Source organism: Triturus cristatus, chromosome 5_1 (genome assembly GCF_964204655.1).
Source record: "Triturus cristatus chromosome 5_1, aTriCri1.1, whole genome shotgun sequence".
NCBI lineage: Eukaryota > Metazoa > Chordata > Amphibia > Caudata > Salamandridae > Triturus > Triturus cristatus.
Genome location: NC_140587.1, coordinates 200546038 through 200690216, shown reverse-complemented (window position 1 = coordinate 200690216; position 144179 = coordinate 200546038).

Here is a 144179-nt window from a genome sequence, read left to right as displayed (position 1 = left end):
CCGTACTTAGGAGGTTGTGTTGGGGGTGCGCCAGGAACGTACTGGGGTGGGGGTACGACTGGAACGTACTGGGGTGTACATAGACGGTGGTACGACACGTACAGGGGTGGGGGGTGTACATTGACGGTGGTACGACACGTACTGGGGTGGGGGTACGACTGGAACGTACTGGGGTGTACATAGACGGTGGTACGACACGTACAGGGGTGGGGGGGTGTACATAGACGGTGGTACGACACGTACAGGGGTGGGGGGGTGTACATTGACGGTGGTACGACACGTACTGGGGTGGGGGTACGACTGGAACGTACTGGGGTGTACATAGACGGTGGTACGACACGTACAGGGGTGGGGGGGTGTACATAGACGGTGTTACGACACGTACAGGGGTGGGGGGGTGTACATTGACGGTGGTACGACACGTACTGGGGTGGGGGTACGACTGGAACGTACTGGGGTGTACATAGACGGTGGTACGACACGTACAGGGGTGGGGGGGTGTACATAGACGGTGGTACGACACGTACAGGGGTGGGGGGGTGTACATTGACGGTGGTACGACACGTACTGGGGTGGGGGTACGACTGGAACGTACTGGGGTGTACATAGACGGTGGTACGACACGTACAGGGGTGGGGGGGTGTACATAGACGGTGTTACGACACGTACAGGGGTGGGGGGGTGTACATTGACGGTGGTACGACACGTACTGGGGTGGGGGTCCGACTGGAACGTACTGGGGTGTACATAGACGGTGGTACGACACGTACAGGGGTGGGGGGGTGTACATAGACGGTGTTACGACACGTACAGGGGTGGGGGGGTGTACATTGACGGTGGTACGACACGTACTGGGGTGGGGGTACGACTGGAACGTACTGGGGTGTACATAGACGGTGGTACGACACGTACAGGGGTGGGGGGGTGTACATAGACGGTGGTATGACACGTACAGGGGTGGGGGGGTGTACATTGACGGTGGTACGACACGTACTGGGGTGGGGGTCCGACTGGAACGTACTGGGGTGTACATAGACGGTGGTACGACACGTACAGGGGTGGGGGGGTGTACATAGACGGTGTTACGACACGTACAGGGGTGGGGGGGTGTACATTGACGGTGGTACGACACGTACTGGGGTGGGGGTACGACTGGAACGTACTGGGGTGTACATAGACGGTGGTACGACACGTACAGGGGTGGGGGGGTGTACATAGACGGTGTTACGACACGTACAGGGGTGGGGGGGTGTACATTGACGGTGGTACGACACGTACTGGGGTGGGGGTACGACTGGAACGTACTGGGGTGTACATAGACGGTGGTACGACACGTACAGGGGTGGGGGGGTGTACATAGACGGTGGTACGACACGTACAGGGGTGGGGGGGTGTACATTGACGGTGGTACGACACGTACTGGGGTGGGGGTACGACTGGAACGTACTGGGGTGTACATAGACGGTGGTACGACACGTACAGGGGTGGGGGGGTGTACATAGACGGTGTTACGACACGTACAGGGGTGGGGGGGTGTACATTGACGGTGGTACGACACGTACTGGGGTGGGGGTACGACTGGAACGTACTGGGGTGTACATAGACGGTGGTACGACACGTACAGGGGTGGGGGGGTGTACATAGACGGTGGTACGACACGTACAGGGGTGGGGGGGTGTACATTGACGGTGGTACGACACGTACTGGGGTGGGGGTACGACTGGAACGTACTGGGGTGTACATAGACGGTGGTACGACACGTACAGGGGTGGGGGGGTGTACATAGACAGTGATACGACACGTACAGGGGTGGGGGGGTGTACATTGACGGTGGTACGACACGTACTGGGGTGGGGGTACGACTGGAACGTACTGGGGTGTACATAGACGGTGGTACGACACGTACAGGGGTGGGGGGGTGTACATAGACGGTGGTACGACACGTACAGGGGTGGGGGGGTGTACATTGACGGTGGTACGACACGTACAGGGGTGGGGGGGTGTACATAGACGGTGTTACGACACGTACAGGGGTGGGGGGTGTACATTGACGGTGGTACGACACATACTGGGGTGGGGGTACGACTGGAACGTACTGGGGTGTACATAGACGGTGGTACGACACGTACAGGGGTGGGGGGGTGTACATTGACGGTGGTACCACACGTACTGGGGTGGGGGTACGACTGGAACGTACTGGGGTGTACATAGACGGTGGTACGACACGTACAGGGGTGGGGGGGTGTACATTGATGGTGGTACGACACGTACAGGGGTGGGGGGGTGTACATTGACGGTGGTACGACACGTACTGGGGTGGGGGTACGAATGGAACGTACTGGGGTGTAGGTAGACGGGGCTATGACACGTACTGGGGTGGGGGTGTGGCTCGAACGTACTGGGGTGTAGGTACACGGGGGGTACGACACGTACTGGGGTGGGGGTACGACTGGAACGTACTGGGGTGTAGGTAGACGGGGCTGTGACACGTACTGGGGTGGGGGTGTGGCTCGAACGTACTGGGGTGTAGGTACACGGGGGGTACGACACGTACTGGGGTGGGGGTGCGACTGGAACGTACTGGGGTGTACATAGACGGTGGTACGACACGTACAGGGGTGGGGGGGTGTACATTGACGGTGGTACGACACGTACTGGGGTGGGGGTACGACTGGTACGTACTGGGGTGTACATAGACGGGTGGGGGTATACATATACGGGGGTACGTGTCGGACGTACGGGGGCTGGGGGGAGTGTTGGGCGCGTATGCGGGCACATGTCTCCATGGTTGCTATTGGTGTTCGGTGCGGACGGTGTTTTTTCCATACGGTTGTAGGCTCGGACGCACGGGATGGATCGTGATTCCTCGGTCGGACTTGGATTTTTACGTTTGTAAATCGTCCGAGGACGTGTCGGACACATTTTCCGACCCGAGGACGTGTGGGGAATGATTCCCGGTGCGATTCGTATGGACTTTTTACCATGCGAATCGTGATTGCCAGTTCGTACGGCACTTGTACTATTCGTACGGTAAAAAGACCCGATACGAGTCGCACGGGGGAATTTTTTACCGGATCGTGATCGGCACCAAAGTGTTTTTAGAAACATGTTTCAACTTTGTAGATTCTTGCAGGCCTCTTCATTCTGCATATTGAGACTTAGTTAAACTTACCTTCACAGTAATAGGAATAAAAAATGTTATTCATTTTTGCCTATTTTTCATTCAAATATAAATTCTTAAAAATTGCTCATTTTAAAATTTGGATCTGTGAAAGAAAATAAAATAAAAATGATAACATATAATAATACATTTTTTACAACACAACATAATTTCCACAAAGTAATTTGTTTGCCTTTTTTGCTGTTCTCAGAATATATTGAATTTCACTCGAAATAGTGATTTCAATGGTACTCGTCACTTAACAGCGGGCAAAAAAAAACAATCAGAAAGATTGTAAAAAAAAAAACAACATACTATTCTCAGTAAAATACCAGAAAATACAAATCATACATATATGAAATGCTTACAGATTAAACATTTTTATAACTTTAACAACTGTAAATGTTGCCACATTAAAATAATCACCGAATAAATGACCACCAAAAAGTCCATAATTCAAAAATATACCTTTCCTTGAGGCCAAATGGTATTTTTGCACTTCTTCTTTATGTAAACTGTCCAATGGTAGTTCTATTAAATTATAATAATAAATTCCTCAGAGAGTGAATTAGCTTCCTAAAACTTTGGCTTCAAAAATATTAGGTAGGAATTTTGTAATTCCCTAGGCAAACGTTGTTTGAAAACCAACTGGGCATCATTACAAAGTGTCCAGCCTTTGTCACATTTTAGATAGGCAGTGTACTGTCCAGATGTGGTGGAAGGACCATCATGGAAAATTATTGCAATTGCTACAAAAGTCCTTCCTGATATTGACATTTGTGCTGCTACAAATTGTTTTATTAAAGTATCCAATTTTCTTCCATCAGCTGTACAACGTTGCATCATTAAAATTATGTATTTTCCGTATTTTGTTAACAATAATGTGGATAACATTTCTGATTTACATTGGCTACACTCCACGTTTTGAATTGCACCTTTCACTAATTTAACGTTCCCATTTGTAAGAAAGGCCAAAAATATTTTCTATTTCTACACCTTCATTTTCAAAAAGTGTAAGCATATACATTAAAAATTCCTGAGCATCTTGTTGGATATTTTGTGTAAATTGTGTAGAACCAGAACACACATCCAAAAGATTACGAACATCTGAAACAGATTGTATTTTACTTCTATCTGTTGTCAATTTTTCATAAACAGAATGCAACAGAGAACAAAATCTTTTTTCCCGATTCTGCATAATTTGTTCTTGCAAATCTTCCAGATAAAAAACAACATTGAACACTACATTAGCATATCAGTTGACACCAGAACTATTTTCAAACTGATAGCCAACAATCTCTTCAACAGTGTCCAATTTCTTTTTACCTGCAATCACAACATTATCTTGTTCTTTTCTTTTCTTGATACCTTCAGAACAGATATTGTCTAACCTTCTTTTTCGACCAACCACACGCTTTTCAAATACAGGATATTGACCTAAATTTGGAGCATACACCCTTCTTAACCTATTATACTCTTTTACACAGTTTGCATCTGCAGTAACCTTTGTCTCATCAAAATCAATCAAAAACAAACCAGATAATGTTCTGACTCGCGACAAAGCAACATTTGCCATACCCTCTTTAAATACAGTAGATCCAATGTTCACCAATGCACTGTCTACACTTAATCCTTGAGATTTATGAATAGTCACTGCATATGCCAGAGAAAATGGAAAATGTTTCCTACAGACATATAAATCTTTAACAAGCAAAAAGAGAACTGAACAACGACCAATTTCTTTAACTTCATCAATCTGATCAAATTTAATTTTTAAAAATTCAATTCCTTCTTTTTTCTGATAATTCACAAAATCCACCACTTTGCCCATTGCACCATTAACTAAACCTTTCTCTACATCCAAATTACGCCTTAAAATTACCCGACAGTTTACACACACATACAGTGTCTTTTCCAAACCAGCAGTTTTATATATTTTTTTTTCTAAACAATCTAGTTTTGATCTCAACTTACCCGTTAAAATAATAGTGATTCCTTCATGTAGTATTTTATTGATGGCTTCCATTTTGACAATTTCTTCATTTTCCAATTTTAAAAATTCTTCGTTGAATATTGAACACTCACGCAGTGTCGGCATTAAGCAAATCACTGACTTATTTTTAGCAATTTCCACATACACTTTTGCAGCAATTGCATTTTCATTTGGAAAGTCATTGCAAAGTAATCCACTCTCCAAAGCTTCTTTCCCTTTTTTTGAAAGAATTCCAATTCTTATATCTTGAAGAATACTTCCATATTCAGCATCATTTGCCTGTCGCGTATTTGTTGTCAGTTCTTTGTATTCAAAATTAGTCCAAATGTTCACATTACCAACACTGCCAAGAGACTTTCTAGTATCTTCATGGGCAAGTGTTTTAAATACCGGTTGTCCTTTTACCGGTGTCAGTTGCAGTAGATCTCCAAAAACTATGACGTGTTTTCCTCCAAATAACACGTCATACTCTGTTTTAAGAATTTGCAGCATTCTTAAATGCACAAAGGCAAGCATCAAGCTTGAAACCATGCTCACCTCATCAATAATGAGAAGTTTCATTTTCTTCAGCTCTCTTGAAACTTCACAACAAGCTTCTCCAGATAGCTTGTGGTATTCCAATTTGTTCTCATGCTCTACTGGCAGCATTAGTAAATGATGTAAAGTAATTCCTTTAATGTTATGTGCTGCCAACCCAGTTGGAGCAGTGACAACACAAGACAAATGCGACTCAGTTGTTTTTTGCAGATAACTTGTAATTACGTTAATTAAGAAACTCTTTCCTGTTCCAGCTTGACCACTCACATACATTCGGATAGGTTGAAATGATGTACATGAGCACACTCTCTTTTCATGAAGTAATCCATGGTCAATCTGCTCTTTCCCTTGCTGATATATTTGTTTCTGTTCAACATTTAGTTGCTATTCCAAGTTTCCTAACTGTATTGCATCTTCTTGTGCTTGATACATTGCTGTTTCCACCTCATTCATGGCAATCGCTGCTTCATTTTCAACAATTGGTTGTCCTAGTGGATCTTGACTCAGTGCAGCAGAACTTTGACTGTCTTGAGAACTGTCTCTAGCAATCTCAGCTGCAATTGTAGATTCTTGATCAATTTTGTCATTCAACATTTTCACATAATTTGCGAAAGCACTGCATTGTATGCTATCTTTACAAGCATTAAATGAATCTTCATAGCTGGGAAAATCTCCAAGTAATTCCAGTTCAGAACGCCATGGTTTGAACATTTGCAAAAGGGCTAAATAGTAAAATTCCCTTTTGTCAGTAGTGTCGCAACTCAGTTTTCTGTGATTAATTAAATTTCCTTTCCTTTGTTTCACCAGACATCCTTCAGAACCAATCACTCCATATTTTCCATCGTTGATGTTCTCTGTAATATTCCGTTTAAAAGTAAAGTTTTGCAACACTTCATAGAGACACATGTTCTCAAGATGATGACTTCTCTTTGCATAGTATGTGTCCAACATATTGGTTTTCAAAATATCTGTACTTTCAGGGTCATTTTCTGCTAAATATTCAATTTCTTGAACAGATTTCAGTATCCGATTTCGCATTCCTGCAAGACCTAGACTCACCCAAATGATTCTTCTACTTTTGGAATATAGACTTGCAGATGATAACTGATCTGAACATTCATATGCTCCAATTTCACGATGCGATAACATTTTCAAATTGAAACTGTATAATTTCTTACTTAGAGGCTTCTCGTGAGGAATCTCTTGCCACATTTCTTTCAATTCAGTCTTTTCTGATTTAGTAATGTAAGACATTACATATCGAGCAACAGCAATAGAATTGTCTGCAACATACTGAATATCCATGTTAGCATTCCACATGGATAAAATAACTGGGTTGTAGTCATTTATGTATTTTGATTCTTCACTTCTTTTTAAGTTGTAGGTGTTTTTCAGAGACTTTCTTGTGATGGTATGTCGTACAGCTCACATGAAACTGTTCACTCTTCCTTTCGTTAATACAGGACGTGGAAATCCAAAACGACATTTGGTATAGAACTTATCCTTTGACTTGTACTTTCGTCGACAGTATTTTCCACACCTTTGGCTTTGAAATCGTAAGACTTGTTCTTTTAAGTTTTTGTCTTCTCTGCTATTCGGTACGGCACATGTGACATAATCTTCAATGAAAGACAAAACACTTTCATCTGAATCTGTTCCAAATTTGGGGGCATCCTTGACCCATAACAACATATGTATGTGAGGAGCACCTCTTGCTTGATACTCCTTTCTCCAAAAGAAATCCACAACTTCTCCAAGAGGAGGATTCTTTTTATTGCAGATGAAAGACATCATAGCTTCAAATCTATGATTGAAATATCTGCATACATTGACAGGATCCAAAGATCACAATTCTCCAGGTGTCTTGTATTCAATATTATTTATATTGGGATTTGCCTCTCGAAGAAATTCAAGTAAATCATCCCAAGCATACTCAGCACAGCTTAGTGTAACAAACCATGTAGGAGTTCCCAAGTTCCGCAGCATGCATTTCAGTTCTCCATGTCGACGGTACCAATATTCATTAGACCCACGCTGACATGCCATCAGATTAATCAACTGAGATTCTAAATGATCATCTCTCTGATGCACTTTATCCATAAAATCCTTTGCAGTTACATTTTGCAGATGCATTCCAGTTTTTAAAATGTGATTTACTGCATATGAAAGTCCAGACAAGTCACTTTCAAACAGAAGATGAAACATATAAGGGATACATTGTCGAAATCTTGGATCTTCTGCATATAATCTTGTTGTCCGATATTCAGATGCAGGAATCTGCACAGGACGTTCATTATATCGTCCACCTTTTCCTGTTGGAAACAACTGCGGGAAACAACGAGCTTCCAAGCTCTCTTCCCATACACTCATGGGACTTCCTGTTGCTTTTTTCATTTGAAACAACTCAATTGTATTCCCCATCACCACTTTGGAATGAAGTGGATGTACACTGTAATGTTCATAGATCTATTCACATCTAGACATGTCCACTTTTTCAATTTGTCCACTTAATGTTTCGGTATCTTCTGCTAAATCTATTTCTTCTTCTCCTACAAACACATTTCTATAGTAGTCATTATTTTTTATCAGATACAATGATGCCTTTTGCACTTTTCTAACATCCACTAACTCTTGCCAGATGTTCTTATTCTTAGTAGGAACACCATTAACTAGAATGACTAGTGGCTCATTTTCTGCATGATCTAAACCAATAGTTTCCTTAAATCTAATGGTAAATACACAACTCTTCCCTTCAATCCTATTTGCAACTCTGATGGAGGTAATTTACTTGTTTTGGGCTCCATACGAACAATAGCCTGAAATGGGTGAACACATTGTATCAGAATAGACTCATACGTATTTAAATCTATCAGCTCTGGAGGAATAGCAACCAAATCTAGATTATTATGAACAGCTCTATCAGGCATTTTATTCTCATCTAATTTATTATAACAATATTTGCAAATACGCGGCTCACATCCCAAATCAAAACAATCCTCTACCAACAAATAAGTTGCAAATTCCATCCACTTATCATTATCTTCTATTTCACTTTTTAAATACAGATTGACACCCCTAGACTGATTTTTATAGTGACTTCGCCGACAACAAATACAAGAAACATTTGGTCTTTCACCTGAAATTTCCTTAAACTTTGTGATTTCATCCTCAATTTTTTCTGTAATTACAGGTTGTATATTGTCTTCAACATTTTGTTCTACTAATGTGTCAGTTTCTTCACTCTCTTGCTGAGGCCCAAAGTAACAAAACTCAATATCCTCACAGACCTGCTTCACATCTGAAACTGACCCACGCAAAAGAGCACTGTTCAACTCACTTAACTTTATTGCTGGACTTTTTGCATAATACAATCTTCTCACTAACTTCCGCATTTGAGTATGATGTACTGCCAGCATTCTGAAATGGTGAAAAACACTTTCACAAACTTTCCTAGAAAGACAAGCCAGAGAATGACCTTGCAAACCAGTATGTTTTCTCACTCTGCAAGGGTCTAGTCCTTGCAACAGCTTAATCTTTTGTTTTACACTTTTTTTAGTATAGACTCGTAAAAAACTACATAATTTTTCAACAGATTCCTGTCGTACACTACAAACAATACTGCAATCCCAAGTGTACACAGGGTTTTTAGCACGTCTCCCTAAAACTTCATCAGCTATCACTTCTTCTGCATTTCTTTCAACCATTTTCTCTTTCTCCATTGGACAACCATCACTACCTCATAACCTCTACCACTGGTGTCAACTGCATACAATAATTTTTCACTTAGTGAATAACTCTCGTCATTAAAAAAAGGCTCTGAACTAGAACTGTGTTTCCATTCTCCCCAAAAAAATCACAATTTTTTTTTTTATTAATGACTCTTTTCCTCCTACTTTTGGCCTTCATTACATGGATTGGTTTATCTAGTGGTCGAATTCTGTTTAACACTAAAATAAACAGTTTCCTTCTGACTTCAAAAGCCTTTTCCACAATGCTTTCAATATGCTTCTTCTTTTTATAAAATAAAGCTCTCTTTTTATATTTCTTCACATCTTTCAGCAAATTATGCACTACTCTCTTGTAAAATATTTTTTTGCTTAATTCCTTATACTGATTTTGTCTTCTTTTACCATACTTTATCTCCTTTGACTGAACATTTGCTTTTTTACTTTTCCTCTTATTTTGATTTTTTTCCTTACTTAAAAAATTATTTGAAGTTGCAGCATTCTCTACATTCTGTTTGCTCCTACAAACATTTTTAACAAATTGCTTTGTGATCTTACCAGAAGATGTTTTCCTTTTAGCCACATTATCTTTTTCATTCAATACTTGTGTTTCATGTTTCTTCAAATAATCCTCCTGTCTCTGTTCTTTTTCTTTTTTTTTCTGGCATATTTTCTCGATTTTAACGTTGAAAAACAGTATCTGCAAAAAAGAGTCACAAATAAATGTATATTAATAACTTTCAAATTTACAATATTCCATTACTGTTCAAACACATTTTATATAAAAACAGACTAAAAAACTATAGCCCTGAACCACAAGTGTGACGATGATTAAAACTAGGGGTGGGCGGAATTTGCGAAATTAACTTTCGCAAACTATCGCGAAAATGCTAAAAATCTCCGCAAACACGCCGGAAATATCGCGAAGACGCAGAAGTTTTTTTCCCACTTGTTCGCGGTATTTTTTGCGTGATCGCGGGTCGCCAACTTACCCATGCGGTTGCTCACGGGCGCGGCCATCTTGTTTTCACTTGTCGCGCCCTCTCGCAATGCTTACTTCCTGTTCCGGGTCGCGCAATGCATGTTCGCGCCCGTTCGCGGTCGATATTTCCTGTTCGCGACCGCTTTTACTTGATCGCGTTGCTTTTTGCTTGCTCGGGAGAAAATATCGCGCGAACTTGTGCACGTGGTCGCAATGGGCGCGGCCATCTTGTTTTTCACTCTATTGCATGGTTCTGGGGCCTGATTTTTAATCCTCCCAAAATCTTTTCAATCCTTTGTTTATAGCCACTTTTTTTGGATCTTTATGTTATGTTATGTTATGTTAATTTATTTCTTCTATAGCGCTCGGCTACTCCCAGGAGCATCCCGGCGCTTTGCTGAAGAACATTGGCAGACACAACAGAACGCAACCACAGAAAGGAGACAGAAAGAAGACAGGATTATCTGAGAAATAAAGTTTATTTAGTGAAAAGCCAAGTTTTAAGCTCCTTTCTAAAGGCGAGGAGACTGGGAGCCTGTTTAAGGGAAAATGGTAGTTCATTCCACTCCTTCGGGACCAGGTAGCGGAAGGAGCGACCACCCATCCTTGTGCGCCTAATGACCGGGACTGTCATTTTGGATAACAAAGATGATCTCAAGGCCCTACCCGGTGCATATCGGGAGAGACGTTTCCATAAGTACTTAGGGCCAGAGCCATGTAGAGCCTTAAAGGCAAGAGTCAGGCACTTAAAGAGAATTCTTTTAGCGATCGGCAGCCAGTGTAAAGCATTTAATAGGGCCGTAGCGCCAGTTCTTCTTGGGAGCCCGTAGATAGCACGGGCTGCCGAATTCTGGACCACTTGCAGACGGGTCAAAAGATATTTTGGAAGACCCAAAAAAAGCGCGTTTGCGTAATCCAATCGCGATCCGATCAGAGCCTGAACAATAGTCTTCCTATGCTGAAAAGACAGAAGAGGAAGGAATTTTCTCAGCATCCGTAAGATGCCAAAACATTTACCTGAAAGGCACGAAACATGCGGCCCAAAGGACAATTCACTGTCCACGATCACTCCCAGGTTTTTGGCCTTAAGGAACACACTGTCAGGTGGAAACAAATCGTGAGGCCACCAGGCTTTCCAGTCTGGCTCAAAGGTGCAGCCAAAAAAGAGCAGTTCCGACTTGTTGGAATTGCACTTTAACCCATTGCACCTAAACCACTCAAAGACCGCCCCCAGACAATCCTTAATCTGTACGCCATCGAAGGTCCCGCCCCTGTCACAAGTGAAAAGGAGCTGGGTATCATCGGCGTAAGATATGATCTGGGCACCAAAAGACTCCGCGACTGCCGCTAGAGGGGCCATAAAGATGTTAAATAGCAAGGTGCTAAGGATGGAACCCTGCGGTACCCCCACCTCTAGTGGAGCCATATCCGCGGAGAAAGGGGGTGCCCAGATCGTTTGTCGGCGGCCGCCTAAAAAGGATTTAAGCCAACTCCACACCGTCCCCCGAATGCCGCACTCCCAGAGTCTTACAAGGAGGCGGTCATGAGGGACTGTGTCGAAGGCCGCCGATAGATCTAGCATTACCAGCATGGCCCTTCCTCCAGCGTCGAGTACTTCCCTGATGGCATCCGTGACCTCTAAGAGGGCAGACTCTGTGCTAAAATTAGCACGGAATCCAGATTGTGTGTCATGCAGCAAATCGTGCTCCTCGATAAAATTAGAAATCGCCCGATGTGCAAATTTCTCGGCCACTTTCGCCAGAGCAGGGAGAAGGGAGATGGGCCTATAGTTGGCATGAATGAGGGGGTCCAAGGTGGGCTTCTTGATCAGTGGCAGGATCAGAGCATGTTTCCACGCTTGTGGGACTACTCCCGTTAGCAATGAGGAGTTCAAAAGTGGATTCAGCAGGGCATTTAAAGCAGGTGCCACTTTCCCCAGATGTTTAGCTGGGCACGGATCAAGTGGAGAGCCTGATTTCAAGCCTGACAAAAGCTCCAAAGAAGTGTCAAGGCAAAGGTGTGGAAAAAATGAAAGAGAAGGGCCTAAACTCTCCCTAAGTACAGGGGGGGATGAAGGACCCGCGGCCAACTGAGAGCTAGAGTGGAGAAGGGAGGCTTGGATAGTTGTAATTTTGCTGGTAAAGAAAGTTGCAAGCTGTTTTATCCATTCTTCAGAATGAGTATGAGATACAGTACAGATAGCAGGGGACGTAAAATCCAAAACTACTTTAAAGATATCCTTGCAGCCATTTTCGGCCTCATCAATTCGTCGCTCAAAATAAGCTTTTTTTTCCTTCCAAATTGACTGATGATAAGCTTTAGTAATTGCTCGGAATTTCGCTTTCTCAGTCAAGTCGTAGGCTTTATTACTTATTATTTCCCTAACTATTTTCCTGCCTCTATAGTTTTTGGTTTTTGTCTACTTTTTTTTTGTTTTTTAGCTACTTTTTCTCTTTCTATTGCCTGCTATTTATTTCCTTTACTCCTTTATTTATTTTATCTTTTCTTTCCCGCCCCGTCCCCAGAACCATGTCCAAGGATAGAGCTGTTCGCCGGCGCAGCCAGAGCCGCAACCGCCTTCCTTGCGGAAGGCGGTGCCCACAAGGGGTGCAGGCACGGGCCTTATTTGGGGAGGTGGTGTTGGCTGCACTAATTTTCTTTGTGCAGTGACACCTCCCCTCAACCCTGGCAGCAGGTGGCAGGCCTGGGTCCGGGTACGGCTTCCAGGAGCGTCAGCAGCGGTGGGGAAGGTGCGCCGGGCAGTGTCAAGCTTCTCTGGTGTTCGGCGCACCCAGGCGCAGCTGACGCAACGGTGGTTCGACATCTTGGACCGTGAGCAGGACCTGCTGGACCTGCTGGGAGTGGAGGTCCCGGGGCTTGGTGAGTACCTATTTAATTATTACTACTTTGTGTCTGTTCTTCTGCTCTGTGTTATATATTGCGAATATCTTTTTTTTCTTCCAACCAGCTAGAATGTTGCTGCTTACATTCCAGGTTAATTACGATTAAAAGTCTGTGATTTTTTTGACACAGGTGCTCTTCTGCGCTACTACTAATCTTACTTGTTTGCAGCTTTGCGTTTGCCCTTGCTTAGCGTGATTCTTTACGAGTTTATTTTAGAGAAATTAAGTTACGTAATGCTACAGTGACTCTAGTCCACTCCTTACTTTGTCCTGTCACTAACAGATAGGGGCGGATTGATACTTCGGTTTAGGTACTTTGTATGAGCTTCTAATTTGTTAGTGGTATGCGTGATGCCCCCTCACTCAGTTACGTGACGTGCTGGTAGTACGGCTGTCTTTATTAGAACCTTTTCTAGTTTGTTCAATGAGTGGTGGTAGGCTTAGCAGTTACTTAGCACTAGCAGATCAGCATCAATCAATCAAACCCAAATTTGGTGTATACAAAACATGTAGTCATGTTCATGTGTCCTCCATGATTTGACCATATGCATTGTTGAGGAATACAGTGGAAATGCATACTTAATGTACAATTGGCATGCCTGGAATAGGTGGGCTAGATTGGGTGGTACGCTGTACTTAGGCTTGGTTGTAACTTGGTATTCTGGAATCAGAATGGAAGACTTGATTACTGTTAATAAATAGTAACTTAAGTAGTCGAACTGCGAATCCCCCGATATTACTTGTTGACCAGATGAGATCGGTCAATTTAGTTATTGCAATTGTTGTTTACATAAGTGTTTTTTGACCGTTGTTGAAAAATATTGTATTTGTTTGACACCATCCATCAATGTTTGTCTCTTTCTTATATCTTTCCTGTTCATCAGCACCCAGGGGCAGACCGACAGGGACTGGGCAGTCGGCGGGACACACAGAACACCACCAGGAGGACACCGCTGAGGGCTCCTCTGCTGGCCCCAGTAAGTCTTCTTGTTTTTAATAATATTTCTTATTCCATAACTTGTACTGCCCCATCTATTGTTTGTTTCCAAATGCTATTTTTTTACCACCAATTATCCTTCGATCTGTACGGTTTGAAAAATCTTATCCCTGCCTCCGCTATGATGACTCTGAGTACTACTACTACTACATACTATCAGTCTGTCTGTACTGTAGTAGCTAGTCTTGCCCAGTTGGCCAGTGCCACTCTTTGTGAAAGGATGTAATATAAAACTCATATTCACCAGTAGCTCGAGCCATTGAGTCCAATCCGTTGGGTCATTGTCTTGAACTACTTTTACTCTTATAGATCTTGAGGCTTTGAAAATTCACAGCAACAGCCTTACCAGATTTATTACTATTTTGATATGATACCCTATCGGACATACTACTGTTGTAGGGATCTTGCACATACACAGACATTTGCACCAGAAAATAGGATGTTGGTGATGGTATGTTGGCCCTTCCTTGCACACCTCAATCAGAAATTCTGCACCCACCACAATTCCACTGCTTGACTATAGTACTGTCTTGTCATAACTATTAGGTCTCGGAACCCTCCCCCTAAGATACCCAACAAGTAGACAACCCAGAACATAACACACCCAACCTCTCAGTCGTGGAAGCAATTCACATGCACACCCTTACTTTAATTTGCTCACTCGTGTAAGTTAGTCCACACCAAATACCACCAAGTCTATGTAAGTTCAAAATGTTTATTTCAATTTGAGAAGGTCTGTACACTGTTTTCTTCTAAATGCAGCACCAACAGGAAAATCAATAACATTAAAACAATATACATTGTTACACTTATACAGTTGGGAATTAAATCATGATAACTGAACAGTGGTGGAAGGCAGCACCACCATCCCATAGCAATTTAGTTTATATAAATTCATAAATGAAGATGTGAGTGAAGGGACCCCTCACCTTAGAAGAACCTAGTACTGGTAGTTGTTGCATCATTCAGAAGCTCTGGTTCGTAGAAGGGAATCTCGCGCCTGTAATGCGAAAAATGAAATGGTGTGCGTTAGTATATTGCAACTTGCAAGCATTTCTCAGCCGTGCCAAAAAGTGTAGCATTTATGGATAAGCAATATGGACTAACAGTAACAGTAGTACACCAGTACTTCCTAAAAAAGTGGCTTGTTAATGTTTGTTGACCGCTTGTACGCAGCGCGTAGACTAGACAGTAGCAGTGTGAGGCAGGTCATGTGAGCTCAAAGGTGTCTTAAGCTGCAAGGTAAAGGTAACGTCACATGTGCAAAAATAAAAGACACAAAGGTAAAATGGTAGCATGGCTAGGGCTAATTAAGCAAAGGCTACAATGATCATATATAACTATTAGTGTCTACTCTACTAGTGATGTATGTTAGTATTAACACATTTTTCAACCTTGCTACTGATCAATAGGGGGGAGGTGTATATGACGCCTAATAAATGTGTAATGTTTTCTAGGCGCACTACCGACCACCATTGCCCGGGCCAGCGAAGGCGACGCGGAGGGCGAGGATGCGGCAGTTGCTGCAGATAGCAACGGAGCGGTAGGGGGAGTGGCAGCACCAGTGGCCGGCGGTGGTAAGTTAGATTCATAATCCTTAACTATTGTTGAACTTGATAGTACACTCACTGCAAGGGTGTACTGTATGTATATGTATACTGTACTGTTGAGACTTAGGGCCCCATTAGGATGGCGGGCGTATTGCCCCTGCTGGGCCAGCGGTATTCACCGTCGACACCACAGGTGCAAACCTCCCGCCATCCCTATAGAAAAGAGTCAGACCCCCCATATGTCGACCAGGCGGAAATGGGTTCAATATGGCGGTGGTGTCTCTCTGAACACACCGCCAGCCATATAATCTGCATTTTGGAATGCCTTTGCGTGGCGGCATTGCCATCCGCCACGGAAAGGCATGCAGACATTGCAGAGTATGCTTGGGGGCCCCCATGGAGGGTACCTACCTATCCTATGGTACCCCCCTGCCTTTCAAAGCAAAACGTGACAGGCTCCGTGCGGGGCCCATAATGTTGTGCTTGGAAAAACAGCACAACATGTATTTTTAGCATTGCTTTCGGCACCGCCAACCAGAATGTAAAAAAAACAGGATGCGCCCGCCACTGTGCCGGGCGCATCATCCTAATTAATTGTCCCCACGGGACCCCCACCCTTTTTAGCGTGAGGATGTCGGGCAGATAAAGTCCGCCCGCCATCCGTTGCGTAAGTAAGTATGAGTTGTTGGGGACGTTTGAAGAATGAACTAGAAGACTAGAATCCCTTTAATTTGCACAGGAGCGGGTGTATTGAGTAACCAATGGCCTCATCTATCTGATTTCAACTGCGCTTTGAAAGTTTTATGGAGAAGAGCACCTGGTGCACTGTTCAACTAAAAAGTGAAAGACGGGTGGAAGTAAGAAGGACGGGCGAGATTTAAAAGTTATGTACTACTGTGCTTTATAGTGCTACTCTACCATGCCACTATGTGTATAAATAATTAACTTGTCTTACTGTTTTTCTAAGCGTATATTTTACAATTGTCTTGTTTTTTTCTTTTTGATACACAGCTACTCCTAACCTAAACCGCAAGGAATTGGCCGCCAAGGCACCGCGCCGGAAGCTGGAGGCAATCCAGCGAGAATACCGGCGGCTGGTGGTCTTAGCCGAGGAGGAGGAGGAGACTGCGGCTGCAATTGTTGAAGCCTCCTCCCGTGGCCCGGGCCCCAGCCACAGCCCTCCAGCGGTACGGCACCACCGTCTGGCGGCTGCCCGCCGCCACCGTTCCATCTCCAGTGCCCCCCCCCCCACTGTGGCTGCAACTGCCGCACCCTTAGACGCTGCGTCGCCCGTTTAGAGGACGAGATGCGCCAGATGCGTGTCCTCCTGGAGTCCCGCCCCACCACTTAGTCCCTGTCATCCTGTTCTGCCCCTTTTTTAATTCTTGTTTGGGTGTGTGGGTGGGAACTTGTTTGGGCGTTGCGGACTTCTATGGACATTGGTTGGGGTTAGGGAGGGCGGTGGGTCAGCTTTTGTGGGTTTAGTTTATTTGTTAGGGTAAATTAAATATATTTTTCTATGTTACATGCAATGTTGTTAATGTTTTGTAGGTGGGGTAACTGTTTTACATCACACTGTTTCCTTGCTGGTGCATGGCCACCCATAGCCTGTGTTTGATTTCAATAATTGGCTGACTGTATAAGACACAGATAGATGTGACACACCTCACTCATTGACTGGTCCTTCTAGTACTTTTAGTCTGTCCTCTAGTCTATGCATTCTTTGTACTGGTGTGTGAAAATGAAATCATTGACAACATGTCCATTATTAATTCTGCCTCCCCCAAACTTGTCTCTTACCGGTGCTTGATGTTTATGTCCAACTGTGGCACAGCACTGGCTGCATGGTGAAGATGGTTTCCTTTTTCATACATGCCATGATTGGGGTGGTGGTAGCAGCATAGTAGTAGTAGTAGACACTGGCAGGGCGGCAGCATTTGCAAAAAAAGAGAAGGAGACAGTCAATCGCCTTTGAGAGACTGTTAGGAGTAGTTGAATGAAGTACAGTACAGAACTTACCGAGCAACAATAATATGCTCAAATATTTGACAAAAAAACAGAATGGTGGTTAGGAGGATAGCCTACTAGACAGAGTTACAAACTATAGTTGTGTCGAGTCACTTGTCTAGGCCTACAGCCTAACAGTTAGTGCTGTATATGAGGAATGACAAGAAACAAATCCAATCAATGCCGGCAATTCATGCTGAGGTATATGTTCCTTTGTTAAAAAAAATAACCACGAAATATCCTACTCATGGGTGGCCAAGCAGAAGAAGATCATCGCTCTGCCTTGAAATTGAAGTAGTGTTGCTTTCACCACATCCGCCCCAGCAAGTGTGTGATTAAGTATTGGTGTACATTTAATTTAGTTACACCTCGACAATAAGTCACACAGCCCGGAGGAAGAGGGTTAGGGTTTGTTGAATGGATGGGAAGGGGGTTTTTGGGAAAGGTTTGACATAGAAAAACAGTATGCATACATAGACAAACAAACGACAATCATTGAAGACTACCATATCCATATGTTAAGGGAGAAAAAGGCAATGCATGCATGATGATGAGAGACCCGTATTACATACACTTCTAGTTCTTGTTCTGTTGTTCCGGCCTTAATACTTTAACAGATAGCAAATAGAAATTTTAAATATTGGTAGGGAAGAATCGTAAACACAGAGCAAACCTAATGATGATTGATAATAACAACTCCAAGAACACACTGTTGGAAAGATTGTATACAAGATATTAATCAAATTATTTAAAAGAAGATAAAAGTGGATTCTGTTACTGTCTTATCCTGGTCAAAAATGTGGACTGGATTTTTGCATCTCGGCATTCCTCTTGCTCCTCTCATCCATCAATCTTGGGTGTGTTGCCTCGCCACTCGCCACTGCCCGGCTGGAAAAAAAAAGGTGATTGATTGGTAAGGTAATTAATATGCATTGTAATGTTTTACAAAGTTTCGGGCAAGGCCCGGCCTGTAATTGTAGATTGAAAACCAAAGGGGATATTGAGAAAGAAAGTTAAAAAAAATGCACAAGTGATGGTGTAGTGCAACAAGAACACTTTCCGAGGTGGCATCTATGCATCATCTCTACTCTAGTCGGTTTCCAGCATTGACCTTCAACAGTAACAGGAGAGAGCAGGCCCACAGTGCTTAGCATTGGCACATCCTACGTTAACACTTAAAATTCTTTTTTTTTCTCTCAAAGAGTTGGACAAACGCAAAGCACATTATCCATTCCAAACATAGCATTTTACAGTTTAAGTTAGTAAAATCAATGCACTGCAGTCATCCCACCGCTAGACTCTATCCAACTTCTACACAGACATTTGGGTCTGCTGTGGTTGTTGTTGTTGAAGTGTTTACCTTTTGGCTTTTCCGTTTTATGACACTCATGAAACGTCCTCCTGAGTCCTGACTTAATCATCATCATCTCTGATACTTTTACTGACTGACTGTGAAGATCGGCCTGCAGTATAAGTAAAATTTTTATGACACAACAAGAGTAGAAATATGATTATTACTGACTTGAGTCATTCTTTATTGTGTACAGAAAGATAGATAACTAGTACACTTTGATATCACTTTGTGCACAACAAACAAACAACACAAACACAAACACCAATAGCTTAGAGTCAGGTGTCCAATGCATGCCATTAATTGTCATCATTACCTGTTCCTTCTCATCTTAAGTTAACGGGCCGTCTATTTTGCCATCATCATGATGGACGGTGCTGTTGTGTCAATCATACTCATTGCGCAGATTGAGTGAGTCCCCTTCCTGTATTGAATTAAAAGCAATGGGTCACCAAGCTGCAGGAGAAGTACCAATTTCTTATTTGCAAGAAGGGGGAAATTAGTGTGTTCTGTAGAAAGTTGATTAGTGGCAGTGCACAATTACATAAATTAATGCACAACAAACACAACAAAATCTAAATCATTCAGTCTGCGACTCTGCGTCCAATGCAGGGCATCAATCATTACCTGTTCCTTCTCATCTTAAGTTAACGGGCCGTCTATTTCGCCATCATCATGATGGACGGTGCTGTTGTGTCAATTATACTCATTGCGCAGATTGAGTGAGTCCCCTTCCTGTATTGAATTAAAAGCAATGGGTCACCAAGCTGCAGGAGAAGTACCAATTTCTTGTTTGCAAGAAGGGGGAAATTAGTGTGTTCTGTAGAAAGTTAATTAGTGGCAGTGCACAATTACATAAATTCAGGAACAACAAACACAACAAAATCTAAATCATTCAGTCTGCGACTCTGCGTCCAATGCATGGCATCAATCATTACCTGTTCCTTCTCATCTTAAGTTAACAGGCCGTCTATTTCGCCATCATCATGATGGACGGTGCTGTTGTGTCAATCATACTCATTGCGCAGATTGAGTGAGTCCCCTTCCTGTATTGAATTAAAAGCAATGGGTCACCAAGCTGCAGGAGAAGTACCAATTTCTTATTTGCAAGAAGGGGGAAATTAGTGTGTTCTGTAGAAAGTTGATTAGTGGCAGTGCACAATTACATAAATTCATGCACAACAAACACAACAAAATCTAAATCATTCAGTCTGCGACTCTGCGTCCAATGCATGGCATCAATCATTACCTGTTCCTTCTCATCTTAAGTTAACGGGTCGTCTATTTTGCCATCATCATGATGGACGGTGCTGTTGTGTCAATCATATTCATTGCGCAGATTGAGTGAGTCCCCTTCCTGTATTGAATTAAAAGCAATGGGTCACCAAGCTGCAGGAGAAGTATCAATTTCTTATTTGCAAGAAGGGGGAAATTAGTGTGTTCTGTAGAAAGTTGGTTAGTGGCAGTGCACAATTACATAAATTCAGGAACAACAAACATAACAAAATCTAAATCATTCAGTCTGCGACTCTGCGTCCAATGCATGGCATCAATCATTACCTGTTCCATCTTATTTTTAGTTAATGGCCATTCTCTCTTGGCTCTGAAAGGAGGATAGCTATAGTAGTCATCTGATTCATGGTCCACTTCTTTTGGAAGGACTAGGAAAGTTTGAATTTGTTGTTACCATCATCCAATCATCATTCATGAGGGAAATGGAATTGAGCAGGAGATTCAGTATGATGGAGCGGAGGAGCTGGATTCGGAGGACTGTACTGTCAAGTAGCAGACACCTGAAACTTGTATATTAAATTAGAAGAGTAGAAGACGATGGTAATGGATTTGTTGTGATTCACAAGTTTATAACTGGAACGACAGACACATAAACAAAGGGGGAAAAAAGGGAGGAAGACAGTAAGTGCGAGCCTAATTGTCAGGGAAGTATAGCTCGTCCTCAAACTCTGGGGGTTCAGCCAGTAGTAGGTAATCATCTGACACAATACTTCCGTCACCTGAGCCGCTGTCCTCATCTTCCTCCGTTGATTAATGTATTGTGTAATTCGGTGGTATGAAGTGCTGATTCATTTTGATCATTGTTAATCTCTCCACATTTTTTGGAGATAGACTGGTCCTTCTCAATGTTACAATGGAACCAGCAGCACTGAAAACACGTTCGGAAGAGACACTTGCGACAGGGCAAGCCAGATAGCTTATCGCAAGCCTGCTGAGCTGTGGCCATTCAGACCTTTTCCTATACCAATACTGCAATGGGTTTTGATCAACGTACACCTCTGTTGGGTCGTCCAGATAGGCCTGGACCATCTGCTCAATGTTCAGGGTTGCTGCTGGTAAGCTTTTGTGCTGTTTTTTCTGTGCATCAGCACTGTGCTTACAATAGCCCATCTTTACATACCAATCCTGTAATGATAATGATTGTACTCGTCCTAATGATCCAGCTATTGTTTCTGTAGTCGATAGTGATGGTGAGTGTTGTGATTGTGAGCCAACCGCACTGCCCTCAGCCGACGAAGTTGCACTTGATTCTGCATGGCCTGCTTCAGTATCAGTACTTGTTGTGGGTTGATCTTGCGGGCTTTTAATTAGCAGCCATTCGTCTTCCAACTTACTGGCTGCTTCAGCTATACAACTTTTGTAGCGGGCAACATCATTTTCGGAAAAAGCAAGGAATGTCTTTAGTAGTCTCAATTTTGCACGTGGATCCAGAATTGTGGCACAAATGTAATGTTCTTGTGACAAAATTTTATTTTGTAACCTTACATTTTCAGTTAAGCGCCAGGATAAGCTCTCCACCAAGTCATGGGCTTGCCTTCTGTCCTCTACACCTTTGTATGATTCAGACACATTATTCAGCTCATACTCTAGCATTTGCAATAATGGGATAGCTTGGCCCATTGTACAGTCCTCCTTGCTAACTTCACGTGTGAAGACCTCAAAAGGAGAAAGCATCTCAGTCAGGCATTTAATTAGGCTCCATTGCTCCTTGTCAAGGTTCATGCCTTTAACAGTAGCACTAGCATCCCCTCTTCTTTTCCAGACATATTCATGGAGTGACATGTGCTGTTCGTACAGACGATCAAGCATGTAATACGTTGAGTTCCAACGTGTTGCCACCTCCTGGACGAGTGCCTTGACTGGCATCCTAAATTCACGTTGGATGATCCTCAGCTGCTTCCGAGCTTTAAAAGAATGGCTGAAATGAGTGCATATTCTTCGGCAGATGGCCTGTAAATTGCTGACTATGGGTTCTTTTTTCAGAAAGTCTTGAACTATAATGTTTATGCAGTGCGCCAAACACGGAACCCTGAAATAGGAACCAAGTTCCATGGCCTTAAGTACATTACTGCCATTATCTGTGGCAATAAAACCAATACGAAGCCCTCTGGGCCGCAGCCATTCCAAAACCTTGGTGCGAAACTCGTGTAAAATGTTTTCAGCCGTATGAGATTTCTCCATGGCGAACATGGCTACAGTTGCATGTTTCCGAGTACCTTCAAAAATCGCAGCTGTGTCAACAACACCTCGTGCAGATAGTTTATCTTTAACCCCCACAAAAGAGATCCAGTGTGCAGTGATGCACATGTAATCTGTGGCTTGGCAACTGCTCCACATGTCTGTTGTCAGGTGGATATTATGCACAGCACTCTTCTGCAAAGCTTGTCCAACCAATTCCAGCACATCATGATGTAGTGCCGGAACAGCAATTCTTGTGAAATAGGACCGGCTGGGAACTTTCCATTTCGGGCAGATGGCAGACACAAATTCAAGGAAACCCACCCCTTCCACAAATGCAAAAGGAAGAAGGTCCAGCGCTAACATTTTAGCCAGCTTCGCATTGTACAATCGTGCCGTTGGGTGGTTGCGTTGGAACTGCCCCTCCAACCTAAACATGCTCTCAATGGTAGGCTGGCTTACTTTCCTTAGTGGTGCTGTTTTCATTAACCCACTACGGCTCAACGACACAGATTGTCTCATTGAGGTACTCGCCGGTCGCCTTGGTGTCTCACACTGAGGAGGATGTGGGCGTTACCACCACTGCACTACTGGGGACAGGGCTAGAAATGCCTCCCTCTTCTTCACCTGCCACCGCAATAATATCGCTCTCTGATTCATCCTGATCAACTTCAATGGGTTGACTTTTTCTACTTTCTTTTAACTTAAGTAGGTGATCCTCCCACACGATAGTGTGGTGTATTCTGAGGTGACTTGCTTGTCCTCCGGTACCATAATTTGTACCAAGCTTACCACGCCGAACACCTTGCCGACAAATTGAGCATATAGCAACGTTCTCCTCCTTGGCACTAACAGAAAAGAAGTCCCAAACTGGGGAGGAGAACTTTCTGGCACTGCTGGATGTGCCACGTTCAACACCAGATGAACTTGAGGGGGTGTTTGAAAATGTGTGACCCTGTGCACCTACACTGTGACTTTTACTACCACTACCTACTGAGATGGTTGAGCTGGATGTAGGTCCCTGCCGGGCCTTGGAAAATATGGCAGCTGGAGGTAGTGGTGGTGTAACCTGTGTTGGTGAGATCCGTGCTACATCCTGCTCAGTAGCAGCCTTTCTGGATAGGGTGAGAATGTTGGTCTCCAATCCCTTTGGGGCGGGAGTAATGTGCGTGATGACTGGCTCGTCTTCATCAACATCATCACCCCCATCTTCTACATCTACCTCCATATCTCTAAGTTTTTCTGGGACCTTCCTTTTCAGAAGCATTGTCTTGTGGCGTATATCACTCTCAGACCGAGCTGGTGAGACCCAAGTGTAATCACGATCATCAGAAGCGGGGCTTGTAGAAGAAGATGATGGACTAAGCCTCCTTTTCCTTGCTGGTGGTCTGGAAGACAATAGATCTTCTGAAACAGTGGTTTTACTTTGCTCCACTTTGTCTGCAGGAAGCTCGATTTCCTGAAATGCCCCTACGTCAGGAGCAACAACTACTATGGTGGGCTGTTGCGGCAGCTGCTGCTGTTGTTGTTGCGGCGGCTGCTGCTGTTCTTGTTGCGGCGGCTGCTGCTGTTCTTGTTGTGGTGGCTTCTGCTGTTCTTGTTGCGGCGGCTGCACACTGATCTGCTGAGTTTGCGCCTGCGTTGAACTTGATTGTGTACTACTTTGCGGTAATGACATTTCTTCAACATCGCTGCTCGTTAGTAGACTGGCTACCTCTGCGACACTAAAGCCCTTGGGCCTAGGTTGGTGTGGTTGGACCGCTGTGCTGCTCCCAGCTTGGTTCCCGGACAACGCTGCTGCAGGCGTAACTTTTTTGGTGCCAAAAAAAACATTGGCCGGCACACCACCAGTCGTGGTTAATGGCACTTCCTTTCTCTGTTCCTTCTTCTCACCGGCAACTTTCTTGGTACTGGACCTGGTACCTTTCTTTGGGGCCATCTTCTTCAGATGTCAGGCAGGATGCAGATGCACAACAAGTTCTGGTCACACGTGGACGTGATGCGCAGCAGGACTTCTGTCTGGCTGGCAGTACAACGGGTAGCCGGGTGATGCTGATGACACCTCCTACTCTGTCTTTTGTGCACCTAAAAGCAAATAAGACAGGAGAAGAACATCAGTGAAATGTTGCATTTGTTGTTGTGGTTCAGTTACTTAGTACTGTACTAGTGCAAACAAAAGATAGTCTAGCCATTTATGACTTTTTTTTTTAACTAGAGCTATGTTATACTACTGTGTACAGCCACACACTACACTCTCAGGAAGGATAGGAAAATTAATAATAACCACCAAAATAAAAATGTAATGAAAGTGGGGTGGACCATTACATTATTTGAGCATCTCAGCATCCATGGAGCTGCTGCTGGCAAAGGGGGTGGATGGATGGAAGCAGTAAGCCAAATAGCCAATAGGAAAACCATGCAGGCCTATGGCAAAAGCAGGACACTAATAACTCACAGTCCAAACACCAAAAAAGGCCACCACCCACATGGACACTCACAAATCACAAACAAGCCGGGGGCCTGGGAAACACCAGGAGCTGACACAAGGCCTAGAAAAGCCAGGTAAAGAATGCATGCTAAAGCAGACTGCTCTGCCTTTTTAATGCAACAAAATGGAAATACGAACATTCACAGGCCCCAAAAAGGTCTGCAGGGTGCATGCATTGCACACCAACACACCAGACACATACAACAAAAGCATTAGGATTTTTCTCAATTTAGTAGTCCTAAGTCTAAATTTAGGACTACTAAATTGAGAAAAATCCTAATTTTAAGACTTTCGGTATTCACAGAAGGCATTTAGGAGTCCTAAAGTTAGGAGTCCTAACTATACTACTACTAAACTGAGAAAAATCCTAATTTTAAGACTTTCGGTATTCACAGAAGGCATTTAGGAGTCCTAAAGTTAGGAGTCCTAAACTTAGGACTACTAAATTGAGAAAAATCCTAATTTTAAGACTTTCGGTATTCACAGAAGGCATTTAGGAGTCCTAAAGTTAGGACTCCTAACTTCTGTGAATACCGAAATGAGTAAGTGCCTTCTGTGAATACTAAAATGAGTAAGTGCCTTCTGTGAATACCAAAATGGTAGTAAGTTTAGGATTTTGTCTTAGGTTAGTTCTGTGAATCGGGCCCTACATACATAATGCATACTACTTTGAAGCAGTTCATGCCCTAAAGCCTACCTCACTCAAAGACTACATGCTAAATAACTGAATGATTACAGTACTAAAAAGAGACACACTGGGTGAGTAACAGGGTGTTTGCTAGAAGTGTATGAATACTAACTGGGGAATTGAAGCTGCGAAAGACAACTGTGTAGCTGATTAGAGAACTGAATGCATAGTGGATAGGCATTTAAAGCAGTTCATGTGCTAAACCCCGGCTCACTGCATGAGTACTTGGGTACTGACTGAATGATTAGACTACAGCAAGGAGACTGCCTGGATGAATTTATAACTGGTAGACTTTTCACACAGGGAATGAATTAGTACTTGGTACTAAAAAGGTCACTAAAAGACTGCAAAGGGAGTGACAAGATGTTTGCTGGACTATATGGATATTGACTAGGGAATTGAAAGTATAAAAGACAAATCTCTAGGTGGTTAAAAGACTGCATGCATAGTGCATAGGGGTTTGAAGCAGTCCATGTGCTAAGTCCTGGCTCAGTGCATGAATACTTAAACAGTAACTGAATCATTAGAGTACTGGAAAGAGAGTGTCTTGGTGAATTTATAAATCTTTGGGTTTTGGCACAGTGAATGAATTACTACATGGTGCTGAATAGGACTAGAAAGAGAGTGACAGGGTGTTTCCTGGAAGTGTATGGATACTGTCTAGAGAATTGAAGGTGTGAAAAACAACTGTGTAGGTGGTTAGAGACTACATGCATACTGCATAGACATTTCAAGCAGTCTCTTTGGTAATGAATGGTTCACAACATAAGTACTTAGAAACTGACTAAATCATCAGACTACTTCTAGGACAGTGCCTGGGTAAACATTTTAAATTTTCAGTTCTGGGGCAGTAAAGACAATACTACATTTGTACTGTACTTTAGTGTCAATGCCTGACTCATTTAATCAACACATAAGCAAAGACTGCCTTCTAATGCTACTAAAACTTGACAACATGACAGGTTTTAAAACAGTTATCTGTCAGCAAATACAAGATGTTACCAAACGCTTCTCTCACAGTGGTTCCCAAATGCACACAGACTCACAGTGTGAATCTAGACAAGCAACACTATCCCTAGGAGTTTACCAAAACTCATTCACTACAGTGGAAGAGGTAAGGGAACTGCACACAATCTGCATATTTCACGACTCCACTTTAGTATCAATGCCTGACTCATTTAATCAACATATAAGCAAAGACTGGCTTCTAATGCTTCTAAAACTTGACCACATGACAGGTTTCAAAACAGTTTTCTGTCAGCAAATGCACCATGTTACCAAACGCTTCTCTGACAGTGGTTCCCAAATGCACACAGACTCACAGTGTGATTCTAGACAAGCACCACTATCCCTAGGAGTTTAGCAAAACTCATTCACTACACTGGAACTGGTGAAGGAACTGCACACAATCTACATATTTCACGACTACACTTTAATGTCAATGCCTGACTCATTTAATCAACACATAAGCAAAGACTGCCTTCTAATACTACTAAAACTTGACAACATGACAGGTTTTAAAACAGTTATCTTTCAGCAAATACAAGATGTTACCAAACGCTTCTCTCACAGTGGTTCCCAAATGCACACAGACTCACAGTGTGATTCTAGACAAGCAACACTATCCCTAGAAGTTTACCAAAACTCATTCACTACACTGGAAGTGATAAGGGAACTGCACACAATCTACATATTTCACGACTGCTCTTTAGTGTCAATGCCTGACTCATTTAATCAACGCATAAGCAAAGACTGACTTCTAATGCTACTAAAACTTGACAACATGACAGGTTTCAAAACAGTTTTCTGTCAGCAAATGCACGATGTTACCAAACGCTTCTCTGACAGTGGTTCCCAAATGCACACAGACTCACAGTGTGATTCTAGACAAGCACCACTATCCCTAGGAGTTTACCAAAACTCATTCACTACACTGGAAGTGATAAGGGAACTGCACACAATCTACATAGTTCACGACTGCACTTTAGTGTCAATGCCTGCCTCATTTAATCAACACATAAGCAAAGACTGGCTTCTAATGCTACTAAAACTTGACAACATGACAGGTTTCAAAACAGTTTTCTGTCAGCAAATACACAATGTTACCAAACGCTTCTTTCACAGTGGTTCCCAAATGCACAAAGACTCACCGTGTGATTGTAGACAAGCACCAGTATCCCTAGGAGTTTACCAAAACTCATTCACTACACTGGAAGTAGTAAGGGAACTGCACACAATCTACATATTTCACGACTACACTTTACTCTCAATACCTAACTCATTTAATGAAAGCATAAGCCATAACGGTCTTCTAATGCTACTAAAACTTGACAACATGACAGGTTTCAAAACAGTTATCTGTCAGCAAATGCACAATGTTACCAAACGCTTCTCCACAGTGGTTCCCAAATGCACACAGGGTCTCTGTGTGATTCTAGACAAACAACACTATCCCTTGCACTATACCAAAACACATTTCTTCATCTGCAAGGAGTACTACATTTTACTGCAGAAACATAACTCATTTCACAAATTCATAAACAATAAGTGGTTTCTAAATCTACCAAAATATAAGAACAGCATAGTTATCTGTCTACAAACACATGAAAAAACACAAATCCTTATCACAAAATGGTTTCCACATGCACACACACACTGTCAATAAGATTGTAGAGAAAAAAAATACTCCCTACACTTTAGCAGAAAAAATACATTAGTCTGAATAAAATAAATTAGTCTACATACATCCCCTCACAATTAAATAACTCACCTTTCAAGATGTTTTGTAGATTAAGAAGTATATCAGTCACACACCAGATATCAGTCACACACCAGATTTTCTTATACAGAATCTCTGCACTGTGCACCTGTCAGCAGAACCAAAGAATGGCAAAGTTTCCCTCTCACTTTCCACACATATACATGTAAACATCAAATCACATTCCTTCCCACATAAATTCAAAAGCAAACACACATTTCTAGTAGTGAAACATTTCAACCCTTTCCAAATGACATAAACTTCAACCCTTCCCCCAATCTGCCTTCTGCCCGTTACCATAGAAACAGGTCATGGAACACTGTACTGAGCAAACAGGTCACAAGTTGCTAATCAAAACAGCAAGTGTGCTTGACTTCTCAACATATCAGCTTATCATATATATTGTTCCCTTCACGCACTTTTTGTTAACCAATAAGAATCATGCGTTTAAAAAACAGAAATATGCACCCTACCTTTCAGTGTAGAAGGTTGTCAAACAACCAAGGATTTCTTATCTTTTTCAAAATTGCATCTTAGCCACCATTGTAGAAACATCTTACTTTCCAAACTGCCATTTCATTTACAGAGACCATCTGAGTGCATCCAGACCTCCTTACAAGATGCTTACAGTGTGGATTGTGGGACACAGCTACATTTTCTGGAGCCAAAGGTATGCAGAAAACAAAGGCATTCACAACGACCTAGGTTTGCCAAATGTAGACATTAAATGGATTGGACAGAGAGGGTTAAAGTGGCACCAATTGATGCTATTGGTGAAATCCTTCATGCAAATCCAACACCCTGACCTCATAATAGTGCACTGTGGTGGCAATGACCTAGGCACTTTGACTGGGGTAGGTCTGGAAATGCTTATGAAGGACACCTTTGCACAACTGATTTCACTTTTCCCTAAAACTGCCTTTGTGTATTCTAACATATGCCAAAGGCAGAAATGGAACTGGTCCGATCATTTTTGTCCACAGATTGAGAAATCTAGGAAACATGTGAATAAATCTGTTTCTGCTTTTCTCCGAGACTACAGAATGGGGTCCATTTACAATAACAATTTGCGCTTACATATGCAAGAGATGTATAGGAGAGATGGAGTACACTTTACTGATGAAGGAAACAGAGTCTTCCTCAACAACTTTAGTCTCTGTATAGGTACTTACTTATAAGTACCAAAAATTCTCAATGAACACAACGGCTCTTTTTAGAGCCACTCAAGAACAAAACACTTAAGCTTAATCTTTATCTCCCAACAATTTCATTTTTTTTCCCCTTGGATCCGCGAATCCACCGCGAGAGAATCCGTGCATCCAACGCGATAGAATGCGCGCACCATGCGCGCATTTCGCCGCTTATTGTTTTTTAAAAAGGGGGGCCACAGGGGATCCTTCTGGGACCCCCTAAGCAGATCTAGAGGGTCAGAGTATTTCCACTCTGCCCCCTTTATATCTTTTACACACTTATTCCCCTTCCATCTTCAGTCTCGCTTCTACCAAGGCAGAAAATGACCGCCAACAGTTCCCGGTTTCGAATGTAGAAAGATGCTCGACAGCCAATTAGCATTCAGAGCGCGATCGGTGGGGTGTGCACTCCGTTCGGGGAGGGTAAGCTTACGGTGCGGGTACGGTCCGCGGATCCTCCCCGGCAATAGATATCACTAACTTTTTTACCCTAATTTTCTCAGGAACTACTGAACAGATTCACACCAAATATGCAAAAGGCACGAGTCCGAACTGAGGACTACCTCTTTGCCAAATTTGGTGTCATTCCGTTGCGGTTCGGGCTGTAGCTGCAACAACAGATCCTATGGGAAATTGCATGGGGAAAACGCGTTTTGGGACCCCCCTTTTTTCTTGGCCCCCGGTTCACGGATCACCGCAAAACTTTCAGGGTAGGAGCGGAGCGGAGCTGGCCAAAAGTTTGGAGAATTTCGCGAAGATTCGTCAATCGGCGTCGAAGATATTCCCAAAAGAATGTTGCAGATTTCCTATGGAAACTAGGTTGTAACTATAACTATCTACTGGCGACCGCCAGTAGATAATATTACCTACTGGCGGTCGCCAGTAGGTAGTTATAGTTAGGACCCTGTTTCCATAGGAAATCCGCAACATTCTATTTTGAATAACTTTGGCGCCGGTCGACGAATCCTCGCGAATTTTTCAAAATAGGTGGGGCGCTACGCTCCGCTCCTACCCTGAAAGTCTCGGGGGGATTCGTCAAGCGGGGGCTGAGAAAAAAGGGGGGTCCCAAAACGCGTTTTCCCCATGCATTTTTCCATAGGACCTTTAGACACAGCTACAGCCCGAACGGCTGAACAGAATTACTTGAAATTTGGCAGAGAGGTAGCCATAAGGTCAAGGAAGTGCCTTTTGTAGGTTTGGTGTAAATCTGTTCAGTATTTCCTGAGAAAATAGCATTTAAAAGCATATATATATGTGGGCGGAGCCTAACCACACATCTCATCCTGAGATCTGATTGGCTGTCAGCACTTCATCCAAGAAGTGTTGGCAGCCATCTTGGGACCAATATACATGATAGCACCTCATTAAAAAGCATTGCAGTTAATAGAAGGTTTTAAGACTTTAGTTACATTATAAATCATTTGTTGATGGTACCATACTCATTTTAGGAATTGTGGTATGTTCTAAGGTGATTTTACCATGTGAAAAAGCCTTCTGCTGGGATATCATGATTGAGAGAAAAATATTTTCTCATGCTTTTACCACAGAGGTTTGGAAGGTGATCTATAGGCTAAACTGAGAGCATATTTTCTGTAAATTCACATTATCTTTCTCAGTCATGTGAGAATGAAGTCTGACATTCTCAGTAAAACATGTACATCCAACAAGGGCAGAGACTGTCAGTTGATTCCTTTGTGTTCTACTGCAGCTTCCCAGAGTGTTCCAAAGAACTACTAGAGCGCTAACAGTCCTACTTATGATAAACGTATGGCACACCTGAAGCCATCTTGCTTGGATTAAAGTGGTAACTCTTAAAACATTTAATTTAAAAAGGAACAAAATGAGGGGGTTCATTTTTCCATAAAAAGTATGATTAGTGCTGCAGAAAGGAAAATTAGGGCACATTTTGAGTGACTTCTCAAATCCTCTTCTATTTCATTAAAAAATTCTGACATGCAGACTGAAACATGCACTTTCAATACCAGCAGCAGTTTTCCCTGGTGAGCAGTAGCTTTACTACAGTGATCTAATGAGCAAAAAGAGTGCTAACATTCTGAATTTATGGCAAATGTGTGACACATCTGAATGCCTTCTTGATGGAATCAAAGTAAAAAAATGAAAGTATTTCCTACTGAGGAGACTGCAGTAAATGAGGAAATTAGGAAACTTCATAACAAATAAGTCTCCCAAGATGGCCACCAGAGACAAAAGAGCCCAAATGTAGCCCAAATATCACCCAGATGTAGCCCAAGTATAGCCCAATGACAGAATGTCCCAGAATGTTCTTAAAAACAACTAGAGCGCTTACTGTCTTCATTATGACAAAAGTATGGCACACCTGAAGCCATCTTGATTGGAATAAACTGGTAACACTTAAAACATTTAATTTAAAAAGGAACACAATGAGGAGGTTCATTTTGCCATAGAAATTATGATTAATGCTGAAGAAAGAAAATGAGGGCACATTTTGAGTGACTTCTCAAATCCTCTTCTATTTCATTAAAAAATTCTGACATGCAGACTGAAACATGCACTTTTAATACCAGGAGCAGACTTCCATGGTGCAGTAGTTTTACTACAGTGATCTAATGAGCAACTAGAGTGCTAACATTCTGAATTTATGGCAAATGTGTGACATATCTGAATACCTTCATGATGGAATCAAAGTAAAAAACTGAAAGCATTTCCTACTGAGGAGACTGCAGTACATGAGGAAATTAGGAAACTTCATAACAAATAAATCTCCCAAGATGGCCACCGGAGACAAAAGAGCCCAAATGTAGCCCAAAATCACCCAGATGTAGCCCAAATATAGCCCAATGACAGAAGTGTGCAAAACACTTATTATTTTGTGTTTTTGCAGTGTTATATAGTGCAGACTTGTCAGGTATTGGAGTGCTTTACATGAGCATTGGTTACATCACACAAGAACAAATTCATTTTGGTTGTAGACATGGGGAGACTAAGTGATTTGACCAGAATCACAGAATGTCGAGCTGAAGCAGAAACTTCAACCTGGTTCCCCAGTTGCAAAGTCTGCAGTTCTGGAAGTAACACCACATCCTCTCCCCTAAGTGCAAAATTTAATCAAGTGGTCAACTGGATAAAAAACATAAAGATAACAAATAATTTAAAAGTGCTTTGTCGCTATTTGAAAACTCAGAAAATATGTCCTTATTTTAGTCTTTTAGAGCACTAACCATAATTTTGATGCCAATAAGACCCTCTCATATATGTAATTTCTAAAGGAAATGCTCTAGGTATTACAGTTTTGATTACATCAAGATGATGTCAGGCGTTCCACACTTTTGTAATAAATATAGAATGTTAGCAATCTAGTTGTTCATTAGGATACTGTTGAGAGGCAGAGGCCAGGGGCACGGACTCTGAAAATTGAAGGCAGGTAGGAGGGTGCAAAGGCAACAATTTAACCACACTGAGCAGGCAGGAAGGGCCGTGGAAGCACAACAGACTATGGAGGGCAGTGGAAAGGGGGGCAGGGGCAACAAACCAACAATACAGGACTTGCAAGAGAGGCTGTTGGAGGGAAGATCTATTACAGGTCAAGGAAGCTAGGGGCGGTCCCCAGATCCCCGGGAGCCACCACAGAACTGAGCAGGAGAGTGAGTCAGGGACAAAAGGGGCACCTTAATTTGAGCCGGGGTGCCTAGGAACGCTTGCTCCAAAAATGAAGAAAACAGACATATGAGACATGGAATTGGAGGCAGAATACAATGGCAGTTTAATGAGAAGATGCAACTTCAAAGAAACCGCAGAATAGAGACAAAGTACAAAATACAGAATCCAGATAATCATACAGCTGTCATGATATTCTCTGTATCTCAATTAATGTACTGACAGAGAGAGAGAGAAAACGCATCTATAAATGCATCATGAGAAACAAGTTACACCAAGGAAAATGTTACCTAGGAACACTCACGTTTACTCTTAGAGCAAGCATTCCTGCAATTACAATACAAAATCTTTTAAATGCAAAAGTAAAGAGAACAATGGTTAAACATAACATGACATTTCATATAGGTAAAATAGAATAAGATACGCAAAGCAGAGCAAGACATTTTAAGCAAAGGAAGACAAGAGCTCCCAGCTCTTGGGGAAAACCTGCACTGCCTGTTAACCTACATACAGACGGCGAGGTAGTCCGTCGATATCTGTGGGTGCTCCCTTTTTATATCATTTTGTGGGCTCCTTTGCACGCTACATCTACCTACGTATGCTACCCAAAAGCTTCGTCTGCAGATTTTACCAGACATTTCGTCATTTACCCACTTAATGCTGACAATGGACTGGGTGAAAAGGTCAGTCTCTCAGGCCAATCGCTTATCGTAAGTTCCATAGAGCAAGCAGAAAATATTGGGTATTGTACGGGAATTCAATATATTCATGTATAAAATTTCATCAGTTCTCCTAACTTGACGCTCTGCGGTTGCCACTTCCTTAAAAGCGGGAAACCTGCCCAGGAAGCAAGTACCAGTCCAGGATGCAGCCTACTGTATGTCGACAGCTTCAGGGGGATGTTGAACTTTGATACCGAGCACGGAGCACTCGGGTAGGGTGGGGGCTACTAGTTTGGAGCAGAAGGCCTCGCAGACCTGCCTTCAGACTGCTATACACTAAAATTGCAGAGCTATGGTCAATTTAACAAAGAGGCCTACATATTGAACAGAAGGGCCTACACAGGGGTTTTATGCTGGCTGAGTGGTAAGGATGTCTCAGGATAAATATATAGCAACACAGGACCCGCTGGTCAATTTAATACGGCCTACAAATGCAGCTGGCAGGGCAAGGACAAGGGTCTCATACTTCAGGTGTGGACAGAACGGGCCAGGGGGCCCCTGTGATACAAAATCTACCCTCCTTCAAGGCTGTGGCAATGTAATAGACCATTGTGGGCAGAAGGAAGAGGCAATGGTAGTACAACCATACATGCCAACAGACCCGATTCAGCCAGGAAACGTCCAATGTTTTTAAGCTCAAATGGGCTTTATTTGATCTGTCTCCTGTCTACAATATCCTCTTTTTCAATGTAACTCAAAGGGGAAAATCAATACCCCAGTTTTTTTTCAAAATCTCCCTCTTACCAAGTTCAAAATGTTCGCAAGTATGGTACATTGGATCATGGAAGGAAATGGGATAGGGACATGGACTTGGATAACAGAGGACAGGAGGCACATGGAGAGGTGCACCAAACTGACCCTGCAGGGCAGGCATCAGGGTTTGCAGCAGCACAATACACCACACAGGGCATGCAGGACGGGAGTGCAGCACAACAATCCATAGAAAGCAAGAGGGAGGGGACAGGACCATGCACATGGACAACAGAGAACAGAGGGGCAAGAGGCAATGGTAGCTAGCTGACCATAATGGACAGACAGGAGAGAAAGCTGCAGCATAACAGACCATAAAGGGCAGGAGGGACGGATCAGGGGCATTACAATGGAACAGACAAGCCAGGAGGGAGGGAGTAGGGCTGGGGGCAAGGGGACAGGGCAGGAGCAGCAAGATAGCCATGGAGGTCAGGCAGGATGGGCACTAGAAGCAAGACACACCATGAAGAGCAACAGTGAGACTGTGATGGCATACACACAGACCATGGAGGGAAGGTGGGAGGGGGTCAGGGGCAGCTAACTGACCACACAGGGAAGGTGGGAGGGGCCATGGCAGCACAGAAGACCATGCATGGCAAGTGGGAGGGTTAGTGGCAGCACAATGGCTATGATGGGCAAGAAGGAGGGTGGAGGGGCATGCACAAAGGACGATGGAGGATAGAAGGGAGGGTCAGGACCTGTGCACAGACAAGAAAGTTCAGGGGAAGGGACCTCACAACAGACCACACGGGGCAGGCAGGAGGAGCAGTTGCAGCACAACAGACCAGGGAGGGCAGAAGGGTGTGGCAGTACAATGGACCATGTAGGACAGGAGGAAGAGGATAGGGGCATGGCATGTGGACAGGCAGGGTGGAGGTGGCAGGGACAGGTTACAGTCATCTGACAATGCTAGGCAGGTGGGAGGGGAGTGGCAGCTCAACAGAACACTCAGAGTAGATAGGAGTGGCAGGTCCATGGGACATGGTGGGCAAAAAGGATGGAGCAGGGGCATGCACAAAGACATCGGAGGGCAGGGGGAAGGAGAATAGGGGCAGCAAGCTAAGCACAGAATTTAAGCAGGAGGTCAATGATGGGGCATAGAATTGGGCAATGGAGGGCAGGAGGAGTGGACTGGTACATCATACTAAATTGAGGGCAGTGGCAGCACATCAGACCATGCATGGCAGGAGGGAGGAGGCTAGTCCATGGATTCACACAACAGAGGATAGGGAGGAAGGGGATGGGGCAGCAAGCTAACTGTTCTGAGAAGGCGGGTATTAGGAACTTTATTGTTTTTAAAACATTGTGTCTGTGCGAACTACTTAAAATATGAACAAGTATGCAGCATAATCTCACTTTTATTCAGGAAGAAGAGGACGTTTGTGACTGTGACTCCAGGCTCACTTGGCAGAAACACCCCCTGACCCTCCACCCCCTATCGCAAAATGTAATGCCTGTGAAAAGGGTAGGTGAACACAGTGTTATATAGAACATAGTCCTGAGAGCACGATTGAAAATGAAAACTAGATATAGTGTATGGTATAAACTATGCACCAAAAAGTGTGATATAAGATGAACCGGGCGTGAAATATAATATGCAATACATTGTGCGCAATGACAGATTCATTGGAGAGTGCGAGATAGCACAGGCACTAGCGCGTGCTATGCGATATGCGCCTTGGAGTGTAATATGCACAGGGCAGTGTTGTGTAACCTAACTAGTCTTTAAAGTTGTAATATAAAATATGTGCTGGGGAGTGTAACGTTGCATATGCACTGTGACAAAGATATGGATCCCAGATTGTAATATGTATGGCATAGCACTGTGCGTTATAACATAGGCATCGAGGAAGGCACGTTAGATGGGGCAATATAACCTGTGCGAAGACAAGTGTGGCATGACATATTCACGGGGTGGTGTTACAGTGCACATGGGCTAGAGAGTGTCATAGCATATGCACTAGCTAGTGGAATACAACACAGAGGTGTGTGGCACTCGGCAGGCAATGGTGGGTGTAACACAGCATTGGGCTCTGTCAGGAGCGCCCTGTGACTCTCAAGTGATGTTCGTCCCCTTTCCAGAGAGTCAAATAAAAAGTATTACACATCCGGATGTGTGTTTTATTAACCGTGAGGGGGGTTTCTTGCATAGTTTTGGTCGAATTTTTGTCGAATCCCCTTTGAATGGCTTGGTGTGCATGTGTATTAAATGTGCCCGTCAATAGCTACCCATGTTTGTATAAATAAACGACAAGGGTGTCTACCGGGATTAGGCACGGTAGGGCATCAGACATGTCAGAGCTTCACTAGTGGTGTAAATACATTCCACGTGGATTCATTGCATGCATAGTCGCCTTTTAATGAATATCACGCAAATCGTCATGGTGATAGGTACGTACGGTTTGTCCAGCATGTCCTAGGTGTGTCTATAAATATATATTTTTTAAAAATAATAAAAAACAGTGGCCGGCCCTGGGGATTGGGGTCAAAAAAATATAATTAGGAGACTGGCCCTGGGGGATGGGGTCATCAGGGCCAGTAAATTAGAATAAGAAGGGGAACCAAACAGCCCCCCTTCTTAAAAAACTAAAATAAATAAAAGACTGGCATCGTGCCGTAGGCCATGCCCCCTCCGTGCAGCACTCTGCAAACGCGCCCCCAACAGGCATCTCCAGTATGCGCCAGGGAGCTGCGCTGCAGCCAGGTGTTCTGAGGCCAAGCCCCTTTTTACACCTCTCTGCAACGCAGCTCTGTGGCGCTTACTGGAGGTACCTAGTGGTCTAGTTTGACCCTAGGGACCCTTAGGATTCAAGGGGACTTAATCTCTCAACTTAGAACAGCCACAGGGCGCGTTTACACAGTGGTGAAGGGAGGGACGGGGCCTGAGGTGACGTGTGCAAACACGCACTATGGCACGTTTTAAATTGGGGATATAATTTCCCTTCAATACTGAGGGCCCCTGGGGGCTAACTAGCCCACCAAGTGCTTCCAGTAAGCGCCACTGAGCTGCATTGCAGAGAGGTGGTCCAGGCCGTGCCACTTTTTACACCTCTCTGCAACGCAGCTCTGTGGCACTTACTGGAGGTACCTAGTGGGCTAGTTGGACCCTAGGGACCCTCAGGATTCAAATGAACTTAATCTCCCAACTAAAAATGGACACAGGGCTTGTTTACACAGTGGTAAAGGGAGGGGACGGGGCCTGAGTTAACGTGTGCAAAAACGCCCTGTGGCCTGTTTTAAGAGGTAGTTTTAATCCCCATGCCCTATTATATACTAGGGGCTTACAGAGGAGGTCATGCTAATCACAGGGGGACCCCCAACGCATAATGTTCTCTAGTGTATGTAGGTGTTTTCACTGTATTCTAAGTGTCTTTTAACATAGCACTGGCTCTAGGACTGGTTAGTCAGACTCAGTTACCACCAGTATCCGTCTGAAAAAGTTGAGGGTACAGGATGATTTTGCAACAAGGCTTCTTTCTGCTCTTCTTTTTGTTCTTTCTGCACGTTATCCTTCTTCCTGCACTTATCTTCGTATTTGAGGACTTCTGTTGCTTCTTTCTGCACTTCTTTTGTTTCTTTCTGTGCATTTTTTCTTCTTTCTTCACATGTCCTATCTCTGTAGGCATAGTTAGAAATTAGCATTTAAAAAACCTTTGAAATTCACAGAAAAAAACATAGGTTTCAGGCACGTTATAGTTAGGAATTAGCATTTAAAAAACCTCAGAAATTCACTGAAAAAAACATAGGTTTCAGGGGTGTTATAGTTAGCTGGACTTTTCACTTGTACAAAACCATTGAAATTCCCCCGTTATAGTTAGTTCAGCTAACTATAACTCGCGCGCCCGCAATGCACTGCTGATGACGTCACATATTACATCACTCATGACATGGTCAGTGACATCACTCATGACATCACTGATGACATCTCAAATGACATCACTGATGACATCACTGATGACATCATCCAGTGAATGTGTGTTTTTCTGAAAATTAAATATGTTTTATATATGTATATCTCAAGGTCGATGGAAGAATAAATGGGTATATAAGTGTCTAAATGGATGATTTGTTTTTGAAAAATTGATTGTGTAACTGACTGATTAAGTGTATCATAGTGAATACATGGCTTAGTGAGTAATGTTTAAATATGTAAATATCTGTATCAGTCTCTCACTTTGTGTATAAGTGGCTGCATGGGTTGGTGAGAAGCTACATGGGTGTCTATATAGGTTATTAGTAAGTTTTTGGAGTATCAGTCTGAGTGTCTGCATGGTTCGGTGGGGGGTATTACGTAGTGCATAGGTGCATGAATGAGTGACTCACTGTATGTGTTGAACACAGCATGTGTGCAGGACTGTATGGGTGGATGAGTGTGTGTATGGGTGTGTTAGTGAGTGAATGACTGTCTCTATAGTGTCTTTATGAGTAACTACATATGTTTTAAACTAGTATATGTGACTATTGGTGTATATATGTGAGTATATGTGAGAGTGAGAGATTGAAAGAGTTCCTGTATGAATAAGTATGTGTTTCTATAAGTGATTGTTTAAAAGACTAAGTATGTGTAAGTTTCCGTAGAAGTAAGTATGGTGGTGTGTGTATAACTGTATATGCAAGTAAATGTATGTTTGATTCTTTATTAGCATGAGTGACTATGTGTGTGAGTAACTCTATGGATGAGTGGCATTGTGTAACAGGATGTATAGGTGTATGAGTACATATGATGAGTGAGTACATGTATGAGTGACTGTATAGGACTGTTGGTGAATGAGTGGATGTGTATGTGGATCTTAGAATTACTGAAGAGGTTGTTGTAACTGGTATTGGTATGTCCATTGTTTTGAAAATTTTAGTCTCTATTTTTGAATGTGTGTATCAAAGGTTATATTAGGGTGAGAGGAGGTCTGCCACTCTATCACAAGGATGATGTCATCAGTGATGTCATCAGTGATGTCATTTGAGATGTCATCAGTGATGTCATGAGTGATGTCACTGACCATGTCATGAGTGATGTAATATGTGACGTCATCAGCAGTGCATTGCGGGCGCGCGAGTTATAGTTAGCTGAACTAACTATAACGGGGGAATTTCAATGGTTTTGTACAAGTGAAAAGTCCAGCTAACTATAACACCCCTGAAACCTATGGTTTTTTCAGTGAATATATATATATATATATATATATATATATATATATATATATATATATATATATATATATATATTATCTACTGGCGGTCGCCAGTAGATAGTTATAGTTAGGACCGTGTTTCCATAGGAAATCTCAAAATTCTATTTTGAATAACTTTGGCGCCGGTTGACGAATCTTCGCGAAATTTTCAAAACTAATGGGGCGCTCCGCTCAGCTCCTACCCTAAAAGTCTCGGGGGGATTCGTCAAGCGGGGGCCGAGAAAAAAGGGGGGTCCCAAAACGCGTTTTCCCCATGCATTTTCCCATAGGACATTTAGTCGAAGGTACAGCCCGAACGGCTGAACAGAATTACTTGAAATTTGGCAGAGAGGTAGTCCTCAGGTCAGGGAAGTGCCTTTTGCAGGTCTGGTGTCAATCTGTTCAGTAGTTCCTGAGAAAATCAAAAGTAAAATCATATATATATGTGGGCGGAGCCTAACCACACATCTCATCCCGAGATCTGATTGGCTGTCAGCACTTCATCCAAGAAGTGTTGGCAGCCATCTTGGGACCAATATACATGATAGCACCTCATTAAAAAGCATTGCAGTTAATAGAAGGTTTTAAGACTTTAGTTACATTATAAATCATTTGTTGATGGTACCATACTCATTTTAGGAATTGTGGTATGTTCTAAGGTGATTTCACCATGTGAAAAAGCCTTCTGCTGGGATATCATGATTGAGAGAAAAATATTTTCTCGGGCTTTTCCCACAGAGGTTTGGAAGGTGATCTATAAGCTAAACTGAGAGCTTATTTTCTGTAAATTCACATTATCTTTCTCAGTCATGTGAGAATGAAGTCTGACATTCTCAGTAAAACATGTACATCCAACAAGGGCAGAGACTGTCAGTTGATTCCTTTGTGTTCTACTGCAGCTTCCCAGAGTGTTCCAAAGAACAACTAGAGCGCTAACAGTCCTACTTATGATAAACGTATGGCACACCTGAAGCCATCTTGCTTGGATTAAAGTGGTAACTCTTAAAACATTTAATTTAAAAAGGAACAAAATGAGGGGGTTCATTTTTCCATAAAAAGTATGATTAGTGCTGCAGAAAGAAAAATTAGGGCACATTTTGAGTGACTTCTCAAATCCTCTTCTATTTCATTAAAAAATTCTGACATGCAGACTGAAACATGCACTTTCAATACCAGCAGCAGTTTTCCCTCGTGAGCAGGAGCTTTACTACAGTGATCTAATGAGCAAAAAGAGTGCTAACATTCTGAATTTATGGCAAATGTGTGACACATCTGAATGCCTTCTTGATGGAATCAAAGTAAAAAACTGAAAGTATTTCCTAGTCAGGAGACTGCAGTAAATGAGGAAATTAGGAAACTTCATAACAAATAAGTCTCCCAAGATGGCCACCAGAGACAAAAGAGCCCAAATGTAGCCCAAATATCACCAAGATGTAGCCCAAGTATAGCCCAATGACAGAATGTCCCAGAGTGTTCTTAAAAACAACTAGAGCGCTTACTGTCTTCATTATGACAAAAGTATGGCACACCTGAAGCCATCTTGATTGGAATAAACTGGTAACACTTAAAACATTTAATTTAAAAAGGAACACAATGAGGGGGTTCATTTTGCCATAGAAATTATGATTAATGCTGAAGAAAGAAAATGAGGGCACATTTTGAGTGACTTCTCAAATCCTCTTCTATTTCATTAAAAAATTCTGACATGCAGACTGAAACATGCACGTTTAATACCAGGAGCAGACTTCCATGGTGAACAGTAGATTTACTACAGTGATCTAATGAGCAACTAGAGTGCTAACATTCAGAATTTATGGCAAATGTGTGACATATCTGAATACCTTCATGATGGAATCAAAGTAAAAAACTGAAAGCATTTCCTACTGAGGAGACTGCAGTACATGAGGAAATTAGGAAACTTCATAACAAATAAATCTCCCAAGATGGCCACCGGAGACAAAAGAGCCCAAATGTAGCCCAAAATCACCCAGATGTAGCCCAAATATAGCCCAATGACAGAAGTGTGCAAAACACTTATTATTTTGTGTTTTTGCAGTGTTATATAGTGCAGACTTGTCAGGTATTGGAGTGCTTTACATGAGCATTGGTTACATCACACAAGAACAAATTCATTTTGGTTGTAGACATGGGGAGACTAAGTGATTTGACCAGAATCACAGAATGTCGAGCTGAAGCAGAAACTCCAACCTGGTTCCCCAGTTGCAAAGTCTGCAGTTCTGGAAGTAACACCACATCCTCTCCCCTAAGTGCAACATTTAATAAAGTGGTCAACTGGATAAAAGAACATAAAGATAACAAATAATTTAAAAGTGCTTTGTCGCTATTTGAAAACTCAGAAAATATGTCCTTATTTTAGTCTTTTAGAGCACTAAGCATAATTTTGATGCCAATAAGACGCTCTCAGATATGTAATTTCTAAAGGAAATGCTCCAGGTATTACAGTTTTGATTACATCAAGATGACGTCAGGCGTTCCACGCTTTTGTAATAAATATAGAATGTTAGCAATCTAGTTGTTCATTAGGATACTGTTGAAAGGCAGAGGCCAGGGGCACGGACTCTTAAAATTGAAGACAGGTAGGAGGGTGCAAAGGCAACAATTTAACCACACTGAGCAGGCAGGAAGGGCCGTGGCAGCACAACAGACTATGGAGGGCAGTGGAAAGGGGACCAGGGGCAACAAACCAACAATACAGGACTTGCAAGAGAGGCTGTGGCAATGTAATAGACCATTGTGGGCAGAAGGAAGAGGCAATGGTAGTACAACCATACATGCCAACAGACCCGATTCAGCCAGGAAACATCCAATGTTTTTAAGCTCAAATGGGCTTTATTTGATCTGTCTCCTGTCTACAATCTCCTCTTTTTCAATGTAACTCAAAGAGGAAAATCAATACCCCAGTTTTTTTTCAAAATCTCCCTCTTACCAAGTTCAAAATTTTCGCAAGTATGGTATATTGGATCATGGAAGGAAATGGGGTAGGGACATGGACTTGGATAACAGAGGACAGGAGGGACATGGAGAGGTGCACCAAACTGACCCAGCAGGGCAGGCATCAGGGTTTGCAGCAGCACAATACACCACACAGGGCATGCGGGACGGGAGTGCAGCACAACAATCCATAGAAAGCAAGAGGGAGGGGACAGGACCATGCACATGGACAACAGAGAACAGAGGGGCAAGAGGCAATGGTAGCTAGCTGACCATAATGGACAGACAGGAGAGAAAGCTGCAGCATAACAGACCATAAAGGGCAGGAGGGATGGATCAGGGGCATTACAATGGAACAGACAAGCCAGGAGGGAGGGAGTAGGGGTCTGCACATGTAAACAGAGGGCTGGGGGCAAGGGGGCAGGGCAGGAGCAGCAAGATAGCCATGGAGGTCAGGCAGGATGGGCACTAGAAGCAAGACACACCATGAAGAGCAACAGTGAGACTGTGATGGAATACACACAGACCATGGAGGGAAGGTGGGAGGGGTCAGGGGCAGCTAACTGACCACACAGCGAAGGTGGGAGGGGCCATGGCAGCACAGAAGACCATGCATGGCAAGTGGGAGGGTTAGTGGCAGCACAATGGCTATGATGGGCAAGAAGGAGGGTGCAGGGGCATGCACAAAGAACGATGGAGGATAGAAGGGAGGGTCAGGACCTGTGCACAGACAAGAAAGTTCAGGGGAAGAGGCCTCACAACAGACCGCACGGGGCAGGCAGGAGGAGCAGTTGCAGCACAACAGACCAGGGAGGGCAGAAGGGTGTGGCAGTACAATGGATCATGTAGGACAGGAGGAAGAGGATAGGGGCATGGCATGTGGACAGGCAGGGTGGAGGTGGCAGGGACAGGTTACAGTCATCTGACAATGCTAGGCAGGTGGGAGGGGAGTGGCAGCTCAACAGAACACTCAGAGTAGATAGGAGTGGCAGGTCCATGGAACATGGTGGGCAAAAAGGATGGAGCAGGGGCATGCACAAAGACATCGGAGGGCAGGGGGAAGGAGAATAGGGGCAGCAAGCTAAGCACAGAGTTTAAGCAGGAGGTCAATGATGGGGCATAGAATTGGGCAATGGAGGGCAGGAGGAGTGGACTGGTACATCATTCTAAATTGAGGGCAGTGGCAGCACATCAGACCATGCATGTCAGGAGGGAGGAGGCTAGTCCATGGATTCACACATCAGAGGATAGGGCGGAGGGGGATGGGGCAGCAAGCTAACTGTTCAGAGAAGGCGGGTATTAGGAACTTTATTGTTTTTAAAACGTGTGTCTGTGCGAACTACTTAAAATATGAACAAGTATGCAGCATAATCTCACTTTTATTCAGGAAGAAGAGGACGTTTGTGACTGTGACTCCGGGCTCACTTGGCAGAAACACCCCCTGACTCTCCACCCCCTATCGCAAAATGTAATGCCGTGAAAAGGGTAGGTGAACACAGTGTTATATAGAGCATAGTCCTGAGAGCACGATTGAAAATGAAAACTAGATATAGTGTATGGTATAAACTATGCACCAAAAAGTGTGATATAAGATGAACCGGGCGTGAAATATAATATGCAACATTGTGCGTGATGACAGATTCATTGGAGAGCGCGAGATAGCACAGGCACTAGCGCGTGCTATGCGATATGCGCCTTGGAGTGTAATATGCACAGGGCAGTGTTGTGTAACCTAACTAGTCTCTAAAGTTGTAATATAAAATATGTGCTGGGGAGTGTAACGTTGCATATGCACTGTGACAAAGATATGGATCCCAGATTGTAATATGTATGGCATAGCACTGTGCGTTATAACATAGGCATCGAGGAAGGCACGTTAGATGGGGCAATATAACCTGTGCGAAGACAAGTGTGGCATGACATATTCACGGGGTGGTGTTACAGTGCACATGGGCTAGAGAGTGTCATAGCATATGCACTAGCTGGTGGAATACAACACAGAGGTGTGTGGCACTCAGCAGGCAATGGTGGTTGTAACACAGCATTGGGCTCTGCCAGGAGGGCGCTGTGACTCTCAAGTGATTTTCGTCCCCTTTCCAGAGAGTAAAATAAAAAGTATTACACATCCGGCAGTGGATGTGTGTTTTATTAACCGTGAGGGGGGTTTCTTGCATAGTTTTGGTCGAATTTTTGTCGAATCCCCTTTGAATGGCTTGGTGTGCATGTGTATTAAATGTGCCCGTCAATAGCTACCCATGTTTGTATAAATAAACGACAAGGGTGTCTACCGGGATTAGGCACGGTAGGGCATCAGACATGTCAGAGCTTCACTAGTGGTGTAAATACATTCCACGTGGATTCATTGTATGCATAGTCGCCTTTTAATGAATATCACACAAATCGTCATGGTGATAGGTACGTACGGTTTGTCCAGCATGTCCTAGGTGTGTCTATAAATATATATTTTTTAAAAATAATAAAAAACAGTGGCCGGCCCTGGGGATTGGGGTCAAAAAAATATAATTAGGAGGCAGGCCCTGGGGGATGGGGTCATCAGGGCCAATAAATTAGAATAAGAAGGGGAACCACACAGCCCCCCTTCTTAAAAAATTAAAATAAATAAAAGACTGGCATCGTGCAGGAGGCCACGCCCCCTCCTTGCAGCACTCCGCAAACGCGCCCCCTGGCGAGTTGTAAGTTGGGGAATTAATTCCTCTTCAATACTGAGGGTCCCTGAGGGCCAACTAGCCCAACAGGCATCTCCAGTATGCGCCAGGGAGCTGCGCTGCAGACAGGTGTTCTGAGGCCAAGCCCCTTTTTACACCTCTCTGCAACGCAGCTCTGTGGCGCTTACTGGAGGTACCTAGTGGTCTAGTTTGACCCTAGGGACCCTTAGGATTCAAGGGGACTTAATCTCTCAACTCAGAACAGCCACAGGGCGCGTTTACACAGTGGTGAAGGGAGGGGATGGGGCCTGAAGTGACGTGTGCAAACACGCACTATGGCACGTTTTAAATTGGGGATATAATTTCCCTTCAATACTGAGAGCCCCTGGGGGCTAACTAGCCCACCAAGTGCTTCCAGTAAGCGCCACTGAGCTGCATTGCAGAGAGGTGGTCCAGGCCGTGCCACTTTTTACACCTCTCTGCAACACAGCTCTGTGGCACTTACTGGAGGTACCTAGTGGGCTAGTTGGACCCTAGGGACCCTCAGGATTCAAATGAACTTAATCTCCCAACTAAAAACGGACACAGGGCGTGTTTACACAGTGGTGAAGGGAGGGGACGGGGCCTGAGTTAACGTGTGCAAAAACGCCCTGTGGCCTGTTTTAAGAGGTAGTTTTAATCCCCCTGCCCTATTATATACTAGGGGCCCGACAGAGGAGGTCATGCTAATCACAGGGGGACCCCAACGCATAATGTTTCCTAGTGTATGTAGGTGTTTTCACTGTATTCTAAGTGTCTTTTAACATAGCACTGGCTCTAGGACTGGTTAGTCAGACTCAGTTACCACCAGTATCCGTCTGAAAAAGTTGAGGGTACAGGATGATTTTGCAACAAGGCTTCTTTCTGCTCTTCTTTTTGTTCTTTCTGCACGTTATCCTTCTTCCTGCACTTTTCTTCGTCTTTGAGGACTTCTGTTGCTTCTTTCTGCACTTCTTTTTTTTCTTTCTGTGCATTGTTTCTTCTTTCTTCACATGTCCTATCTCTGTAGGCATAGTTAGAAATTACCATTTAAAAAACCATTGAAATTCACAGAAAAAACCATAGGTTTCAGGCACGTTATAGTTAGGAATTAGCATTTAAAAAACCTCAGAAATTCACTGAAAAAACCATAGGTTTCAGGGGTGTTATAGTTAACTGGACTTTTCACTTGTACAAAACCATTGAAATTCCCCCGTTATAGTTAGTTCAGCTAACTATAACTCGCGCGCCCGCAATGCACTGCTGATGACGTCACATATTACATCACTCATGACATGGTCAGTGACATCACTCATGACATCACTGATGACATCTCAAATGACATCACTGATAACATTACTGATGACATCATCCTTGTGATAGAGTGGCAGACCTCCTCTCACCCTAATATAACCTTTGATACACACATTCAAAAATAGAGACTAACATTTTCAAAACAATGGACATACCAATACCAGTTACAACAACCTCTTCAGTAATTCTAAGATCCACATACACGTCCACTCATTCACCAACAGTCCTATACAGTCACTCATACATGTACTCACTCATCATATGTACTCATACACCTATACATTCTGTTACACAATGCCACTCATCCATAGAGTTACTCACACACATAGTCACTCATGCTAATAAAGAATCAAACATACATTTACTTGCATATACAGTTATACACACCACCACACTTACTTCTATGGAAACTTACACATACTTAGTCTTTTAAACAATCACTTATAGAAACACATACTTATTCATACAGGAACTCTTTCAATCTCTCACTCTCACATATACTCACTTATATACACCAATAGTCACATATACTAGTTTAAAAAATATGTAGTTACTCATAAAGACACTATTGAGACAGTCATTCACTCACTAACACACCCATACACACACTCATCCACCCATACAGTCCTGCACACATGCTGTCTTCAACACATACAAACAGTGACACTCAGACTGATACTCAAAAAACCAACTAATAACCTATATAGACACCCATGTAGCTACTCACCAACCCATGCAGCCACTTATACACAAAGTGAGAGACTGATACAGATATTTACATATTTAAACATTACTCAGTAAGCCATGTATTCACTATGATACACTTAATCAGTCAGTTACACAATCAATTTTTCAAAAACAAATCATCCATTTAGACACTTTTATACCCATTTATTCTTCCATCAACCTTGAGATATACATATATAAAACATATTTAATTTTCAGAAAAACACACATTCACTGGATGATGTCCTCAGTGATGTCATCAGTGATGTCATTTGAGATGTCATCAGTGATGTCACTGACCATGTCATGAGTGATGTAATATGTAACCTATGGTTTTTTCTGTGAATATATATATATATGAATACATATATATATATATATATATATATATATATATATATATATATATATATATATATATATATATATATATATATATATATATATATATATACATATATATATATATTATCTACTGGCGGTCGCCAGTAGATAGTTATAGTTACAACCTAGTTTCCATAGGAAATCTCAAAATTCTATTTTGAATAACTTTGGCGCCGGTTGACGAATCCTCGCGAAATTTTCAAAACAAATGGGGCGCTCCGTTCAGCTCCTACCCTGAAAGTCTCGGGGTGATTCATCAAGCGGGGGCCGAGAAAAAGGGGGGGTCCCAAAACTCGTTTTCCCCATGCATTTTTCCATAGGACCTTTAGTCGCAGCTACAGCCCGAACGGCTGAACAGAATTACGTGAAATTTGGCAAAGAGGTAGCCATAAGGTCAAGGAAGTGCCTTTTGCAGGTCTGGTGTAAATCTGTTCAGTATTTCCTGAGAAAATAGCATTTAAAAGCATATCAATATCTATACGCGCTCACCGTGCGCGCACTGTGCGCGCACCCTGCCGTGTGCGAACGCAATTCTGATTGGTTGTTAAATGTCGGTAAACATTCGAATCGGTCGAAACCAGGAAGTGTCGGCCGCCATTTTGTCTCTCGCAGTCTGAGGAGGTGAAAAAAAAAGGTGGAGAACGTGAAAAGGGGGCAGAGTGGACAGTTCCTGACCCCCTAGCCTTGGTCATGGGGTCACAGAAGGACCCCCAAGGGAGAAAAAAACAATTCTTTTTTTTTTTAAAAAATCGCGAGGTGCGCGCACCGTGCGCGCACGGCACGCACTGCGAACCGTGGGCGCTCGGTGCGCTTCGCGCACCGAGTGCCCACAGCGTGCGCACGGTGCGTGAAGCGCACCGTGCGCGCACGGTGCGCGCACGGTGAAAAACCTGATTTTTTTTTTTTTATCAATACATAACTTAGCATTTAAAAAACCGTACAAATTCTCTGAAAAAACCATAGGTTTCACACACGTTATAGTTACGAATTAGCCTTTAAAAAACCTTGCAAATTCACTTAAAAAACCATAGGTTTCACACATGTTATAGTTAGCTGGACATTTCACTCGTAAAAAACCAATGAAATTCCCCCGTTATAGTTAGTGCAGGCAACTATAACTCACGCGACCGCAATCCTCTGCTGATGACGTCAGATATTACATCACTGATGACATATGTGTCTTTATGAAAAATAAATATTTGTAATATATGTAGAGCTAAAGATTAATGGAAGAAGACATGGGTAAATAAGTGTCTAAATACAGTGATGTAATATCTGACGTCATCAGCAGAGGATTGCGGTCGCGTGAGTTATAGTTGCCTGCACTAACTATAACGGGGGAATTTCATAGGTTTTTTATGAGCGAAATGTCCAGCTAACTATAACATTTGTGAAACCTATGGTTTTTTAAGTGAATTTGCAAGGTTTTTTAAATGCTAATTCGTAACTATAAAATGTATGAAACCTATGGTTTTTTCAGTGAATATATATATATATATATATATATCAATGCCTTGTAACTTATATATGATCATATCAATGTTTTTATATTGAGTGAAGTCTAAACCTTTACAAAGAAAAAAAACAAGAAAAGAAACATCTTATTTATATTTACTTATTTTATTTTTAAATTTATATTTGTTGAGTTTTTCATAGCGCGATCTTAACCCAAAGGCATCAGAGTGCTTCACAATATTTGCATAGCAATAATTATGTGGTTTACAAATTGAGGTAAACACAGGGGCAAAAATGTCAAGACGTGAGCAAAACATATGAAGGCATTAGTATCAGTAGCTGCTACATTTTGAGGTTGAAACAGCATGGGAATATAGAAATTGCTTTAGCAGCAGCAGCAGCAAATAGTAGCATTGCATATTGGGGAAGGCATAAAGGCATAATCGCAGTATGTAAACGAAATGTATGAATGTATTGGGATCAGTAGCTGATAAATTTTTGAGGTAGAAACATCACATATATATAACTATTGTTTTAGCAGCGCATACTTGCATTGGCACAGGGTTACATGGGAAATAAGTAAACATGCATAGAGCCAAAATAACAGTAGTGGACTGCAGCATGCAGTCCAGTGGATGGACGAGATGGCTTGGGAGTAGCTAGGGATGAGCTACTTGGTGGCAGGGGGGAGTGGAGCATAAGAATCTTCCCCAGGATAATGGTGCTGAGGCTTAGACTTGTATTTGTGGATGGCAGTGTGGGCTAACTTTAGGAGGGTTTCAATTTCGCCTTGAAGTGGGGGAAGGATTGATTGTCACGTAGGTCCCAAGGTAGTGCATTCCAGATTCTGGGGGCATTTCCGGAGAAAGAGCAGGCTCGGGATTTCTCTTTCTTGAATTTTGGTGGAATCAGGAGAAGACTGTTTGAGCTCCGTAGTGCTCTCTTTTGTCCAGCTTTTGACAGTTTGTTTGAGAGGTAGATTGGTTTATCCATGTGTAGAGCCTTGTGAGTTATGCAAGCAGTTTTGAAAATAGCTCTTGCCTCTATTGGAACCCAGTTGGGCTGTTTAGAGTAGGAGTGATGTGGTCATGATGCCTCTCTCCCGATAGAAGCCTGGCCACCGCGTGGAGTGCTGCATTCAGAGGAGCTAGGTATGCTTTTGGGGTGTTCGTAAATGTAGCGTCACCATAGTCTAGCTTGTGGAGGGCAACGGCTTGCACCATAGTCCTTAGGCCTTCACTGGGTATGAAGGGTTTGGCTTTTTTCGGTGTTTCAGTGAGTAGAGGGCACTTTTCACAGAGGTGATAATATGCTCCTTCAAGCTTAGGCAACTGTTGCATATTGTTGAGTTTGATTCCCAGGGATTTAACAGATGGACAGTTTGCAGTTTAGTGCAGTGATGTTGTTGAGCCAGCTAGCTATGGAAAAAGATTTATCTTTGGGTTGGATGAGGAGGAGTTCTGTTTTGTTGGGGTTGAGTTTGAGGTGGTTTCTGGTTAGCCAGGATTAAACTGTGTGTAGGTGTAGAGTACTATTTAGGTTCTGGATGTCACTGACTGATGAGATTTTCATGTAGAGTTGGGTGTTATCCACATAGAGATGGTAGGCAATTCTAGCTTGCTTAAGGATCACTGCTAGAGGTTCCATGTAGAGATTGAATAGTGCAGGAGACAGGGTTGACCCTTGCGGAATCCTTAGTGAGAATGGTGATGCCTTTGAGATTTCATTGTTCAATTTGATTAGCTGCATGTACTTTCTTAAGAAACAGGTGAGCCACCGGAGGACAGTTCCTTTGATGCCTACTCTCTTTAAGAGGGTGTTTAGGAGGATGTTGTGGTTGACAGTGTCGAAGGCGGGTGATAGTTCCAGGACAACAAGAGCTATGCCTGTCTTTCATACAGAGGTCTGTGAAGATCATCCACGATGTTCAGTATGGCATTTTCTATACTGCAGCCTTTCCTGAAGCTTGACTGGAAGGTGTCATGTAAGTTGTATTTTTCATTGTGTTAGTTGAGTTGAGTGAGCACACATATTTCAATGGTTTTGCAGAGAAGAGGGAGGTTAGTTAAGGGTCTGTAATTATTAAGGTAATTCGGGTCAACATCTTTTTTTTTGATGAGGTGGGTTACTTGGCTGAGTTTGAGGAGAGCCAGCATGGAACGTGGGAAGAATTGATGATTTTGGTCCATACAGGAGAGATGATGTGACTGAACTTTTTTACAAGAGCTGCTTTTTTGGTAAAGGTTCCATCCATCATAGCTCACGTCATTGCAGTTTTTTTGTGTAATCATCAGTTCTTGAACTCTTACATACAATTTCACTGATCTAAAATGCTGGATCAGATTTACAAATCTTTCGTGCTGGATTTGGATTACATAGATGACGCAAAGCTGTGCAACATGTTTTTTTATGGATTTCCTTTCCAGCGCAAACCTTGTTTTGCACTAGAAAGTCACCTGACAATAACACAAAGCAGCGCACAAGAGTTGTTTCACGTTATTCTGTATCAAGTAGGGTTGCATTGATGGCCCTATGCAACCACCCATGGTTTCTGGCACGGAGCCTTATCTACTAACAATTGTACACAGGGTTTTGCACCAAATATCAATGCTACTTTGAAGCAGATATTAAAAAGGACAAATGCTTTTATTTTTCCTAACTTTTATTACCCTGCGTGTGTGCTGCACTGTATAGCACACATCTGAGGTAGGAAAGATTTTAAAGATAGTATAATCATAGTATTTTGTACTTTTACCGGTGGACACGAACCACTGTGACATGCCACGTTACACACGGTTTACGTTGGGACTTCTCAAGGTACAGAGATCACTTGGACACTTACAACTTTGGATGTGTTCATCCTTATCATTGTGAGGCAGATCCTTGGCATAATTTGATTTTGTGGGAGCAAGCGGAATTTAGAATATTAGTCTGTGGGCCCAAACAAAACAAGGATCTTTGATGACACTTGACCTTTCCCAGGTCTGGAGATTTATGGTGAAAACATGTCTATCTGTTCTAATTGAAATTGGGCTTACTGTACGGAAGAATCTTGGCTGTTTTTAATACTTACTAATTTACTTCTGTGAAGAGAATATCCTCTCTGCCTTGAGGAAGTCCAATGTATTTGGACAAAACACGTGTTGGCTGAGTCATCTGTTACTTGTCATTACTGATCTAAATCATCATGCTATTTATCAACTATATTAACTGCGTGACTGTATCAAGAGGAAGTAAAAAAACAACTAACACGCCACATGAAGTCTATACTGTTTTGTTGAAGGAATGTAAATTGTTTTATATATTTGCACTACTTATATAAAACTGATTTGCTTATTTGTACAAAGAGTGATCCACTATCAACTTTCAAAATTGTAAGTAAACCCTGCTAGTACAAAATCTATGCAAGACTCACTGTTAGACCTGACTTTTCCAGCGGGTGTATCCCCAGACTTTTTGATTTTTGGCCTCCTGTTTTGGACCCTGTTTTTGTTGGTTTTATGACTCTGGGGACTTTATCACTGCTGATGAGTCCTAAAGTGCATATGCTCTCCCTGTAAATTGTATTTGTGGATTGGTGATTCCATGATTGGCATATTTGATTTGCAAGTAAGTCCCTAGTACAGATGCATCACCTTCCCAGGGCGTAAGGAACCGATGCATCACCTTCCCTGCAACAGTTTTTGTTTGCGTGCGCGACGCATCCAAGGTACTTTGTTTGAAAAGTGTTTCATCTGCAATTTGCTATGAACAGAACTATTTTTACCATTTAAAAGTAATATTTTGATTACTTTATTGTGGATTTTTGTCGTTTTGGTCTTGTTTGGTTTAGATGAAGATTACTTATTTTTCTAAACTGGTGTGGTGATCATTTGTAGTGTTTTCACTGTATTACTATATGTGTTCACTTTACACACTGCATCTGAGATAAGCCTGTCTGCTCGTGCCAAGCTACCAAAGGTGCAAACCCTTGCCAACTAGAAACCCCCATTTCTAACACTCACGCAGACATCTTTTCACTACGGGGTGTGTGAATGGTGCTCGGCAGCCTGATTTCGGCCAGCGTTAGGGTGAGGGCAGGACAGTGCCATATCTTCATAGATATTGCACTTTCCTGCTCTCTCCATGTTACGCAGTGCGGCAACCTTGGTTGCTGCGCTTCATTGGGTATTAGGTTGTTAAATCTGGGCATTTAATCGGCTGATGAGGTGCCCACTATCAAAAGTGTTGCCCTACACTTGAGTTGATAATATTATTTGTAATACCTGTTTTATTTTGAGTGAGACTAAGTTCAAGGTTCCGTGATGCTTGTCCTAGGTATGACAATGAATATGGACATTTTAACAAGTATATTGCATTTTTGGATTAACATGTCACATAACGATGAACGTTTCTCATTTTGGTGTGTTTCTTATTTCATGACATTGTTATAATGTGCACAATGTAAGCTCAGAACTGTCCTTAAGTTTGAGTTGTTAATGTTCTTTGTGGAATTACCTTGATTATATCAGTCTTAACATCTGTTAAAAATTATTTTTCAAGTGAAACCATTATAGGGTGATTATGACTTATGGGATGCAAACTGTCATTGTAGATTAGAATATTTCAATATTTGTCATTGCTTTGTTCCAACTCTTTTTTATGCATTTGTATCTGTTTATCGTGTCATCAGTTTCTTTCAATAACGTTAGGAATTCATCCCACTGCGTTAAGATAACAGCTCTGTTTTGATCCCTTTGAGTTCATCTTTAAGGTCATTAAGGTAATTTCTTTCATCATTTCCTGTAATGTTACTATCAAAAGGTCTAGCCTGCATTTGTTTGAGAACATAAGCCATTTGTGGATGAATCACTGATCCCCCCACTGACAACAGTTGGACAAGATCGCTCCTAATGTGGGCACAAGCCGAAAGCACATCACTACACCGAGAGGGAATAGCTGGATTGTGCAAATACCCCATTGAGCAGTATTGGGACGTTATGCTTATAGATTTAATGCGCATAGATGGGGAAAAGGGGAAAAATTCCTTGCCAGCAGCAGAAGTAGGGGATGAGGTAACAGACCCACAGCTAAATAATGAGGCAGGCTCAAATTGAGGCCGGGGGTTAAAACAGGGAAATGGGCTACTTCTCCAATAGGTGAACGACATTGGACGGAACATGGGGGCATCTAACAGGATGGGATCATTCGGTTTAAAGAGAGTCACAAGCTTAATGCAGATGTACTGGGTTTGGAGCATATACACCACATACATACCGACCCAGGAGTGACGTGTAGATAATGACCTCGTTAGCTTGTTTGATAAATATAAATATATATCATATTTTGCCCCCTCCTTTTGATTTGCTTACATGCTCTGATATTCACGTGAGTACTTGCACACAATTACCATCCGATAATGTCCATTATTGAGTGGACCAAAGACATTGATGTCTATTCCATCCCATGCATGCTAAGGGACTAGGGACTTCTGACAAGGTAAGAGTGTGGAAAGTAATATTTGTAGAAAGGCAGTTCCTTAGATGAAAGGCATTAAGTTCTTTTCAACCCTCTCATCTAAATATGGAAACCAAACTCAGTCTCGGAGAGCTCTTTTGATGGCAACAAGAACACAATGTCCTTTGCGAGCCACTTCAATTAACTCTACGGCATTAGGATTCTCGACACTCGCAGTACAACTCATTCCTGAGTTATAGACAGTTAATTTTTGTACTTATGGTATTCACCATTACTAGTGAAAGGTCGAGTGTGTTGGTTCCATGACTGATGTGTAATTATATATTTCAACTTCAGCATGTCACTATCATGGCTCCAGTCAGTGATGATCTTGGCTAACGATAGGGCAGCTAGTGTATTTGATTTTACATTTAATTTAATGTAGGCTTCAGCCGTCTGGTGTGGAGTACCCTGACCTTCTGTAGGCATTCTGGAAAAGTAGTCAGTAGGATTTTGACCCTTCCTTGATATAATGTGGCTCTCTGGTTACACACGGACCTCTGTAGTGAATTAACAAATAGAGGTTTCATAATGTACTACAGTACATTTCTCACTGAGTAACATCTTTTAAAAATGTATTTTTGATTTAACCTACCCACTATTTTATATGTGGCTACCAGATGGTGAAAGACCTAAAGAACTAAAAAAATATTTTGGGGCTGATTTATGAGAGGCTTGTGCAGCTGGAGCGTCACTTTTTTTGATGCTCCGACGGCACAAGTGTCTCAATCATATCTATGAGGTAGCGCAAAGTCACCCTGCATGGCTATACATGGCCCCATATATATGTAGTAGGATAAAGCAGCGCAAGCCAAGTTGTACCTGACGCCGAATCGCACACAAGGAGGAGGGGCCGCAGGAGCCGCGGGAGCCACAAACCGCAGGAGCAGCGGAAATTTTGTATATAGGCCGAAAACCGAGCCCCGGCAGTCCAGTATGCCCCGGGATCAGCCGCGAGATGAACTGCGACTATGGCCACGACTACAGCCGCAGCTGAGGACGATCTGTTGCTGACTGTCGACTCCTCCGGCGAGTTGTGTGGCAGGAGTGAGTGCGCCCGGGGTGCTTGAACAGCAGAGTAACGTGGTGCAGTGGAGAAACGCTGTGCAGCAGCTGTGAAAAGCTGAACAGTGAAGCCAGGCAGGGGCAGATACAGCAGACCCAGAGCCAGCACTGAGAGGTGAGGCCGGGGGCTTGGAGCAGTTGCAGTCTGATTAGTCTGACTAAAGCTGACTAGAACTGAAGCTGAAAGCCGAAAAGTGTGGGGTAGTTGGAGTGTAGCTCGGGCATCTCTTGCTGGGTATTACCCAGGTAGCCTTGCCGTGCACTATCTACCAGCCTAGCTCCATTGAGACTGGTTGTATTATGGCTGTATTATTCTGCCTTTGCCACAGTTAATCATACCTAGCTGCCAGCTAACAACTAAAAACTCTTTTAAAACGGAGTCTGAGAACTGGTCAACAGGATAACAGGATAACATATACATATAGATGTACACTGACGAAACAGCAGATATACACTGACAGTCAGCCTTTGTGAGCAACCCGAGAACCTTCTGACATCTAATATTTAACATAAAATTAGCATGATTAACAGAGAGAAGACTACTGAGTGGAGAGAAAATGAGATCAGGCAGAATTAGGCAGACACCAGGCCAGAAGACCAAAAGCGCAAAGCAAAGTGTAAAAAAAAAGAATACAAAGCAAACAACTAAATCAGAAGACCCGGGTTTTACGTAAAAGAGCCCATTAATTTCTCCAATACTAACACTGTTTAGAAATATAAACAAAGATAGAAAAAGGAATTCAAGTTTGAACTCTAGATTCTTCTTCCTTAAAGACCCTGGAACCCTAATCTACTCAACGCCTGCAGAGGTACCAGGCCTCTTGACACCATTAGCTCCTCAGAAGTCAGCTTCATTTACTACCAAAAAAGACTTACAAAAGGACCCTACACAATTTACAATGGATTCAAACAGCCTAAAGAGTCCACTAAACCTGGACCAGGACCCGGACCAGGTAGGAACAAACTTGGCAGTCCTAGAGGAGGCGTTTAAGGAAGACAGCATTGACAGGATTAACAATAGGAAAACACTCTTAAATAAGGAGCAGCTCTTCGACGAAAAGACAAACGGCTCAAACAACATAATAGAAGAAACAGAATATATACCATTAAATAAGACCAAAACAATTGGCCCATTCCATTATGGGATAAAAGAGTTCGCTGGAGAAACAAAAAACAAAAACAGAATCACTGACAATAAAGTTTAAAACACTTCAGGAAAATCCGACGTCTTCCACCCCTAAGTTCGCAACAAACAATGGGACAACACAAAGGTTAAAAATAGCAGCACAGGTCCATCAGGGTGATCAAGATGACCCCGAAGGTCTGGACGGCTCATGGCAGAATGTTCCCAGGCTTTTATCGAACAATGACTCCTCACATATGTCTGTCACCAAACCAAGAACACCGACTGGAGAAACGCACAATGTCAATATACAAAATAATATGGCCATACAAGGCTCAAAAATGTCACAAAATACCAATAACTCCTCCTGGTCCTCTCACGATACCAGCTATTTATTTAACCAAAATCAATTCACCAAACAATAATCAAAATCCCTATTAATACATGGGGAGACACTGAGCGACCAAAGTAGCTTTCTGGAGCTTTTCAAATCATTATTACAAACATTACAGACAACAACAAAGGCTCTCAGTATGCAATCAGACAAAATGGACATTCAAATTGAATTAATGAATATGATAGCCCTACCAATTGCAGGAATAAATACAAAACTGGATAATATGAACAATCTAATTACAAGAGAACAATCCAAATATGCAGCCCAGTATGCTTGTAGCCCGATAATCGATAAACTGTGCCTTCTACCAACTTTATTAGACCAGATAATAATGTTACATAAACTAAACTTGGCAGCCACAGAATATAATGCAGAAGAGCATGATAAGCATGTAGTTAACGCTTTGCAACTTTCGCAATCTTTACCAAAAGAAGAACATAAGCAAACCAAAATACCATCTAAATCACAAGAAATGCAAGTTCAACTAAGCCCGGTTCACCTAAAGGCCACAAACCAAGAGCCAAAACAAAAAAATTTAGGTTTAACAAACCTGGAGGGAAACAAAGCATTGAAGCTGAACCGAAGACAAAAAAAGCATGATAGAAAAGCAAGAAACAAATTGGCATTACAAACAAAACAGCAGGCCACTAAGGTATTTCCAATATTTAGCTCAACCAGGGTGAATAAAGCAGTTACGGATTTGACTAGTTCTACAGCAAGCACGGTTGATACCTCGAGTAGCTATCAAAAGGAAGAAGAGGTGGCTTACGATAGCCTAGCTGAAGTCAATCAGATCAAAGAAAGAGGAGCGGACACTATCCCAGTAACTGCCGACGAACGTGTGGGAACCCAGGTGACAACAAATAGAAAAGGAGAAAGAGGAAAAACATGCAGTAGCTAGGCATAAAATGGGAAATTAGCGACTGGCCCAGTCATATGACGCAAGCAGGTCACAGCCACAGAATATAAAAACGCAAGGCGCTGACCCCGGCGGAGAAGACTGGAAGAGCAACGATCAGCCAGAAAAAACATTGAGGAAACAACAAGGCTCTAATGCCCTAGCTCTAAAGGGCGCAGATAACAAGGAATCAACAAGACAAGGAGGGCCCAAAAAGTCCAAGGCACTACAGAAGTCTATGTGCTAGGAAATCAAGATCCTAATATAATAAACGACAAAAATGAGAAGCTAAAGGCTCAGTTTCACATACTTCGTAACAGCACTAGGGTAGGACCGCACCCGGAATATCTTATCCAAAGTCCTAATTGAAGAAGGAGCAGGAATAAGTGAGGGCATGCAATTGAAATCTTTATGGGTAAATTGGGTAAATTTGTCATCATTAGAAATCCCAGCTCATAATACCAGAAAGAGAAGCATGGCCCAATTACGAAAATCTAAGAGTTCAAATAAAAAATGAAAAGAAGCTAATTATTGCTGATGATAAGAACTAAGATCTTACGTCGCTAATAGAGCAAGGGCAAGAACTACCGAAGCAGGGGGTGTGGCCAACTGCCAAGGGTAATGGCCACACACTAGCAGGGCTCGCTCACGCCACTACTAAATAATCCATAAATTCCAGTGTTGCCCCAAACAAAATCAACCAAAACTGCTATGGATTGTTCCTGGAGGGGAGGAGAGTCACCCGACCGATTTTGGACCTTGTCCGCTGGGCACAACTGCAGATTCTGAGCCGGGCCCGGACTGTGTGTGTGGTGGACCGAGGTGCGGCATGCAGGTCACACGCCACCCCGACTACACTGACCTGCGACCGAGGTGCAGCCTCCGCTTGCTGCTTCCTGGGGGGGCGCTTCTGTGCATCCGGAGCTGGCCCCGATCCTGCTGGACCCACAGCGGAGGAGTCCCTGGCGATTTGGGTGTCGGGCATGTGAAGTGCCTCGGGCCCAATTCCAGTTGGCCTGAAAATTGCACCGATGGCCTGAGGATACCTAGTGGGGCGTGCGCAGGAGCATACACACTGCCTTCGATATTTCCACACCTGCACTGGCCCTCAGGATGACTGTTGTACCGTTAAGGGCATATCGCTGCCGAGATTTCCTTGCAGTGACGGTGCCTGGGGCCGCGGCGGTCCCGGGCCCTAAGTGGCGCCTATGGGGCCCATGCTGATTCCAACTCCTGACCAATTTCGAACCTGATTGGCATGGCCGGACGCCAGCGTAGCGATCGACTCCCAACTGCTACCCCCCCATCATCCACCAGGTACGAAATACGCAGCAGAGGGGTAGTGACCCCTGAAATAAAGAAACCTGGTGTGCACAACGCCTGTCATTGTCCCCCACCTTCAATGGGAAACAAACAGCAAATCTAGATTGCCTCCTGGCCTAAGAGATAAGTGGCTGGGGCATACTCTTATGACTCATCTTCCGCAGGCAGTCAAAGTGGTGCAGCACCAGTGCCACTACCAAGGACCACGATCGCTACCAGCATCACAGCATGCATGCAGAGCACAACTGAACTGAGCAACTGGAGCACCAATGTCGCAATCCAGCCCTACATTTCTTCTCTCGAGGGCAAGCTTAATGGATCATTGCCCCCGGCGCAACCTAGCTGGAGAAACCTGACAGGCTTGTTCGTGGTTGGTCCCGTACGCAGGCGGAGGTGAGTAGCTAGCTAGACCCCTGCTTTTCGCCCTGCTGCGATTGAAGTGCCGAATACGACATGGCGAGTGGCCGTGGTGGCCGTAAAGTGCTCCAGACAAAGTTGGAAAATTGCCTGGCAAAAGGGGCAAGACTTTCCCAAAGAAGTAAGAAACCCACCAGAGCATACGTTGCAAGATATACTAGCAGCTATCACCACGGCACGCACATCCGTAGAGAGCCACATTGACACCGTCACAGCTGAAGTCTCCTTGATCAGGTCGGATATGCGTAAAATGAATAAGCGTCTCTCTGAGGTGGAATCTACAACCAAGGAACTAGTGACTGGCTCTGATCTTCTCAAGCACCAAGTTGCGGATCTGCAGGTCAACCAGGAACTGTTAGCACATCAACTCGATGACTATGAGGGCCGTATACGACGCAACAACGTGCACATTTTGGGTGTGCCTGAACGGGCAGAGGGGCAAGCGGCCGATCTCTTCGTTGAGAATCTTGTGTTACAGCACCTCAACCTAAGGGACTATCCAACTTCTTCTCAATTGAAAGCGCGCACAGGGTGCCAGGTGGCAGTCGGAAACCAGGAGCACCGCCCCGTCCCCTCCTGGCGTGGTTGTTCAACTTTAGGGATCGAGATGTCATATTACATTTGGCAAGAGTAGGTACACCAGTCACAATTGATAACAGCACGGTCACTTTCTTTCCTGACTTTACACTACGGGTGCAGAAACAGCGCCGCAGCTTTCTAGAGGTGAAATGAGCCCTGTGTGAGCAAGAGATTAAGTACGCAATGCTGTTCCCCGCAAAGCTACGTGTCAAAGCGGAAGGAAAAACCTGTTTTTTCTCCAGCCCTGAGGACGCGTGGGACTGGCTTGAGGTGTGGTGCATTGTCGAGAAGTGGAATAACAAAGATGGCTGTGGGACGGGACGTCGTCAGCAACGGATGGACCGTCGTCAAGGACTCACAAAGGAGGATGTCGTTGTTGCAAATGCCTCACCGAGTCATAGTCAAACAGAGGACAAGTGAAACCCTGGAATACTTTTATATGCGGTCCTAGCTAGGACTCATTGTGGACACTATACTCTGTGTGCTACGCCTACTAGGTGTCGGTAGCTTGGGTTCGGTTGCTGCGGATGATGAAGACAACAGAGACGTAACTATGTATAGAAAGTGGGGTGTTGAGGGTACATATTGAATGGTACCATTTCGTGACTTTACCTCTTCTCTGGGGGCAAGTGCTGGGGGCATAAGTTCACCACAAAATGCTGCTACATGGAGTGGGGTTGGTACACGCATCTACAAGTTTTCTAGGGGGGCCGAAAGGCACTCCGCAAGTTTGGGTGGCGGGTGGTTTCATGCAGGGAGGCAGGGAGGGGGGTGGAAGGGTTTTTTTGGGGGGTAGGCGGTGTTGTCTGCTTTATCTCTTATTGTTGTGTCATGTTACTTTTTGCAGCAAATTTCTTCTCTTATTATACTGTATGTCCACATATATGTTCCTCCTGCATTACTATGGGGAAGCGAGGGATGGGGGTAGTTTTAGTTTGTATTGTTCTTTGTTTAACAGGTATGACAAATATGACTGGCTCCAAGGAAAGGCAATCACTGCTTACATGCCTTTGGTATTTCTGTGTATGTGAAGAACCAGAACCTTTTGGGCCTGGCGGCGCAGGGTACGCCTTAATCTCCGGAGTTCACCTGCTCGGCTACACAGAGACACGGGACACTCTGTCGGCGTTAGAAGATCAGATTTATTAGCTGCAGCCAGTACAGTTATCCCAGAAGTACACAAGGTAGTTCGTCAGGAGACTGCTACTTGACTCTGCGGCGCACAAACTTTTATACCCTATAGGTAACATATACATTAACCAAATACACTCCCAGAACATATAAGAAAGAGCCAATAGGAAAAGTTGAAAAACAGGACAAGACCAATAGAAAACGTGTGAAAACAAAGTGTCAGATGACTCGAAGCAACCGTGTTTGTCACTGCTCCCTTAAACTAATCTATTAACAGATTCATAACTAACTTGCAGGTGGCGAGATACGTTTGTGTGTGTTGGAGGACAGTTGTGAAACGAGAGAATGCTAGCAGAAGACAGTGAAGGCCAGACGATAAGATAAAGTCAGAAAAGAATAGTGTGAATCAACAGATAGTTGAGACATGGATTAGAAAACCAGACGGGGATTAGTGTACTCGGACAGTCCTAACAGCAGCTTTGTAAATAGAGGCAGAAAGGCTGTTTTTTAACACGAGGCTGCAGAAAAAGCAGAATAGACTTTGTTCGCCGTGCTGCCTGAGTGATGGCAACACAAAATGGCGGCGGAGCACAAAATGGCGGGTTGATTCGATTGCGATCGGAAATCGAAGTTCCTCACACCCTCCTTTTGCCACAACTCAGGCAAGATAGACTCATGTTAATCTGAGTCAATGTCGATAGCCATGAGGTCATCGAGCTGTTGCTGTAACATCATTATGTTTTCTGTTACTTGTGGTTTGGGTTTAGGGATGCACATAGGTCACAGATGGCGGGACCACAGTGTATACAAAGGCAACAAGAAAAGATAATGGTCAGAATTATTCCAAGGAATGTCAATACTTTCCAACCCCATTTGGACAGTAGTCCCCAAAACCATTCCGAAAAGGACCAATCTCCTTCATCCTGATGAATAGACTCAGAGATTATGTGCAACTTGGAGATAGCTTGGTATACTGTCGGAGCATCATTAGGTATGAAAATACAGCAACTTGACCCGATCAATTTGCACACTCCACCACGATCTGCAAGAACAAAATCTAAGGCAACTCGGTTCTGTAAGGTCATAAGACGTTCCGCCTATAGTTCTGCCGTGATGTTACTTAAGGCTCCTACAGTGATGTCTATTGTGGTCTCTACGGCACGGACCAGTTGCCTTTTATTTCTGCTGTTGGCCATTGGACCCCAAAAAGGAAGAAATCCTTTAAGGAAATCTCCTCCCTCTTGTCCTGCTGTATCTTTCGAATCAATAATCCCCCTGCCGTATCTGTTTCGATGATGATTTGCAGAAGCGGTTTATGTAGGGGGAAGAAGGAAAGCTATATAACAAGTACCGGAGAAACCCGTTGGTAACCATGTGTAAGCTCTATTATAACAGATGAAATATGTGCCTTGAGACAGCACTAGAGGAGGCGAGTTTTGAGAGGAATAAATGTACGTATGGGAGCAGTTATTTCTTTGTATGGTGTCAGAAGAGCGATCGTTTATCTGTAAGCAGAAATTGCCCTGATGTGGTATAGTCCAAATCGGTGAAGACTTTCCTTTCTTAACTTTATCACTAAGGCTAGACATATATTGGGTGATGTTCCAGTTAGTGTACGCTTTTCTTTCGCCAATGGAGATCTTACTATTTTCCATGATTTTAGCCATAGCTACCATTCCCTTAATCAAAGAACTATGACTGAAATCCGGGTCACTAACATGTGAACTAACGGATCGTCTGACTTTGCTTTGATAAGCATTGGAGAAGATGACAAAATAAGCCCAAGCAGAACCCTCATAAGAAAACGGGAGAACTAAATATGGCATTCCTTTCTCTGTGGTATGTGGCATAAGTTCACACACCCAACAGTCAGTTGTATTGACCACTAACTGATGTTGATGTAATAACTGAACAAAGGAATTGTTATAATATTCAGTTCTTCTAATGAGTTCATGTTGAGGAAGGGTATGAAAAAGATGTGCAGAGACAGTAGAAGAAGACGAAGAGGAATAAGGAGAGACAACTTTTTGCTGCAGAGCATAAATAATCCAACCTATAAACGCCAGAGCAATACACAATAATATAATACTACATAAGGTTATATTGAAACGACTGTACATTAATTTACAGGATTCTTTCTTCATTTCATCCTTTCTCTCTCTTTTCCCTAGTGTAGTTTCCATCTTTCTAATGGATGCTCACGGCAATCTTCCTCGATCACTTGATCACGATTGTCTGCCGTCCTATGACACTGCAAGTCCTGCAGGCCTATTGCCACTACTCAGGTCGCAATTAAGACTCCTACCGTGACCCTGCAACCGGGACAGAATACTACACAAGAGAGAAATTTTAAGAGTTCTTCGTTCTGGGTCTTAGATTGTAGTGTTCCTTTCCAGGCGTGGTGTGATCTTGGAACAATGTTCGTGGATTAGTCATAACCAAGCGACAATGTGATGGTATTGCTTCCTGCAGAATGTCGTCGTCCTCTTTCTCAGACAGTGTCCCATTTAGGTGTGCATCACTAAAGGGCACGAATCGTGGAACCTTCTCACTTTCTGAGTCACCAATACCCCTGCGCGCCCATTGATCGTAGGGTAAAGGCAAAGGCACTTTCTTACAATGCACACCGTGAATCCAATTTTTCTTTCCTTCAACTTTAACTGCTGTTCTCGTGGTTAGCAAAAACATTCGGGGCTCTCTCCACCTGGGTTCCAAATTCCTCGTCCTTTGGAAGTTCTTGGTACAGACCCTGTCACCTGGTCGGATGGAATGACCTGGGTCTGTGGAGGCCTCCGGCAGAGCACTCTGAACCTGTTGATGGAGAACACGCAATTTAGTCGTAAGATCATGCAGGTAGTCAATCAACATTGGATATGGCAAGTCTGAGTATTTCTTAGGGCGAGGGACTCCCCATACATTAGCCGGGTGTCCAAAAACCACTTCGTAAGGGCTAAGTCCCAAACGAGAGTGTACTGCAGTTCTGGTGGACAGCAGAGCTAATGGCAAAGCATCGGGCCAATTGAGTCCTGTACTAGCTTGAACCTTCGCTAGTTTTAACTTCAAGGTTCCGTTGTAGCATTCTATTAAACCCGCTGACTGTGGATGATATGCCGCATGGAACTTTTGCTTGATACCAAGACCTGCACAAACTTTTTGCATGACTTGGCCAACAAATTCGCTCCCATTGTCACTCCAGACAAAGCGCGGCAAACCAAACCTGGGGAAGAACTCTTTTAATAGAACTTTAGCTGTTGATAAGGCTGTGTTGTCTTTTAAAGGGTATGCTTCTATCCATCTTGAAAAGGCGCATACTACCACCAGAACGTATTTAAGGTTGTTGCATCGCTCCATAAGAATATAATCGATTTGCAACACCTCAAATGGATATGTCGGAGGAGCAAAGTGACCCGCTGGGGTTGGGGTTCCCTTTCCCAGATTGTACATTAAACAAATAATACAATGTTTCACTACATTGTCTGCGCATTTTGGGATCTGTTCATTCTGCCATACTGGAGCCAGAAGGTTGCATATACCATTTGCACTTAAGTGGGCTGGACCATGTGCCATAGTAACCACTGGGAGTACATAGGCATCCGGTAACAGCCAACGTTGATGTTCAGATAATTCCACCCAACAACCCATCTCATCTAACATTCCCGTACTTTCTCTCCACTTGCTCAACTCTTTCTCTGAAGCCTCTTTCTGAATTGCTCTTACACTTTCCACTGTATCCTCATACATTCCTCTCTCTCTCTGACCCAATTCGCAGGACATACATTCGACTTGTTGCATTTCTCGCTGTCTTTTTCGCTATTTCGTCTGCAAATGCATTTCCTCGGCCAACATCATCTGTAATCTTTTTGTGTGCACTACACTTCACAATTGCTATTTGGGTGGGTAAGGCAAGTGATTCAAGAAGATCAGCCACTAACTGACCATGTTGTATTTTGGTGCCATGTGAAGTTAGAAATCCCCTTTCCTTCCAAAGACACCCAAAAATAAACGCTACACCAAAGGCATACTGTCTGTCGGTGTACACGTTCACTCTCTTCCCCTTGGACAATACACAAGCTCTCGTTAATGCTATCAATTCTGCTGCTTGCACTGAATTGTGTCTAATGCGTGCTGTTTTCACAACTGTATGTAAAGTAGTTACAGCATAGGCTGAAACTGTATCTCCATTTGGCATTTTAAAACAAGAACCGTCTACCCATAGAGTTCCATCCGGATTGTCTAGCGGTGTGTCTTTCAAATTAATTCTTCCTTTTGTCTCTTCCTCAGTACGGAAGAAACAATCATGTTGCTCCTCAACACTTTTCTCATCTGGAAGGGGCAACAGAGTAGCAGGATTTAGGGTATTACATCGTTTAATGTGTACGTGACTAGACAAAAGCGTCAGCTCGTATCCAGTTAGACGAGCACTCGTAAGATGCTGCGTTTTTGTTCTGTTTAATAAGGTATCCACTGCATGTGGTACCATGACAATGAGAGTGTTATCCAACACCACTCCAGCAGACTGTCGAATAGAAATTTCTGCTGCCGCTGTCGCTTTGAGACAACTGGGCAATGCTTTAGCTACAGGCTCTAACGTAGCCGAAAAATAGGCACATGGCCGCTGTTTGTCTCCAAATTGCTGTGTTAAAACTGACAACGCACAACCTTCTCTTTCGTGAACATAGAGCGTAAAAGGCTTACTGTAATCAGGGGTACCCTATACAGGTGCAGAACACAGAGCAGTACGTAAGTCGAAAAAACTCTTTTGGCACTCATCAGTCCAAGGAAGAGGCTGAGGCGTATCTTTTAAAGTGAGTGCCAACAAAGGCTTGGCCATCAGAGAGAAGTTAGGGATCCACTGTCTACAGTAAGAGGTGATACCCAGAAAGGCACGTACCTCCCTTTGTGTGGATGGCACAGACATTTGCGTAATCGCCTGAATTCGTTCTGGTGTCAATCGTCGTCCCTCCTTTGATAGGAGATGACCAAAGTAGGTAACCTCTCGACAGACATATTGTAATTTGGAAGGTGAAACCTTATGATTCAAATTAAACAAATGGTGTAACAATGCAACAGTGACATTTTTGCAAATTTCTTCTGAATCAGCAGCGACTAATAAGTCATCCATATATTGGATAAGAGCTGCACCAGACGGCAAATAAAAAGTATCAAGATGACATTTTAAAGCTTTGCTGTAAATAGAGGGACTTTCACAATAGCCCTGAGGTGCGCGCTTAAACCGGAAGCTTCGGCCTCCAAGAGAGAAACCGAAAATGTCCCTACTCTCTTCTGCAATAGGAATACTAAAGAAGGCATTCTTTAGATCAATAACAGAGAACCAAGTCGCTGTGGAAGGTATCATCGTCAACAAAGCAGTGATATCTGGAACAACAGGGAATTGTGGTACAACAATTTTGTTTACCTCCCGCAGATCAATTACGAAACGATATACAGGTGGTTGAGAAGGATCAGTGCGTTTAAGGACAGGAAGAATAGGACTATTGCATGTGTTACCTCTTGTTTCTTCAACCACACCCTTCTGAATTAAGTCATGGATGATTTCCAAAAGCGCTTTTTCACCTTCAGTAGAAATTCTATACTGCGGGATGCGCGGTAATTCAACATTGGGCTTAAGAGTGACAACATAGGGTGGAATCTCAAGACAACCCACTTCATTCGGACCCGTGGCCCAAAGCGTTGCTGGAAGAGAAAGCAATTCAGGTGGAAATTGTTCTTTGGACAAATACATTAGGGAAATCAATTTCTGTCCTAAAGTAAGATGTACACCAGAAGATGTATATGGTAGCATGCATTCTTTTCAATAGGTCTAGACCCAACAGATTCTCACCGCAACCATTCGTCAACAGAAGTGAAGCTTCCAAATCGTAAGGATCGATTGAAATAGGCAAAGGGCAAGAAACTGGATTGCGAACAGGGGCGCCAGAAAATCCTACAGAAACATTCGTTAAGCCAGACAAAGGTGCCACAGGGAGTTTAGAATGAATGATAGAACTTCTCATCGCCCCAGTATCTAGAAGAAATGGCTCTAAAACACCCATTGTAGTGACATTAACATAAGGTCCATTCTGATCTACTGGAATCGACACAACTCCCTTACTTTGTCCATGGCTGTCCTAGTTAGCATGAAGACTTTCATTCTCGCCTTCAATATAATGGTCTTCATTGTAATACTGTGTAGACCGAACGTTCTGCTGATCAAAGTAGTTCACGGAATTGGGAGAAGGAAGAGCACGTTGTTCTTGAGTCAACACACCCCGACCTCTACCTCTGTTTGCTGACTGGAGGCCAGCACGACCTCGTGGAGCAGATAATGCTCCGTTGCGCTGCAATAAAACCGGACAACTATTCTTAAAATGACCTTCTTCTCTACAATAGGCACATTGATTAGGTCCTAACAAAGGTCGCTGAGTGTATGGCTCAGGTTTTTGATGCAACATCTGAAACTGCGGAGGCTGTTGAAACTGAGGCTGGACATAACGAGGAGGATAGGCTTGTTGCAAGAGAACCTTCGTTTTTAATTCTTTCGTCTTTTTCTCTTGCTTTTCTTTTTCCTCCTTATCTCTGTTTTCATAAAATTGCGCAGTAGCCAATATCTGGGCAGAAGAAGAAACAGCCCATGAACTTTCTGAATCTTTCAATTTGTGTGACAGCTCGGGAAGCAAATTAAATACAAATTTGTCCACAAATAATCGCTGTCCACGCTCTGTAGCCATATCTTGACCACTGTGGTCGATAATTGTCTCCTCGAAACGAGCAAAGAAATCAGAGACACTTTCATCTTTCTTTTGTTTGCATGCTGCTAGTTTATCCCAATTAACTCTCAATGCAGGCATCATAGTTTTCATTAATGTAATGATTCTACCAGGGAGTTCTGAAATCAAGACATCAGGCTATGCACCACCCACTTGATCTCTATCTGTGGTAGTTATAACATCCCAAGTAGCACCTAATTCCTGCGCGTGATCCTCTCTACGAATCTTAGCCCATATTGTCTGTGGGACTACATTTCCCATTAACATATCAATATCAGCTAGGTTCATGATGCAAGCATCAACGGTCTGTGATAATTCTTTATAATAACCCGCAGGGTTTTTACGAGGATCCGGTAGAGTCTGCTTAAGGGCCAAAACTTCAGATCTCTTCCATGGAACATGTACCCATATACGTTGAAAATGAGCAGGAATAGGTGCATTACCACCTACTCCCGCTACCTCCTCCTTCCATACTGGGGGAACCTCTCTCATGGGATAATTTTTCAGTGTCAATTTAACCGACGGATCAGAATCAAGGAAAGCTTGAGAGGACAATAAGGATCTATAAGAAATAAGTGTCCTTACAGCTTTCTCAACCTTAGAACCCACAACAAGTCCTTTATCAAAATTAGTCTAACCATCTAACAGATCTTGTGGGATCGGACTCGAATTCACATCTTCCCATTCTTTAATGAGAGTATCGCACATTGCATAAAAAACATATCTTTGTGTAGGCACATTCCATTGCGGGAAAGTAGGCATGATATCAAGCACACTGTATTGAGGACCCTTTTTGATCCATTTACGTGCAAGCGAGTCTAACCTTTCTCGTTCTTCAAAATCTGGGAACTGACTACGAGACTGTCTTCGAGCAAAAGCCGGAGAAACATTTAAAGCTCCAAAGAAAGGAGATAAAATACCAGTGACAGTGTCTGTGAGACGCTTACGCACAGACGGAGAATTAGACATAAGAATTGGAGACAAAGTATTAGGAGAACTGACAGGAGGAGAACCGATAATTGCAGGAGGAGCAGAAGGCAAAGGAGATCTAAGATCAGGAGATGAGGGCAAAGAAGTTGAAGTTAACGGTAAAACCGGCAAAGGCGGTAATACTGGAGGAGGCAAATGCGGAAGAGCCGGAACAGGTGGAGGTACCGCTGGCGGCTGAACAGGCTGTAACGGCTGAGGTGCATTGGCACTTTGTGCATAGGGCGGAAGCAATCTCAATAAGTGAGACATTAGAGGATCTTCTTCTATATCTTTATTATTATCAGAAGGGGAAACAGGCAACACCGGATAGCATTTATCTATCGCCATACGATGCTGTCTTTCTGAGATTTCAGTCGCATTATCAATTTCATCGTCTTTAAACTGTTGGGCAGCCTGTATAATTGCCATACCCTGTGCTTTCCTATCTCGTTTTGCTTGCTTAATTTCTTTCTGTTTGGCTTCTTTACGCCAAAGGCGGAAAGAGTCAAACATTGCCGGCCAGGCTTTTCTTTTGAATAAGACTGCTTCTAAATTATCTAGCACATCGGGATCAAAACTACCATTTTTTGGCCATTTTAGAACACCATATTTCTTCTTGTATCGGGTCCACGCCTCGCTAAAGGCAATGGGGCCAATACCATGTTTTGAATAGAGCTCATATGTGGGAGTTCCAACCGAAGGAATCGGACAAGAGTCCTCAAGCCAGGAATCCCTATTACAACCAAAGCAACAAATTCTTCCAAAACTTAGTCAGACCAGGCATCTCGTGATATCACTGGACTGTTCACAAACTTCAAGGGGGTAAAACTCAGTTTACGCAGCACAAATGCACTTACCCTCGGCTTCGGTTATTGCAATAGTGGAATCTAAGGACCACAAACACTAATCAAAGAACAAAAAACTATGGGCGCGACCCACGAAGATACTTAACTAAGGACGTCTTCTCACACCAACAGAGACCCGTCTATCGTCTTGCCTTACCATACATCACCAAAGGATGGGCCAAGGCAGGGCGGCAGTCAGGGCAGCGGTCATTAGTAGCCGTCAGGAAGGAGTAACCGCGCTGCAAAAGACCTTCGGACCACTTTCGACATACAGGGGTCGCTTAACGTGGCTCGCGAACCCTCCGGAATTTTTTTGCGGGGTTCCTCACGACCTTCGGGCAGAACCGGTACCACTGAAGCCGCCCTACGTTGGGCACCAGTTGAAGAACCAGAACCTTTTGGGCCTGGTGGCGCAGGGTACGCCTTAATCTTCGGAGTTCACCTGCTCGGCTACACAGAGAAACGGGACACACTGTCGGCGTTAGAAGATCAGATTTATTAGCTGCAGCTAGTACAGTTATCCCAGAAGTACACAAGGTAGGTTCTCAGGAGACTGCCACTTCACTCTGTGGCGCACAAACTTTTATACCCTATAGGTAACATATACATTAACCAAATACACTCCCAGAACATATAAGAAAGAGCCAATAGGAAAAGTTGAAAAACAGGACAAGACCAATAGAAAAGGTATTAAAACAAAGTGTCAGATGACTCGAAGCAACCGTGTTTGTCACCCCTCCCTAAAACTAATTTATTAACAGATTCATAACTAACTTGCAGGTGGCGAGATACGTTTGTGTGTGTTGGAGGACAGTTGTGAAACAAGAGAATGCTAGCAGAAGACATTGAAGGCCAGACGATAAGATAAAGTCAGAAAAGAATAGTGTGAATCAACAGATAGTTGAGATGGGGATTAGAAAACCAAACGGGGATTAGTGTACTCGGCCAGTCCTAACACCAGCTTTGTAAATAGAGGCAGAAAGGCTGTTTTTTAACACAAGGCTGCAGAAAAAGCAGAATAGACTTTGTTCGCCGTGCTGCCTGAGTGATGGCAACACAAAATGGCGGCGGAGCACAAAATGGCAGGTCGATTCGATCCTGCAACTGAGTAAACATGCAATAGGGCACGATTGGCATGACAACTAGACAAGGGCTCAAGCTGCTGTCGTGGAACGTCAACGGGCTGGGAGACAAGATCAAGCGGGGTATAGTGCTCCAATTTTTTAAAAGAAACTCCCCCGATGTAGTCCTCTTACAAGAGACGCACTTGCTTGGAAATGCTTTTAAGGCCATGTCGCACTGGGGTTTTCAATTGGTGGCACACTCGGCTTTTAGATCTGGCTCCCGGGGAGTGGGCATAATGGTCCAGAAATCATTGCCCATGACAGTTGACCATGTCCGTACCGACATCCTGCCCAGGGCATACACACTGCCTTCGATATTTCCACGCCAGAGCTGGCCCCCAGGACGACTGCTGCGCCGTTAAGGGCGTATCGCTGCCGAGATTTCCTTGCAGTGACGGTGCTGGGGCCGCGGCAGTCTGGGGCCCTACGTGGCGCCTGTGGGGGCTGCGCTGATTCCAGCTCCCGACCAATTTTGAACCTGATTGGCGTGGCCGGATGCCAGCAGAGCGATCGACTCCCAACTGAAGAGGAGCATTCCGATCTTGACCTAGATATCACAGTTATTGAGGTGGAAAAAGCCATTCACGACTTATTCGGTGGGAAAGCATTGGGCCCTAACGGCTTGCCCATTGAATTGTTTAAACTTACAGCGGGCACGACAGCACCCTATCTCACCGAAATTTTCCATGAAAGTAAGAGGAGGGAATCCTGCCCGAGGATCAGAGGCTTGCTAATATCGTTGCAATTCATAAAGTGGGTAAACCGAGTAATAAGTGTTCCTCCTACAGACCCATCTTGTTGCTCAATTGCGAAGCGAAAATCCTGGTAAAGGTCCTTGCCTCTTACCTGCTCAGGGTCATCACCCGCATGGTCCACCCGGACCAGTCAGGATTTATGCCCGCCAGAAACACCTCCCTCAACTTGCGTAGGCTCCATGGGGTGTTGTGCCGTGCTGACACAATTAGAGAGGATGCTTTTGTGGTCTCTCTTGATGCTGCTTCAGCATTTGACACCATCAAATGGCCCTATATTTTTGCAGTCCTTCATAAATTGGGTTTTGGCCCCGAATTTACTAGTTGGGTTCGACTTCTCTACCAACAACCGCTCACACAAGTAGTGGTCAACAACAGGAAATCTTTCGTTTTCGTGCTCAGCAGGGGCAGCAGGCAGGGATGCCCCTTGTGCCCGCTTCTCTTTGCCCTGGCTCTTGAGCCTCTAGCAATGTGGGTCCACAAAGACCCCACCATACGGGGCCTAAAATAGACGTCTGAATGGGAAGACCGTATATTGCTATATGCAGACGATATTTTGCTTTATCTGGCCTCACCGGCGGCATCCCTCAATGTGGTCCTGGACATATTTCAGGTGTTTGGTAGATATGCTGTCTATTCTATAAACTGGACCAAATCAGTGCTATATGTCCTCTATGGGAAGAGGCCTACACTCCCTCTGAGATATCAACTAGCGGAAGCTACCGACGGTTTCAAATACCTGGGGATCTGGGTCTCTAAAGATCTGTCCAGATTTTATGATCGTAACCTCCTCCCGCCTCTAGTGCGTCTTAAATCTGACGTCCTTTATTGGAAATCAATTCCGTTGTCCCTCTTGGGGTGTGCGGCCCTATTCAAAATGATGTCCCTTCCCAGATTCCTATATGCTCTGCATAATTCTCCATACCCGGTTGAATCCTCGTACTTCAAAGAAATCGATTGTATCATACGGGACCTGCTGTGGGAGGGTAAGCCACCTAGTATCGCAACACATAAGCTCACGTTAGGAAGGTTCGATGGGGGCTTCGGACTTCCAGAAATAAGGAAGTATTATTGGGCATCACATCTCGCAGCAATCAACCAAAGTTTGTATAAGCCACAGGGCGACCTGGCCTTTCAGATCGATAGGTGGCTCCTCCCGGGAGGCAGTTTTGAAGGGGCTCTTTATGTGCGGTCGTTGAAGCCTGCCCTGACCGGCCCAACTGGGCATGCGGTGCAGGTGTGGAAAGCGGCTACCAAAAGTTTGGGATGGGAGGGGAAACTCACACAGGCCACACCACTCTGACATTGTGATCAACTGGGCAGGCTGATTCACTCGAGGGACTTCGATCGCTGGGACCTCATAGGTATAACCAGAGTGGGTGATTTGTGGAAATCGGGTGCAATATTAAATTGGCCACCCTGAATGTATGGGGCCCTACAGACCTGAATTCCAAGGAGCGAATATGGGTTACCTTGGGGCTGATGGTGGCAAAACGAAATTGTGGAGGGCTCAGAGCTCACCAAGTATAGAAGAATGGGATAAAGATATGGACTGGTGTATGGTCACGGAAAAGTCTATATACGAAGCCAGGGGGTGCCCGAATAAATGGACGCAAGTTTGGGGGCAATGGAACATCTACAGAGGAGAGATATGTGAACCTCCAAGGTCGAGAGAAGATATTGTAAGTGGAATCTGAATATGTTTACTGGGGGACAGTAATTATTGTTTAGTGATGACTAAGCCTCATGTATCACTTGCACCGCACCAATACTGCCAATGTACGTGTGACGTGGTTTTTTTCATATGTCATGCCTGGATTTCAATAAAAAAAGATTAAAAGAAAAATAAAGAACTACTGAAGCAGCAAATACTCTTAACACCGGAATACGAATTGAAAGGGCGGCATGATATATTAAACAGAGGAAATATACTGAAATTAACTGCAGAACCCAAGCCTTAAAACACTTGAATTAATTGAACGTATTGGCCGTAGAATTTATCTCAAAAGAAAATAATACAAATATTGAATAAACATTGACTACATGGCAGTCAGAAGAAGAAGTCCAGCTCATTATGAATTCTAATCTGCAATTCGAAGCTTGGGGTATTAAGCTGTCAAGACCGATTATACCACGCTAACTTGGCCCTTTGACTGTAAACTTTAACTATAATGTGAGTCACGGATCAGGACAAAGAAATATCAACCAGCAGGTGTTTACAGTTCTGCAGAGCGCAAAAGGTAGTAGCCTAATGACCTCACAGAGGAGTGGAGTGCAGAAAGAACAGGAGGCTGCGATTGAATCAGATAAAGACAGATGGAGTTGGCTGCCAGGAGCGCTAAAAGTAGACAAGGGTAACTGACCTACGGAAAAGCTATCCGATAAGCTTGACTCGGGAAACATACATCTGCTCTCATAGAACATGCTGTAGCAAAAATAAATGGCTTAAAAAAAGCTGCCACCCTCAAAACTGGGAAACATGTGACATAATATCTCTTCAGGAGACATGGGCACTGGACGATTTACCCCTGGCTGGGTACATACATTATACGTTACCTGCAGTAAAAACAAAGAATCACGGCCGGCCGAAAAGGGGGTTTGACAGTCTACATATCTACAGCATTAAACATCGAATCGGAACAGAGAGTCTCTTCGGGACTGTTGGACTTGGCCCTTTTTCCCTGAATTTTTTCGTTTTTGTAGTGTTAAGGTGCAGGTGCTCCCTTCACCCAAGATGGCTGCCACAGGCCCCAGCTACTGCAGAGTGGCCTGTTCTAGTAGCACCCTAGCTGCCATGAGCTGGCTGGGACCCCACAACAATGTTGCGACTCCAGCCATCCTTTTTGTCCCATAGGTAGAGTGGGGAAGCTCCTGGAATGTGCTGGGACCTTCTAGAAGGGAGGTGTGGTTTTTCTTTTGCCGCCTTGGCTAGAGGTCACCTGACCTAGGGCTACTTAAGAGAGGGAGGGAAACTTTTGTGGTGAGTTGGCCATTGGGGTGAAGCAGAGCTGGAAGAATCCACCAGGAGTGTAGGCGGTAGGGCCTAGCCAGGGACTTATGCCTCTGAGAGTGACAGGATTTAGGTGCTGCCTCTTAAGTGAGTGAGGGACCCTGTGAAACCCACTGATCTTGCCCAGCAGTAGGAGGACCCAGAGACTCTCTGCCCAGCCTGACTAGGAAGGATCTAGTCACCCTCTCCATTCCTAACCCCCTGTAACAGAACCCCTTAAGGGCGCTAGATACATCTGCGCCAATAAGACTTCATCTAACAGTTGAAGACCTATTCACCAAGCACTGAGACTGCGTGTCCAGACTGAACTCTAAAATCTATTCACCCAGCACTGAGACTGCGTGTCCAGACTGAACTCTAAACCTATTCACCAAGCACTGAGACTGCGTGTCCAGACTGACCCCTGAACCCTGATGCAAAGCTGACTGGAGAACCACCGGGGATCGACCAGGTATTAGCGCTGTGACCCCTGCGCTCCCTGCCCTGGTCTGGGACCCCCGGCAGCGTGCTCCGCTGAGCACAGAACCCCATCCTTAATTTGAGCCCCCCCTGGTGACGACGAGGCCAGCGCGCTCACCGCCGTGGCCTGGAGGCCTGGAGAAATGCCCTGCCGTGTCACGAGGCCCGCTGCTGTCGCAGCTGCGTGAGGAGGTGTGCGAGGCCGGGGCCGAGTTCCCCCATCATCGTGGGAGCGGACGCCTGCTGACGCTGAGATCGAGGTAAGCCCGGAGGCTGAGATCGCCCCCGGTGCGCCCCCTGCGGGTTGGGAGCCACACCGCACCCTTAGCCGGGTTTCCTCTCCGTGGGATCCCCCCCCCTGTCTTCGCGATGGAAGAGACCCCGCCGAGGGATCCTTTCCGTGTGCCCCCTCGAGCGGTACTGAAGCGCGGTGCCCGACGAACTGCACCGGAGCCCAGAGACTTGCTCCTCAGGTCCCGTGGCGCTCCCCGCTGGAAGCTCCGCTCCAAAGTACTGAGAGTCATTGATTACGAGTGGCGCTTAATGTTATATGCTCCGTTCCAAAGCGCTGAGGGTCATTGATTACAAGTGGCGCTTTATGTTATATGCTCAGCTCCAAAGTACTGAGAGTCATTGATTACGAGTGGCGCTTATGTTATATGCTCCGTCCCAAAGTACTGAGAGTCATTGATTACGAGTGGCGCCTTATGTTATACGCTCCGCTCCAAAGTACTGAGAGGCATCGATTATGAGTGGCGCTTTGTTTTTACATGCCCTGCTTTAGAGTCTTACGTGCGATTGATTCCGAATAGCGCACTGTGATTTCTATGCCATGTTGAAGTGTTACGTGCTATCAAGTCCGAGTAGCGCGTTGTTATTCATGTGCCAGGTTGAAGTGTTACGTGCTATCAAGTCCGAGTAGCGCGCTATTATTCATGTGCCATATTGAAGTGTTAAACGCTATTGATTACGAGTAGCGCTCTGTTATTTATATTCCCTATTACAGTGCTATGTGCCAGAGATCACGAGTAGCTCTCCATGCTAGGTGCCCCGTTCTGAGGTCGTCACCGGTTAGCGCGCCCAACGCGCGTGTGCAGCTACGTGAGTGGTAGTTGTGCCCCAGGCAGTACTGTTATTTCATGAATTGCATATTTGGTAGAAACAGCCTTTATAGCTCCTGACTGATATGTACATCGCTAGCTATTGTATTATCAGCATATGAAATGTACTGCTCCCTCATGAACTGCATTTAACGTGATCTACTTGGATAAACTTGAGTATTTACATAACTCCTACAGTGTGGCGTCACTTATTGTGTGTGATCCTCGTCGCATGTGAGGTGCGTGTTGTATGGTTGCTTTACACACAGACCTTTGGTGGCCCGACCGCTCGTGTCCTGGTCCCCAGGTCTTACAGGGACCAAATATACAACTGATTAAACTTACCTCATGCATCATCGGCAGATTAAAAACTGTCTTGCTGATCAATACGTATGCACATCCGATAGTAAGAGAAAAAAAGCACATAACGCCCAATTAATTTCTACAATTACAGACATAAGGAGCACATATCCACTATGGGATATGGTACTGACAGGGGACTTTAACTCCAATTTAATATATACCCTGGATGAAGACGAGAAGCTAGTAGCTGACAACATATACTGGAATGTCCCACTACAATACCAGCTAAAGAGAAAATCCCCGGACCACGTAGGTCAACGCCTGGTAAAAGCTTTAGAGTTTCTTGGATTGAAAGTAATAAACGGCAGAACAACTGACGACTTTCCACTCAAGTATACATTCCATGGAGGAAAGACACGATCTAGACTGGACTATACAGCATCTTATTATCATTGATGCCATTACTCTCTCATTTTTCCATTGAGTATATAACTAGGAGTGACCATTCTTATCAGCATATACATTTCAGCTTAAAACTATCCAAACATCAGGCTAATCCTACAGTAGAAGGAAGCATCTACACAATTGACCTTAAACGTTTAAAATGGTCATATGAAACTATAGAAGCACTTCTAATTAAACTAAAGAGGCTGATAATGGATTGTGAAATCGAGGCCCCAAATAAAATCCAACCATGGGTAATTTTCACTTCAGATCTCACAACATTAATGCCCAGGAAACAAAATCAGGCTAAAAAAAAATAGAACTATAAAAAATTTGACGGAAGGGGTGGGTGCCTTGAAACGTGAACTCAAAAAAGCCATCAGGAGGCAAAAAATAACATACCTTGGCCAAGCGGCCTGGGACAACGTACGCCAGCTGACTAAAACTTAAGGAAAGAGAAATAACAATGAGAAATTCTGGGCTGAATTACTCTGTAGTGCAAAGAAAACCAACTGAAATACATTCTGGGAAATGATAAATAAATTGCATAGGCCGGTGAACATGCTATTGTCAAACATACAAGAACACAAGTGGGCTAGATTTCTAACTACAAGGGTTACAGAAATCACAATTCTTGATAATCCAGCATTCAACAACCAAGAATTAACGGAGGTAAAAAAAAATATCATACAAGGAGGTGGTGATACAAGCAAACTAGGAGAGGACAGCACAAGCAATTCAATAGTAAAGATGGATTCTGGTAATAACCCAATTGAGGAAAACACTAAACTGCATGGCAAATACGGCACCAGTTCCCACAAAGTACAGATAGACCGGTCCCTTCTTTCGGCTGATGGAATAATACGCATAATACAGAAAGGCAGAGGAGACGGTGCTCCAGGACCTACTGACATTCCTCAAGCCATCTTTAAGAACGATTCATCCTTCTGGAGCGAGCATCTATTCATTTTATTTAAAGAAATAGAGCTACTAAATTGTATTCCACCTAATTGGCAAGGCTCGATAATGACACCTATCTTTTAAGGAGGAGCTAGAACAAATCCATCAAATTACAGGCTAATCGCTCTATTAGATGTTGAAGCCAAATATCATGCCTCACTCATTTTGAAAGACCTGAAGGAATGGTCAAACAGGCTTAATCTGATTCCAGTCAATCAAACAGGTTTCAGGCAAGGCATAGGGACGATCACGAACATCTTAGCTCTATCACTTATAGCAAACAAATGCAAGCGGAGGAAACAACAACTTCACCTTTGTTTTATAGACCTAAAGGCAGCGTTTGACAGTGTAGACCGTCACCTCCTATGGAAAAAACTGTGAGCCTGGAAAGTTCCAGAGAGGTTGCTACGAGAAATACTGCAATTCTATTCTAAAACATGGATTAGAATAAAGATAGGAGATGGTTCTAGACTATCCAGGAAACTGCCTACAACCAAAGGCCTAAAACAAGGTTGCGTATTGGCGCCACACCTTTTCAATTTATTTATGTCTGATCTTGCACAAAGGCTTGATCGTAATAATTCCCATTCTCCGCAAATGGGTAAATTATTACTAGCACATCTCTCGTACGCCGACGATATGGTGTTAATGAGTTTAACTAAGATCGGTCTTCGAAGAGCTCTAAACGAGATGTCAGAATATTTTTCATTTCACAAATTAGAAATAAATACATCGAAAACCAAAACAATGTTGATTGGTAATCATGGAGAAGCAAGTAGAACATCTGGCTCAATGGCAACCAGATAGAGGAAGTAAAAAGTTACAAATATCTGGGGTTCTATATAGAAAATAGGCAAAACCATCTAGAACAAAAAATGTACATGTCACAGAGAACCAGTGTACTTACATTTACCTTCAGAATACTGGCAAAAAATTGAATGGACCATCATACAAACCTCTGCTTGTGGTGATGGCGGCCAAAATGCTGCCAACGCTAACGTATGCCAGTACCGATCTACATGGCAAAGATTCAGACCTTTTAAACCGACTAATAGTCTCAACTTATAAAGATGTTTTCCAGATACATCGGTCAGCTTCACCGGCCCAGGTTCAACTTGAATTTGGTCTCTTAAACGAGACTATAGGGAGAATGTATACCACAATAAAGCTTTGGTATCGGTTGAAACAGAACGCGGTTACCTCACCAATTAACAAAGCCCTTTGGACAGAAGTGGATGAGGATGAAAAATCACCCTACAACCAATATCTATCTAAATCCTGGTTAACAACCTGGACAACCGAGTTATGGAATAAAAACTTGCTATGTCAGTCCTTCAAACAAGTAATAAACAAATCAGCAAAATTCCATTCACTACTGTTCGACAAAAATATCTTCAGCTCAAGGTCGCATGCCTGGATGGTGATTAATAACTATAAGACCCTTGCACCAGCACCTTACTTGAGCATAACATTCTCAATCTACTTGAAGAAACAATTAATGGCTATACGTTTTGGGAAACTACCGTCGATAGCGGACCAGCCAACCTGAGTGCCCCTAGGGCCTAAATCATATCGACTTTGCGGCAACAATAAAGAGGATTTTATCCATATAATCTGTACATGCTCTAAACTTCACAATGCACGAGTCACTTTACTTAGAAAAACTCTTAATGCCGGAGGTATCAGGACCTGCAGAGCTGCAGTAATTTCAGGGCTAGACCCATCGGACCAACAATTGAATTGCAAATTGATTAAATTCCTTAATGACTTCGTACAGGCCCTAAAAATTGACTCAAAAAAATCCAGCTAGAAGGTGGCAATTTTTGACTCCTCAGAAGTAAAGCAAGCGACTCAAACTTTTAAACAACAGATCAAGTCCGTTGAAATGGTTGGGACTTTGCCAGTGCAAATAGACAGGGATCTGGACTAATAATTAGAATATGCTTAATCAACAGTGTTTAATATTTTATCAGCCACATATTGATGTCAAATTTTAAAAACTGGCAAATTTTATTGATTGTTTTAAATGTCTTTTTATATTGTTAAGGTTTTAACTGACCAAACAATAAAACTTACTTTGACTTTAAACTGTGAAGTTGTTAACTCTTTGTACTGCCACTAAAAAATAACAAATCTTTGCCATCACAATGCTTGGAGTGATTCTAGCAATTAAAGCCAGAACTGCTCCCAAGCACCCTTTACATTTACAGATTAAATCATAGCGTAGGCTGCGCATTTCATTCAGGAAAGCACGTACCCTGGCACGAAGGTCTTCCCAGCCTTTTCATTTAACAGCACAAAAGACTCAATTAACTTCAGCTGAAGTATTTTAAGGATTGGAATAAAGCATCCCAGACGGTTGTCATTTTCCAAAATGTTTTAGTTTCCAGGCAGATAGAGGCCTGGAAATGCACGACCCCCTTCCCAAGACTCCACGGCCCCCCTAGGGGTCGTGCCCCACAGATTGAAGACCTCTGACTTACAGAAATAAATGGTAATGATCACAAGCTCATACCATGACCAAACTGTCCTTCTCCGGCTGTGTGTAAGCACGTTCTGCCTGGGACAACCGTCTACTGGCATGTGCCACAATATGCCCGACTGAGCAAGCATCAACAACAATGTAGCTTTGGATTGAACAGGCCAATTCAGCAGCAGTTTCAATGGCTTGTTTGATTTTATTGAAAGTTCTCTCACATTCTTCTGACCACTTGAATGAAGCATTTTACTTTGTTAACTCTTATAAGGGTGCACTTATAGCAGCAACGTCTTTTATGTATCTTGAATAGTAACTGCCATGCCAAGAAATGAACATATCATAGAAACATCTTGTGGGTGATCAGCATTTGACAGGGCTTGTACTTTGGCAGGATCAGGTGTCAGACACCCATTTGAAAAGATACGTCCAAAGAACTTTAACTTTGTCTTGTGAAACTCATGCATGTCTGCATTCAAAGTCCGACTTGCTTCAGTAAGATATACTTGGGGGAGAGCTTCATCATGCTCCTTCTGTGTAGCTTTGAAGATCAATATGTCATCTCTATAATTGAATGTATTCACAACAGGCTGTATGACATGTTGAATGACGTCTTAGAAATGTTCTGGAGCTGATGACACACCAAAACTGAGTCTCTTATATCAAAACAGACCAACATGTGTAGAAAAGGTTATAATATATCTGCAAGCTTCTTCGAGTTCCAACGGATGATAACCTTTATTTATATTAAGGCGAGAGAAGAACTTTTCACCATTTAATTGCATTATCATGTCAGAAATGTATGGACCTGGATGGTGTTCTCGCTCAATTGCCTTGTTTGCTTGGCGCATATCAATGTATATGCGTACAGCTCCTTCACTGTCCTTTTTGGGCACTACCACTATTAGAGTAACCCATAGTGTTGGACTACTTGAACACTCAATAATGCCATGTTTATGTAACAATTCAAGTTCTTTTTCAACAGCTTCTTGTAAATGAAAAGCAGTTTGTATATGTCTCTGAGCAACAGGACGGACATCTTCATTAATATGTAACTTTACTTACATAGTCTGAAGCTTACCCAAACCATGAAACAATGAAGGAAATTGACTTACTATTTCATGGGGAGCATTCATGTTGTCAATCATGGAAATCAGTCCCATATCCCCAGCTGTACTGAAACAGCACATAGGCACTTGAAACTGTACCTTGAATCACTTCATTTTCTATGGGCATCAATGCAGCCCAGGTGTACACTTTAGTTTTTGATGGTGTAAGTCGAGCAATGGAGGTAATTCATTCTATTTCTCTTCAGGCATTATGTTTCTTGATGCACCACTGTCGATGATGAAAGGTATCAATAAATCATTTATTTTCAATGTAATCTTCAGACAATGTTTGCATGACTATGGTGCTTTGACATGTTGACTTTTTTTTTACATTTTTCCTCACAGGCAACCGGTCCAATATGAGCTTGTTTCACAGAGCTAAACATCTACATGGTGCAACCATCTTCCTCACTCTCACTCGATATAGAGGCGGATGAACTGTTTACGAATGATTTAGATGATGATTGACTTCGATCTACTGCTACTGGAATATTCTTACAGCCTATCTTTGTGCCGTGACTCACTAACCTTTTCCTTCACTTTACAAACCATCACAAAATGGTTCTCTTTCTCACAGCCTTTACATATCTGTTCAATGACGCAACATTTACCCTTATGTGGAAACAAAAATTCACATCTAAATCATAACTTATTTTTATGTGTATACATCACTTAGGGCTTGATTATGAGTCTGGTGGTCCACGGCACCGCAGCGCCCCAGTGAGGGTGGCAGTCTCCCGACCACTCTATTAAATAAAATAAGGGTGCTCGGAACTCCATTGCCCTGCCACGGTCACCAGGGAACCACCATTCGCTGGCGGTGTTGTGGCAGTGTAGAGGTAGTAATATGCTTGCCAGGACCGCAGCAATTCTGCCAAGCATATTACAAGTTTCCTCTCAGCCACGGTTTTAATGGCAGATCCACAGCCATGAAAACCCTGTCAGAAAGGAAAGAAAAGGGGCCCTACAGCCCCCCCTTGTGCCTCTGCACCCTGGGGTGCATGCAAGGGGGGCACAACATGTGCCTCCCCCCCGGGTACATGAACCACAGTACCTGCACAGCATGGACTTTATAGACCATGCCCTGCAAGAACTGTTTTTGGCGTTCCCATTGATGTGCCAATTTTCAGGGTACTGCCATGGGAACATTAAAAAAAGGCCCGCCAGACACGCGAATAACTCGTAATATGGTGGGCTGATTGACCAAGGGTTTGGTGGTACAGCGGTGGGGTGGACGCGGTGTCACACCGCCAAACTCGTAGTCAGGCCCTTAGTCTCCTTCAATCTTTTGCTTTGGCTCACCTTTTATACTTATGACTGATTCACAGTGCTATTGAGACCTCCTGAGGCGGAAGCCGGGAGCGCGACCTGAAGACTTTTAAAATATTCATTGAAACTGTTTGTTTGAACCTGTGTTTTCTAGTTTTTAAACTCACTTACCACCTGATTCCGGTTCCCCGCGCAGCCGACTTAACGCTGCGGCGGGAGGTTACCGATCAATCTTCACCCCCTTACGCCACTTTGGCGAGCGCCGAGGCCACGCCCCTTCACCGAGGCCACGCCCCCTTCCAGCGCACATAAATAGACGCTGACTACAAGTGTCTGCCCAGTGCTATTGAGACCTCCTGAGGCGGAAGCCGGGAGCGCGACCTGAAGACTTTTAAAATATTCATTGAAACTGTTTGTTTGAACCTGTGTTTTCTAGTTTTCAAACTCACTTACCACCTGATTCCGGTTCCCCGCGCAGCCGACTTAACGCTGCGGCGGGAGGTTACCGATCAATCTTCACCCCCTCACGCCACTTTGGTGACCGCCGAGGTCATGCCCCCTTCCATCTTCCCGCCCCCTATAAATCATGTGTCTTCATCGAACGCGCAGCGGACGAGCGCAGCGGGCGCAACGATTGCGCGCCTAAGGCGCGCCTAAGGCAAGCCCGTCTGCGCCCGTCCACGACCGAACGCGCCCAGGGCCTAGGCCACCCCGCTATCTCGGGCTACTACAACATTCATCGGCCCAACTATATGGTCTCCAAGGCCCTTGGCCTCTTGAAGCCTCCATGACCAACCACATTAATAACCTGGGACTGACAGCCTCAACCGCCTCTTCCGCTTTTCTTGCCCCGGCTCACCCGCCTGCTCTCCCCCCCATTTCCTGTCCCGACTCTCCTACCGGGTCTAGACATACTACTCTTTCCATTCGCTACCTTAATACGCGCTCTGCAGTCAAGCATTGCCATGAACTCTCTGTCCTACTTGATCTCCATAAACCTGACCTCTTATTTCTGACGGAGACCTGGTTCCGTGATAGCTCCCTCCCTATTCTATTAGCATCTCTCCCCACTGCCTACTACGCTCTCCGAGCTGACCGGCCACCTGTCAAATCGGGCGGGGGTGTCGCCCTGATTGCTCGGAAGGATCTCCCTTTTCAGCCTCTCATCTTTCCCCCGATCGGTACATCTGATTTCTTAGTCGTTCGCTCACTTTCCCTTAACGTACCTCTTACTTGTTTACTTATGTACCACCCCCCCAACCTTCTCAAACCTTTCTTGCTGGGTTTCAAGAGCTTGTGGCCACCCTAGCAGTTAACAACTCTTCCATCTTGGTGCTAGGTGACTTCAACTTTTGGCCCTCCGACCCAGCCGAATGCTCCCCTCCAAAGAATTCTCCGAAACTTTACACTCCCTTAATTTCATCTCACATGTCCACTCCCCTACGCACACCCAAGGCCACACCCTTGACCAGATCTGGTCCCTGAACTGCCCCATTATGTCTCTATCCATTTCCCCTTGCCCCTGGTCTTGCCACTCCCTGGTTTCCTTTTCCTCTCAACTAGGCCCATTCACCAAGCCCTCGCACCCTAAAAACATCTGGGTATGATCCTGGGGTCGGGTAGATGTGGCCTCTCTAGCCACCTCTCTCTCCTCCTCCAGCCCAGACCTATCTGGTCTGTCCACTTCAGAACAAGCCAACTCCATCAACTCCTGGCTACTATCAGCCTGTGACTCCATCGCCCCACTCAGGCGAGTCTCCTCTAGACGGACGAACGATTCCAACCTCTGGTTCAATGATGCACTGAAGGCGCTAAAACTTTCAGTTCGTCATGCCGAACGAGGCTGGAGACGACAGTACTGTCCCATCTTTAAAGCTCAGTACACCTCCCTCTTGTTGCAATATCAAAAATCTATTCTGTCCACCAAAAAGGACTATTTCTCCTCTAAAATTCTAGTCGGTGAGAATAAGCCCAGAGAAATCTTCTCTATTATCAATAAACTCGCTTACTCCGACAGAACCACTCTCAAACCCTCCCCGTCACAATCTCTATGTGACTCTTTGAACTCTTTTTTCCTGGAAAAAATAGCTACAATCAAAGCCAATATTCCCCCCCTCTCCCTCTTTCCTCAACCCGCCCTGTCCCCCCACAGTGGCCTGTCTCGACTCATTCCCTCTTTTAACAGAGGAATCCTTTCTCTCCCTCCTCCCTCTGGTTAAATCTGGGTCCCCACTTGACCCGTGCCCCGCCCATATTCTTTGTCACATATTCATGAACTGCCCGCTACCCCCGCTTACTTTTCTCAACTGCTCCCTGTCTCAGGGCGTTGTTACCCCTACTCTCAAAACTGCTATAATCCTCCCCATTCTCAAAAAAACTGTCACGGACCTCTCTGTCCCCGCCAACTATCGCCCCATTTCTCTGCTCCCCTTCCTAGGGAAAGTTCTGGAGCGACATGTCACCAGAGCACTCACCTCCTACGTGGAAGAAAACCGAGCTTTAGCTCCCCGCCAGGCCGGTTTTCGCCCAGCTCACTCCACCGAGTCAGTCGTGCTTTCAGTACTTGACAACCTTAGAGAGGGATTGGACACTAACCTTCCCCAGGCCTTGGTCCTACTCGACCTTTCCGCCGCCTTTGACACGGTGGACCATTCCATCTTACTTTCCCGTGTCAGGGCGGCAGGGATCGGTGGCTCGGTCTTGGTCTGGCTGTCCTCCTTCCTAAGTGATCGCACCCAAGCGGTGCGCCTGGGCGATTTCTCGGCCGAACCACGGAAGGTGTTATGTGGGGTCCCTCAAGGCTCCTCTCTTTCCCCATTACTATTCAATCTGTACATAGCTCCCCTCATCTTTGCTCTTCAGCAAATGGAGGTCTTCGTATATAACTATGCGGATGACCTCCAGCTCATATTCTCTCTATCTCAATTGCCTGACTCTAAATCTAACTTCCAATCCACAATGCTCTTTATCCGGGACTGGATGAATCACAACCACCTAAAACTAAACCCAGATAAAACAGAGCTGGTTTTGACAGGTGGTTGCTCCAGTCCCTGGTCACCCCTCTTTTGGCCCCCTTCCCTTTGGCCCCCTCCTTCCCCTTCTTCCTCTGTTAAAACCCTTGGTATTAATCTCAATGACCAACTCACTTTGCACTCCCAGGTGAGTTCGGTGGTTTCCTCCTCCTTTCTTTCTCTTCGAACTATCCGCAAGGTCTCCCGCTTCTTCTCCTTCACGGCCCTAAAACTTATCGTACTAGCTATGGTCATCTCTCGGTTGGACTACGCCAATGCCCTTTACCACGGCATGCCCGCCTACAATGTACGACGACTACAGCTGGTTCAGAACCAAGCCGCCCGCTTGGTTTACAACCTCACCAAATCCCACCACGTCACTCCCCTCTTAAAATCCTTGCACTGGCTCTCCATTCGTGAACGCTCCCAGTTCAAGGTGGGCTGCCTCGCCTTCCAGGCTCAGCTAGGCTCCGCTCCTGCTTTTATCTCTTCGGAGATCAAACTCTATGCCCCTGCCATGGAACTACGCTCTTCTTCTCAACACCTGCTGATAATCCCCCGCTTTCGCCGAAAAAAATGGGGAGGCTCAAAGTTTTCTACCCTTGCCCCCATCTTCTGGAACTCCCTCCCAGCCCACCTCAGATGTTCCACCCAATACTCTCTCTTTAGAAAGGCTTTGAAAACCTATCCATTTTCTAAAGCCTTTCCCCAATAAACTCTCTCAAGTCCCCCCCCCTGTTTTGCCTCTCAAGGACTCAGTATACTGTAGCGCCATGAAACCGCCAGGTGTACGTGCGCTTTAAAAATAATTTAAAACTCAAACTCTGATTCACTCTGGGTACCTCTGCCCTCCATGTCAGCAGCTTGTCTTCAAGCACGTTCCTCAGCTCTGGCAACCATCAACACTCAATCCAGACTAAGAGTTTCTTTCAGCATTCGTCATCTGAATGAATCTGAAAAGCATTCATTTATAACTCTAAGTCGCATAGCATCCTACCCCTTCGATGCTCATGACGGAGCGTTTCCATCATGAGCATCAGTTGGGCTGTGCTCATGACGGAACTGCTCCGTCATGGCACCCGCCCGTGGGGGGAGTGCTGGCGCTCCTCCCATGGGCAGCCCAACATGTTGCCACAAAGGGGGATGGAAGCGGAAGAGTTTCCGCTGCCACCCCGACCCCCCCCCACACAGTCCCATGACGTCAGTGCGCACAGTACGCGCCGATGTCATCAGGAAGCGCTGGGCGTGCTGGAAACCATTTGTTTCCAGCACATCCAGGAAGAGCAGGTCAGTGTCCTTGCTCCGGTGGCATGGGGGGGGGGATTTTGTAAAGTATTGAGGCATCGGGGGAGAGGAAAGAGTATTTCCTATCCCCTGATGTCTTAATACAGGGCATTCCTGCAGCACGATCGTGCACAGCGTCGCAATCTTGCTGCAGGAATGCCCCCACTAGGCACCAGGGATCCCTTATTGAGTTCAAGGAAGCCACCCCTTCGGCAAGGGTCGCTTCCTTAGGGGGCTAATTTATTTTAAGACTTTTCTGCTCCCCCGGGGACAGATCGCCCAAATTTGTTGGCGTTTCAGGCCCCACGGGGGGGGGCAGAAAAGCCCACTAGACCCAGGGATTACAAAAAAATTAAAATGGAAGCAACCCTTGCCCAAGGGTCACTTCCAGGGGGCCAATTATTTTACTGTGGGAATTCTGCCCCCCCCCCCACCCCCCGGGGAAAGATCGGACCGTTTTTTTGCCCTTTCACCCTCACTAGACACCAAGGAGTGAGTTTAAATTGAAATGGAGCGGCCCCTTGGGCAAGGGTCGCTTCCAGGGGGGCCAGATTTTTTGTAATGGTCATTCTGCCCCCCCCGGGGACTGATCGGCCCGTTTGTTGGCCTTTCTGCCCCCAGGTGGGGCAGAAACCCCACTAGACACCAGGGTGTAATGTCAAATTTAAATAGAAGCGACCCCTTGGGCAAGGGTCGCTTCGAGGGGGCAATTTTTTTTAATGTGTATTCTGCCCCCCCCGGGGGCAGATCGGCATGTTCTTTGGACCTTTCTGCCCTCAGGGGGCAGAAAACCCCACTAGACACCAGGGACTCATTTTAAAATTAAAATGGAAGTGACCCCTTGGGCAAGGGTCGCTTCCAGCGGGCAGATTCTTTTATATGTGTATTCTGCCCCCCCGGGGGCAGATCGGCCCATTTGTTTTGCCCTTTCTGCCTCGGGGGGGGGGGCAGAAAAGCCCACTAGGCACCAGGGATTTTGTTTTTTGTGTATGGTTGCTTCCAAGGGGATAACATTTGGTTAATGTTTTTTCTGTTCCTCCTGGGGACAGATCTGCCCCTTTCTTTGGCCTTACTGCCCTAGGCGGGAGGGGGAGGCAGAAAACCCTACTAGGCACCAGGGATTTATTACTTTTGCAAGGGGGGCACATTTCTGTCTGCTGTTTTCTGCCCCACCTGGGGGAAAGATTGGCCTGGCAGACAACCTCACCCGATCCCTTGGGCAAGATCACCCCCCATTTTTCTCAGCCCTATTTGAAGGCTCATCTGGCCAATTGACCATTTGGGTAGTGACATAGCGTGTTATAATGTTAATTGTTTTATTTCTTGTGAATTGCAATTGTAATGCTTTCTCCCTTTTTGTTCAAGTTCAAGGCTTTTGCTGTTTAGACTTTTCCAGGTTGCGGTTTTGTTACTGGTGGTTCTGCTGTTTGTGTAGTTGCATGTGTTTGGTAAGAGACTTTTTTTGTACAATTTAAATGAGTTTAATTTCTCTGCATGAATGTGTTTTTTGCAAATGGTGTAATAATAGCAGAATGTTTGACTTCTGCTTTTTGAGTGTCAACATTTTTTTTGCATTTGTGCACGATGTGTATTTTGTTGCCTTGTGAGTAATTGGTTTTGTGTTTTTTCTTTCTAGTGGGATATCGTTGGTTTTTGCTCTGTCTCTGCAGAGTAGGTGCTGGTGAGTGTAGCTGTCTCTTGCAAGTGAATCGTATAGTTTTTGAGTATATAGATCTTTGTGATAAAGGCACACTTTTTTTACTTACTTATTTTGCACAGTGTTGGTTGTTGTTGACTTGTTTGTGCAGTCTCCTTTCTTAGTAAGGATAATGGCTAGCCGCAGGATTACTGCTCAGCAGGTTGCTGGTATACTTTTTGAGTCTTCCTCTGACTATGGTTCAGAGACTGACTCTGCATCTGAGGCAGAGGAGGGAGGAGAAGATTCAGGCAGTGAGTTTTCTCTCCACATGGAATCATCGGATGATGATGCTACTCTCAGTGCGGATAAAGCTACTCTTAGTGCGGATGAAGTGCCTGTGTTAGAGGAGGACATTGATGTGCCGATAGTGCGGCAAGAGGCTTCTGGGCTGCAGCCTGAGGCTGCAAGGCTTCCCGTTGGTATATTGCGGCAAGAGGCATCCAGACTACAGCCTGGGGCTGCAAGTCTTCCCATTGAAAGTGCTGACCTCTGGGTTGCCGCAGGCATGGTGCAGCCGGCATTGCCAGACTTTACTGGTGTTCCAGGGTGTAGAGTGAATACTGAAAACATTTTGCCGACAAATATTTTTCAGTTGTTTATGGACGATGTATTTTTGGCAGAGATTGTTGAGCAGACTAATTTGTATGCCGAACAGTTTTTGAGGGACAACAGTGCCAGCCTTAAGCCCCACTCTAGAGCTACCCGGTGGACTCCCACAAATCTAGAAGAGATGAAGAAGTTCTTGGGTTTAACTTTTTTGATGGGCTTGCTAAGGAAGCCATCAATGTCTTCATATTGGTCTACTAGTCCCTTGATGGCAACAGCTATATTTCTGGCAGTTATGAGTCGTGATAGGTATTTGCTTCTGCTTCGGATGCTGTATTTTGTCGATAATGGTTTAGTGTTGGCACAAGATCACCCTTATTGTGACCGTCTTTTTAAGGTTCGGCCTGTCATTGATCACTTTGTTGATCGATTTTCTGAGATCTATGCTCCAGGAAAAGAAATAGCAGTGGATGAGTCTTTGGTGTTGTTCAAGGGCTGCTTGGTGTTTAGGCAATACTTTCCTAGTAAGAGGGCACGCTGTGGAATTAAGCTGTATATGCTGTGTGACATTAGGACTGGATATGTCTCTAATTTCAAGGTGTACACCGGAAAGGAATCCAGGATTAACCCCCCTGTTTGTCTGTCCACTTTTGGAGTGACTGAGAAAATTGTGTGGGAGCTTGGTAGAGGACTTTTTAACAAAGGCCACCATTTATATGTAGATAACTTCTACACTGGTGTGCGGCTGTTAAGGGAATTGGCCAAAGTGGAAACTGTTGCTTGTGGCACAATCCGCTCTAACCGTAAAAGTTTCCCAAAATAACTTGTTTGTCAAAAGCTTGTGTGGGGACAGCGCTGTGTGTTGCGTTGTTAGGAGCTTCTAGCTGTGAAGTTTTCAGACAGGAGAGATGTCTACATGCTGACTACCATCCATGATGAAAGCACTTCACCTGTGACTGTTTGGGGTCAGGTTGCTGAAGCACGCACACCTGTATGCATTTTAGACTATAATAGGCACATGGGTGGTGTTGACAGAGTAGATCAGAGGTTGGAACCTTACGCTGCACTTCGTAAGGCTTACATTTGGTATAAGAAGTTGTCTATCCATCTTTTCCACTTGGCAACCTTTAATGCTTTTGCTGTTTTCAAGGACTCTTGTCCTGAGTCTGGATGACTTTTGCTAAGTTTCAGGAGTCTGTAATAGGCAACCTTGTTTTAGTGGAACATGCAAGTGTTCCTAGAGTTGGATTGGTGGAGGATGCTGCTAGATTGAAAGATCGCCACTTTCCTGATCACATTCCTCCCACACCCTCAAAAGACTTTCCCAGTAGGAGATGTAGAGTCTGTCGGCGAAAAGGTACGAGGAAGGAGACTCGTATGTACTGCCCCGAGTGTCCTTCTAACCCTGGGCTGTGTGTGCCTGCTAGTTTTAGAATGTACCAGACGCAAAATAATCATAACACATCACAAGACACTCCAAACATGATGGTGTCTATTCACAAATGCATTTTAAAGTACTTAAAATAGTATTCCTGTGGTACTCTATATACTCTTACATGCCATTGTCAATTGGTCCCAAAACATCTAAGATTGGAATATTTAGGGAATCTTCATATACAATTACCAGTGACAGAAATGACTGTGAACTCTTTGGAATTTTAATAGGTAGTTGGACAGTTCAAGGCCGATTCACGAAGGCAAGTAAGAGTACTTAAAAGAGTACTCCTGTAGTACTTCAAATACTCATAAATGCTTATGTGAATCAGGCGCAATATGTGTAGAGGTTCAACAATGACAAACATTTATTCAAGTGAGTGATTGTGAGATGGAATTGTTGCCACATAGCAACACTTTTATGTTGATTTATTACTTCTGTTGAAATAGCCAATCTGGGGCATGCTGAAGTTGAGAAAGGAGGAGTATATTATGGATGTGTTTTATATCGCAAAGGCATTTTTTGATTGCCTATAATTTTTTGCCTCATTGACAGATTGGCACCACATTTGTCAATCACTTGGTTTATTTAGCTAAGATCCAGCATGTCAATCTTAATGAAGAGTCATGCAGGGAAGAAAAAGGTAAAGGGGGTGACCAAAGATGTGTATTCCCATTTTAGCTGTCTTTTGAGATTTTGCTCATGCCTGCAGCCAAAATCGGGAACAGATCTGCACCAAACATGGCATGAAAGTAGAGCTTTACTCAAAAAGTAAGCTTTTTTGGTGGGATGTAAATATCTATGGTAGTTTCTGAGCTATAAGCATTATAACGAGTTGCTGTGTAATGGATTTTAAAGAGTTAACAGTTCTGTATATCTTGGTCATTTTAATTATGTAGGACTCATGTATCTGATTCACGGATATCTTTAAATCCCAATGTCAAAAAAATAAAGGCCTCCCATTGGATGATGGAGCCTTTTTTCCACCATCACTTTCAAATCTGAGGATCAAAGTTAAAACCACAGATCTGAGTGATCTAATTAGCTGGCCGCAAGAGAACAATTTCTCTTGCAGCCACCATTTCAGGACACAGTTCTCACATACAGAAAATGTTTTGCAGAGACCACAAGAAAGGCAGGTTGAACACTCACTGACTCTCAAACCATAGTAGAGTAAGCATCAAAGGGAAGTTCCTTAATTTTAATTAACAAAATGTTGCAGCGTCAGCAGATCCTGATCATGGTACCCCATCACCTAAAATGGTAGCCTGGATGTGCAGCATCGAGACAGGACCCCGGGTGCCATTGTTGATGTTAGGCTACCGTAAATCCCAAAAGATACCCAGTAAGGCCAATCTTCACACTCAAGTACGGAAACCTGGGCCAATCTTCACCAACCCCAGAATCACCATTCGGGGGTTTGCAGCCATTGATGAGGAACTCCACATCTCCAGATGAAGTGGTATGGGTTAGAGAAGCTTGCCCTGGGTTCGAGGTACTCTGGAACGAAACTTGCCTTGGGCTTGTGGTACCAAACCAAGCTCTGCAAATATCAAATTTGATAAAAATAGAGCTTGGGTAAAAGCCAAGCTCTGCGGAACAACGCCTATGCAGCAGGGATGGCCAGTGAAAGTTAAGTGCATCAAAAAAGAACCATGAAATGCACTGAAAGAAATCCCAATAAAAGCTGATTTATGGCACATTCTCAAACTCGCAATTTGCCAGTTATGTTTAGCAATGCACGCAACAGATGCCATAACCAGAGTGACCCACCATACTCAATACACCCATATGCAATCAGTACAGAAACAAACGAAAGAGCTATCAAAAGAATGACATGGCGGGTGGTGAACATGTGTGCTGCTTTCTGTGGTTTTGTCCATTTGAGAAAGAAGCATAACTCAGTTTTCAACTGTCTTCCGAGAATTTACATTAGTCCATAAACTACTAGAGATCAATTACGGAAGTCACATGTTATCATTCTTGGCTCGTTCTCAATCTGCATATATTTACATTTAGACTATATGACTTATATTCAGACTGGTATGCATCCATTACAATCCGGTCACTACCACACAGCAAAGTAGCAAGCAAGCTGTTGCAATGTAGGTTAATATTGTAATATAATTTTAGAATATGTATATTTACTATACATGCACAATGTTGTCATAAATGGTGTTGTTTTAATGTTGCAGTCATGTTATTAATGATGTCACAATATGTCATGAGTGATGTAATATGTGGAGTAATTGGCACTGAATGGTGAGGCTGTGAGTTATAGTTACTCTAGGGCATGAGATAAAGTTACTTGACATAACTTTAACGGGTGAATTTCAGTCTTTTTTTAGTTTAAAACATTATGTTGTCACTGACATTTTCAAGTAACTTTACCATTACTTTAACCTTCAGTTTTTTTCAGTGAAATTCTAAGGTATTTTTTTTATGTAAAGCAAAGATATAATTAAAATTCCTAACTATAATGTCTCTTACATCTTTGGATTCTTTCGTGAATTTCTAGTTTTTTTTTAACGTAATGAAAACGTTTATTACTATGGGCCGCAGTTCCTGTATCCAATCCCTCGCAGGCAGCCAAGTCCCAAGACGGGGGGTTGGACATACAGCCTGTCATGGGGTCAGGATCTGCTGCCAATCCCACTAAGACAAGCAACCTCATGCTGTGCACGATCGAAGACATGTGCAGAGTGTGGTTGGACTCGTAGGTCCGAGCCGTGCTCAGTCAGACCTACTGACTTTGTCAGAGAGTCACAACCTCAAAATATAAAAAGTGAGCCTATTATCTTTATCAAGCTATAAACATATCAATATATATAAGGATCTATCATCGTTCTCCAAAAATCATCAACATTTTTTATTAAAAGTATATGTTAGTAAATCACACAATACAATGTTGAATAATCGTGATTATTTTATGAATGCTTAAAAAAGTTTTAATAAAAAAGCATGTCTTTGAGTCTTTCTTTTAACATAGTTTTCCTTATTGCATCTGAGGGCCCAAAAATGTTAAAAGAAATACTTAGAGACATGATTTAAAATAAAAAATAAAACATGTCTTTGAGTCTTTCTTTTATTTATTTTTAGCTTACAAAATGCAATCATAAAAGCAACCACAAGAGGGCCTAACAGTGCAGCTGAAGAGCACAGAGTGCCAGATATGGAGTGCTTTGAAAAAATCTGATCATAGCTCATGTATTCAATAACCCAGGAGACTTTCTGTGTTTTTTAATGTTGCTGGGGAGGTTGCTGCACTCCCTGCAGCCCACCACAACATTCAAAAGACTTGGTCATGCCCCTCCCTATTCTAAAGGCACCACCAAGCACAAAAATATATAAATAAATCACCTCCAGAGAATTGTGGGGCGCTCCTTCAAAAAGTAGTGAGTAATAAACAAGTGCCTTCTGCCACTCGTTCATCATTCATTTTTGGGCCCCAGTGTGGGTACCAATTAAAAAAAACAATTATTAGGGATGGGGCCATGTGGCCTCCATCACCGAGTCTTTACAGGCTCTGAGGACCCCATCCCCTAGGAACGTTTTCTTTTTTTATGGGGAGGGGGTGTGGGGCCCCCCTACCCGAGCCTTTTACACAGGCGTCGGGACCCAATCCCGCAGGGCTGTGCTATTTTCCCCAACACATTATGGGCCCATAGGATCACATCCCCCAGGGTCTATTTGTATCTTAAGGGAAGGGGCCTGTGTCTCCCTTCCCGAGCCACTACAGACCCAAGGGACCACATACCCTGGGGTCTTTTCTTTTTTTACAAAGGGGAGGTGGGCAGCCTGTCCCTCTCCTGAACCTTTAGGGCCCTGGGGACCCATCACCCAGGGCCTAATGTGGGTGCTTCTGTGTCTATGCTCATCCAGGGTACCTACAACAAACAATGTTGGGCCACAGGTGCCCTAGGGCCCATGTGGCCTTCTGGCTCCTTGCACTCTTGGAGGCAGGGACCAGTGTCCTAGGGATGGGCACCCCCAGGACACTAGAAGAGAGCCAGCCCCAGAAAATGGGGTTACCATGACCTTAAGAGGCTTAGGAAGGGGGATGCTTGTTTTTCTTCCCTTTGAAAATTGTGCCGGGACGGGGGGAGTAAGGGCCCATAGGGCTGTGATTGGCTTAGAGAGGGGGCCCACGTGCCCCTTCCCCTCTAATTATTGCACCGGGCCCCAGGGGATGTGGCCCCTGGGAAATGATCGGCACAAGGAGGAAGACCGTGAGCCCCCCTATCCTCTGAAAATTGCACCGGGCCCCAGAGGATAGGGTCTTCTGGGCCATGATTGGCTTGCACCCCCTCTCCCTTCCTAATGTTGTCAGGACCCAGGAGTTGGTATCCTGGGGCCCATGGGGCCCTGATCTGATCAGAGAGGGAGGCCCTATACATGCCCCCTTCCCAATAAATATTTGAATTGTCCCCCAAGCCCCAGCTCACACCAGGGTTCATTCTGTTTTAATAAAAATAACTTGGAAGCCACCATTTCTTTCCATGTATCCCACAGGAGTACCCACTGGGAACCACCCACAAGGGCTTGGGGGCAGGGTATTCGTACTCCGACCCCTTATTTTTTTATTTAAAACATTTTTAGGACAAGAGACTAAGTCAATCAGACAGCTCGATCCCGTGGGAGCATCATTCCTACGGGCGAGAGATGGCCTAAGGGATAAAAGCCCCTTCAACACCATCAAAATGCTCTCTTTTTTTTAAAGCTGAGCTTGTGGGACTCTTGAGAGAGTCTCTCGACCTCCATTGTTCAGATGCACAAATATTTTGTATCTTAAATTCTAAACTACTGAACAGATTTACACCAAACCTCAAAAAGCTTTCTGGACCAAGATCTAGCTTCCTTCGAAATTTGCTGAAAATTCCATTCCGCCATTTTGGCTGTAGCCCTTTTTAAAAAAGACCCTACTCAAATCCCCGCATGACGGATCACCCCAAAACTTTACAGGAAAGGTTTGAGGCATATGAACATTTTTGGGGGATAATTTGGTGAAGATTCACCAAACAGTGCTAAAGTTATTAGCAAACAAAAAAATACTCTTCCTATGGAAACACAGATCTAACTCTAACTACAAATCATGTGTAATATATATATTTTTTTTTTGACATTGAAAAAGCCAGTCGGCGAAACGCGTCTGTCAGCGTTTCGGGGGAACAACGGGGGGGAACTTGCTAAATAAAGCATTCATGCTTTAAAGAACATTGTCCCTGGATTTTGCTGGAGTGCTCTTCGATTTACACGTTCTCACGTGTTGGTTGTTTCATATATATATATATATATATATATATATATATATATATATATATATATATATATATATATATATATATATATATATATATATATATATATATATATATATATATATATATTACCTACTGGCTTATAGTTAGGACCTAGTTACCATAGGAAAACCTTTTTTTGATTTGCCAATATCTTTGGCGCCATTTGACGAATCTTCGCGAAATTTTCAAAACGAATGTGGTGCTCCAGTCAGCTCCTGACTTGAAAGGTTTTGGGTGATTCCTCAAGCAGGGGCCAAGAAAAAAGGGGGGTCCCAAAAAGTATTTTCTCCATGTTAATATCCATAGGAACTTTTGACGCGGTGACAGCCCGAACTGCTGAATGGAATTACACCAAATTTGGCAGAGAGGTAGCTCTTGGTCCAGAGTGCATTCTTTGCTTTAAATGGTGTAAATCCATTCAGTAGTTCCTGAGAAAATATTGATATCTGCGGGCCGAGGATTATTCACGAACCCTCCCGAGCATGAGCTTCATTTTGATTGGCTGCCAACATTCCAAACCAAAATGTGTTGGCAGCCATCTTGTGACTCAGTACAACCGAGTCACAAGATAAAGGTAAAAAAAAAGATAAAAAACAAGAAAAGGGCCCTGACACCCTAGGCCTGCTCAGGGGGGTCCCACAAATCGGCAGAATTAGCAGTGGGCGCGCGAATCCGGCCGAATTGTTTTTAAAAAAACAAAGCCCGGGCTCTTGCACTTCGTTTCTTTAAGCCCCCGGGTGGGCCAGGTCCCCTCGGCAATTTACAATTAATTACCGGGGGCCCATGGGGGCCCTCACAGCCCCGGGACTGCCACCTCCCTGGGGCTTCATCAATAATGTGAGGAGGGCACGCATTCCCCGCGCAGCCGTGGGGACTGCCACCTCCCCGGGGCTTTATTTATTTTAGGGTGGAGGCCTCGCAGGCCCCACCAAGCCCTGGGGACAGCCACCTCCCCGGAGCTTCACTAAAATATGGACGGGGCCTCCCAGCCCCCCCAAGCCCCAGGGACTGCCACCTTCCCATGGCACTCTGTACGTATCAGCCCAAGTGACAGTCTTGGTAGGGATTCAGCACCTGCCACCCCTTTTAGTGTAAAAAAGGTAATTAACGCGCTGAAGAGGTGCAAGGTCACGTGATCACGCATCCCAACGGTGAGAAAACATGGATGGAGGAGAGCGGTGATTCCTGCTGGTGGAGAAATCTCGGCAGAGAGGCTGAGGCGAGACTTACAGGGAGAGTCATGGAAGGCCAGCTTTCAAGGGCAGGCAGATGGGGGGGGGGGTCAGGCAGCCAGCAATTGCTGGAGAGGTAGGAAGTACTTGAGGGGGGGGGGATGGAGGGAGCAGTACAGTTATGGATGAGGGAGGGGGTGTGAGGAAAGCACATAGAGCAGGAACTGCCACAAGGGGGAGAGGACAGTTTTAAGTGTTGCAGAGAGAAGGGCATATGATAGTGCAATGGAGTGGGGGATCCTCTGTGTCCTCCACATTCCTCCCTCTTCCCCTGCAGGAAGGTTTCTTCCCCTCATTCCAGCAAGAATCCAATTTTCATGTGTTGCTTCTACAGCTTATCACGAAACCCAATTATACTGCGGCATCCGGGCAATGTGCGCAGCTGTGATAAGGGCCGCTGTGCACAATGGGCCAGTTTAAGGCTGAGCTCAGTTAAGGCACTTCAATCCGGCCCTGCGGCATCCACTGCTGTTCCGTTACTTAGACATCCGAGCAGCTCTGCGCACCAGAAGTCGGATCAACATTGACCTGCTTGGAGCCCATCTGCACCTCCGCTAATAGACCTCAGTCATGACTTTCGAACCTGCTCTCACGGTCCAGTACCAGAGGCCGCAAAAAGCTCAGCTGATGCACCTCTATCATGACAATCCAAAGCACCATATGGTGTAGCACTGGGACAACACGCAGCTCCGTCAATGAAGCTCAACTGCTGATTCATCACTTTCTATCCCATACTCGACTTCTCTTCCATCTTTCTCCCACCACCCCTGCGCTTTCCTTGTCTTACACTTTCCTGCCCATCCCTTCCCTGTGTGTTTGCAGAGTGCTGGAGAAAGGGAGAGTGGCCTCTGTCCACCTCTCAGCAATCCCACTGTCTGGGGCTTACTCGAGGTAACAGATAGGCTAGTTGGCCCCTAAGGACTCACAGCAGCGAAGGGAACTTCAATCCCCATCCAAGAGCGCACCAGGGAGTGTGTTTGCAGAGTGGTGGGCAAAGGGGACATGGCCTGCTATGAGAATTTAGCAATCCTGCTGTGTGGGACTTACTGGAGGTAATAGAAGAGGTAGTTGGGCCTCAAGAATGTCCTTGGGGGCCAACTACCCCTCCTGTTACCTCCAGTAAGTCCCATACAGTGGGATTGCTAAGGACTCTTTGGAGGCCACGCCCCATTTCTCCACCACTCTGCAAACATGCCTCCTGGCACACTACTGGTTGGGGGATGAAGTTCACTTTACTCCTGAGGGACTTTGGGGGCAAAGAAGCCTTTCTGGTACCTCCTGTAAGTCCTAAGCAGTGGAATTCCTGAGCAGCGGTCCCTTTCTCCACCACTCTGCAAATGCGACTACTAGTTAAAGAAGCATTTGGAATGTTATAGGTCTCGCATTTGCGAAAGTTATGGCTATTGGCATTGGCATTGCTTTTTACTAATGTTTTTTGGAGTGGAGTGTATGTATGTTGTGGGTAGTGGAATTATACGGTATGTTGTGCAGTGAAATTATGTGGATAGAAAGTATGTGGTATTTAGTGTATAGTAATTATGTAGAGTGAGATTATGCGTTATGGAGAGTAATTATTAGGTACGGTAGTCTGTGTTGTGGAGTTGTAACCTCAGGTTAGGTTTTCCTCGTTTCCATAGAAGATAAACTATAAACTCAAAAAAAAGGAACCACTGAGGAGCACTTCTGGACCTAGTCGGAGGTATGAGCAGGGCCAATGGAATTATGCGACTGTTTGGTTGCACAGACTTTTTCACAATTATACATTTTCAGCATTTGCCACATAATCCATCATGCATAAACAAAAAAACGTATTTCTAGCTCAAACTGCTCAAACGCTACCAAAAATGCAGCGACAAGTGTTACAGCGTTGTGGAAGGGCCTTTGAAAAGCTAGAATTGTCACCTATTACTTATTGCTAAATGTGGGTATTAAATTGGTATTGATTATGTGCAAACCAGTCTTGCTTCTTTTTGCACCTTTCTTTTTTTCTGCAATTCTTTTGCCTCTTTCTGCTCATCTCTTCTACTTTCTGCACCTCTCTTGCCTCTTTCTGCACCTCTGTTGCCTCTTTCTGCACCTCACTTGCTTCTTCATGAACCCCTCTTGCCTCTTTCTATACATCTCTTGCCTCTTTCTGCACCTCTGTTGCTTCTTTCAGCACTTCTCTTGACTCTTTCTGCACCACTTATGCATCTATGTTCCAAATGTCTGCATCCTTCCTGCCTCTTTCTGCATCCCTCTTCCTTCTTTCTGCAACTCTCCAGCCTCAGTCTGCCTACCTGTTCCCTCTTTCTGCATCCCTTTTGCCTGTTGCTACAACTCTCTTCCCTCTTTCTGCACTTCCCTTGTCTCTTTCTGTACCTCTCTTGCTTCTGTCTGCACCTCACTTGCCTCTTTCTGCACCCCTCTTGCCTTTGTACATATCTGTTACTGCTATCTGTACTTCTCTTGCTTCTTTCTGTATCCCTCTTGCCTCTTTCAGCACTTCTCTTGCTTCTTTCAGCACTTCTCTTGCTTCTGCACCCCCTTGCCTCTTTTTGTACCCCTATTGCCTCTTTGTGCACCTCTCCTGTCTTATTCTGCATCTCTCTTGCCTTTTCTACAGTTCTCTTGCTTCTTTCTGCACCTCTTGTGATTCATTCTGCACTTCACTAGCCTCTTTCTTTACCCCTCTTGCCTCTTTCTGCTCCTCTGTTGGTTCTTAACGGTGCTGCTCCTGCTTCTTTATGCACCTCTGTTCCAAATTTCTGCATCCCTCCTGCCTCTTTCTACATCCTTCTTCTCTCTTTCTGCAACTCTTCAGCCTCGGTCTGCCCACCTGTTCCCTCTTTCTGCACCCCTTTTGCCTGTTTCTACAACTCTCTTCCCTCTTTCTGCACTTCAGTTGCCTCTTTCTGCACCTCTCTTGCTTCTGTCTGCACCTTGCTTGCCTCTTTCTGCACCCCTCTTGCCTTTGTACACATCTGTTACTGCTTTCTGTACTTCTCTTGCTTCTTTCTGCACCTCTTTTGCTTCTTTCTGTACTTTTCTCGCCTCTTTATGCACCCCTCTTCCTGCAGCTCGCTTGCTTCTTTCTGCACACCTCTTGCCTCTTTCTGCACCTCTCTTACTTCTTTCTGTACTTTTCGTGCCTCTTTCTGCACCCCTCTTCCATCTTTCTGCACCTGTCTTGCCTCTTCTGCACCTCTCTTGCCTCATTCTTCAGTTCTCCTGCCTGCCTCTTTCTGCTCCTCTATTGCTTCTTTCTGCACTTCTCTTGCCTCTTTCTCAACCTCTATTGGTTCTCTCTGTACTTCTCTTGCTTCTTTCTGCACCTCTCTTGCTTCTTTCACTACCTCTCTTGCCTCTTTCTGCACTTCTCATGCTTCTTTCTGCACTTTTCTCCCTCTTTCTGCACCTTTTTTCCCCTTTCTGCAGTTCTCTTGCCTCCTTCTGCACCACTCTTGCCTGTTTCTGTACTTCTCTTACTTCATTATTCACTTCTCTAGCCTCTTTCTATACCCCTCTTCATTCTTTCTGCTCCTCTGTTGCTTCTTTTTGCATTTCTCTTGCTTCTTTTTGTACCTTTCTTCCTCTTTCTGCACCTCTCTTGCCCCTTTCTGCACTTCTCTTGCTTCTTTCTGCGCCTTTCTTTCTCTTTCTGCACTTGTCTTACCTATGAAGGCATAGTTAGAAATTTGCATTTAAAAAAACCTTAGAAGTTCACTGAAAAAAACACAGGTTTCAGGGACGTTATAGTTAGAAATGAGCATTTAAAAACCTTGGAAATTCACTGAAAAAACAGAGTTTCAGGAATGTTATTGATAGGAATTTGCATTTTAAAAAACCTTAGAAATTCACTGACCAAAACACAGGTTTCAGGGGCTTTATAATTAGGCTGACATTTCACTCATACAAAACCAGAGAAATTCACTCATCACATGGTCAGTGATATCACTGATGATATTTCAAATGACATCACTGATGTGATTCTAAAAAGTTAAAGAATTTTATATATATATAGATATAGATATAGATATAGATATATATATATATATATTCACTTAAAAAACCATAGGTTTCACACATGTTATAGTTAGGTAGATATTTCACTCGTAAAAAACCAATGAAATTCCCCCGTTATAGTTAGTTCAGATAACTATAACTCGCGCACCCGCAATCCACTGCACATGACGTCACATATTACATCACTCATGACATGGTCAGTGGCATCACTCATGACATCACTGATGACATCATCCTTGTGATAGAGTGGCGGTCGCGCGAGTTATAGTTATCTGAACTAACCATAACGGGGGAATTTCATTGGTTTTTTACGAGTGAAATATCCACCTAACTATAACATGTGTGAAACCTATGTTTTTTTAAGTGAATTTTCAAGGTTTTTTAAATGCTAATTCCTAACTATAACGTGTGTGAAACCTATGGTTTTTTCAGTGAATTTGTACGTTTTTTTAAATGCTAATTTATTTATGTATTATTATTTTTTTTATATATTTATTTTACAATAAACTACATATTAAAAATTATTATTATTTTTTTGGTTTTCACCCTGCGATTGGGGGGGGGGGGTTTCAGGGTACGCGCACTGTGCGCGCACCCCCGCGATTTAAAAAAAAATAAAAAAATGTTTTGCCTTCGGGGTCCTTCATGGACCCCCTGACAAAGGCTAGGGGGTCAGGACCTCTCTACCCTGCCCCCTTTTCACGTTCGCCACCTTCCTTTTTCACTCTCGCACTGAAAACAAACAAAATGGCGTCCGACACTTCCTGATTTCGACCGATTCGAACGTTGACTAACATGTAACCACCAATCAGAATTACGCTCGCGCACGTTAGGGTGCTCGCACGGTGCGCGCACCCTGCGCGCATATAGATATATATATATATGCTTTTAAATGCTATTTTCTCCAGAAATACTGAACAGATTTACACCAGACCTGCAAAAGGCACTTCCTTGACCTTATAGCTACCTCTCTGCCAAATTTCAAGTAATTCTGTTCAGCCGTTCGGGCTGTAGCTGCGACTAAAGGTCCTATGGAAAAAAACATGTCTTAGTGAATGTATGGGTGAGTGACTAATCTTTGTGAATGTGTGTATCAGTTTGTCAGTTGGTGTGTAAGTGGCTGCATGGGTTGGTGAGTAAATACATTGGTGTCTATTTGGGTTATTGATTAGTTATCTGAGTACCTGTATCGGTGCCTGAGATTTTGGGGGTGGGTGAGGGGGTGTGTGACTCTCTGCATGGATGTATGAGTGGGTGAATCCCTGAGTGTGTCTATGATGGACTGTATGGGCGAGTGAGTGTGAGTATGGCTGTGTCAGTAACTGAATGGATGTCTCAGTGGTATATGGGTGAGTAACTGCATTTGTGAAAGGCAGTATATGTGAGGGTTGGAGAATATGGCTGTATTTGTGAGTGATTGTGAGAGCGGCTGTATGTGTGAGTGCGTGCTTGTATCAGCGACTGTATGGAGATTAAGTATTTGTTACTATCTGTATGAGTAGTAAGTGTGTGTGTTTCTGTATGAGTGAGTAAGTGGCTGTGTGATTGAGTGCCTTGGTGAGTGAGTAGGTGTGTGAGTAGCTCTATGGGTGACTGACACTCTATAAGTGGCTGCATAGGTATATGAGTGGATATCTCAGCAGCTGTAGAGGTGAGTGACTGGCTGTATGAGTGCCTGTGTGTATGAGTGCGTGGATGTGTATGTAGACCTATCAATCAGTGAGTGGGTATCTACGTACTGGTTTTGGTGTGTCAATGGCTTCAAGAATGGCAGTCTGAAATTTGGAGTGAGTGTATGAAAGGTTATATTGGGGGTAAAAGTAGGTGCATCAGAGATTATGTGGATGATGTCATCAATATTGTCATCAGTGATGTCATTTGAGATGTCATCAGTGGTGTCATCAGTGATGTCACTGACCATGTTATGAGTGATGTAATATGTGTCATCATCAGCAGTGCATTGCGGGGGGGGATGAGTCATAGTTAGCTCAGCTATAATGACTGAGGGGCAGATTTATAAAGACTGGCACATCTCTGCATATTAGCAGGGATGCGCCAGTAAAGATGCGACACGTAAAACTACCCTTGCGCCACCATGGATGCGTAACATTTACAATGTGGCACATAGTGGCGCAAGGATAGTCAGATGCGTGTCGCATCTTTTGACGTAAGGGCAGGGCATTGCTGGAATCGTGTTGGAAGCGCGATGCAACTCCAGCAATGCTCAGGGGCGGTCTATACCTAACAAGCTGCATCACTCCCTACGCCTGGCTCAAGCAGGCGTAAGGTTTTGATGCAGCAGGGTCATAAAAGTGACTCAGTGAAATCTTGTAGATTTAATTGCGTCACTTTTATGATGCTTCCTTGCGACGGAATGCCCATCCTGCAGACATCATACCTGACACAGGTATTTTGTAGCGCAGGGCTTTACAACATGACACATCTGACTAGATGCGTCACATTGTAAATATGTCGCATAGCGGCGCATTGTTTATGACGCCGCTGCATCACAGAAGTGCTGCAACAGTGTTGTAAAGTTGTCGCAAGGGGCTTGTAAATCTGCCCTTGAATTTCTCTGGTTTTGTACTGCGGCAAGTGGAGCGGGCATTCAGGCTCCTGAAGGCCAGATTTAGATGTCTGGACAAAACCGGTGGAGTCCTCCTCTATTCACTCAAAAAGGTGTGCCAAATCACTGTGGCCTGCTGCATGCTCCACAACTTCATCCTAGGACAGAACATTCACTACATCGCAGAGGATGAAGACCATGAAGAGCCACCGTTTGAGAATTCTGAAATGCCAAATGAATATGATATTGGTGAAGAGGAAGGAGTTGACTTGAGTCACGATCTCATCAACAACTCCTTCTCATGACTGTAAGCATTTTTTTACATACTTTATCCTTCACTGTTAAAGCAACTATTGATGTGATGATGAGAGAAGTATGTTGTGGTAATTTGTTAGAAAGGGGAAGCTCTAGGAAATCCAGGCCAAAGGCGTTTGTTGAACAAAGTTTTAGAACATTGACTATTGTGTTCTATTGCATTGGATCTTCGGCAAAACTTTGTCCTTCAAAATTTGAATATGTTGTGTCTGTTAAGAAATGTATGACTGCTAAACTTTTTGCTATGCTCTATAGTAGGTGCCTTAACCATGTCATCTTCATTTGAACATTTCAGAGTTGTGACATTTGCAGGTATATGGTGCTGCTTGGAAGTCTTTTTTTTTAAAGCTCTGAGGTGGCCCAAATCCCGGGGGTATGAAGGGAATGAAGGAGGGGGTTCATGGGGCTCATGGAGTCCCCCTTTTAGGCTTATACAAAGCCCCAGGGAGAAAACACTAGATATGAAATGGGGCGCTAGCCCCACCTGCTACGCCTGGGACTGCTACGTCTCTGGGGAACACTGATTTTTGTAGAAATGCAGAGGAGGCCCTACGGCCTCTCCCTCTGCCCAGGGGACCACCACCTCCCCGGATCATTTAATAATTGGAATGCAGGGGGGCCCACCTGGCCCACCACAGCCCTGGGTACTGCCACCACCCCTGGGCAAATACATTATTTGAAAAAAAATGTGGAGGAGGCCCTATGGCCTCCCCTGCAGCCCCAGGGACCACCATCTCCCTGGGGCACAAACATAATAATTAAGGGGGTCTGTTGTGGACCCCTGGGGACCACCACCTCCCTGGGGTGACATGAAGGAAAGGAGGGGACAGCGCAGCCCCCTGCCTGGAGCAAAGATGGCCCTGGGGACCACCACCCTCCAGGGCCAGCTTCAACAATGTCCCGGGGTGACCAACCCCCGGGACATTGCAGTTTGCTACAGCAAACGCTGATCTGCTTCTAGTAAAAGAGAGCAGAAAATGCTCTTGCTTGCTAGAAGTGGAGCAGAATTGTTTTTTCACATAGGAAGCTGCATGTTAGCAGCTCCCTATGTGTAAAAACAATGCCGGTTCGTGCAGGACGCGGAGAGCCGACAAGGACTGCAGGGGTATACTGGCTCCCCCATCGATCCCCAACAAAGTTCTCCCTTTAAATTAAATATAAAAAAGAAAAGTCTGGGCTTCAGGGGATGGGTTCTTGGGGCCAAAATTGCAGCCCCCCTCAATTTTTTATTAAAATAAAAAAACGGGGCAGACCCTGGGGCCCTCAGAAAGAGCCCAGGAGGGGACCAGCTTGGCCCCGCTCCCAGAAAATTATATATAAAAAAAGAAAATGCTGGGCCCTGTGGGATGGAGTCCCCGGCGTTGAAATCAGCCTGGGGAGGGGGCCACTCGGCCCTCCTACCTATAAATTATATACAAAAAATAAAGGCTGGGTCCCTGGGATAGGGTCCATGGGCATCAATTACCCCTGCTGTTACCTCCAATAAGTCCCACACAGCGGGACTGATAAGGGGTCTTCGGAGGCCACACCCCTTTTCTCCACCAGTATCCAAACGCGCCCCCTGATACACTACTGATTGGGAGAAGAAGTCCATTTTACTCCTGAGTAACCTTGGGGCCAAGAAGCCCTCCTGGTACCGACTGTAAGTCCTACACAGCTGGATTCCTGAGAGCTTGTCGGAGGCTCCACCTCCTTTCTCATCAATCTGCAAACGTGACTACTCCTTAAAAAAATAAAGAAATTCACTGAAAAAACCAAAGGTTACAGGGACGTCATAGTAAGGAATAAATATTTTAAAAACTTTAGAATTTCACTGAAAAAACAAAGGTTACAGGGAAATTTATAATTAGGCTTAGATTTCACTTGAACAAAACCAGTGAAAATCAGCAGTTATAACTGACTGACCTAACTACGACTCACGCGCCCTCAATGCACTGCTTATGACCTCACAGACTACATCACTCATGACATGGTCAGTGAGATCACTAATGATATCACTGATGACATTTCAGATGATATCACTGATGATTTCATTCACAGAATCACTGATGCACTCACTCACACCCTCATAGAACATTTCATACACCCACTCCCGCACAACCATTCACAAACCCATTCACAGACCCATACCAGTTCTTACACACCCACTCACTGATTCAAAGATCTACACACACATCCACTCACTCACCGATACAGCCCCTCATATACCCACTCAGTCAATAATACAGCCACTGACGTATCCACTCATACAGCTATACAGCCATTCACAAACTGAGTTAGTCACGCATATAGCTACTCACACACCTAGTCACCCATCCATACAATCATTTACTCACCCATACAGATACATACACACACACTCACTTGCTCATACAGATACTAACACATACTCACCTATAAAGTCACTGACACAAACACTCACTCACCCATACAGCCACTCTCACATTTACTCACTCACCCATGCAGTCACTCACATATACCATCACTCACCTCTACTGCGTTTCACATACCCAGTTACTCACCCATATACCACTGACACATCCACTTACTCACCCATACAGCCATACACACTCTCACTCATATAGCCCCTCACACATGACTCACTAACCCCTACATCTACTGACTCACCCACTCACTCATCCATACCCATATCACACAGGCTAGGGGTGAAACGTGTTGGTGAAGACTTACTTTGTGATTAAACGCATTGAAATTTCAAGTGTGTTCGCGACATCCTTCATGCTTGAGGATTGTTTTTGGTTATATTTTTGATTCTTGAGCCTGATGCGGACTGCCACGTTCCGAACCCCTGGACCCGAATTTCTCACATATATATATATATATATATATATATATATATATATATATATATATATATATATATATATATATATATAATTTAATTTTTTTGCGCTGAAAAAAACATAGGTTTCAGGGACGTTATAGTTAGCTGGACATTTCACTTATACAAAACCAGAGAACTTCCACCGTTATAGTTACTTCAGCTAACTATAACTCGCGCATCCGCAATGCACTGCTCATGACATCACATATTACATCATTCATGACATGGTCAGTGACATCACTGATAATATCACTGATGTTGGAATCCGGGTTCTCTGGTTGGCACAGGTAGGTACTTGTGACAAGCAGGGAACCTTTCCTCTAGCCAGGGTAAGAGGTTACACTCCTAAAATAACCCCTGCTCACCCTCTAGGTAGTTTGGCGCGAGCAGACAAGGCTTATCTCAGAGCGTTATAGGTTAAGCATTTGTGAACACATACAGTAACCAAGTGACAACACTACAAATGGACACCACACAGGTTTTTATATTAAAAATAAGGATTCTTTATATAGAGTTACCACAAGACCATTAAACGACAAATATACACAATACTGTTACTTTAGATGGTAGAAGTTTGCTTAGTTCTCTTAAGTTCTTAAATGCGACACTTTAAGTCAATGTACCTTAGATGAAACACGCAGGGCAACGAAAGTGTTGCAACGATGCTGATGCGAAGAAGTTTTTGGTGCAAAGAAATAAAGACGTGAAGATCTTCCAGATGCGTTACGCTTCTCCGATGTTGCGAGAAGACTCGACTCGATGCGTCAGCTACAGCGGCGTCACCCCTTTACGCGATGCGACGACAGCGGCCTTGGCAGCGGCACTCTTCTCCGACGTTTGCGAGACGCTTCCGCTCAATGCGATGCTGCAGCGGCGTCAGCCCTTTACGCGATGCGACGACAGCAGTTCCGACGGCGGCACGCTTCTCCATGGATGCGAGGTGCTTTTCTTGATGCGGAGCAATGCGACAACTACGATGGCTGCAATGGCGACATGCTTCTTCCTCGATGCGAGACTCTTCTCTTGATGCGGTGCAATGCGTCAGCTACGATGGCTGCGATGGCGACACGCTTCTTCGGCGTTGCGAGACACTTCCGGAATGATGCGAGGTGCTTCCGCTCGATGCGATGCTGCAGCGGCGACACCCTTTGCGAGATGCGACGACAGCAGCTCCGACGGCAGCACGCTTCTCCTTCTTGAGTCGCGCTTCCAGCTCCTTGCGACACGCAGTCCCTCAGAAGGCCCAACAACAGCAGCAGGCACTTCCAAAGACTCTGGGGAGCTGGGGGGTGAAGTCCACTGGTCCTGGGACTTCGTTCAGGGGGCAAGCTCAGCACAAGCCCTTGGAGATCTTTTAAGCACAAGTTGAAATAAAGTCTTTGTAGTCTTTTCTCCTCTCCTTTCAGCAGCAAGGCAACCACTGCAGGCCAATCCCCCAGGTCAGGGACAGTACTCCTCCTTACAGCTTTCTCAGTTCCTTCTCCTCAGGCAGAGGTTCTTCTTGTCAAGCAGGATCTAATTTCTTCGGAGCAGTGTCCCAATACTTATACCCCTAATTCCTTTGTTCCTCTGGGTTAGAGGGGCCTTTGCCCAGTCCAAACCAGTTCTTGAGCACTTTGTTGACATGACTCTGCCTTTCTATTCAGGGTGCAGGGCAGAGACATCAGCCGCTCCACAGGAGGTGGAGCCAGCATTGTGGTGGCAGAGCACAGCCCTATTCAGAGTCCAGGTGCACTCCTCCCACCCATCTGGATGTCAATCTCTCCATTCACCACCAGGCTACCTAGCCCTGCCCCTCTGGGTTTCCCCAGCCCTATCACTCACACAAACCAGACAGGCAGATACACATCATAGCAGAGGCGGGCTGAAATGGTTAGGCAAGCAAATACCAACTTTCTAAAAGTGGTATTTGCAAACACAGAATATTAAAATAAACTTTACTAAAAGATGTATTTTATTATTCTGAGTTCAGGCATACTAAACTCGGTTTTCTACCATGTTCCCTGGGTCTGTTAGGATCATAGGATGTAACAATTCTAACAGCCCATTCTGGCCTATGGGAACAGGTAGCCTTGCAATAGTGAAAAACGAAAATGGCTGTAATTCACTATTAGGACATGCCACACACATCAGTGCTTGTCCTACCTTATGCTTACAATGCACCCTGCCCTTGGGCCTACCATAGGGGTGACTAATATGAAGTTAAGGGAAGGTTTAGGAACTGGGAAGTGGGTGCACTTGCCCAGTCAGCATGACAGTACCAGACTGCACGCAGGTTCTGTAATGGCAGGCCTTAGATACATTTTACCAGGCTGCTTCTGTGGGTGGCACAACCAGTGCTGCAAGCCCACCAGCAGCATTTGTATTTACAAGCCCTGGGCACTCCTGGTGCACTTTACTGGGGTCTGACAGTAAACCAAATAAGCCTATCATGGAATCCAACCAACATATACATTTTAAATAGGGAGAGCATATGCACTTTAGCACTGAACAGCAGTGGTAAAGTGCCCAGAGTCATAGAATAGCCAACAACAGGTCAGAAAAAGTACAGGTGGAAGGCGAAAGGTTTAGGGACCATCCGGCCAAAAGGGCCAGGTCCAACAACTGATGACATCTCAAATGACATCACTGATGACATCACTGGTGACATCATCCCGTGACTGTGTATTTCCGTAACTTTTACATATGCTTTATATATATTCCTAGGTGTATTGAAGAATGAGTGGGTGTATAAGTTTCTGGATGGACGATTTAGTAGGTGGGTGACTGACTGTATAAGTGAGTGATTAAATGTATTTTACTAAATGCATGGGTTAGTGACTAAACTGTGTGAATGTCTGTATCAGTCTGTCTGTTGTTGTGCAAGCTGCTGCATGGGTTGGTCAGTGGCTATATGAGGTTATTGATTGGTTGCCTGGGAGACTGAGTATGTGTGTAGGTGTGTGGGAGGTGTGTGACTCTGCATAGATGTGTGAGCGGTTGATTTACTGGGTGTATGGGTTCAACAGTGCATGTGGAAACACCTGTATGGGTATGTGAGTGGGTGTATCGTTGTGTTGGTGACTGAATGGATGTCTCAGTGGTACATGTCCAAGTAACTACATATGTAAAAGGTAGTGTATGTGAGAGATGAAGTATATAAAGGACTCTACATGATAGTTGGTGATTTTGAGACTGGTTATAAAGATGTGTGAGTACTTGTATCACTGATTATATAATAGAATAGGTATGCGTTAGTATCTGTATGAATAAGTGAGGTTGTGTGTGTATAATTGTATAGATGAGTAAATGGGACTGTGATAGATTCGTTGCATGACTAAGTAGGTGTGTGAGGAACTGCATAGATGAGTGGCGTTGTGTGATTGTCTGTATAGGTATATGAGTGCTTATGATAGTGTTGTATTTATGAGTGACTGCATGTATGAGTGATTGTATGGATGAATGAGTAGATGTGTGTGTAGACCAAGCAATCAGTGAGTGGGTATGTAGTAACTGGTATTGGGGTGGTAACGATTTTGAAAATGGTTGTCTGTATTTTAGAGTGGGTGTATTAACGGTTATATTAGAGTGTGAGGAGATGCATCAGCTTTTCACGTTGGTGATGTCATCAGTGATATCTCAAAAAGTGAACAAGACCGGTTCAATAGATATGTACTGTGGCCTAATAAATAGGTCCTTGATAGAAAACAAGACAAAACTGGAACAGAGTTAGACAAGAAAAGATCAAGAATACTCATAAAGAATTGTAGGTATAAAGATAAACCTTTCGTGTTTATTTTACTTTTTTTGTAGAAAAATTCATTTTCAATTTATACAAGTATATTTCATCATAAGAAAAACATATGTGAATATAATACAAACAATCACAATACATCAATAAATATACATTAATCAAAAACAAAGTGAGAGCCCCACTTAGAACCTCAACTCAACCATACATGCATTCAGTCAAAACCACATTCATAACATCAAAACACATTGTGGGTGAACACAAGTTATCCTTGGGTGTTCAAATGGATGAATTGATTGTATCTCATCCAAAGGAAGCCAGATGGTACTTCAGAAAAGAGAAGGTCATCGAATCAAGCGCCAACGCGCGTTTCGGTATAGGGCCCACAAGGGAGCCCCACCTTCATCAGGGCGTAGACCAAGGATAATGGGGGGCAAACACACGATTAAAACAAACGTCTTTGGAGGGCCATGGATAATTCGCCTCCAAGCCTCAATGGCAACACGAAACAGTGTCCTTTAGGAACGTCAGGTAAGGCTCACTGTTAACAAGAGTTTTCTTTTCACTAATGGGGAACAGGCATAGTGAAGGCGCTTAAGTCATGTGCGCCAGAAATTTGCATTCAAAGTGAATCCAATGTAAGCGCGAGCCCGGGATACTCCAGTAGAGATCTTAAAAGATAGAGCGTGTCGGACTGCAGAGTTATAACAATGATAGATAAATAACTAGTAGTCCGTATCCAGAAGGATGCTGGCGGGCATCAATAAAGTTTCGTTTGTCTGAGCCCATGTTTCTTTGGCACTTGCCTTACAATTGGTGGGTCAACCACATCAAACACAATTACCCCGAGCTTCTTTTGCCGCAGGTGGACTCAAACTCACTCAACCAACCCTTTATCCCGCCATTGGGGGTCCTCCTTTCTCATTGGTCATCAGTGATATCATCAGTGATATCATTTGAGATGTCATCAGTGATGTCACTGACCATGTCATGAATGATGTAATATGTGACGTCATGAGCAGTGCATTGCGGGTGCGCGAGTTATAGTTAGCTGAAGTAACTATAACGGTGGAATTTCTCTGGTTTTGTACAAGTGAAATGTCCAGCTAACTATAACGTCCCTGAAACCTATGTTTTTTCAGTGAATTTTTAAGGATTTTTTAAATGCTAATTGCTAACTATAACATCTGTAAAAACCTATGTGTTTTTCAGTGAATTTCAAAGGTTTTTTAAAGGCTTATTTCTAACTACAATGTCCCTGAAACCTATATTGTTCTTGAGTAAATTTTAAAAAGACGTGCATACTTTTTGTAGTAAACAACTAACTGTAACAGTAGTCTGATATAAGTTATAATTCAACAATGTTTAAAACTTAATTAGCACTAAATAAAATGTAAGTGTAGAAAAACTGTGATGCAGCAGCTATGATACCTGACTTCGAACAACATCGCTCACAGTTCGATTCCCGGCTCCGGCGGCACGTTAGCCCACCACTATGTCACTGTAGGCAATATCTTGCTTAATCATCCTGATGCCCCCGAGCGCCGGGACACCTCTCTGGAGGTAGCTGTACACTTTACAAACCCTGGCTTTTTTTTTATTTAAAACCATAGTGATGACAAATATTAGCACGTATTTTATTTTTCTTCTATTCTGAACGATATTTTTTTATGTCTTCTATTTAGAATTACGGCAATTAATAGATGTTTTTAGTCACGAGAAAGGAAATGACACGGCTTGCCGGGTAACAGTTTTTAATCTCTCCAACGTTATTCATATACGTGTGAGGATCGAAATCGAAACCTTTACAGCTTCACATTTTGTAACTTTTCCCAACACGTGCACAAGTTAAACAGTGAAAACGTGAGCACATGTCAACTGTAAAATGTGACATCTAAATGGGCGTAGCCGCATGCTCCTTCCATAGACTACTGAATACCCAAAAAGTATATAACCCACACCTTTTGCTCGATTAGTTTCGTTTTGGTGAGTTATTTACGTGTGTCCATTCTGTGATGCAGGTTCCGTTTTCTAGCGTTGGATGCTTCTGTTGCAACAACAGAAGATATTACGTAGTTGGAAGTTGTTTGATTATGGCATAGTAGATACTTATAATACGTAGCTATTTGTGAATATTTAAAGATTTGTATTTACAAAAAAAGTGTTATTGGTTGTTTTTTCCATTTATATGTAACGTCAGCAGCTTGTATTCAGAAACAGACAGAATAGAGGATACACTGTTTCTTTACTGGTTCCTTTGAGCTCATATAGTGTGATTTTCTATATTATAATAGTGACACTATACTTGACCACAGACATGTTGGTGACCCGTGTGCGCCAAAACTCAAGATTTATATGTAACGTCAGCAGCTTCTCGTTCTAACTTTGTTTCCCCCGGATAATATAGTGTGAGTATGTATATTCTAATATCCACAGTCAATTTGATCTCAGAGGACTTCATGACCAGTTGACACGAGGATGAAAGATTTCAAAGTCTCGGAGAAAAGAAGCTTTGAACATATTCACAGCTGGAAAATATTTTGTTATTCTCCTTCTCCTTATAAAATATATTGGAATAGTAGTGTATATTATACTATTATCCTATATATTCTTAAAGGAGAACCTGATCTATCAGCGGAGCTGTCAGCGACCTCTAAGCACTACGACAAAACTTTCCAGCGTTCTACAGAATAGAAATTGTAAACATTTTTTATTTTTTGTAGGAACCCTTATTCTTCTTCTCCTGTGGAATACTATAAACTCACCCTGTATATTCATATACTGTGTGTTTATAGTACTTCAAAGGGGTTGGACATCTATCTGTGTGGCAAATTTACAATACATACTATAGTTATTTCCGTAGATAACTTTGTGACCTCAGATGATGTAGTACGGGAGAGTTTCTTGTAGCACTTCTTTTCTACTTTATCTAAAAGTAACTGATGCCCTTGTACATTAACAAGAATATGGGGCAACACTTTTACAAACTATAGCCGACAAAAAAAGGGAGGGTGTGGCCACACTTAAGGGATATTTTATGAATTGCGTTTTTATTTGTCACCCCTCTGCTATATACAGCTTCACTTTCCTAAGAAAGTATATTAGTGATTGCTTAATAAAAACTGTTTAATACCTAGACTGAAATTTTTGCAGCTCAACCACACCTCCCGTCAGAAAATGAAACACCGTATTCTAAGTAAATAGTGCATCTGAGAAGTATCCCACCTGCAGACTGAATAAAGAGAAGTCCGCAACACATTCTGTTATTTTCCCGCCTTGATTTCTAACACCCACGCAAATTATATAAATGGCCCTTAAAATATATAAAAAGCAATTTTTCCCTTTACAGTCCCTATAAACCACCTTGCAAGCACTGTACAGAGTTAATAGTGTTTCTACCCTCCCCTACATTTTTTTCCCGTACACCTTTGAACTGCATCACAAAATGGCTGACAACAGTGAACCGTTCCCAGCCAATAAGGAGCAATCTTGTACTTGTAACACTTTAGCCAATAAAATGTCCATGGTGTTCCGCAGAGGAGGAGGGAATGGCTGCCAACACTTCGACTTTTAATGCTTCATAACCAATGAACATTAGGCTTGGGAAGGTACTGCTCAGAACACGTCACCCAATCTAATGTCCCTGATGCTCCGTGGAGGGGGAGGAAATGGCTGCCAACACTTCTACTTTCAATGGTTCATAGTCAATGAACATTAAGCTTGAGATGGTCCTGCTTGGAACACGTCAGCCAATCAGATGTCCTTGCTAATCCGCGGAAGAGGAGGAAATGGCTGACAACACTTCTACTTTCAATGGTCCCACATAATATTATATTTCATCTAAGAAAGTGACACTGTCCGTGATAAAAGTAAACACCGCATTATAAGTACACATTACTGCGCAATATATTCACCATACAGACTGCTTAAACTAAGACCACACTGTTCCTACTATACCCTATTATACAATTATTCTCTTTTTTCTGCACCACACATTCACACTACCTGCGTGTGCACCGTTACACAGCCTACTGAACATTGCCACAACACCGCACATTCACACTACCTGTATGTGCACCCTACACACTGCTGGCCGCAATACGGCGCATTGTTTTCCCGACAGAATTTTCAGAGCCTACGCAACTTTGCCGCAATACTGCGCACTGTTGTTCTGCGGATGTAATTTCACGCGCCTACGCAACATTCAAACCCCCTGCCTCTGCACCGTACAGACTGCTTAAACTAAGACCATAGTGTTCATACTATACCCTCTTATACAATTATTCTCTTTTTTCCGCCCTACGCCTTTCAACTCAGTCACAAAATGGCTGCCAACACTTCCTAGTTCCAACAGTTTGCAGCCAATCAGCCGCACGCTCGTGCTCATAACGCCTCAGCCAATCAGATGTCAGAATTCTCAAATATCGATATCTGTAAATGTTGATATTTCTCTAAAACTACTGCATGGATTTACCCCATTTCAACAAAAGCGTGCTTTCTGGACCAAGACCTTTCTCCCTGCCAAATTTGGCGTAATTCCGTTCAGCAGTTTGACCTGTAGCCTTGTATAAAGTTTCCTATGAAAATTGCATTGAGAAAACATGTTTTGGGACCCCACTTTTTTCTCACCCCCCCCCCCCTTGACGAATCACCCCCAAACTTTCAAGTTAGGAGCTGATCAAAAAAGAGAAAGTTTTGGGCAAATTTCGTAAAGAATCAACGTTAAGATTTGTAATTTATTAGCAAATCAAATAATTATTTTCCTATGGAAACAAGGTTCTAACTATAACTATCTACTGGCGACCGCCAGTAGATTACATATATATATATATATATATATATATATATATATATATATATATATACATATCAAAACAAAACCCTTGCAGGCATAGAGTGACGCATAAATTATGCAAAAAAGGAGAGAACTCTGGGTAGTTCCCAAGTTTAGGTGGATGGCAGCTCGTGTACAGAGCACCCTCAACACCAGCGACACTCTAAAGTTGCTCACCTCAAATGTCAGCTTTTCTATCAAAGTTTTTAAGCATAGGATTAGCTAATCCTATGCTTAAAAACTTTGTAGAAACTTTGTTTCTACACTTCTCTTGCCAATTTCTGCACCTCTCTTGCCTCTTTCTGCACCTCACTTGCTTCTTTCTACACCCCTCTTGCCTCTTTCTGCACCCCTCTTGCCTCTTTGTTCATCTCTCTTACCTCTTTCTACACCTCTCTTCCCTCTTTGTGTACTACACATTATATACGCATGACTGTCCCACAGCTCAGTGTGTGAGCAATCCTGCTGTGTCGGGCGAAACGCGTTACAGACTGAAAATTAAACAACTGGTGGTGGAAACAACCTCTTTGTGATCGTTGATATAGACCTGTGGAAACTTTAGACACGACTTCAGCCCGAACTGCTGAACGGAATTACACCAAAGTTGGCAAAAACGTAGCCCTTGGTTCGGAAGAGACCTTTTCTTTAAATGGTGTAAATCCGTTCAGTAGTTCCTGAGAAATTCAAAATATAGAAGTCAAAAAAACAATTTCCCATAGGAAACTTTAGACACGGTTACAGCTGAAACTGCTGAACGGAATTACACCAAATTTGGCAAAAAGGTAGTGCTTGGTTCATAAAGTGACCTTTTTCTTAAGTGGTGTAAATCCGTTCAGTAGTTTAGGAGATTTTAAAGGAAAAATATCTTTCTATATCTGGGCGGGACCTAACTACACAAGCACGAGCTTGGCTCTAATTGGCTGCCAACACTTCAATCCAGGAAGTATTGGCAGCCATCTTGGTGCAATGCTTTTTAGGTCTCGCCTAGCACTACACAAACACCACTGCACTGCCCTAAACCCTAAAACACTACCCCAGAACGACCCCCTACACTGCACGAACACCACTGCACTGCCCTAAACCCTAAAACACTACCCCAGCACGACCCCCTACACTGCCCAAAGACAACTGCACTACCCTAAACCCTGAAACACCACCCACAGCACGACCACCTACACTGCCCGAACATCACTGCACTGCCCTAAACCCTGAAACACTACCCCCAGCACGACCCCCTACACTGCCCGAACACCACTGCACTGCCCTAAACCCTGAAACACCAGCCCCAGCACGACCCCCTACACTGCCCAAACACCACTGCACTGCCCTAAACCCTGAAACACCAGCCCAAGCATGAGCCCCTACACTGCCTGAACACCACTGCACTGCCCTAAACCCTAAAACACCAGCCCCAGCATGACCCCCTACTCTGCCCGAACACCACTACACTGCCCTAAACCCTAAACACCACCCCCAGCATGACCCCCTACTCTGCCCATACACCACTGCTCTGCCCTAAACCCTGAAACACCATCCCCAGCACGACCTCTACACTGCCCGAACACCACTGCTCTGCCCTAAACCCTGAAACACAAGCCCCAGCACAACCCCCTGCACTGCCTGAACACCACTGCACTGCACTGCCCAAAACCCTGAAACACCACCCCCAGCACGACCTCTACACTGCCCGAACACCACTGCACTGCCCTAAACACTGAAACACCACCCCCCTGCACCACCCCCTACACTGCCCGAACACCACTGCACTACCCTAAACCCTGAAACACCACCCCCACACCACCCCCTGCACTGCTTGAACATCACTGCACTGCCCTAAAACCTGAAACATCACCCCACACCACCCCTACACTGCCTGAACACCACTGCACTGCCCTAAATCCTGAAACACCACCCCCAGCACCACCCCCTACACTGCCCAAACACCATTGCACTGCCCTAAACCCTGAAACACCACCCCCAGCACCACCCCCTACACTGCACGAACACCACTGCACTGCCCTAAACCCTGAAACACCACCCCCAGCACCACCCCTACACTGCCTGAACACTGCACTTCCCTAAACCCTGAAACACCACCCCCAGCACCACCCCCTACATTGCCCGAACACCACTGCACTGCCCTAAACCCTGAAACACCACCCCCAGAACCACCCCCTACACTGCCCGAACACCACTGCACTGCCCTAAACCCTAAAACACCACCCCCAGCACCACCCCTACACTGCCCGAACACCACTGCACTGCCCTAAACCCTAAAACACTACCCCAGCACGACCCCCTACACTGCCCAAAGACAACTGCACTACCCTAAACCCTGAAACACCACCCCCGCACCACCCCCTGCACTGTTTGAACATCACTGCACTGCCCTAAAACCTGAAACACCACCCCCGCACCACCCCTACACTGCCCGAACACCACTGCACTGCCCTAAATCCTGAAACACCACCCCCCCAGCACCACCCCCTACACTGCCCAAACACCATTGCACTGCCTTAAACCCTGAAACACCACCCCCAGCACCACCCCCTACACTGCACGAACACCACTGCACTGCCCTAAACCCTGAAACACCACCCCCAGCACCACCCCTACACTGCCTGAACACTGCACTGCCCTAAACCCTGAAACACCACCCCCCAGCACCACCCCCTACACAGCCCGAACACCACTGCACTGCCCTAAACCCTGAAACACCACCCCCAGCACCACCCCCTACAGTGCCCAAACACCACTGCACTGCCCTAAACCCTAAAACACTACCCCCAGCACCACCCACTATACTGTCCGAACACTACTGCACTGCCCTAAACCCTAAAACACCACTCCCAGCACGACCCCCTACGCTGCCAAACACCACTGCACTGCCCTAAACCCTGAAACACCACCCCCTACACTGCCCGAACACCACTGCACTGCCCTAAACCCTAAAACACCACTCCCAGCACGACCCCCTACACTGCCCGAACACCACTGCACTGCCCTAAACCCTAAAACACCACCCCCATCACGACCCCATACACTACCCAAACACCACTTCACTACCCTAAATCCTAAATCACCACCCCCGCACGACCCCCTACACTACCCAAACACCACTGCACTACCCTAAACCCTAAAACACTACCCCCAGCAGTACCCCCTACACTACCAAAACACCACTGCACTACCCTAAACCCTAAAGCACTACCACAGCACAACCCCCTACACTACCCAAACACCACTGCACTAACCTAAATCCTAAAACACTACCCCCAGCACGACCCCTACACTACCCAAACACCACTGCACTACCCTAAACCCTAAAACACTCCCCCCAGCATGACTTCCTACACTACCCAAACACCATTGCACTACCCTAAACCCTAAATCTACCCTCAGCATGACCCCATACACTTCCTAAACACCACTGCAATACCCTAAACCCTAAAACATTACACCCCAGCACGACCCCCTACAGTACACCAACACCACTGCACTACCCTAAACCCTAAAACACTGCCCCAGCACAAACCCCTACACTACCCAAACACCACTTCACTACCCTAAACCCTAAAACACTGCCCACAGCATGACCCCCTACACTACCCAAAGACCACTGCACTACCCTAAACCCTAAAACACTACCCCTACACTACACAAACACCACTGCACTACCCTAAACCCTAAAACACTATCCCCAGCAGTACCCTCTACACTACCCGAACACCACTGCTATGCCCTAAACCCTGAAACACAAGCCCCAGCACGACCCCCTGCACTGCCTGAACACCACTGCACTGCCCTAAACCCTGAAACACCACCCCCAGCATGACCTTTACACTGCCCGAACACCACTGCACTGCCCTAAACACTGAAACACCACCCCCCTGCACCACCCCCTACACTGCCCGAACACCACTGCACTACCCTAAACCCTGAAACACCACCCCCACACCACCCCCTGCACTGCTTGAACATCACTGCACTGCCCTAAAACCTGAAACACCACCCCACACCACCCCTACACTGCCTGAACACCACTGCACTGCCCTAAATCCTGAAACACCACCCCCCAGCACCACCCCCTACACTGGCCAAACACCATTGCACTGCCCTAAACCCTGAAACACCACCCCCAGCACCACCTCCTACACTGCACGAACACCACTGCACTGCCCTAAACCCTGAAACACCACCCCAGCACCACCCTACACTGCCTGAACACTGCACTTCCCTAAACCCTGAAACACCACCCCCCAGCACCACCCCCTACACTGCCCGACCACCACTGCACTGCCCTAAACCCTGAAACTCCACCCCCAGCACCAACCCCTACACTGCCCGAACACCACTGCACTGCCCTAAACCCTAAAACACCACCCCCAGCACCACCCCTACACTGCCCGAACACCACTGCACTGCCCTAAACCCTAAAACACTACCCCAGCACGACCCCCTACACTGCCCAAAGACAACTGCACTACCCTAAATCCTGAAACACCACCCCCGCACCACCCCCTGCACTGCTTGAACATCACTGCACTGCCCTAAAACCTGAAACACCACCCCGCACCACCCCTACACTGCCCGAACACCACTGCACTGCCCTAAATCCTGAAACACCACCCCCCCAGCACCACCCCCTACACTGCATGAACACCACTGCACTGCCCTAAACCCTGAAACACCACCCCCAGCACCACCCCTACACTGCCTGAACACTGCACTGCCCTAAAACCTGAAACACCACCCACAGCACCACCCCCTACACAGCCCGAACACCACTGCACTGCCCTAAACCCTGAAACACCACCCCCAGCACCACCCCCTACACTGCCCAAACACCACTGCACTGCCCTAAACCCTAAAACACTACCCCCAGCACCACCCACTATACTGCCCGAACACTACTGCACTGCCCTAAACCCTAAAACACCACTCCCAGCACAACCCCCTACGCTGCCAAACACCACTGCACTGCCCTAAACCCTGAAACACCACCCCCTACACTGCCCGAACACCACTGCACTGCCCTAAACCCTAAAACACCACCCCCAGCACGACCCCATACACTACCCAAACACCACTTCACTACCCTAAATCCTAAATCACCACCCCGCACGACCCCCTACACTACCCAAACACCACTGCACTACTCTAAACCCTAAAACACTACCCCCAGAATGACCCCCTAAACTACCCAAAGACCACTGCACTGCCCTAAACCCTAAAACACTACCCCTACACTACACAAACACCACTGCACTACCCTAAACCCTAAAACACTATCCCCAGCAGTACCCTCTACACTACCCAAACACCACTGCAGTACCCTAAACCATAAAACACTACCCCCAGCAGTACCCCCTACACTACCCAAACACTACTGCACTACCCTAAGCCCTAAAACACTACCCCCAGCAGTACACCCTACACTACGCAAACACCACTGCACTACCCTAAACCCTAAACCACTACCACAGCACAACCCCCTACACTACCCAAACACCACTGCACTAACCTAAATCCTAAAACACTACCCCCAGCACGACCCCTACACTACCCAAACACCACTGCACTACCCTAAACCCTAAAACACTCCCCCCAGCATGACTCCCTACACTACCCAAACACCATTGCACTACCCTAATCCCTAAATCTACCCTGAGCACGACCCCATACACTTCCTAAACACCACTGCAATACCCTAAACCCTAAAACATTACCCCCAGCACGACCCCCTACAGTACACCAACACAACTGCACTACCCTAAACCCTAAAACACTGCCCCAGCACGAACCCCTACACTTCCCAAACACCACTTCACTACCCTAAACCCTAAAACACTGCCCCCAGCATGACCCCCTACACTACCCAAAGACCACTGCACTACCCTAAACCCTAAAACACTACCCCTACACTACACAAACACCACTGCACTACCCTAAACCCTAAAACACTATCCCCAGCAGTACCCTCTACACTACCCAAACACCACTGCAGTACCCTAAACCCTAAAACACTACCCCCAGCAGTACCCCCTACACTACCCAAACACCACTGCACTACCCTAAACCCTAAAACACTACCCCCAGCAGTACCTCCTACACTACCCAAACACCACTGCACTACCCTAAACCCTAAACCACTACCACAGCACAACCCCCTACACTACCCAAACACCACTGCACTAACCTAAATCCTAAAACACTACCCCCAGCACGACCCCTACACTACCCAAACACCACTGCACTACCCTAAACCCTAAAACACTCCCCCAGCATGACTCCCTACACTACCCAAACACCATTGCACTACCCTAAACCCTAAATCTACCCTCAGCACGACCCCATACACTTCCTAAACACCACTGCAATACCCTAAACCCTAAAACATTACCCCCAGCACGACCCCCTACACTACACCAACACCACTGCACTACCCTAAACCCTAAAACACTGCCCCATCGAACCCCTACACTACCCAAACACCACTTCACTACCCTAAACCCTAAAACACTGCCCCCAGCATGACCCCCTACACTACCCAAACACCACTGCACTACCCTAAACCCTTAAACACTACCCCCAGCATGACCCCCTACACTACACAAACACCACTGCACTACCCTAAACCCTAAAACACTGCCCCAGCACGAACCCCTACACTACCCAAACACCACTTCACTACCCTAAACCCTAAAACACTGCCCCCAGCATGACCCCCTACACTACCCAAACACCACTGCACTACCCTAAACCCTAAAATACTACCCCCAGCATGACCCCCTACACTACACAAACACCACTGCACTACCCTAAACCCTAAATCTACCCCAAGCATGACCCCCTACATTACACAAACATCACTGCACTACCCTAAACTCTAAAACACTACCCCCAGCACGACCCCCTACACTACACAAACACCACTGCACTACCCTAAACCCTAAACCACTACCCCCAGCACGACCCCCTACACTACACAAACACCAATGCACTACCCTAAACCCTAAAACACTACCCTCAGCATGACCCCTTACACTTCCCAAACACCACTGCACTACCCTAAACCCTAGAAAAGTAACCACCACCCCATGCCCAATCCCCCTTACCTCTCACTCCTCATGTTTCCTCTCTCCTCGTGGTTCCTGCTTCATGTTGTCTCTGAGGGGCGGTTCATGTCTTTGTGAGGAAACGGAAAAGACTCTGTTTCCTTACACCGACGTGGATCGTCTACATTTTGTTAGAACTCATGGTCATTTACCATACATACCTTTACAACAAAATTTGCTGTAAAGACATGCATGGTAAATGACCATGCGTTCTAACAAAATGCGTAGTAATGACTGCACAATGTACAACGGATGCGTGGTAATGCATGCGTTGTAATGGTATCGCAAAGTAAAAAAGTCGTTGTAGCGGCTGTTTGCCGATCGAAGCTGGCCCCTGTTCTTCAGTGAGTTGTTTATTTGATAAATTAGGAGGAAGGAATGTGATTTTTTTATCGAAAAGTGCATTCCCGGCTGTTGTATTGTGAAAGTGTCCGAGTGGCCTGGTTTCACTTCTGGTGAGAGAGTGGAAGAGTCTGTTTGGATCTAAAGGGGTTCTGCTGTTGGACGGGGCCGTCTCTACACGTCATCAGAAAACACAGCTAATGGAAAGCGTTGTCCCTGAAGTGTGGAGCAGTGCCATGAGAGGTCAACGAGTGTGCGTCCCACTGCAGTATGACCGCACCGCGTGACCCATGTGCCGCCTCCAGTGTACAGAAGGCAGAAGCGGCATCCATCGCAGGTCCTCTTGAAGACCGTTGTAGCACTAATTCTACATTTTGGAACTAGGGCATTTTAACGTTGTTGTTCCTGCCAGATACAAAGAGAAGATCCTGTGTTATTCAGTGCCCTCGTTACCTTTTCTGTGGGTAGTGGTGCTTGTCACTTCGCTGCCCCGCTGGTGCACACGACTGGGCTCCCCACCTCGTGTGCCATCTGCAGGGCCTCTGCCCTCGGATCACTGGTTTCGGATTCTGGAGTGGCAACATAAACAGTTGCTCCCAAAGGAATAGCCTGAACACTTAGGTGAATATCCCCTGTGCCAGCATTCCGCGGAAATTCTTGCCTAGCTCTCCCACGTCGACAACAATGTCATAATAGCACGGCTCCACTCACGACACCGTATGACGTCATAGGAGCCATAAGAGGACCTCGTCGGCATGCTGACGTCAGTTCCACCCATTTTTTCAGTCCCACCGAGGTAAACAGATGGACCTACACATTTTCACATGTATACATAGTATACTACATATATATATATATATATATATATATTCACTTAAAAAACCATAGGTTTCACACATGTTATAGTTAGCTGTACATTTCACTCGTAAAAAACCAATGAAATTCCACGTTATAGTTAGATCAGGTAACTATAACTTGCGCGCCCACAATAAACTGCTGATGACGTCACATAGTACATCACTCATGACATGGTCAGTGACATCACTCATGACATCAATGATGACATCTGAAATTACACATTGTGGATTGCGGTCGCGCAAGTTATAGTTACCTGATCTAACTATAACGTGGAATTTCATTGGTTTTTTACGAGTGAAATGTACAGCTAACTATAACATGTGTGAAACCTATGGTTTTTTAAGTGAATTTGCAAGGTTTTGTAAATGATAATTCCTAACTATAACGTTTGTGAAACCTATGGTTTTTTCAGTGAATTTGTACGGTTTTTTAAATGCTAAGTTATGTATTTATTTTTTTTCTGGTTTTTCACTGTGCGCACACCCTGCGCGCACGGTGCGCTTCGCGCACCGTGCGCGCGCTGTGGGCACTCGGTGCACTTCGCGCACCGAGCACCCACGTTGCGCAGTCCATGCCGTGCGCGCTTCGCCTTTTTTTATGCAGTAACATTTGTTTTTTTCTCCCTTGTGGGTCCTTTAATTTATTTAATAACTGTGATTGTTACTTCTTTATATATTTTTTTTTTTTTTTTTTGCCGTGCGCGTACGGTAAGCTTACCGTACGCGTACCCCGCGATTTTTTTTTAAAATTATGACATTTATTTTTCGTACTGTTGGGTCCTTCTTGGACCCCCTGACAAACACTAGGGGGTCTGCAACTCTCTTCGTTGCCCCCGTTTCACGTTCCCCACCTTTGTTTCTCAGTGCGAGAGACAGAAAATGGCGGCCGACACTTCCTGATTTGGACCGATTCGAATGTTTACAGTCATGTAACCACCAATCAGAATTGAGCTCGCGCACGGCACCGTACGCGTACGGTAAGCGCACGGAGCGCGCTTACAGATATATATATTGATGTAAATGCTATTTTCTCAGGACCTACTGAACAGATTTACACCAGACCTACAAAAGGCACATCCTTGACCTGAGGACTACCTCTCTGCCAAATATCAAGTAATTCTGTTCAGCCGTTCGAGCTGTAGCTGTGTCTAAAGGTCCTATGGAAAAATGCATGGGGAAAACGCGTTTTGGGACCCCCCTTTTTTCTCGGCCCCCGCTTGACGAATCCCCCCGAGACTTTCAGGGTAGGAGCGGAGCGTAGCGCCCCATTAGTTTTGAAAATTTCGCGAGGATTCGTCGACCGGCGCCAAAGTTATTCCAAATAGAATGTTGCGGATTTCCTATGGAAACACGGTCCTAACTATAACTATCTACTGGCGACCACCAGTAGATAATATATATATATATATATATATATATATATATATATTCACTTAAAACCATAGGTTTCACACATGTTATAGTTAGCTGGACATTTCACTCGTAAAAAACCAATGAAATTCCCCCGTTATAGTTAGTGCAGGCAACTATAACTCACGCGACCACAATCCTCTGCTGATGACGTCAGATATTACATCACTGTATTTAGACACTTATTTACCCATGTCTTCTTCCATTAATCTTTAGCTATACATATATTACAAATATTTATTTTTCATAAAGACACATATGTCATCAGTGATGTAATATCTGACGTCATCAGCAGAGGATTGCGGTCGCGTGAGTTATAGTTGCCTGCACTAACTGTAACGGGGGAATTTCATTGGTTTTTTACGAGTGAAATGTCCAGCTAACTATAACATGTGTGAAACCAATGGTTTTTTAAGTGAATTTGCAAGGTTTTTTAAATGCTAATTCGTAACTATAACGTGTGTGAAACCTATGGTTTTTTCAGTGAATTTGTACGGTTTTTTAAATGCTAAGTTATGTATTTATTAATTTATTTTTTTTCAGGTTTTTCACCGTGCGCGCACCGTGAATTTTTTATTTTTTTTTAAAATCGCGAGGTGTGCGCACCGTGCTCGCACAGTGGCCGGCGAGCACCCCCGGTTCGCAGTGCGTGCCGTGCGCGCACCTCGCGATTTAAAATTAAAAAAAATTGTTTTTTTCTCCCTTGGGGGTCCTTTTGTGACCCCCTGACCAAGGCTAGGGGGTCAGGAACTGTCCACTCTGCCCCCTTTTCACGTTCTCCACCTTTTTTTTTCACCCCCTCAGACTGCGAGAGACAAAATGGCGGCCGACACTTCCTGGTTTTGACCGATTCGAATGTTTACCGGCATCTAACAACCAATCAGAATTGCGCTCGCGCACGGCAGGGTGCGCGCACAGTGCGCACACGGTGCGCGCGTATAGATATTGATATTCTTTTAAATAATATTTTCTCAGGAAATACTGAACAGATTTACACCAGACCCGCAAAAGGCACTTCCTTGACCTGATGACTACCTCTCTGCCAAATTTCACATAATTCTGTTCAGCCGTTTGGGCTATAGCTGCGACTAAAGGTCCTATGGAAAAATGCATGGGGAAAACGCGTTTTAGGACACCCCCTTTTTCTCGGCCCCCGCTTGACGAATCACCCCGAGACTTTCAGGGTAGGAGCTGAGCGGAGCGCCCCATTAGTTTTGAAAATTTCGCGAGGATTCGTCAACCAGCGCCAAAGTTATTCAAAATAGAATTTTGAGATTTCCTATGGAAACTAGGTTGTAACTATAACTATCTACTGGCGACCGCCAGTAGATAATATATATATATATATATATATATATATATATATATATATATATATATATATATATATATTCACTGAAAAAACCATAGGTTTCAGGGGTGTTATAGTTAGCTGGACTTTTCACTTGTACAAAACCATTGAAATTCCCCCGTTATAGTTAGTTCAGCTAACTATAACTCGCGCGCCCGCAATGCACTGCTGATGACGTCACATATTACATCACTCATGACATGGTCAGTGACATCACTCATGACATCACTGATGACATCTCAAATGACATCACTGATGACATCATCCAGTGAATGTGTGTTATTCTGAAAATTAAATATGTTTTATATATGTATATCTCAAGGTCGATGGAAGAATAAATGGGTATATAAGTGTCTAAATGGATGATTTGTTTTTGAAAAATTGATTGTGTAACTGACTGATTAAGTGTATCATAGTGAATACATGGCTTAGTGAGTAATGTTTAAATATGTAAATATCTGTATCAGTCTCTCACTTTGTGTATAAGTGGCTGCATGGGTTGGTGAGTAGCTACATGGGTGTCTATATAGGTTATTAGTTGGTTTTTTGAGTATCAGTCTGAGTGTCTGCATGGTTCGGTGGGGGTATTACGTAGTGCATAGGTGCATGAATGAGTGACTCACTGTTTGTATGTGTTGAACACAGTATGTGTGCAGGACTGTATGGGTGGATGAGTGTGTGTATGGGTGTGTTAGTGAGTGAATGACTGTCTCAATAGTGTCTTTATGAGTAACTACATATGTTTTAAACTAGTATATGTGACTATTGGTGTATATATGTGAGTATATGTGAGAGTGAGAGATTGAAAGAGTTCCTGTATGAATAAGTATGTGTTTCTATAAGTGATTGTTTAAAAGACTAAGTATGTGTAAGTTTCCGTAGAAGTAAGTGTGGTGGTGTGTGTATAACTGTATATGCAAGTAAATGTATGTTTGATTCTTTATTAGCATGAGTGACTATGTGTGTGAGTAACTCTATGGATGAGTGGCATTGTGTAACAGGATGTATAGGTGTATGAGTACATATGATGAGTGAGTACATGTATGAGTGACTGTATTGGACTGTTGGTGAATGAGTGGATGTGTATGTGGATCTTAGAATTACTGAAGAGGTTGTTGTAACTGGTATTGGTATGTCCATTGTTTTGAAAATGTTAGTCTCTATTTTTGAATGTGTGTATCAAAGGTTATATTAGGGTGAGAGGAGGTCTGCCACTCTATCACAAGGATGATGTCATCAGTGATGTCATCAGTGATGTCACTGACCATGTCATCAGTGATGTAATATGTGACGTCATCAGCAGTGCATTGCGGGCGCGCGAGTTATAGTTAGCTGAACTAACTATAACGGGGGAATTTCAATGGTTTTGTACAAGTGAAAAGTCCAGCTAACTATAACACCCCTGAAACCTATGGTTTTTTCAGTGAATTTCTGAGGTTTTTTAAATGCTAATTCCTAACTATAACGTGCCTGAAACCTATGGTTTTTTCTGTTAATTTCAAAGGTTTTTTAAATGCTAATTTCTAACTCTGCCTACAGAGATAGGACATGTGAAGAAAGAAGAAAAAATGCACAGAAAGAAACAAAAGAAGGGCAGAAAGAAGCAACAGAAGTCCTCAAATACGAAGATAAGTGCAGGAAGAAGGATAACGTGCAGAAAGAACAAAAAGAAGAGCAGAAAGAAGCCTTGTTGCAAAATCATCCTGTACCCTCAACTTTTTCAGACGGATACTGGTGGTAACTGAGTCTGACTAACCAGTCCTAGAGCCAGTGCTATGTTAAAAGACACTTAGAATACAGTGAAAACACCTACATACACTAGGGAACATTATGCGTTGGGGTCCCCCTGTGATTAGCCTTACCTCCTCTATAAGCCCCTAGTATATAATAGGGCATGGGGATTAAAACTACCTCTTAAAACAGGCCACAGGGCGTTTTTGCACACGTTAACTCAGGCCCCGTCCCCTCCTTTCACCATTGTGTAAACACGCCCTGTGTCCGTTTTTAGTTGGGAGATTAAGTTCATTTGAGTCCTGAGGGTCCCTAGGGTCCAACTAGCCCACTAGGTACCTCCAGTAAGTGCCACAGAGCTGCGTTGCAGAGAGGTGTAAAAAGTGGCACGGCCTGGACCACCTCTCTGCAATGCAGCTCAGTGGCGCTTACTGGAAGCACTTGGTGGGCTAGTTAGCCCCCAGGGGCCCTCAGTATTGAAGGGAAATTATATCCCCAATTTAAAACGTGCCATGGTGCGTGTTTGCACACGTCACCTCAGGCCCCGTCCCCTCCCTTCACCACTGTGTAAACGCGCCCTGTGGCTGTTCTAAGTTGAGAGATTAAGTCCCCTTGAATCCTAAGGGTCCCTAGGGTCACACTAGACCACTAGGTACCTCCAGTAAGCGCCACAGAGCTGCGTTGCAGAGAGGTGTAAAAAGGGGCTTGGCCTCAGAACACCTGTCTGCAGCGCAGCTCCCTGGCGCATACTGGAGATGCCTGTTGGGGGCGCGTTTGCAGAGTGCTGCATGGAGGGGGCATGGCCTCCGGCACGATGCCAGTCTTTTATTTATTTTATTTTTTTAAGAAGGGGGGCTGTGTGGTTCCCCTTCTTATTCTAATTTATTGGCCCTGATGACCCCATCCCCCAGGGCCTGTCTCCTAATTATATTTTTTTGACCCCAATCCCCAGGGCCGGCCACTGTTTTTTATTATTTTTAAAAAATATATATTTATAGACACACCTAGGACATGCTGGACAAACCGTACGTACCTATCACCATGACGATTTGCGTGATATTCATTAAAAGGCGACTATGCATGCAATTAATCCACGTGGAATGTATTTACACCACTAGTGAAGCTCTGACATGTCTGATGCTCTACCGTGCCTAATCCCGGTAGACACCCTTGTCGTTTATTTATACAAACATGGGTAGCTATTGACGGGCACATTTAATACACATGCACACCAAGCCATTCAAAGGGGATTCGACAAAAATTCGACCAAAACTATGCAAGAAACCCCCCTCACAGTTAATAAAACACACATCCACTGCCGGATGTGTAATACTTTTTATTTTACTCTCTGGAAAGGGGACGAACATCACTTGCGAGTCACAGCGCGCTCCTGACAGAGCCCAATGCTGTGTTACACCCACCATTGCCTGCCGAGTGCCACACACCTCTGTATTGTATTCCACTAGCTAGTGCATATGCTATGACACTCTCTAGCCCATGTGCACTGTAACACCACCCCATGAAAATGTCATGCCACACTTGTCTTCGCACGGGTTATATTGCCCCATCTAACGTGCCTTCCTCGATGCCTATGTTATAACGCACAGTGCTATGCCATACATATTACAATTTGGGATCCATATCTTTGTCACAGTGCATATGCAACGTTACACTCCCCAGCACATATTTTATATTACAACTTTAGAGACTAGTTAGGTTACACAACACTGCCCTGTGCATATTACACTCCAAGGCGCATATCGCATAGCACGCGCTAGTGCCTGTGCTATCTCGCGCTCTCCAATGAATCTGTCATTGCGCACAATGTATTGCATATTATATTTCACGCCTGGTTCATCTTATATCACACTTTTTGGTGCATAGTTTATACCATACACTATATCTAGTTTTCATTTTCAATCGTGCTCTCAGGACTATGTTCTATATAACACTGTGTTCACCTACCCTTTTCACGGGCATTACATTTTGCGATAGGGGGTGGAGGGTCAGGGGGTGTTTTTGCCAAGTGAGCCCGGAGTCACAGTCACTAACGTCTTCTTCTTCCTGAATAAAAGTGAGATTATGCTGCATACTTGTTCATATTTTAAGTAGTTTGCACAGACAAAATGTTTTAAAAACAATAAAGTTTCAAATACCCGCCTTCTCTGAACAGTTAGCTTGCTGCCCCATCCCCTCCTCCCTATCCTCTGTTGTGTGAATCCATGGACTAGCCTCCTCCCTCCTGCCATGCATGGTCTGATGTGCTGCCACTGCCCTCAATTTAGTATGATGTACCAGTCCACTCCTCCTGCCCTCCATTGCCCAATTCTATGCCCCATCATTGACCTCCTGCTTAAACTCTGTGCTTAGCTTGCTGCCCCTATTCTCCTTCCCCCTGCCCTCCGATGTCTTTGTGCATGCCCCTGCTCCATCCTTTTTGCCCACCATGTCCCATGGACCTGCCACTCCTATCTACTCTGAGTGTTCTGTTGAGCTGCCACTCCCCTCCCACCTGCCTAGCATTGTCAGATGACTGTAACCTGTCCCTGCCACCTCCACCCTGCCTGTCCACATGCCATGCCTCTATCCTCTTCCTCCTGTCCTACATGGTCCATTGTACTGCCACACCCTTCTGCCCTCCCTGGTCTGTTGTGCTGCAACTGCTCCTCCTGCCTGCCCCGTGTGGTCTGTTGTGAGGCCCCTTCCCCTGAACTTTCTTGTCTGTGCACAGGTCCTGACCCTCCCTTCTATCCTCCATCGTCCTTTGTGCATGCCCCTGCACCCTCCTTCTTGCCCATCATAGCCATTGTGCTGCCACTAACCCTCCCACTTGCCATGCATGGTCTTCTGTGCTGCCATGGCCCCTCCCACCTTCCCTGTGTGGTCAGTTAGCTGCCCCTGACCCCCTCCCACCTTCCCTCCATGGTCTGTGTGTATGCCATCACAGTCTCACTGTTGCTCTTCATGTTGTGTCTTGCTTCTAGTGCCCATCCTGCCTGACCTCCATGGCCATCTTGCTGCTCCTGCCCTGCCCCCTTGCCCCCAGCCCTCTGTTTACATGTGCAGACCCCTACTCCCTCCCTCCTGGCTTGTCTGTTCCATTGTAATGCCCCTGATCCGTCCCTCCTGCCCTTTATGGTCTGTTATGCTGCAGCCTTCTCTCCTGTCTGTCCATTATGGTCAGCTAGCTACCATTGCCTCTTGCCCCTCTGTTCTCTGTTGTCCATGTGCATGGTCCTGTCCCCTCCCTCTTGCTTTCTATGGATTGTTGTGCTGCACTCCCGTCCTGCATGCCCTGTGTGGTGTATTGTGCTGCTGCAAACCCTGATGCCTGCCCTGCAGGGTCAGTTTGGTGCACCTCTCCATGTCTCTCCTGTCCTCTGTTATCCAAGTCCATGTCCCTATCCCATTTCCTTCCATGATCCAATGTACCATACTTGCGAACATTTTGAACTTGGTAAGAGGGAGATTTTGAAAAAAAACTGGTGTATTGATTTTCCCCTTTGAGTTACATTGAAAAAGAGGATATTGTAGACAGGAGACAGATCAAATAAAGCCCATTTGAGCTTAAAAACATTGGACGTTTCCTGGCTGAATCGGGTCTGTTGGCATGTATGGTTGTACTACCATTGCCTCTTCCTTCTGCCCACAATGGTCTATTACATTGCCACAGCCTTGAAGGAGGGTAGATTTTGTATCACAGGGGGCCCCTGGCCCGTTCTGTCCACACCTGAAGTATGAGACCCTTGTCCTTGCCCTGCCAGCCGCATTTGTAGGCCATATTAAATTGACCAGCGGGTCCTGTGTTGCTATATAATTATCCTGAGACATCCTTACCACTCAGCCAGCATAAAACCCCTGTGTAGGCCCTTCTGTTCAATATGTAGGCCTCTTTGTTAAATTGACCATAGCTCTGCAATTTTAGTGTATAGCAGTCTGAAGGCAGGTCTGCGAGGCCTTCTGCTCCAAACTAGTAGCCCCCACCCTACCCGAGTGCTCCGTGCTCGGTATCAAAGTTCAACATCCCCCTGAAGCTGTCGACATACAGTAGGCTGCATCCTGGACTGGTACTTGCTTCCTGGGCAGGTTTCCCGCTTTTAAGGAAGTGGCAACCGCAGAGCGTCAAGTTAGGAGAACTGAGGAGATTTTATACATGAATATATTGAATTCCTGTACAATACCCATTATTTTCTGCTTGCTCTATGGAACTTACGATAAGCGATTGGCCTGAGAGACTGACCTTTTCACCCAGTCCATTGTCAGCATTAAGTGGGTAAATGACGAAATGTCTGGTAAAATCTGCAGACGAAGCTTTTGGGTAGCATACGTAGGTAGATGTAGCGTGCAAAGGAGCCCACAAAATGATATAAAAAGGGAGCACCCACAGATATCGACGGTCTGTATATAGGTTAACAGGCTGTGCAGGTTTTCCCCAAGAACTGGGAGCTCTTGTCTTCCTCTGCTTTGCTTGAAGTATCTTATTCTATTTTACCTATATGAAATGTCATGTTATGTTTAACCATTGTTCTCTTTACTTTTGCATTTAAAAGATGTTGTATTGTAATTGCAGGAATGCTTGCTCTAAGAGTAAATGTGAGTGTCCCTAGGTAACATTTTCCTTGGTGTAACTTGTTTCTCATGATGCATTTATAGATGTGTTTTCTCTCTCTCTCTGTCAGTCCATTAATTGAGATACAGAGAATATCATGACAGCTGTATGATTATCTGGATTCTGTATTTTGTACTTTAAGTCTCTATTCTGCGGTTTCTTTGAAGTTGCATCTTCTCATTAAACTGCCATTGTATTCTGCCTCCAATTCCATGTCTCATATGTCTGTTTTCTTCATTTTTGGAGCAAGCGTTCCTAGGCACCCCGGCTCAAATTAAGGTGCCCCTTTTGTCCCTGACTCACTCTCCTGCTCAGTTCTGTGGTGGCTCCCGGGGCTCTGGGGACCGCCCCTAGCTTCCTTGACCCGTAATAGATCTTCCCTCCAACAGCCTCTCTTGCAAGTCCTGTATTGTTGGTTTGTTGCCCCTGCCCCCCTTTCCACTGCCCTCCATAGTCTGTTGTGCTTCCACGGCCCTTCCTGCCTGCTCAGTGTGGTTAAATTGTTGCCTTTGCACCCTCCTACCTGCCTTCAATTTTCAGAGTCCGTGCCCCTGGCCTCTGCCTCTCAACAGTATCCTAATGAACAACTAGATTGCTAACATTCTATATTTATTACAAAAGTGTGGAACGCCTGACATCATCTTGATGTAATCAAAACTGTAATACCTAGAGCATTCCTTTAGAAATTACATATATGAGAGGGTCTTATTGGCATCAAAATTATGGTTAGTGCTCTAAAAGACTAAAATAAGGACATATTTTCTGAGTTTTCAAATAGCGACAAAGCACTTTTAAATTATTTGTTATCTTTATGTTTTTTTATCTAGTTGACAACTTGATTAAATGTTGCACTTAGGGGAGAGGATGTGGTGTTACTTCCAGAACTGCAGACTTTGCAACTGGGGAACCAGGTTGAAGTTTCTGCTTCAGCTCGACATTCTGTGATTCTGGTCAAATCACTTAGTCTCCCCATGTCTACAACCAAAATGAATTTGTTCTTGTGTGATGTAACCAATGCTCATGTAAAGCACTCCAATACCTGACAAGTCTGCACTATATAACACTGCAAAAACACAAAATAATAAGTGTTTTGCACACTTCTGTCATTGGGCTATATTTGGGCTATATCTGGGTGATTTTGGGCTACATTTGGGCTCTTTTGTCTCCGGTGGCCATCTTGGGAGATTTATTTGTTATGAAGTTTCCTAATTTCCTCATGTACTGCAGTCTCCTCAGTCGGAAATGCTTTCAGTTTTTTACTTTGATTCCATCATGAAGGTATTCAGATATGTCACACATTTGCCATGAATTCTGAATGTTAGCACTCTAGTTGCTCATTAGATCACTGTAGTAAAACTACTGTTCACCATGGAAGTCTGCTCCTGGTATTAAAAGTGCATGTTTCAGTCTGCATGTCAGAATTTTTTAATGAAATAGAAGAGGATTTGAGAAGTCACTCAAAATGTGCCCTCATTTTCTTTCTTCAGCATTAATCATAATTTCTATGGCAAAATGAACCCCCTCATTGTGTTCCTTTTTAAATTAAATGTTTTAAGTGTTACCAGTTTATTCCAATCAAGATGGCTTCAGGTGTGCCATACTTTTGTCATAATGAAGACAGTAAGTGCTCTAGTTGTTTTTAAGAACATTCTTGGACATTCTGTCATTGGGCTATACTTGGGCTACATCTGGGTGATATTTGGGCTACATTTGGGCTCTTTTGTCTCTGGTGGCCATCTTGGGAGACTTATTTGTTATGAAGTTTCCTAATTTCCTCATTTACTGCAGTCTCCTCAGTAGGAAATACTTTCAGTTTTTTACTTTGATTCCATCAAGAAGGCATTCAAATGTGTCACACATTTGCCATAAAATCAGAATGTTAGCACTCTTTTTGCTCATTAGATCACTGTAGTAAAGCTACTGCTCACCAGGGAAAACTGCTGCTTGTATTGAAAGTGCATTTTTCAGTCTGCATGCCAGGATTTGAGAAGTCACTCAAAATGTGCCCTAATTTTTCTTTCTGCCGCACTAATCATACTTTTTATGGAAAAATGAACCACCTCATTTTGTTCCTTTTTAAATTAAATGTTTTAAGAGTTACCACTTTAATCCAAGCAAGATGGCTTCAGGTGTGCCATACATTTATCATAAGTAGGACGGTTAGCTCTCTAGTAGTTCTTTGGAACACTCTGGAAAGCTGCAGTAGAACACAAAGGAATCAACTGACAGTCTCTGCCCTTGTTGGATGTACATGTTTTACTGAGAATGTCAGACTTCATTCTCACATGACTGAGAAAGATAATGTGAATTTACAGAAAATAAGCTCTCAGTTTAGCTTATAGATCACCTTCCAAACCTCTGTGGTAAAAGCATGAGAAAATATTTTTCTCTCAATCATGATATCCCAGCAGAAGGCTTTTTCACATGGTGAAATCACCTTAGAACATACCACAATTCCTAAAATGAGTATGGTACCATCAACAAATGATTTATAATGTAACTAAAGTCTTAAAATCTTCTATTAACTGCAATGCTTTTTAATGAGGTGCTATCATGTATATTGGTCCCAAGATGGCTGCCAACACTTCTTGGATGAAGTGCTGACAGCCAATCAGATCTCAGGATGAGATGTGTGGTTAGGCTCCGCCCACATATATATATTGATTTAAATGCTATTTTCTCAGGAACTACTGAACAGATTTACACCAGACCTACAAAAGGCACTTCCTTGACCTGAGGACTACCTCTCTGCCAAATTTCAAGTAACTCTGTTCAGCCGTTCGGGCTGTAGCTGTGTCTAAAGGTCCTATGGAAAAATGCATGGGAAAAACACGTTTTGGGACCCCCCTTTTTTCTCAGCCCCCGCTTGACGAATCCCCCCGAGACTTTCAGGGTAGGAGCGGAGCGTAGCGCCCCACCTATTTTGAAAATTTCGCGAGGATTCATCGACCGGCGCCAAAGTTATTCCAAATAGAATGTTGCGGATTTCCTATGGAAACAGGGTCCTAACTATAACTATCTACTGGCGACCGCCAGTAGATAATATATATATATAGATATATATACATATATATATATATATATATATGTATATATATATATATATATATATATATATATATATATATATATATATATATATATCTATATATATATATTATCTACTGGCGGTCGCCAGTAGATAGTTATAGTTAGGACCGTGTTTCCATAGGAAATCCGCAACATTCTATTTGGAATAACTTTGGCGCCGGTTGACGAATCCTCGCAAAATTTTCAAAATCGGCAGGGCGCACCGCTCCGCTCCTACCCTGAAAGTCTCGGGGGCATTCGTCAAGCGGGGGCTGAGAAAAAAGAGGGGTCCCAAAACGCGTTTTCCCCATGCAATTTTCCATAGGGACCTTTAGTTCAAGGTACAGCCCGAACGGCTGAACAGAATTACTTGAAATTTGGCAGAGAGGTAGTCCTCAGGTCAGGGATGTGCCTTTTGCAGGTCTGGTGTCAATCTGTTCAGTAGTTCCTGAGAAAATCAAAAGTAAAGTCATATATATATGTGGGCGGAGCCTAACCACACATCTCATCCTGAGATCTGATTGGCTGTCAGCACTTCATCCAAGAAGTGTTGGCAGCCATCTTGGGACCAATATACATGATAGCACCTCATTAAAAAGCATTGCAGTTAATATAATTATAAATCATTTGTTGATGGTACCATACTCATTTTAGGAATTGTGGTATGTTCTAAGGTGATTTCACCATGTGGAAAAGCCTTCTGCTGGGATATCATGATTGAGAGAAAAATATTTTCTCATGCTTTTCCCACAGAGGTTTGGAAGGTGATCTATCAGCTAAACTGAGAGCTTATTTTCTGTAAATTCACATTATCTTTCTCAGTCATGTGAGAATGAAGTCTGACATTCTCAGTAAAACATGTACATCCAACAAGGGCAGAGACTGTCAGTTGATTCCTTTGTGTTCTACTGCAGCTTCCCAGAGTGTTCCAAAGAACAACTAGAGCGCTAACAGTCCTACTTATGATAAATGTATGGCACACCTGAAGCCATCTTGCTTGGATTAAAGTGGTAACTCTTAAAACATTTAATTTAAAAAGGAACAAAATGAGGTGGTTCATTTTTCCATAAAAAGTATGATTAGTGCGGCAGAAAGAAAAATTAGGGCACATTTTGAGTGACTTCTCAAATCCTGGCATGCAGACTGAAAAATGCACTTTCAATACCAGCAGCAGTTTTCCCTGGTGAGCAGTAGCTTTACTACAGTGATCTAATGAGCAAAAAGAGTGCTAACATTCTGAATTTATGGCAAATGTGTGACACATCTGAATGCCTTTGGAATCAAAGTAAAAAACTGAAAGTATTTCCTACTGAGGAGACTGCAGTAAATGAGGAAATTAGGAAACTTCATAACAAATAAGTCTGCCAAGATGGCACCAGAGACAAAAGAGCCCAAATGTAGCCCAAATATCACCCAGATGTAGCCCAAGTATAGCCCAATGACAGAATGTCCCAGAGTGTTCTTAAAAACAACTAGAGCGCTTACTCTCTTCATTATGACAAAAGTATGGCACACCTGAAGCCATCTTGATTGGAAGAAACTGTTAACACTTAAAACATTTAATTTAAAAAGGAACACAATGAGGGGGTTCATTTTGCCATAGAAATTATGATTAATGCTGAAGAAAGAAAATGAGGGCACATTTTGAGTGACTTCTCAAATCCTCTTCTATTTCATTAAAAAATTCTGACATGCAGACTGAAACATGCACTTTTAATACCAGGAGCAGACTTCCATGGTGAACAGTAGTTTTACTACAGTGATCTAATGAGCAACTAGAGTGCTAACATTCAGAATTTATGGCAAATGTGTGACATATCTGAATACCTTTATGATGGAATCAAAGTAAAAAACTGAAAGCATTTCCTACTGAGGAGACTGCAGTACATGAGGAAATTAGGAAACTTCATAACAAATAAATCTCCCAAGATGGCCACCGGAGACAAAAGAGCCCAAATGTAGCCCAAAATCACCCAGATGTAGCCCAAATATAGCCCAATGACAGAAGTGTGCAAAACACTTATTATTTTGTGTTTTTGCAGTGTTATATAGTGCAGGCTTGTCAGGTATTGGAGTGCTTTACATGAGCATTGGTTACATCACACAAGAACAAATTCATTTTGGTTGTAGACATGGGGAGACTAAGTGATTTGACCAGAATCACAGAATGTCGAGCTGAAGCAGAAACTCCAACCTGGTTCCCCAGTTGCAAAGTCTGCAGTTCTGGAAGTAACACCACATCCTCTCCCCTAAGTGCAACATTTAATCAAGTGGTCAACTGGATAAAAACACATAAAGGTAACAAATAATTTAAAAGTGCTTTCTCGCTATTTGAAAAGTCAGAAAATATGTCCTTATTTTAGTCTTTTAGAGCACTAACCATAATTTTGATGCCAATAAGACCCTATCATATATGTAATTTCTAAAGGAAATGCTCTAGGTATTACAGTTTTGATTACATCAAGATGACGTCAGGCGTTCCACACTTTTGTAATAAATATAGAATGTTAGCAATCTAGTTGTTCATTAGGATACTGTTGAGAGGCAAAGGCCAGGGGCACGGACTCTGAAAATTGAAGGCAGGTAGGAGGGTGCAAAGGCAACAATTTAACCACACTGAGCAGGCAGGAAGGGCCGTGGCAGCACAACAGACTATGGAGGGCAGTGGAAAGGGGGGCAGGGGCAACATACCAACAATACAGGACTTGCAAGAGAGGCTGTGGCAATGTAATAGACCATTGTGGGCAGAAGGAAGAGGCAATGGTAGTACAACCATACATGCCAACAGACCCGATTCAGCCAGGAAACGTCCAATGTTTTTAAGCTCAAATGGGCTTTATTTTATCTGTCTCCTGTCTACAATCTCCTTTTTTTCAATGTAACTCAAAGGGGAAAATCAATACCCCAGTTTTTTTCAAAATCTCCCTCTTACCAGGTTCAAAATGTTCGCAAGTATGGTACATTGGATCATGGAAGGAAATGGGGTAGGGACATGGACTTGGATAATAGAGGACAGGAGGGACATGGAGAGGTGCACCAAACTGACCCTGCAGGGCAGGCATCAGGGTTTGCAGCAGCACAATACACCACACAGGGCATGCGGGATGGGAGTGCAGCACAACAATCCATAGAAAGCAAGAGGGAGGGGACAGGACCATGCACATGGACAACAGAGAACAGAGGGGCAAGAGGCAGGACCATAATGGACAGACAGGAGAGAAAGCTGCAGCATAACAGACCATAAAGGGCAGGAGGGATGGATCAGGGGCATTACAATGGAACAGACAAGCCAGGAGGGAGGGAGTAGGGGTCTGCACATGTAAACAGAGGGCTGGGGGCAAGGGGGCAGGGCAGGAGCAGCAAGATAGCCATGGAGGTCAGGCAGGATGGGCACTAGAAGCAAGACACACCATGAAGGGCAACAGTGAGACTGTGATGGCATACACACAGACCATGGAGGGAAGGTGGGAGGGGTTCAGGGGCAGCTAACTGACCACACAGGGAAGGTGGGAGGGGCCATGGCAGCACAGAAGACCATGCATGGCAAGTGGGAGGGTTAGTGGTAGCACAATGGCTATTATGGGCAAGAAGGAGGGTGCAGGGGCATCCACAAAGGACGATGGAGGATAGAATGGAGGGTCAGGACCTGTGCACAGACAAGAAAGTTCAGGGGAAGGGGCCTCACAACAGACCGCACGGGGCAGGCAGGGGGAGAAGTTGCAGCACAACAGACAAGGGAGGGCAGAAGGGTGTGGCAGTACAATGGACCATGTAGGACAGGAGGAAGAGGATAGGGGCATGGCATGTGGACAGGCAGGGTGGAGGTGGCAGGGACAGGTTACAGTCATCTGGCAATGCTAGGCAGGTGGGAGGGGAGTGGCAGCTCAACAGAACACTCAGAGTAGATAGGAGTGGCAGATCCATGGAACATGGTGGGCAAAAAGGATGGAGCAGGGGCATACACAAAGACATCGGAGGGCAGGGGGAAGGAGAATAGGGGCAGCAAGCTAAGCACAGAGTTTAAGCAGGAGGTCAATGATGGGGCATAGAATTGGGCAATGGAGGGCAGGAGGAATGGACTGGTACATCATACTAAATTGAGGGCAGTGGCAGCACATCAGACCATGCATGGCAGGAGGGAGGAGGCTAGTCCATGGATTCACACAACAGAGGATAGGGAGGAGGGGGATGGAGCAGCAAGCTAACTGTTCAGAGAAGGTGGGTATTCGGAACTTTATTGTTTTTAAAACGTGTGTCTGTGCCAACTACTTAAAATATGAACAAGTATGCAGCATAATATCACTTTTATTCAGGAAGAAGAGGACGTTTGTGACTGTGACTCCGAGCTCACTTGGCTGAAACACCCCCTGACCCTCCACCCTCCATCGCAAAATGTAATGCCCGTGAAAAGGGTAGGTGAACACAGTGGTATATAGAACATAGTCTTGAGAGCACGATTGAAAATGAAAACTATATATAGTGTATGGTATAAACTATGCACCAAAAATTGTGATATAAGATGAACCGGGCGTGAAATATAATATGCAATACATTGTGCGCAATGACAGATTCATTGGAGAGCGCGAGATAGCACAGGCACTAGCGCGTGCTATGCGATATGCGCCTTGGAGTGTAATATGCACAGGGCAGTGTTGTGTAACGTAACTAGTCTTCAAATTTGTAATATAAAATATGTGCTGGGGAGTGTAACGTTGCATATGCACTGTGACAAAGATATGGATCCCAGATTGTAATATGTATGGCATAGCACTGTGCGTTATAACATAGGCATCGAGGAAGGCACGTTAGATGGGGCAATATAACCCGTGCGAAGACAAGTGTGGCATGACATATTCACGGGGTGGTGTTACAGTGCACATGGGCTAGAGAGTGTCATAGCATATGCACTAGCTAGTGGAATACAACACAGAGGTGTGTGGCACTCAGCAGGCAATGGTGGGTGTAACACAGCATTGGGCTCTGCCAGGAGCGCGCTGTGACTCTCAAGTGATGTTCGTCCCCTTTCCAGAGAGTAAAATAAAAAGTATTACACATCCGGCAGTGGATGTGTGTTTTATTAACCGTGAGGGGGATTTCTTGCATAGTTTTGGTCGAATTTTTGTCGAATCCCCTTTGAATGGCTTCGTGTGCATTTGCATTAATTGTGCCGTCAATAGCTACCCATGTTTGTATAAATAAACGACAAGGGTGTCTACCGGGATTAGGCACGGTAGGGCATCAGACATGTCAGAGCTTCACTAGTGGTGTAAATACATTCCACGTGGATTCATTGTATGCATAGTCGCCTTTTAATGAATATCATGCAAATCGTCATGGTGATAGGTACGTACGGTTTGTCCAGCATGTCCTAGGTGTGTCTATAAATATATATTTTTTTTAAATAATAAAAAACAGTGGCCGGCCCTGGGGATTGGGGTCAAAAAAATATAATTAGGAGACAGGCCCTGGGGGATGGGGTCATCAGGACCAATAAATTAGAATAAGAAGGGGAACCACACAGCCCCCCTTCTTAAAAAATTGAAATAAATAAAAGACTGGCATTGTGCCGGAGGCCACGCCCCCTCCTTGCAGCACTCTGCAAACGCGCCCCCTGGCGAGTTGTAAGTTGGGGAATTAATTCCTCTTCAATACTGAGGGTCCCTGAGGGCCAACTAGCCCAACAGGCATCTCCAGTATGCACCAGGGAGCTGCGCTGCAGACAGGTGTTCTGAGGCCAAGCCCCTTTTTTACACCTCTCTGCAACGCAGCTCTGTGGCGCTTACTGGAGGTACCTAGTGGTCTAGTTTGACCCTAGGGACCCTTAGGATTCAAGGGGACTTAATCTCTCAACTTAGAACAGCAACAGGGGCGTTTACACAGTGGTGAAGGGAGGGGACGGGGCCTGAGGTGACGTGTGCAAACACGCACTATGGCACGTTTTAAATTGGGGATATAATTTTCCTTCAATACTGAGGGCCCCTGGGGGCTAACTAGCCCACCAAGTGCTTCCAGTAAGCGCCACTGAGCTGCATTGCAGAGAGGTGGTCCAGGCCGTGCCACTTTTTACACCTCTCTGCAACGCAGCTCTGTGGCACTTACTGGAGGTACCTAGTGGGCTAGTTGGACCCTAGGGACCCTCAGGATTCAAATGAACTTAATCTCCCAACTAAAAACGGACACAGGGCGTGTTTTGTTTACACAGTGGTGAAGGGAGGGGACGGGGCCTGAGTTAACGTGTGCAAAAACGCCCTGTGGCCTGTTTTAAGAGGTAGTTTTAATCCCCCTGCCCTATTATATACTAGGGACTTACAGAGGAGGTCATGCTAATCACAGGGGGACCCCAACGCATAATGTTCCCTAGTGTATGTAGGTGTTTTCACTGTATTCTAAGTGTCTTTTAACATAGCACTGGCTCTAGGAATGGTTAGTCAGACTCAGTTACCACCAGTATCCGTCTGAAAAAGTTGAGGGTACAGGATGATTTTGCAACAAGGCTTCTTTCTGCTCTTCTTTTTGTTCTTTCTGCACGTTATCCTTCTTCCTGCACTTTTCTTCGTCTTTGAGGACTTCTGTTGCTTCTTTCTGCACGTCTTTTTTTTCTTTCTGTGCATTTTTTCTTCTTTCTTCACATGTCCTATCTCTGTAGGCATAGTTAGAAATTAGCATTTAAAAAACCTTTGAAATTCACAGAAAAAACCATAGGTTTCAGGCACTTTATAGTAGGAATTAGCATTTAAAAAACCTCATGAATTCACTGAAAAAACCATAGGTTTCAGGGGTGTTATAGTTAGCTGGACTTTTCACTTGTACAAAACCATTGAAATTCCCCCGTTATAGTTAGTTCAGCTAACTATAACTCGCGCGCCCGCAATGCACTGCTGATGACGTCACATATTACATCACTCATGACATGGTCAGTGACATCACTGATGACATCACTGATGACATCTCAAATGACATCACTGATGACATCACTGATGACATCATCCTTGTGATAGAGTGGCAGAGCTCCTCTTACCCTAATATAACCTTTGATACACACATTCAAAAATAGAGACTAAACTTTTCAAAACAATGGACATACCAATACCAGTTACAACAACCTCTTCAGTAATTCTAAGATCCACATACACATCCACTCATTCACCAACAGTCCTATACAGTCACTCATACATGTATTCACTCATCATATGTACTCATACACCTATACATCCTGTTACACAATGCCACTCATCCATAGAGTTACTCACACACATAGTCACTCATGCTAATAAAGAATCAAA